This window comes from Marmota marmota, unplaced genomic scaffold (assembly GCF_001458135.2).
Source record: "Marmota marmota marmota unplaced genomic scaffold, marMar, whole genome shotgun sequence".
Taxonomy (NCBI): domain Eukaryota; kingdom Metazoa; phylum Chordata; class Mammalia; order Rodentia; family Sciuridae; genus Marmota; species Marmota marmota.
In genome coordinates this window covers 30671264-30797987 of record NW_026000057.1, presented here as the reverse complement: position 1 = coordinate 30797987, position 126724 = coordinate 30671264, and the positions used below count along the sequence as shown (strand labels likewise).

The 126724-nt window shown below is 37.2% G+C and overlaps 3 long non-coding RNA genes across 5 annotated transcripts; 1 reads left to right on the top strand and 2 right to left on the bottom strand.

Moving 5' to 3' along the window:
• Positions 1-28444: 28444 nt before the first annotated feature.
• Positions 28445-67478, top strand: LOC125619791. 3 transcript variants are annotated; one of them, XR_007351384.1, is made up of 3 exons: positions 28445-28482; positions 28947-29194; positions 51488-52962. It is a non-coding gene; the product is annotated as an uncharacterized LOC125619791 (long non-coding RNA). The 3 variants fall into 3 exon arrangements; XR_007351383.1 differs by lacking the exons at positions 28445-28482; positions 51488-52962 and adding an exon at positions 66885-67478 and having other exon boundaries at positions 28491-29194; XR_007351382.1 differs by lacking the exons at positions 28445-28482; positions 51488-52962 and adding an exon at positions 44537-49575 and having other exon boundaries at positions 28491-29194.
• A 9173-nt stretch (positions 67479-76651) lies between these two features.
• LOC107141346 lies at positions 76652-84748 on the bottom strand. The gene is made up of 3 exons (XR_001503421.2): positions 82640-84748; positions 79189-79337; positions 76652-79107 (listed from the first exon to the last, which is right to left on the bottom strand). It is a non-coding gene; the product is annotated as an uncharacterized LOC107141346 (long non-coding RNA).
• A 6511-nt stretch (positions 84749-91259) lies between these two features.
• Positions 91260-120157, bottom strand: LOC125619790. Its single transcript, XR_007351381.1, has 4 exons — positions 119883-120157; positions 115759-116963; positions 100271-100413; positions 91260-92339 (listed from the first exon to the last, which is right to left on the bottom strand). It is a non-coding gene; the product is annotated as an uncharacterized LOC125619790 (long non-coding RNA).
• Between the last annotated feature and the right edge of the window lie 6567 nt (positions 120158-126724).

Below are 126724 nucleotides of genomic sequence, written 5' to 3'. Positions count from 1 at the left end.
GAAGGAGACCCTCAGAGTTATACAAAAGTACATACAAGAGGAAGTGAGGGGAAAGGGAAAAATAATACAAGGGGGACAAATGAATGTCAGTAGAGGGGGCAGAGAGAGAAGAGGGGAGGGGAGGGGAGGGGAGGGGGGATAGTAGAGGATAGGAAAGGCAGCAGAACACAACAGACACTAGTATGGCAATATGTAAATCAATGGATGTGTAACTGATGTGATTCTGCAATCTGTATATGGGGTAAAAATGGGAGCTCATAACCCACTTGAATCAAAGTGTGAAATATGATATATCAAGAACTATGTAATGTTTTGAACAACCAACAATAAAAAATTAAAAAAATCATTTAGCACAAGGTATAGCATATAAACCATGCCTGAAATACAAAAACCTCAAAACAAAAAAATATATATATTAAACATGGCAGAGAGGTAATATAGACAATAAAGTTGGAACATAAATAGAAGTCATAGTCTAGAAAAGTCTGGGCTGGGCTCTTTTTTCTATAGACACTAAAAAGACTCAATGTTTTTCAGCTTAGTATCTTATTAAAACAAGAAATAGAAGAAGAAAGATACAACAGAAGACCTTTTCTATTGTTCTCTTTTAATGCACAAAAGAAGGAAAAATGCAGTCAATATTTCCAAAAGAATGCATGCAGTATACATGTTTAGAATAGCCTCCATAGATGACATATTTAATGCCACAGAATTATATTTCCTTCTCTTGGCCTATTTTGGGACATAATTTTTAGCCAAAAATTAAGGAAGACCCTTTCTTCTTGCTGAGCCAATTTAAGTAATAAGATATATTTTTATGAAACAGTAAAGAGTTCCCAGAAAATAGGAAATACAACAGATTTGTAGAAAAATTCCTTTATTTGCTATGCAGCTTAATGTTACTTAATAATTATATACCCACACTGGATTCACAAGTTTCAGTCAAATGAATATTTCTCCTTTAATTCTTTCAAAGGTCTCATATTTTCTGGAGTAGATTTTTAAAAATTAATTCATCCAGGATTAATGTTGACAGAACACTACACCTGTGCCTTGAAATGACCTGCACACTTCTTTGATAAGAAGACTATTGACAGTAATAAAAACCAATTACAATCTGTACTTTCCCATTATGAATGTTAGAAAGCAGATTTTCATCTTCTCTAAAAGAAATTATCAAGTGTTGTGTAAACAAAAATTCTCATGCAAGTGCAAGCTAAAGTAACTTTAATGTATCTTGTACTGTAATTATCATCTTAATCTCAAATTACATATTGGTATAGAATAACATAAAACTAGTACATACCTACTACAATATATCAAGTCTATAAGAAGGAAACCTCAGCAAAATTGTACAAAGACCTTTATGAGAATAAACATCATTACTAGGCTCTACAATTAATGCTTTTTAATCTCTTGTACTACTGTAACATGTTTTTATAGATTCTTGATTTTGGAATCATACTGCACACAGAATTTAAGGTTAAACCAAAAAAGTTAAAAATCTTTGAGGATATTAAAAAAATAATAATGGTACCATCCAATGGAGCTATGGGAAGGAGGGGAGGAGGAGAGATGCAAGACACAGTGGGTATGCTAAAGCCTTTGTTTTCTAAAAGAAACAAAAGATATTGTGTAAGTTAATGAAAAATAAAAAGATACACTTAATAATATTATTTAAACTTAAAAGAAAAATAATGAAAAACATTAAATAGTAATATAGGTTTATAACTTGAATGGTAAGAGGAGGGAAAGTATAAAATAGTGAGCTAAATTCTTTTTCATGCATAAAAGGGGGTTAATACCTGTTATCTTAAGCAGTAATGAAAAAGATATGTGCATATTATTTAGAACTATAGTGATGAGTCCCAGAAGAACTGAAAGCAGAAATAGTTAAGGTGATTATCCCTGGCTGGTAATCAGGAACAAGGGCAAAAATAAATGGCAGCTTTGCTTTGGTTGTCAAAACCTCTACTATGTAAATACTACATATCTATTTTCCCTTTAAAAATATTACAAATGTACATGCAATTTTATTGTCTGTACATAATTAAAAACTAATAAAATCACAGCATCCTACATACATGGAGCAACACATAAAAAATTTATGGAACACTGACAATTATAAGTAATTATGAGTTATGATCATGGAATTATAATTCCTTTTGCCACAGGAACCTGTGGATAGATTGGGTTGCTATAATTAAATTTCCCCCCTTCTTATAGATATGGTAACAGATTATTGGCTCCCAGAAAGATAATTAGTGGAAAACATATGGAGAGTTTGTACATGGCCAAGTAAGGGCTTTAACACAGGTCTCTGACTTCTAGTTCAAAGTCATTCCACCAGAAAGGCTGGAACTTTTACTTTCCCTAGACTTCAGTGTTATAATAGCCTTCTATCCTCCCCTGGAATGTGAACTGCTGGATTATCAAAAATCCTCATCAGTCTCTGAATTCTTGAAAGGAAATTTCCTATCCACATTTCATCTTCTTGAGAGGGAGAAAAAATGTTTAATAGGTACATGTGGCAGTGGACTTTTCATTTCTATGACAAAATAGCTGAGGTACCCAACACACATGATGGAAAATCTGTTTATTTTGACTCACAGTTTCAGAGGTTGGCCTTATCACATTGGGCAAGTGGCGCTAGAATACATCATGGTGGGAACACGTGGCAGGGAAAGACTGCCCATCTCAATAGTGGTCATAAAGCAAAAGAAAAAGAGGATGAGACCTGGGGGTACCACTCTTCCTTTCAACTTGCCCCCAGTGAACTAACCTCCTTCCTCTATGCCCCACCTCCCAACAGTGCCTCAAGTTGGTGATCAATTATTTAACATATGGGCCATTGGGAAACATTTCAAATCCAAATGACAGTACCACATATTTAGACATCTTTGTTATCAGATTTTGGAGGGCTAACAGAATGAAGTTCTATGTGTCCACTCACATCTCGGCAGATTTTATCACTAGATTTCACAATTCTATGATACTTTTTCTAAAGCAGTGTTACTCAGGAGAAATAAATATGAGCTATAAATGTAATTTTGCATTATCTATTAGCTACATCAAAAACTAGAACTATGAAATTGATTTTAACCAAATGTCATTGATATCATGATTTCAATACGCATATTAAAATGTATATATATATATAAATAAAAATATTTTTAAATTATGGGATACTTATGAACCCTGTCTATTAGAGTAGCCACATTTCCAAAGCTTAATAGTCCTGGTGTTTAATGACTACCATATTGGACAGTACAAGTTCACAGATTCTAGAGACACCTGTCTTCAGATTTTATAAACCTAATATCTCAAACTGGAAAGGCAGAGGATAGAAAAAGAGCTATATTTTAAACCATCAAATATTGCAGAAGTAGTTTTAGTGACGGACTCAACTATTTGCCAAACCATCCATTTAATGACTCAAAAATGTGTTGTCTATATGATTTTATAAAGGAAAACTATCTTAAATTATAAATCAATGTACTATTAAATATCCCTATTCTCCGGGTTTTTTTTTTAAATCACAATTAGATTTTTAAATCTCATATCTTGCATATGGACCCAGCTGGTATTTTTCCCTTGTTATAAACAGTGAGATAACTATCAAGGATATAGTTTAGATAAGGTAATATTATTTTCAGCCTTTGCCAACCACTCATCATGTTGAAAATTTATAGAGGAACTGCCTGAGAACTACCAATGCTTCCTTGAGGCTCTTTCCTAATTAAATTGTTCACATCAGAGTGAAATGAAATAACCTTTTCACAGAAAAAAAAATACCTATGGATAATGAGCTGAAAATCAAGGCTATGTTCTGAAGTCCCCAATCTACAACATACGTAGAAATAGTTACTAGCTGATCAGATGCATCTGCTGGAGTAAGCAAAAGCACAATCACTCTTTGCTAAGTTAATAACATTTACTGTCACAACTAGAAGGAGAATTACAGCCAGTTCAGCGTATTAGCTGAACATTATCCATAACAATATAAGCACGCACACTCACAAAGCTCCTTAACAATTGTATTAGATGTGAAATCATTATCTTAGCAAATACAATCTAATCAAAAAACAGTAAGTAATCACATCATATAAATAAATTTATTCAGTGATTTAAGACATATTCACATACAAATTTAGTAGGCTCAGCAGAATACTGTTTTATCAAAGCACCTTTACTATTGGAAAATAAAAAGCATCTGATCTTGAAATTTTTAAAATCAAAATTGCCTCTTCCAAATCAAATGCTAGAGAATTACCTGGTTACGCTCTAGTACCTATGGAAAACCCATAATAAATTCTGCAAATGTATGAAGTACTCTCCTTCATAGAGTGACAAGGCTGGTCAGACTCTTACTTATTTATTCATTCACTTATTCAATGACATTTTCTGCATTCAATCATTTGTGTCTCCATTGCATTTATGCATTCTCTACTTAACCATCTGTATTTCCAATGAATCTCTAACGCTTGTCAGAGCTCACATCACAGTGAACACAAACTTATGAAAGGGAACTAAAAAGTCATTTTAAACTCTATCTCATGTATCTCTGTTCTTTGCATTAAATTTCTCAATATGTGAGGTGGATTTCCTGATCATAACAATATGTTCGGAAGAACCCCTTTTTACCCCCTTTCTTCATATACTAAAAGGACCATTCTCAAATCTCCTCCAAAGGTTGTTTGAGGCATTCCTCATTCAGTTCTAACTTAAGGCTTCTCTTCCCTTTCTCCTTATTTTAATTCTCTATTACAAAATTGAAAAAAAAATCCAGGTTAGTGAAGGCAGAAGCCCCCAAAGAAACTGAGTAAAGGGAAAGAAATAAAATGGCAAAACTTTTCTCTTTGTTTAAAAGAAGGGAAAGATAGGGAGGGACATTTGTAACTCAATAAGGTTTTTGCCCTATTACATGTCCACTCAATAAACATTTTAGTACCTAGAAATCAGTACCATAGAAGCAAAAGTGAGACAAAAAAATCCCCATATTAAGTGGCTCCAATATAGTATTGTGTGCAGGTGTATATGTGTTTGTGTGTGTATGCGCGTGTGCGCGGTTGTGTGTGTGTATTTCAGGTGCTGTTATAAAAATAATTTTATTTAAATTTTATTAGTACCTGTTGGACGTGGTGGCACATGCCTGTAATCCTGGCAACACTGGAGGCTGAGGCAGGAGGATTGCAGGTTCCAGGACAGCCTCAGCAACTTGAGTAAGGCTCTAACAAATTGTTGAGACACTGTGGAAGGGCCAGGGATAGAGATGAGTGGTAAATTGCACCTTGGAAAAATCCCCAGTTCTCCGGCCTCCAAATTAATTAATTAAATTAATGTCTGAACTAAGATGATTAAAGGAAAAAGAAAGGGATAATTGATAGAATTCTATGATCTGAGATATAAAAGATGAGCAAAGGGATATATCCTAGATGTTTTCCAGATGATCCATTTGGATGAATGGTTGAATCATTTAAGAACAGGGAAGAAAGAAGAGAGAAAGGGAGGGAGGAAGGGAGAAAGGAGAACTCAGAGTGAATATGATGTTTGATTTTAAAGAAGCAGAGCTTGCAATGCCTGTGTTATTTACATGCATCCATCAGTGGAGATGTGGGGGAAATTAGAAGCCTGGATCTCAGGAAATACAGACTTATGTCATCAGCATACACATGGTGGTTGAAGAGCATTACTCTGTCACAGGAAGAGTTCACACAGTGAGAACAAAACAGAGAAAAGCATCAGCACATAACTGATAGGCAGAGGGAAAATCAAAATTGAAATGAGGGTAGCAAAGAACCAAGAGAGAGCATTGATGAAGCTGGGAGCTGTCTCAATAGAATGCTCTATTTCTGAGAAGCAAATGTGTGAGTTCCATTTCTACCAATAAATCATATTTATTCCACCATAGTTCTGCCCCAGGTGTGAGTCCACTGTATATTGGACTTGAAATACATAAGACTTGAAGTTGTCCTGTGCTTTAACAAGTCTGTACTTTGAATCATTTAAAATGAAATATCCCTTGTATAATACTTGGAACTCTCTTGAGAAAGATCTGTAGTAAATTAATACAGATTGGTATAAAGATGCATTTTCAACAACTTTGGAAAAGCAGCCAACATTCAAGAATGGTTAGAAATGAACTGTGTGTCCTAGGTTGACATTTTCCTAAAGAGAAATATTTGATGTCTGTAGATTTGGGAAAAAAGCATTTAAGTTGTGGTTTTTCATGGTGGAGGAAAGCTAAGTTTACCCAGCTCCTGTAAGAAATAAAGGAAGACTAAACAAAAAGATTAGATTAATATCTTTCAACATATACATATGCCCCTCGGAACAATCTAGATTGTTTTATGGTTTGGATGTGAGGCATCCCCCCAAAGCTCATGTGTGAGACAGTGCAAGAAGGTTCAGAGGAGAAATGATTGGGTTGTGAGAGTCTTAACTCAATCAGTGAATTAATCCCTGATAGGGATTAATTGAGTAGTAACTGAAGTGGTAGAGGAGGAGGGGTCTGGAGGAGCTGGGAGTTAGAGTGTGGTTTTGGAATATATATTTGTATCTGGCAAGTGGAGAACTCTTGAAGAGGAAAGGTGAATGGGCCTTCCTAAGTTGCTGAGGCTGGCTTTGAACTTGCAATCCTCCTTCCTCAGCCTCCTGAGCTTCTGGGCAGTGTCAAATTCTTAAGCACACCCTGGTCCCTTCTACCATGTCCAGAGGCAAATATCTACTAACTGGAATAATGATGCAATTCCTATCTTTGAGAGAGCTGTTTCTTACTTTGGGCTTGGTGGTGATTTACTAACTAGAAGATATGACAACATAGCAAAATTTTGTATATCTTTATCAACAGGCCGCCTGAACAACAATAAATAAAATTTCAAGAACATTCTCAAGTACACTATAGCTTTTAAATTTAAATATAAAAGTTATCATTTTAAAATTACCTGAGGATGGATATGGAGATATCTATACACAGATGTATAGATATTATAATAGATACGTAATCACCTTCTAAAAGGTAGTAAGTTCTTGAAAATGGATGCCACTTCTAAATGAGAGCATTAAAAAATAAGTTTAGACAATTGTTTTAGTCAGCTTTTTTGCTGCTGTGACTAAAGTACCCGATCAGCACAATGATAGAGGAGGAAGAGTTTATTTGAGGGCTCAGGGTTTCAAGGGTCTTAGTCCATCCAAGGCCGGCTCCATTCCTTAGAGCTGGAGGTGAGGCTGAACATCATAGTGGGAGAGGGTGGCAGAGGGAAGCAGCTCATACATGGTGATCAAGAAGCAGGGAGAGAGTTCTCCACTTGCCAGATACAAATATATATCCCAAAGCCACACTCCATTTCCCAGATCCTCCAGACACCCTACCACTTCAGTTACTACTCGATTAATCGCTATCAGGGGATTAATTCATTGAGTGGGTTAAGACTTTCACAACCCAATCACTTCTCCTCTGAACCTTCTTGCATTGTCTCACACATGAGCTTTTGGGGATGCCTCACATTCAAAACATAACAACAATCTAGATTGTACCAAAGGGCATAGGTATATGTTGAAAGAAACTAATCTAAAATTACCAGGATAGAATTTGATTGTGAATAAAATGGCAAAGCTTTGGCATGGTCATTATGGGACATATTTTAGAGGTAAAGCCTACATTCTGAATAAGAGAAAATCTTTTCTTTATGGTTTGCTAAAGCAGTCATTACTATCATAAGCCTCAGATCCACCTTGCCTGGACCCATTCCCCCTCTAATTCCCTTAGTTAAGTGCAGTTTTCCATCTTGACCATTACTGTCAAGGTTACTAACCCTTAGCATTATCACTCCTGTGACATCAGCTCAGAGTCCTTCAAAGTCTGTGATGATTTCCCCTGATGGCTTTACTAGTAGTTCAATTTTTTTCCCTTTTCCCCATGAGCTTTCTTAGCTCATGCTTCAATCGTACCTGCACTCTTCCTCCCTTGGATTGGAATCAGACACCAAGGCATACCAAACAAATTCAGAGACACCAACATGGTTTCAGTTCTGGCCCAAGCGTGTTTGTGATCACACACATATACACAACTATCTCTTCCGGTAAGAACGAAGTGATTCTCTCAGCACTTTCTCTCCTAACCTGTCAACGATAACTTTTAAGTTCATCTTCCTGAAGAAAGTTTGACCCAGTGATTCAGCCCTCATCCATATACTCTTCTCACCACCCATACTTCCATAGCTTCCCCAGTCATTGTCACTCTGCCCTATGGTCAACCACCTTTCTTGAATCTAGCACTAACCATGCATCCCAGGTAAAATTTAGCCTTAGCAACCTAAAGGCAACTGCAATCCCTCTAGGTGTCTCCACCTCTTTTTTTTTTTCAGTCACAATTAACTACATGCAATTCCCTGACTATTCCAGATTCTGGTTATTACTATCTTTTCTAGAAATGTTCCTCCTCTATAGCTCCATTTCTAACTCTTCATCTCCATGGTTTCCTCTAACGACTCATAATATAACTTAAATGTCTCTTCTATGTATCACATATTAGATTTTATAGAAATATTTTATATCTCACAATGCTTTGTCATTATTTTTAATGTCTGGTTACTACCAAACCTCTACCCTCTGTGGAGGGGAGGATCCTATCATGACATAGTGCCAGCTATAAATAGGCATTTAATATATGTTTGTGGGATAAATGATTGAGCTTAATGCAAATGGGGGCAAATCAAAGTTTCCAAATCCAGTTATCTACCCTTGTTATGTGATTGAAATATTACTATATGAGAAAGAAAGAAACTTGGGAACTAAGATTTAATGAAGCCAACCATAGTAGGAAAATGTACTTTAAATTTTTGTCCAGCAAATTACCCTTGATTCAGTTCTTCCCAATGTGCCACTAATGTAACAATTGTGGTGTTTATGGATTTATTAAATAGATTATGTATTGAGCACCTAGAGTATTCTAGGGATTGTGAATATAAGAAGTAAAATAGTAAGAGACACACAGTTACTGGGAGAAAAAAGGTGAACATACACACAATAGTCTAAAATTAGAATTGAAATGATGAAACAGGATTGAGAAACACAGTCATTGTCACACACTTACTTTGCTTCTGAAAGAAAACAAACCTGCTGTCCTGCAAATGCTAGATAATAGAAAAGAAAATAACTTTTTTTCTCCCTGTTTATCCCACTCAGAAAGAGGATACGAACCAACTAAAACACTGTACGTGATCTGCTGCTGGATGGATTTTACTTTTTGAGGCAGGCAGGGTGACATTTCCTTCCCTTTCCTACCCCCTAAGGGAAACACCCCTCTTTCTATATTGACAAAGGGAAGGGTGATGCTCAGAAAACAACTGGCCAGAATGTCAAAACAGGTCTTAAGTACATGCATTAAAAAAAAAGGTCTTAGTGTGTACAAAAATTTTTATAATAAAATGTTAATTAAAAATTAGGAAGAAAGAAGAGAAAATGCACCAAAGTACTAAGAATATAATAAGCTTCAGGCCCAGGAAGAAACATTTATGAATGTAGCTAAACCTTCTCCCCCCAAAGTACTCAGTTAATGTTCATTCCAGCTGTTAATGCTGAGTTACTTTGTGAGTAAACTTAGGTTTCCAAAGAACTAAAATGGTGTTGATTTCTGTCCTCTAATTTGTCTCCATATGAAAGTTACCAAAGTTTTCACATTTCTCTACATTTGTTTCCATTTCCAGATGAGCTCTTTGATCAGGAAATCCTAAAAAGAATGGCACTGGCTTATAGCTGTTTTGAACTATAGGTTGAATGGTTATTAAATGAGTTATATAAACTAATTATGAAACAAAACAAAAAAAAAGCCTTAGGACTAGAATATTGTTTCCTTTTTATTTTCCACTGGTGCAATATAGTCATACTTCATAGTGGGATCCGTCATGCCGTGTTTGTACACGCACATAATGTAGGACCAGGATATTCTGAGAACTATTCTTTTTCATTTGTTGCATGGATTCAAATTGTTACAAAGGAAATGAGATGGGGGTGTCACGAAATGGAATCTCAATTTGGCTGTGTTAGGTAAAAGCCTGTCAAATTCCAGAAACCAAAATGAGCTATTGCATTAACTTGCTCTCTTGCTGTGTATATGAGAAGATTAAACAAATGGATACTCAAGCGGAAGTCCGGTGAGATAAAAGGCAATCCTTAAGCTCTGTTTGTAAACACAGGTGCACATCTTTTCCTTCAAGGAGAAGTTGACAACATGTTAGAGGAAGCATAGGAAGAAAAGCTGTGGGACAGACAGAACATGAGACTGAAGATCCGGAAAAAGAGCCTAGACGTAAAGCTGATTTATCATGGAATCAGTGCATAAGTTTAGAAAGGAGCGTGACCCCTTTGACACAGAAAAGCCCTAAGCAAGGCACAGGTCAGGCATTAAAGACACCCCTGAGGGCCAGTATTTCAGGATCTTAAGGAACCAAATACAACAGAGGAATTAAATTCCTTTGGAGGGGCAGGGGGGTCCTGGGGATCAAATCCAGAGGTGCTTAACCACTGAGCCACATCCCCAGCCCTTTTTATTTTTTTTATTTTGAGCCAAGGTCTCACTGAGTTGCTTAGGGCCTCACTAAATTGCTGAGGATGGCTTTGAATTTGTGACCCTCCTCCCTTGGCTTCCTGAGCTAATGGGATTACAGACATGTATCACTGAGCTCCGCCTAAATTTCTTTTGAAGAAGCAAAGAGAAGGAGGAAATAAGAGAGAACAAAACAATGAATGAGAACAAGTCTATAATAAATTCATAATTTGTATTTTTAATAAGAAAAATTTAATTGACCCAGGTTTCCTCAAAAAAGAAATTTAAGCTGGGTGCAGTGATGCACGCCTGTAATCCCAGCAGTTTGGGAGGCAGAAGCAGGAGGAACGCAAATTCAAAGCCAACCTCAGCAACTTAGTGAGGCCCAACGCAACTCAGCAAGACTCTGGGGTTGTGGCTCAGCAGTAGAGCGCTTGCCTAGCATGTGTGAGGCCTGGGGTTTGATCCTCAGCACCACATAAAAATTAAATAAATAAAATAAAGATATTGTGTCAACTACAACTAAAAAATAAATATTAAAAAACAGGGAGCAGGGGATGTGACTCAGGGGTTAAACACCGTGGGGTTCAATCCCCACGAAGGGAAAGCAAATAATGATAGACTAGACGGGTAAGCGAGAAATGAAAGACAGAGGAGACCAGGCAGAGAGACACAGGAGAGTTTATTTATCAGAGCTGACAAGTAAAGGCCATTTCTCTATAGGAAAGAGAGGCAAAACAGGCTTGGGTCCCAGGACTTTTATAGGGCAGGCTCAGGAATCAGAGATGGAGGGGTCCTAATGCAGCATTAGGGGTGGGGTTGGTATGAGGGAGTGGTGAGCCTTTCTCAGAAATGCCCTTGGCAACCATTATGAAGTCAAACAACAACAAGTGCTGGCGAGGATGTGGGGAAAAGNTTTTTTTTTTTTTTTTTTTTTTGTACTGGGGATTGAACTCAGGGGCACTTGACCACTGAGCCACATCCCCAGCCCTATTTTGTATTTTATTTAGAGACAGGGTCTCACTAAGTTGCTTAGCACCTCACTTTTTGCTGTGGCTGTCTTTGAACTCATGATCCTCCTGTCTCAGGCAGCACCCCCACCCTCCACCTTCCCCTCCCCACCCAACCACTGGTATTATAGGTGTGTGCCACCATGCCCAGCTGGACTTCACATTCTCCACAGATATACTAAGCATAAAATGTTACAGCTATTTGCCTGCCTACCTACATAGAAACTTGCATAAAACTTTGTAGATGTATTTCTGTAGTTTACAGCATTTTACCTGGACAAGGTCATGTTCATTGTTTCATTTTTATAAAATTTTAACATCTCTATAAACAGGTTGCATCTTAAAGTCATTCTGGCTCTACAACAGTCACAATACAGTAATTTGGGCATGTGTATGTAAATACTTGAAGAATGCGCATAAAATGTGCAAGAAGTCATCAGAGACAATAAAGGAATAATCTTTGTAAGAAATGTGCTATCACCAGTGGTCTTGATTTTACGCTTGATAGCTTGTTGCAAGGAAAAAAAAAACTAAGAAAGTGTTAAAAAGCAATCCACAAGAGGAGGGGAAAAAATTCCAAAGCACCAGCCAACTTATTTCAATTTTTTTTCTTTCTTTATATGTGTAAGAGTGACTTGTAAATAAGACGAAACAAGATTTTTCTAATAACTATAGAGTTAAAACTAAGAGATAAAGTAAGCATTACGCCATAGTTTTATTAGTAGGCATTTCCTCCCTGTGGGTACTTGAAATAAGGGGCTTTCTTCTAAAAAATGCATCTTAGACTCAATTAGATGTGATATTTAATGAGCTCCTACTATCTGTCAGACATGCAGTGAGCACTGAGAATATAGAGTGAATATTGCCCCTTCCCCTTCAAAACGTTCATAATCTTGGCACATATAGTTGCTAAAAAATATAGTAAGAAAATTAAGTATAAGAAAGATGAGCCAGGTGGGGTGGCACACACCTGGAATCCTAGCAGCTCAGGGAGGCCGAGACAGGAGGATTGGGAGTTCAAAGCCAGCCTCAGAAAAAGTGAGGCACTAAGCAACTCAGTGAGACCCTGTCTCTACGAAATAGGACTGGGGATGTGCCTCAGTGGTCTAGTGCCTCTGAGTTCAACCCCTGGTACCCCCAAAAGAGAAAGGAAGGAAGGACGGAAGAAAGGGAGGTAGGGAAAGAGAGAGAGAGAAAGAAGAAAGATGAGAGCTCCAGAAGGAGACAATAGAGGGCATACGTGGAGCATCTCTCAGAAGAGCCTAATCTCCTCTGGGGGATGGTGGAAACCTTACTGGAGGAAGTAAGGCTTAAGTTAAGAGGATGAGAAGGGGTTAGCCAAGGGGTGAAGAAATAATGTCCCCAACAGAAAAAGAGTAGCATATGCAAGTGAATTAAAGTGAGGACAAGATGGCTAATGGATAGAACCAAGAAAAGTTAACAAGTGAAGGAGAGAACAGAGGAGGCCTGGCAGTGCAGGGACTGGATCATGGCATGAGCCCTGACTTCCCAGGTTACCAGGTGGTGGGTTGATGCGTTCATAGTGGCAGCTTGAAGGCAGTTGTGTCCAACTCTAGCAACTTTGCTTGTAGGTTGTAGGAATTTCCTCTGAGTCATTTTTGAGTAAGCCATTGAGGATGTTTCACAATCTCTTCTCACATGCAGAGGTGCTCTGTGTTACAAGTGCTCCAACTTAATTTAGCAGTTTTAGAAACTCCCTGTCCCAATTGTTGCATTAAAATTCCAACATTTAAGGTAATGATATTTTATACATTCCTCTACTTTGAGTCCAGACTTCAATCAGTAACCTATTATCCTCCAGTTGCATAGTATCTGAATGAGATGTATCTGCAAAAAGTATCCATAAAATGTAGTTGAAGTTATTTTTAACCAATCAGATTCATGAATAATGTGTGTGATGGAATAATGTGTCTTCCTAAGAGCTTTAAAATATATAAATATTATCAACACTAACCAATCACACCTGTCTACATTTCAGTGTTGACTAATTAATCTATTTGTATGTATTTCCATTCCTCATAAAATGATAATACAAAAACATTAACAGCAATTGAGCCCTAAATAAATCTCAGATATATTAAGGTCTTTATACTGACTTTTTGATTGTACCTTATAAAGGTGTAGAGAAAGTAAAAGAAAACTAAGCTCAGAGAGATCAGATAAATGTCCTAGGGTCAGCAAATCTGTTCAGAAGCAAGTGGAATTTATATTTCTTTTGCAAATACTAATATAGTACTTATGCTGGGCACTCTTCTAATGCTGTTTATTTAATCTTTTTAGTGGTAATGGGGCAGACTCAGAGAAATTCAGTCATTTATCACAAAAGAGACAGACCAGGATTCAAATCCTGATCATCTGGCTCCTGAGTCCTCACCCTAACTTCTATGTCCCAGTTTTCTGAGGCCAGACATCTAGCAGGCAATTTCAACTGTATGAATTATTGTCTTTGTAACCTTGGTAGAATTATTTAGCTAGAATTAAATGTGACCTGAAATTTGCTATAGGATATAGTGAAGATCAAATAAGATGATTCACATTTCATTGTTATCTTAGTAGTTATCATGATAATGGTTGGCCCACTGATTTATAACTATTATTATTACCACCAATTATTTATGTTTAATTTTTGCTATGTTGTCATTGATTTGGTGGTTGACTGTCACAACTATGAGTGCTTCAGTAAAGGCATTATACATTGCCCCCAATTTTAACCCATTCATCCAATCATCCAAGATATGGAACACTTATAAAAACTGAAATATATTAATATATAATATGTAATATGATTATATGATGTGTAGTATAATAATAAACATAATTATAAGGGGAGGGTAGGGGGGATAGTAGAGGATAGGAAAGGCAGCAGAACACAACAGACACTAGTATGGCAATATGTAAATCAATGGATGTGTAACTGATGTGATTCTGCAATCTGTATATGGGGTAAAAAATGGGAGTTCATAACCCACTTGAATCAAAGTGTGAAATATGATATATCAAGAAATTTGTAATGTTTTGAACAACCAACAATAAAAAATTTAAAAAAAAATAATAAACATAATATAAAATTATAATGTAATACTATAAATCAATTTTAATATATTTTAACATAATATATGTAAGCTTCAGATTATGATTTCCAACCTATCTGAATGCACCTGTGTTGATTTTATCGCAATATTTGCAGAATTGTAAACTTGGGACTTAATGGGTTAAGGGGCTGCCCATGAATGAAGCTTTATCACCTGTTACTTATTGTGTGGGCTTGGCTGCCTCAATCTTCAACAAGGACAACATGGAAAGGAAGGACAAGAGATCAGGGTGAAGTGCCAAACAATAAAGGGACAGCTTGGAAATCCATTCTGAGTCACTGGTAGGGCCAAGGTTGAAGGTGCCACCATTCTACACTATTGTCCATGAATTAAAGTCATTCTCTTTCATTCTGTGTTTGAAACAACAAGTGCCAAAGGCAATCCAGATAAGCCTAGCCCCCTTTCCTAAATCCTCTCCTGGAGAATAGTACAATCTAAAAGTAATATCCAAGCAAGGATATATATCAAACAACAGCAAAGTACATAAAATACCAATCACAAAATCCCCACAACCCCACCAATTCAGTAAGTGTCATTGGGGAAGTTCAACCTTCCCATTTTACCTGCAGCTGCAGAATACTTGTCCACCTGATTGACTTACCTGCCATCTGGATTTGTTTGGGGTCAGGGGACCCTCATGAGCATTGCTTCTTTTTTCCCAAACCCTATGTCTCTGGGGAAACTTGAGGGTATTTTTCTGCCTAAAGTCAAAACCGCAGATATCTGTGTGCAGCATTTTTTTTTCCTCATCAGTTCCCACTTCAAAATGCTTTAATCCCTCAAAAATGTGTGTTGCCATGGTGACTCTTATTGTAGTTGCTAGAAGCTTTTGTAGGATGCAGCCAACCTCTTTGCTATATTTCAGTTTTTAAAAAATTTCCAGCAACAAGAAAACAGAAACTTCATTTGCTAGTGAAGTGCATGCAGTTAGCAAAATGAAAGGGAGTAGGGGAGTGGGTACTGAAGGATAATTACAAAGGGACCTCAAAAGCTGGCTATAGGGTGAGACATTTCCACAGCACAATGCCAGTGCAGAACATAAATCCGTCTGTACCTTCTAGCTTAAATAATCTTTTCAGTTTCCAGAAACCTAAGTAAATGACATTTAAAAAGTCAGCCAAAGGAAATATGATCTTGAAAGACCAAGGATTAGTAAACTACGACCTGCAAACCAACTGTATCCTGCCTTGCTTTTTTAAAATAAAGCTTTATTAGAACACAGTCATGTCCACAATAGCTGAGTTGAACAGACCATGTGACAAGCCATGTGGCCCATAAAGTACAAAACATTTGCTATTGTCCTTTGTGGTAAATGTTGGCCAACCCCTACTCTAGAGCTACTTAGAGGCAAAGGAGCTGAGAAAACAGGATGGCTAAGCACAGGATTGAATTCCATTTGAATCTGGTTTTCATTAATGTGTTGTCATGTGAGAAAGTCTTCTTCCTTCTTGGGTTAGCTCAGATCCTCCTAGGAGCGGTTGTCAAGACAGCATTAGAACTATGAGAAATTTACTGGAGAAATCCCATATGAGGGGCAAAAATGTGTGTGTGTGTGTGTGTGTGTGTGTGTGTGTAGGAGGGGCAAGGCAAGGTTGTCCCCATGGAAGGGGAAACGAACTGGAGGAAGGTTGGTAGAAAAAGTCTCCCTGAAGTTCAGCTCTAAAAGTTTTGGCCAAGCCTGTGAGAGTCTGCAAGGTGGTCACCCATCAAAGAAGTCCCAGTAGAAGTCCTTGGAGAGAGCCAGATCTCTCTTCAAGATGCATGGCCTTATACAAACACAGTGGTGGATTCAGAAGGCAGTGGAACTATTTTCCCCACAGCAGATCCAAGTGGCATATTTTCTCAGTCTTCTCCCCTCACCTGCCATGCTCCTAATTCAGAATTACCATATTTTCAAACCTGCCCACAGTTTGAGAGGCCATATAAAGTTCTATGCTAAGTATTATAATGAAAAAAAAGAAAGAGAGAGGAAGAAAGAAAGAAAGCACATAAATGATAAAAAGACTTCGAAGGGTAAAAGTAATCACTTTATTTAAAGCACAAGGAGCATATCTTCGGAATTGTTGACAAAGGGCTGATAATCTCTCAAGTTTCCCTTGCAACTGTTCATAAGGACATGGACTATGAGTTTTAGACTCACATAAACCTGAAAAACCATCTTCCTAACTGTTACAAGCTCTCTAACTTAATAGATAATAGTAGAAAAGGTCTAAATGATGTCCCTGTCCCTTGGACTTCTTCTCTCCTCAGCTGTACAGATGGAAGGCACATTGAGGAGAGTAAAAATATACACATTAAGTGGAACATATGCCAATCTGCTTCCAGTTTCCCACAACTGTTCCTGCTTCACAGTGGGAACAGGGAAGGATAAGAAGGAGTTCAAAAAGATGAATCTTTATGTTTAGTCCTTTCTCACTTTAGGTCAGTGTGACTTTGTACAATGCACATGTTTGACATTCTTCACTTTCTCTGCCTAACCTCCTTTTGTTAAAATTTGATTCAGGAGTCACCATGGTCAATAAACAGAACAGTGAAAACAATATAAATTCACGTCATCCCAAGAGTGCTAAAATGTTGTTAAATAAGTCAGTGAATGAATTAGTACTGATATTCATCAAGTATTTTTGCTGTCCTGTTCAAGTCACTTAAAAGGATGACCTGGAATCTCAAGAACTTGTTGACTATTGTTTTAAAAGCAAAATTCTTCTAGAACACACTGTGGTTTCAGAACTAGATGACATTCATTTTCTATGAAGGAATATCAGCAGATCAGCTTCCTTTTTTTGCTTCCTGCCATCTTGGAGATCAAACCAACAGAAACAGATACTTGTCTATCTTGAACCCTTTTCATCCTTTCTCATGCCTGTGTTTCTCATGGCCATTTCAAATGCTCTGTCATCTTCTATCCTTTCCTCCAATTATAATTTGAATTATGAAGAAGACGGAGAAAAGGACAAATAACTTTCTACTCCCCCAAATTTAAAAGCCAGTAGCTTCCAAGTCCTCCTCCCTCTGCTCTATAATTTTATTATCTTTGCAACAACTTTTCTAAGAATGGTTTGCTGGTGAAAATTTTCACTAATTCTATAACACAAAGAGAAACCCAATGTCCAGATTTTAATATATAAGCCATTATGCAGAAAATAGTAAGAACTACATTAATGAGCTTTATATTTGCAGATATATTTTTAAGGACAAGCATTCTACCTTATGTAAGACCCAGAACTGGTTGATGATGCTAATTTTGTAAAAATGCTTCTGAAGTTGAGCCTCCCACAATCTCACCACCCACAGCACCCATCCCAGGAAGAACAAGGGTGTGGAATTCAAATTTACTGAAAGTAAATAAGACATGAATAATTTTAAAAGTTCATAATTAAAACTAATAAATGATCAAAGCTGCCAATATATTTAGAAATGTAACCTTAACATATTTGTCGTTCTTTCTTGAGTTCTACTTTAGAAATTATATATATGTATATACACACTCTGTTATTTCCCCTGTGCTTAGCTTAATCTCATTTTAGGTAAGTACTTTCCAAACACTTAGTTGCTAAATGAGTTTTTAATTTTTTTTTCTTCTATGTGTCTCTTGTTTTGAAATATTACTTTCCCATTTTTATTTAAGAAACATGTAACTGTGCATCAGAACTTCCATATAGCTAGTAATAGTTGATCAATGTGAATTGATATAATTTGCACCTGAAGACAAGAGTCAAGGTTTTAGCCAGCTACTAAAATAGCTTTATTGTCAGTAGATACACAGGTTCCATAAGGTTGCTTTAAAAAATAATGAACATTGCCTGCAGGTCTCCATTACTAACTTGCTGAATCCCCAAAGATCTAGGGACACAGTAGAGAAATATTGCTCAAAGATGGTGGAGATGTGTTTCTCAATGTTTTTTTTTTTTTTTTTTACTCTAATATCCAGGAGATACAACACACTCTTACAAGTAGCTATTGATCACAGTAGCAGAGTCTATATACATTCTGGTCCCCAAGCAAGAATGCTATAATCTTGAGGAGAAAGCAGGGCCTGTTGAGAGGAGGGAGTGTAGGTTTGAAAAAAAAATGTCACAGGTATTTCTAAAAAAAACTTTTTTAATTGGAAATGACTGGTAGAAGTTGCATAATTCCTGAATAGAAAGGAAGTTTACTCAGTTATGAAAATCAAACTGTTTTCTGAGAACTTTAGGTTATAGCTGGAATAGTAGGGAGATTTTCAGGATCTGGAATATTTTCAAGTCTTAATGTATTTTGGAACAGCAAAATAGTATCTTTAGTCACTTTTGAAACCCAGTCACTCTGAGAAGAATACAGTGCTTCAGAATTCCTGAAGATAGAGTTTGGTGAGTAGAGAATCTTCCCCATTAATGAGCATACAGATGTGACTCAATACTTTCAAAAAATACAGGATAGGGGACTTTCAGGAACTGTGGCCAAATTACACCAAAATTCCTCCACATATTCCTTTCATTTCAATTCCTGGGTGGCCTTTTGCTTTAGAAGAAGCTGTTTTGAATTTCAGATGCTAAGATAAAACAACATGAGGATACTCACTGAGTGTGGGAGGCAAAACTTATTGTCCCCTTCCCTACGGATGGTGAAAAATGCCTCCCACACTCCCCAAACCGACATTCCACATGAAAGGACAAACCTGAAATCCACCAATCTATTTTGGAAATGGTAGTCTTGGATGTGCATGAAGTTGATTTTGTTGAACTTTAAATCTGCCAAAGTCTTCCTCATATTTTCCAAGGACCTTATTATTTAGCTTTACTCAAAGTACATGGACACCTTGAATACATTAGAGTAATCCCTGCAGCTTTATCTTTCAAAAGATTTTGAGCTAGAGTTTTGGCTAATTTTATTTTCCAGTAGAAGTCCAACCCTGCCAAGGATCCAAAATTGGAAGTATTCCCAAAACCAAGTCTATTTATTTTTAATGCATTATTCTTTCACAGTAGAATTTTGCCAAACATGGGAACTGTGCACATTTTTAACCCCATAGTTCATGGAATCAAATAGTTGATAATTTTCACTTAGGGGGAATCAGAAAGCAGATATAGTACAGAAAAGGCTAAATAATAAACAGAAAGTGCCATAAAACAAAAAACAATACTGATTTTTAAATATTTTATGTGTTATCCTATGTGCTTAAATTTACCTCTAAATTAAAAAGAACTGTTACTGAAATAAGCTATCCATTGGGCTTTCTTAGGAATTTTCTGGAAGAACAAATGTCTTAGCTTTCCATTGCTATGATATAATGTCTACAGTAAATGAACTTAAAGAAGAAAAGATTTATTTTAGCTAATGGTTTCAGATTTTTTAGTCCCTGGTCATTTGGCCTTATTGCATTTGGCCCTATTACATTTGGGCCTCCAGCACATCATGGAGGAAGCACATGGCAGAGGAAACCTGCTTACCTCATGGTTGCCTGGAAGCAAAGAAAAAGAGAGGAAGGGACCAGGACCCCAATATCTCCAATATTAAGGGTACTACCATGCCCCCAATACCTATCTCCCTTCCACTAGGTTCCAGCTCCTAAATATCTACCACCTTTCATTAGTACCATATGCTGGCAACCAAGCCTTCAACACATGAGTTTGGGAAAAACACCTCACATCCAAACTATAACAATGATGTAATTATTTAGAAATATATTAGAATAGTAGACTCACTGAACAGGAAACTTAGGATGTTAAAAACTTCATTAATCTGAAACTCTGAATTTATACATAGGGAAACTGAGACACTGACTGGTCTACTGCATATTTCAGTTTGTACAAATAGCAGGCCAAGACCTTGAGATTTAGCTTCTTCCCATTAAAATACCTAGTTGCATATGAGGATTAAAAAGCATTCAAGCCAGACACGGTGGTGCACACCTGTAATTTTAGTATCTCGGGAAGCTGAGGCAGGAGAATCTTAAGTTTAAAGACAGCCTCAGCAACTTAGCAAGACCCTGTCTCAAAATAAAAAATTTAAAAAGGACGAGGGATGTGGCTAAGTTTTGAGAACCCCTGGGTTCAATCCCTGGTACAAAAAAAAAAATGCTTTCCATTCTTTATCAAAAAGTGTGAGAGTAGAATTTGGAGCAGTTTTATCTGAGCTCTGGAGGCCACGAAGCATAAGAAGTAGTGAGATAAGATGAACTGTTTTATATGTCAAGCCCCCAAATGTAGGACAAAACTTGAACTAATTAAAACAAAGTACAATAATTATGTATAATGGAACTCAATGGAAAACAAAATATCAATTATTAGCTGTTTAATAAAAGATTGATGTGTTACATTGGAGAGAGAAAATGTGATTGGTTTGTCTGACTGTGTGATGCTGTTCTCTCACCATAAAAACACAGAGTTAAGGAGTTCCCTTTAAAATCAAATAGTTTTGGGTTGGGGATATAGCTCAGTTGGTAGAGTGCTTGCCTCACATGCACAAAAACTTGGGTTTGATACCCAGCGCCACAAAAAAGAAAAAAAATCAAACAATTTTGATGCAATATTTCTCTATATAAATATATTTTAGAAATTTACTAAAATTTCATAAAGCTTGTTTCATTTATTGACATATTACATGAAATTATCAGAACAATTATGTTCAAGTTTCTGACTATCCCTGATTTGGTCAGCTTTTTCACTGCTATGACCAAAGACCCGACAAGAACAAAGTTAGAGGAAGGAAAAATTCATTTGGGATTCACAGTTTCAGAGATCTCAGCCCACAGATTGGTGACTCCATTGCTCCTGGCTGATGGGGAAGCAGAACATCATGGAAGAATAGTGGGGGAAGAAAGCATCTGGGAATATCACACCAGGAAGCAGAGAGAGACTAAGCTCCACTCACAAAATATATACCCAAAGGCATGCCCCCCAGGCACTTACCTCCTCCCACCTATAGTCACCACTCAGTTAATCTCTATCAGGGGATTAACTCACTGATTAAGTTAAGGTTCACCTAATCCAATCATTTCACCTCTAAATTTTATTGCATTATCTCACACATGAGCTTTTAGGGGACATCTAATAGCTAAATCATAACAATCCCCCAATGAATGGTGACTCATTCAAATATAAGAGATAAACTTCTAGCACTTTTTTGGGGGGTGGGAGGCGGCTACTGACAATTGAACCCAGAGTTGCTTTACCATTGAGCTATATCCCCTGACCCCTTTTACTTCTATTTTATTTTATTTTTTAAATTTTGCTCAGTTGCTAAAAGCTTTGCTAAATTGTTGAGGGCTGTTCTTGAATTTGAGATCCTCCTGCTTCAGCTTTCTGAGTTACTGAGATTAGAAGAGTGTGGCACCATGCCTAGTTTATAGCACTTTAAAAAGAGATGAGCACTTGCTATGTTGTGTAGAAATTGGTTTTATTAGAGTGTATTCTCTATGATCCCATAAGGACTCTAACTATCTTACTATCACTATTCACAAAATCTAGTGCAATACCTCAATAATATTCTATCCCCAACAATTTTTTATCAAAATTAGCTGAATACAATACTTTTATTTCCTAATTATACATAGATCTTAGATTAATGTAGTATTCCTAATGCAGAAAGTATCAGAACTTAAGTCAAAACCTGCATTGGGGTGGAGTCTATTGCTATTGTCTGAAGGCAGTGATGGTTTACGTAGAAGAGTGATTCAGCTGCCCTCCACAATTGCCAGGGAATAGACATAATTTTGATTCATGGCTTAATTGACATAGAACACATTCTCTAACCTCCCTTTCAGTTAGGTGAAAGTGTAAACTATTCCTTATTATTGGATTACTACATTCACGGGAAATAACCTCTCATGTTGAGCTACTAAGTTGTGGTGGTTTTATTTTTGCATCAGCTACTGAGTCTCATATAGACCACAAAATATCCCTTTGCCTACCAATTATTTTCATGAAACCCATACACAAATATTGTTTGCTGCTGAATACATTGTACTGTAAAATTCACAGGAGTTGCAATTCTGCTTTTGAAGTATTGCCTTTATGCAACAGGATTTGCTACATTCAATCCGTTGAATGAATTATCAAAGTGATGGGGCTGACTTTTATGCTAGTGGCAGAACTTTGAAGTTCTTGCACAAATCTTTAGAAGAGCATCATTATTTTTCTCTTCAATCAAACATAGGTAGGTATATTCCTTCACTTTCCTCTCTCCCTCCCTTTCATGCTCCTTCTGCCACCACACCAGTCTGGTACTTTTAATACTTAGAAAGATTGTTAACCAAACAGCTTCATTTTTAGCTGCGACTTTTGTAATAACCAATTCAGCATTTTTTTCTCTTCTTATGAATTACTGACAATTGAAGAAGTGAGTATTAGGTTGTATTTTATTTATGATTATGTTGCATTCTCCACTGCATTTAAAACATAGGAAACAGAGCTTCACTGATGTCACCTATTGAAAAATAGGACTGTGGCATTGATCATTTAATGAGACAATAAGTAGGCTGCCTTGGAAACTGGAGTAACTCTTTTATGTTATAAAGATTACAAATCAAATTTCCTTTGTACATATTCAGCACAAGTTAAGATTTATGCCTTTAATAAAGCAGAGCAGTGATCTGGTTGCATATCTGAAAACTGACAATGTGCAGAATTTTCCCTATGGGTGCCATTTGCCTGCAAGCCATAAGAGTAGAAGGCTGCATGGTCCCAGTAGAATAAAAACATTTTCCAGAATCCTGTTGGGTAAGTCAACAGTGAAATGGACTTCTAATGAGGCACTGAGTAGTTAGAAACTCTGTTATCACTTAGTGATCATTTCTATCTGCAAACATTTGTTGTTGGCTAAGTGCTATCACACTTTAAGGAATACTAATATCTTTACCATTTGAATGTAATCTGGCTTCCCTTATATTCTTGAATTCCATCTGGAAGACGGTTTCTACATAGTTCTTCTAAGCAATGTGCCTGTTCCCACCTCCTACAGCTCCAGTGTTCCCAAGAGGATCTAAGGCCCAAAATTTCTCAGGGTAGATTATAAGATCTTCAGTGACCTAGTCAAAATGTGCTTCTGAAGCTCTCTCAAACCACCATTCTTTCCCCATCCTGCCACTGGAACACACATAAAAATGCACACATCTCTAGCCTCCAACTACATGAACTGTCAGGACCTCCTGTACATATTTTTGTATACAGTTACTTTAGTTCTCAGGTTGAATATCATTTCCTCCAGAGAATCTTCTCTCATAGGTTCAATTCCCAGAGAGAACTGACACAGATTACTCTGCCAGAGGATTTTTAGAGTATTCATAGAATCAGAATCTACGGGAAGAAAAGAAAGAAAACAGGATTGGGTGGAACCAAAAGTCTTGATGAGATAAAATTTGAACAGAAATCAGCAGACTCCATAGGGTATCTTGAAGCTGTTCATTAAGCACTGCCCTAAGATGGGGAGAGAAGGTCTAGGAATTCTATCCCATGTCAATCCAGAGGATACAGAACACCAAAGAAAGAAGCATGACATTGAGTGAGGCAAATATCATCATCCAAGGTGGTACCTGAAGGAGACCTACAGCTGAAGCTCACTGCCAGCAAGACTCTTAGCAGGTGAGGGAGTGCTTTCTTCTGGAAGGGGGACTAGGAAACATATCACAGCATCCACAACAGTCTGCCCTTTGCTCCACTAAGATCCACTTCTTTGTATAAACTGAAAAATACTTTTTATCAAAATTTACAGCTGGGTGTGATGGTGCCTATCTGTAATCCCAGAGGCTTGGGAGACTGACGCAGGAGGATTGAAATTCAAAGCCAGCCTCAGCAACTTAGAGAGGCCCTAAGCAACTTATTTGAGACCCTGTCTTAAATAAAAAATAAATAAAAAGGGTTAGAAATGTAGCTCAGTGGCTAAGCACCCCTTGGTTCAATACCTGGGACAAAAATAAATAAATTACTAGATGCAAATGAAATATTTTGTAGCAAATATGTATGGACTTAGATAAATGATCTAGGAATCCATCATCAGAAGTTAAAAGATAAATACTTTCAAACAAAGATGGCCCCCCCAAAAAACAGGCAAAAATGGTCAAAATCAAATTCATCAGAACTTTGGAAAACAATCAAAGGTTTACAGCAGTCAAGGGAACGGTTAGTCAAGAAAAAGGCAGTATACACACAGTAGGAGAGGTGGTTTGAGGTATTTTAACTTTCCCTCATGCAACAGCAGCTTACTTTCTTGAAGACAGCAGCCCACATTTCTGGTGTGAGGAACTGGTACCAGAGGGAGCAGATTGGGCTTTGTTCAAGGGAATCCTGTTTCTGTGTTTTGAGTTGTCTGTGGCTTGCCTTTATTTCATCTAATTCAGAACTTTCTTCACATGGAAAACTGGCAGATGCAGAGGTCATTTTTTGAAAGGCAAATGAACAAGCCACCACAGCCACCTGTGACAAAAGACAATACTCAGAATATCCAATAGACATGCCAGATCCTGGGGGCAAAGCTGTTTTGTTAACAAAACAGAAAACAAACACACAGTAGGCAGAGTACTCAGTGTGTGTGTTGGGGGGCAGGGAAGAACCAATTTTGGTCATGAAAAACTGACACCATTCCAGATATAACAGAAAAAATTTTAAATGTGTAGATATAAATAAATTCCTCAAACATTTCATCAGGTTAGATATAGTAAATAAATAAATACATACCTACAGAAATAAAATACCTGAATAGGTTTTAATTTTAAATTAATCAAGTCAGTAATTTAAAACTTTCAACCAAAAAAAATTCCAGGTCTACATTATTTCACTGTTAGGTTCAACCAAACATTTAAGGAAGAATCTCTCTAATTGTATACGAATACTTCCAGATCATTGAAAAAGTGTTTTAAGTCTCAACTGATTCAAAGGATTTGAAGAACTAATATCATCTGGATAGAAAATTCTAATAACAATAGTAAAACAAAAGAAAATTATAGACAAATCTCACTCATAAACAGATGTAAAAAATTCCAAACAAAATATTAGCATCTCAGAAGCAGCAATGTATGAAAATATTATTTTATGACCAAGTTTTTTTTATTTATATGTTGTATGCATTATAAATTTGGTTCAACATGAAAATCAGTCAATATGAGCTTGTTAAATTAAGTGACCATCAGATAGACAAATTATAATTTCTAAAGTAGTAGAAGCAAATAAATGATTAAAAACTAGGAACTTTAAAAAAAAAATCTTGATAAATCCAAGAAGACAGAAATGAGAAGAGGAGAGGAAAGCATTAAATGGAGGAAAAAAGCACAAGATGAGATTGTAAAAGTTACTCCAAATACACCAGTAATTATCTGTAAGTGGTGGAACTTGCCAAGCAAAACAATTTTGTCAGATTAGAAAACACTGACAAATTGAAAAATCATAGTAGAAGCACTAGCACAGTATTTAAATATATGGGCATAATAATAATAATAATTGGAGACAGAAACAATAAAAATGGCTGCCTCTGAGAAACTAGAAATTAGGAGCAGTGGGAATAGGAGTTTCCTTCCAATCTACTTCTGGTCTGAAATTTTTAACTAAATGTTTAGGAATATCTACAAGTCATTACCAATGTTTATTTAGATCTCATCCATTTCCAAATATTCAAATTATTTTCTCATTTAAAAAGTCTGCGTACAATTTTTTTATGCATTTGATTCTTAATGTATTTGAGTTTGGGTTTTTCTCTAGTACTTCCTAAACTATGGCAACTAAATTTCTATGATGGGGTTTTAGGAAGTAAAGTAAGATGCTGACTGTCAGTGTTTTGGGAAATGAAATTGCCTATAATGGTTTATTATTTAAAAAATAAGTTTTCTTCATTTGGTAACCAAGACCATAAAATGTCAAAGACACCCAAACAACTCTCTTGTGACTTCAGAGAATCAAGCAAGAACAAAAGTTAAGTGTCTCATTTTAAGTGTCGCCACTGATAATTACTGAAGCCTCACATTCTAGTGAGTACCTGTAACTTGATTGGTGTATCTGAGTATACAGTATAACACTTTCCAAGAAATTCAATATATAATGTATAATGTGATTAGAGAAAAAAATTGCATAAAATGTATTTAAGCCTGCCAATCATTTTTCTTGAATAGGGAGGAATAGACTTATATTTGTCAGAGGAAGCAGATGGTGAGGAAAGAAATTTTATATTCTCTTTATTTAAAAAAAAAAGGAAAAAAATCAATGCTTCTATCAAGAGAATAGAAATAACAGATAAAACAAGATAAAAGGTTGGTATAGTGTGGATCTTAAATGTTTCCCTAAGGTCCATTTGGTGAAGGCTTGGCCCTCAGCATGGTGCTAGTGGAAAGTGCTGGCATCTTTAAGAGGTTTGGGGATCTAGTGAGAGCTCTTAGGCCTTTGGAGAGTGTTATTAAAGGAGATTATGGGACCCAGGCCTCTTCCAAGACCCAGTTCTGAGGTGTGTGGTTTTTCTCTTCCATGTTGGGGATGCAATTCAAGTCAAGATGGCGCCTGGCAGTTTGCCAGGAGGAGTGGTTTGTGAAGCAATGCCAGCGAGCCCTTAAGATGGTGAGGATTCCTTATTGGCTGACTGCCGTATCTAGATGATGTTAATTGAGTCAAGCTGTGTGTAATCAGTTGGGTATATACACCTCTGCTGTCCCGCAATAAAGCGGCTCCTGCTATCTCAGGTGCCCGCTACTTTGAGTTCCCGCTCAGTTCCTGCTGAGTTCACTCGCAATAAAGTAGTTTCCGCTTCAACCTTCAAGTTGCTTGTCACCTCTCGGTTATTTAGCCCAGCACTAAATAACCGAGAGGTGACACTTCCACATGATGCGCTGCCCCACCACAAGCCCACAAACCAACAGGGTCAACCAGTCATGGACTGAAACTTCCAAAATGATGAGCCAGAACAAACACTTTCTTTTTATATACGATTTTCTCATGTATTTGTAACACTAATAGAAACTAACAATTATTTTAAACAAAAATAAATGGCAATTATATAATACTTACTATATCTCATATGCTCATAAGTGTTTTTAATGTACATTAATTCATTAAATGTGCACAACTATAAGGTAGTTGCTAGAGAGGAGGGGTTGATAACTTATCCAATTCACCCAGGTCACAAAACATGCAGCTGGTTTTGAGTATAGGTAGGATGGTTGAAAATGTTGTCCTTTGATCTTTTTTTCCAAGTATTAAATATAAACTTCATAGGATATTGATTGCACTAAGATATAAAAGCAACATTATCTAAAGTTTGAAAGTTAAAGGAAAAAGTCATCCAAAATCTTTATTCTAACACTGCCACTATTATATAATTTCATCTTACCCACTAAGTTTATAGTGATTATTATAGCACATATTCTGTACCTGGATTTTATAAGTTAACAAATTAAAACCATTCTTTCATTTTGTTATATAATCACCATAGTAATTCAGTTTAATAGCTTCATATTATTCAATTCTATAGATGGAATAATTCACTTAACTGCCTTTATTGTACATCATAGTTTTTACTTATTATTATTGGACATTAGACTGCATCCATTATTTTCCCATTGTGGGTATTAGGTCTACCCTTAACATCTTCATGAATACAGCTTTTATCATCTTATTTCTTAGGAAATATATCTGAAGTGAAATTATTATTGAGTAATTTAAATGAATGTATGATGTACTTTTTTCTTTAAAACACCTAAAATGTTCTGATTTTTTTCCTAAACAAACAACTATGTTACTAAGTCATTAATCCTTAAACCAGTAATAAACCACACCCATACCCTTTTAAGTTCTCCCTCATAAGAGGTTCCTGACAGTTATTCAAAGTCTCTGTACAAGGGTAACCAGCCATTCACTAGGTAGCTTTATTAAAAATCTTAATCTTCCTTCTTTGAATCTAACAATAATGTTCTCAAATCTATTTGTCACGTGGGCATTTATCATGGAACAATATATTTTCTACCAGCAAGACAGAATCCCTTTGTTTTGCCAAAGGATGATTAAAACTGATAATTTTAATCGTTTCAAGTAGAATCTGCAGAGAGGTTTCCTAGCCACAGATGGATCAAGCAAAGTCACCATGAAACTATACCATTTTAATTGTATTTCCTCTGCTCTGAAAGCTAAAAAGCTAAAGCTCCAGAAACCTAGGCATTTGAACTAATTTTTTTTTAATGTACTGGATTACTGAACCATCAAAACCATTTCAGTAATAAGCAACTTGTTGCTCTGAGTCTAGGATTTTGTGAAACAACAGAGAAGACAATTTTACAACTGAAAAGGAACCTAAAAGCATTCATCTACCCGACTTCTTATTTTATAGATGAGGAAAACAGGCCCAGAAGGTCTGAAATGCCTTTCCTAGACATACACAGATGAAAAACTAGAAGGCTACAGCTCTCTCCTCACTCCTGCTTTCTGTGCCTAACAAGATGTGAGACTTGGGACCAAGGAAGTCTAGGAAGGCCTAAATCAGGAGAAAGAAGTTAACATCGATCATAGGAATCAGGCTCCAACCTGTACCGTATAATATGTATACCAAGAAACACAAACATCAGGAAAGGAAAAAAGGTATGTTGATGTTTTCATATTATTCAATTCTGTAGATGGAATAATTCACTTAACTGCCTTTACTGTACATCATAGTTTTTACTTATTATTACTGGACATTAGATGTCTTGGTCATTATATCAAGAGCATATGGCCATGAATTTTTATTTCAGTCATAAAATTTATGGTTAGCATCACCCAGTATATGATGGGTGATAACTGGTCTTTTTTAAAAACTTAAGAAAGAGTCACAGTTAAACTGTTTTAAGTGATAATTTTGTTCCAAAGGAAAAATTTATTAATGTAAGCATCGGCTGAATCTGAACTTTAATTTTCTAAGAGCTGTATGTTATTCTCACAGATGAAGATCTGCCTAAAAGTTCAGAAGCTGTACCATCTCTGTGAAACAGCGCTGCTGAATTGTAGCCTGGACTAATGACATCGGCTTCACCTGGGAGCTTATTAAAATACAAAATTTCAGCCCCACCTACACCGAACTGCAAGATCCCAAGAATCTATATTTTAACAAGCTCTCCAGGTGATTCTCATGCATCCTGACATGTAAGAAGCAACGTTCTAATAGGCTTTCAACCTTTTTAGCACACAGGGATCAGAAAATGCTAATTTCTAAGTTCCAAACCAGATTCATATTTTCATTTGGTCTGGAGTACAGCTAGACATCATCAGGCCTATAAATCAATAGTTGGGCCATTCATTTGTAGTGTATGATTTGGCCCTTTTTATATAAAGGTATTGAAAATACACCTCATTCTAGCAAATTCCCCCAAGGTTGAACAGGAGTCTGCAATGTGATAGGATACAAATATAATCCATTGGATGTAGAAATAAAATATTAGAACTTCCATTTGACATATTTTCAATTTCAACATGTTAGAAGTTATTTTCACAATGTTTATGATCTCCATAAAATATCAATACATATATTAAAAGTCCATTATAGGTATAAATTTTGTAAATAGTATTATAAGTACTGAGGATGCATATTAAATTTATTTATCAAAGTATATGATCTAGAATAACGGATTTCAAACTTGAGATGTATAAGAATCACCTGGGAAACTTCCTAAAAATGCAGATTTCTGGGGCCCATGTAACAGATAAATTCAATTAGCCTAAGTATGGGCCCAGAAATCCCAAATGATTCTCATGCTTAAATGCTCCATAGGCCACTCCTTAAGAGATACTGGTATAGACTCATACTCTGTTATGGTTAGAGCAAAAATAGAACTATCTGGAAAGACAGAACACCCATTTGAGGCCTCAATGGGCAGTTGTGCCTCAGTGGAATAATCATGTTCAAAGGCACAAACCTTAGCTCTGAAGGATCTCACCACACTTACAAAGGTTTCTTTCTTGGGGGCTGAGGATATAGCTCAGTTAGTAGAGTTCTTACATCTCATGCATAAGGTCCTGGGTTCAATCCCCAGCAACACACACACACACACACACACACACACAAAAGATTTGTTTCTTGGGCTAGCACTAATTACAAAGACAGTCATGCAACCAGGAATACTAACAGATAGATACACAATGAGAAATAGAACTTTTTCAATAGTAGTTCTTAATTGCCAATGCATGATATCCCTGCAGAAAACATGTGGGCTGACAAATTATTATCAAATTTGCTTCTTTAGGCTGGAATCAAAGTAAAGCAAAATAATTATAATTAGCTGTAACAGTTTCTGCCTTCAAAATATGATAGGTGACACTGCCAAGAAGAGGGGAAAATTAAGCTAAATATACATATAAATTATGTAAAATTACAAATTAAAAGGTGGAGGTTATCATTATGTATATAAACAAAACCAATTCTATGCTTCCTCTAAAAAACTCATTTATAAATAGGTTAAAAATAAAAACATGTAATAAAAGTGCCATGGTAACAGTAGCCAAAAGAAAGCTGATACAGTTATTTTATATCTGACAAAGTAGATTTCAGAGCAAAGGATATTTGAGGGGATAGAGGGGACTTGTTTGTAATGATAATGGGGTCAATTATTCAAGAGGACCAAGCAACCATAACATTTATACATCCAACTACAGAATTTAAACTAAAATAAAGCAGAAACTGATGTATCTGCAAGGAGACATAGACAAACCTACAATTAAAGCCTGAGTTAGACAATGCAGAACTTTCTTGCCTGAGACAAGAGAAATCAATGCACTAAACAAATGGGTGAATCTCAAAAGATATAATACTGAGTGGAAAAAAAATCTAGACAAAATATAACACCTATTATATTATTATATTTACCTATCATTCTAGTAAAGAGATCCAGATCAATAAGGACAGAAAGCATATTATTGCCTTGGGAATTTTATTATCTTGATTATGGTTACCATTCTATAAGCATGTCCAGATATCAGAAGGTATCAAATCGTAGCTTTTAAACATATTAGGTTACATTTTAATTATACTTTAATAATTCTGTTACAGAGGGAAAAAAAAGTCACTCTTGACCCAGCAAATCTCCATCTGTAGCCTCTAGCCATGTCAGAAATAGAAAGCCAGCACCTTGTCAGGGTCTGCTTTTAAGAGCGGTAGTATCTATTGTAAATATTATTCTGATCAATAACAGACTAATATTTTAATGTGTTAATTTTCAGTTGCAGTGGAAGGAAGTTTACATTTAGATGAAAATTTATACCTAGATACTGAATACAACTAAACAGGCTCCATTTTCTGAACTTCTCCTATTCTTGGAATCCCTGGTCTAATACTTTCTAACACTTTCTTCAATATAAAAAATGACTTTTACCAAATGATACTTTTATTCACCCTGGATAATTTATAAGACTTAAAATTATTACTCTTCTAGAAAAATTTGCTTTTGATTTGAATTTAAAATAAGAATTTAATCCAAAGAAATGAACTTCTTTTTGTGGTATTTCAGTCATCACACATTAGGTAAGTAATTAAGGTTAGCAGAATTTCTAATTCTATAATGTTACAGTTCTTTTGCTTATCATCATGATCCCTCTTTTTTTGGTATCTCAAAGAAAAATCAATAACTTTATTTTCTTTGAAGTTCCTCTTTTTTCACTCTTAATCCTTGTGGTTGGACCAATCCATACTCTAGCTTTAAGAATACGAATAAGGTTTTATGCTTCTTCTCAGAAAGAATTAATCAGCACGAGAATCTCCCTATTATTTTTAACAACTTATAAATCCAAATAAATAAAATGACTTATCCCCAACTTTAGACAGTAGACAATACAGGACTTTTATGTCTCAAAAGAAGAAAATAAACAAGATAGAAACCCGATGATTGTTCCTGTTTGGTGCCCAGAGTCATTTTTCTGGCCGGAGTCTAAGCAGAGAAAATATAAATATTTCAGAAACCTGGCCAGGTTGAGAAGACAGAGGCTGGGTATCAGAAGAGCTGAGACAGCTAGAATTTTGTTGGGCAAAATATTAAAGAAGTTGCTACACAGAGATATGCAGAGGGGTATCTATAAGATTTGATTACTAATCTATACTCAGTAAGAGGTAACTACCTGAGGCAGGGGAAGAAAGTACCAGAAATCAAAAGATGAAATAATCTACAAATTTCAGAACCACCAGGGATAAATAATTCTCATTCTGACCAGTCATACTGGAAATCTAATAGTATAGGAGACATTAGGTAGATTCTTTAAAAGAACATCACTGTGATAGCAGGGTTAAATAAGCTGTAGGTCAAACACTGTTACAGATCTACTTCATAATAGAGTTTAAAAGCAAGCTTTAAAAAATACACCTAAAGTAATTAGTTGCATTCTAAACAAAATTTCATAATTCTTAAAAGAACATAGCAAAATCCAGTACTCAACAATGTAATATTTATACTGCTCGGCACCCAATTAAAAGCTAACAGGAGCCAGGTGCACGCCTGTAATGCTGGTGACTTGGAAGTCTGAGGAAGGAGGATAGCAAGTTCAAAGCCAAGCTCAGCAAAAAGCAAGGTGCTAAACAACTCAGTGAGACCCTGTCTCTAAATAAAATACAAAATCGGGATGGGGATATGGCTCAGTGGCAGAGTACCTCTGAGTGCAATATCTGGTAGGGCCTCCCACACCCCCCAAAAAAAACTTTAACCAAGAAAAAATCCAGCCCTTTGAGAAAGATCCAGAAAAAACTTATAGTGGAACTAGTAAATAGGAATGATAATAGAACTATTATAATTTCCCTAATGTTCAAGAAAGTAGAAGGAAACATGGGCATATTGGTTTGAGAAATATATATTTATATATACATAATACTATATATGTGTCTAGATGGAATTTTGAAGATAAAATATGTATCAAATGAAAAATATAGTGGGCAAGAGTAACAGCAAATGCCACAGGAGAAAAAAAAATTGAATTTAAAGGTATAGCCCATGAAGCAAAAAAAAAAAAAAAGATTAATAAAATAGTGATGGAACAAAAATCAGGAAGTACAAGGTACACAAAATTTATGAGAGAAAGGAAGGTCAGAAAAATATTTGACTAACTAATAGAATGTTTCTCAATTTTATGTTAAATATAATCCCACAGATCCAGGAAGCTTCATGAACTCGAAAAAAAGACATGAAGGAAAACACATAAAAACAAATCACAACCAAATTAATAATAGTGAAAAAGAGTAAATCTGAAAAATAATCAAAGGAAAAAGCAGATGCATTCCACAGAGAGAAACAAACATAAGAATGACAACAAATTTACCGTTAAGACAATGGTAAGCTGGAAGACAACAGACTCTTGAAAGAAAAAAGTTCTGTTAAACCAAAATAAAATATTATGTTAGCTCAGCCGGCTCAGGTTGCTATAACAGAAAATCTTAGATCAAATAATTTATAAATAACAAAAACATAATATTCACATTTGTGGAAGCTGATAAGTTCACAGTCAAGGTGCCAAGTGATTTGTACCAACAGACTCTGTCTGAAAAGAGTCTGTTCCTCGTAGATGGCACTTTCTCTGTCCTTGTGCATAGACAAGGCAAGCAGGCCCCCCAAGTCTCTTTTATAAGAGCAATTTTTTTGGTTTGGATCCTAAATGGCCTTTAAAAGCCATGTGTAAAAGGCTTGGTCCAGAGTGGCACTATTAGAAAGTGGCAGGAACTTTAGGAGGTGAGACCTAGTAGACGGAAGTTGGGTCATGGGGGTATCCCCTTAAAGGGGATGCTGGAACCCCCGTCCATTCCTCTCCTTCTTTGCTTTCTGAATACCATGAGGTGAGCAGCCCTCTGCCATGTGCTCCCTGCCATGATGTTTTGCCTTACAAAGGCCCCAAAGCAATGGAGCCCACTGATGATGGACTAAAACCTCTGAAACCAAGTGTCAAAATAAATCTTTCCTCCTTATAAGTTGATTATCTGAGGTATTTTGTCAGAGAGATGGAAAGTTGACTAACAGAGGCCTTCTGTGGCTCTGCCCTCGTAACTTAATTACACGCAAAAGCCTAACACATTGGGGGTTCAGTTCCAACACATGAATTAGGGCAGGGGTGGACACCAGCATTCCTATCATAACATATATCTGGCAAAATACTTTCTGAAACTGAAAGTGGAATTAAGTTCAATAAAGACTTTTTCTGACAAAAATAGAGAATTAATCTCCATAAGGAATTCATTACAATATTTTATACAATTAAAGTTCTTCAGGCAAAAAGAAAACGATGCCTGATGGAGACTTGAATTAACATGAAGAAATTAAAGTCATTAGAAGGGCTGTGGCTCAGTGGCAGAGAGCTTGCCTCAAATGTATGAGGCATTGGATCTGATCCTCAGCACCACATAAAAATAAATAAACAAAATAAAGACATTGTGTCCATGTATAACTAAAGCAAGAACTTAAAAAAAAGAAATTCAAGTCATTAGAAATAGTAAATATGTGTATAACTTGGAAAGGCAGTTTGCCATTTACCTCCCTATACATAGATATTATTATCCTATTTTATGGATAAGAAAACGGAGGATCAGAGGCACTAAAGGGTCTTCTCAACACATACATTTATATTGTACAACTATCAAATAGCAAAGCAGGGACCCAGGCCTATCTGAAACCAAAGTTCATGTTCATAACCATTATTAAAGAGAAAAAAGAACACAACATAGACATATAATTTTAGACTTTTTTTTTTTCTATTTTCTGGTAAAGCATGACACAACAACCAGGACAACTCCTGGGTTCTTAATATGTATATTTAAAAAAAAAGTTCAAAATCACATGACATTTGTTCTAAAACTGTAGTACAGTCATACAAATTGCTATTGGTTACTTCTTATACTCACATATTTACAAGGAAGGCTTTTAAAAATAAGTCGTATCGGTAAGAATACAGATTGACAAAATATTTGCAATAGGAATAAAAAGAAATCAAGAACAATAGATTCTTCTGATTTAAGCCAGAAGGTCACATACACAAACAAGCTTACACATACACAATCATTTGAGATGCCCTATATGGATTGTGACATGAAAAACACTCAACAAGCAGGAGCCTCATTAAATACGGTTAGGGAGAAAAAGACGATAGTATATTACCTTGAAGGCAGACACCTGACTGACTGAGTTTACTGCTATATTCTGAGCAGCATAATGATTTGAATGTCATTGTTATGCACAGGAAAAGCTTTAAGTTTAGCTGTAGTGTGGCCATTATGCAAATAAAACCCTTCTTTGTCTAGCTTAGTTTCTCCGTTTGCAAAATCGGATATGCCCAGCCATGTTTAAAAAGCTTACTAAATCATTCTGTGATAAATCCAAACCAACTATAGCTGATAGAAGAAACTAATGGCCAAGGCCAACACAGCAAAATATCCAAATGTAGAAATACATTTTCTTTAAATAAATGATAAAACTGAAAATAATTATAACAAGCCAAAGATGTTGCTAACTTGATAGAATAAAAAACAAATGAGTTCTTATGTGGCTGTCTCTGACCTAAAAAAGCCAATTCATTATACCCTCAAAGCAAAGGGATTTTTTTTTTCACTTTTGGAATATTAGAACCCTCTAATAGAAATTCTGTATTTCAGATTGTAAAAGAATATTCACTTTCCAAGGTTATTGGTTTTTTAAATTCTAATTTGTTATATATGACAGCAGAATGTTTTACAATGCATATTATACATATAGAGCACAATCTTTTAATATCTCTGGTTTTTACACAAAGAGGAGTCACACCATTTGTGTCTTCATACATGTACCAAAGTCATTGGTTTTTGATGTATGCAATTCATTAAGAATCAAGTACCACATTTCATATGCATAATCAAATGGTAAGACCAGCTTCCATTTCTGAAGCATTTTGTATGTTGAAGGCATTGTTGTGCTGGTTAAACTCATTTAATCCTCACATAGCTTTATGAAGTCAACATATCCATTATAGATAATAAAACTGAAGTCCGGCAAGGTTAAGTTGCCCCAGGTCACAGAGTTGTGTCAGATGCTGAGGCAGGATTTTAGCTTAACTAGCCTGGTTAGAGAATACACACTTGATCACCATGTGGTGCCACCTCCATTTTAGATGTGATACTGAATGTATATGTGCATTATATGGATGTGGTGTGTTATGGGCACGTGAGTTTTTTATATTTAAAATAATATTTCTTAGCATTTACCATCTGTTGTTCAGGGGCTCTAACCCAGGAAACAAGACTTCAGAATATAGCAATTGAAAGAAGATATGAGGCACTGTAAGAATATTGATCATCCTTTATTTGAAGGTAGCCATAGCCATTAGACAAATCCCCAATCCATTTTCATAGGTGCTTTTTATAAATAGCTCAAACAAAAAAAGGCACACTGCCAACGGGTTACATAAGGTGGGTGGGGTGCATGTTCACAAGTTAATGCTTATGACTTTGAGTCTATCTATAAGCTCAGTCACGGTGTTTCTGGCCTTGACTAACCATAACATCACTAGACTGCACACCAAAAACATAACATGGCCCCCCAGAATTCTTGGCGAGGGAGCCTAACTACAGTCATTTTGGTGTCTGCCCCAACACCGTCTTAACCATATTTAAGTGTACAGCTCAAGGCATTAAGTATATTCACATTGCTGTGTAACGATCACCATCACCCATCCCCAGAACTCTTTTTGTCTTGTGAAACAGAAATTCTATAATCATTAAACAGTAGCTTCTTATTCCCCTTCCCTGTCCCCATCCCTTGACAAGCACCATTTTTCTTTCTCTTTGTATGAATTTGATTACTCCAGATATTTCATATGGTTGGATTTATACAGTATCTGTCTTCTATTTACTGGTTTTCTTCACCCGTCATAATGTCCTCAAGGTTCAACTCCATTGTAGTATGTGACAGATTTCCTTCTTTTTAAAAGTGGAGCAATGTATATTACATTGTGTACATAAAATGTATACATTGGTTTATCCATTCATCCCTCTATCTATAGTTGGGTTGCCCCCACTGTTAACCTTTGTGAATAATGCAGCTATTTGTGCACATGTGTGCACAAATACCTCCTTGAAACCTTATTTTCAATTATTTTTGGCATATGCTCACAAGAAGAACTGCTGAATCATGTGGTAATTCAATTTTTAATTATTTGAGGACCCGTCATTCTCTTTTCTATAGCAATTGCATCATTTTATATTCCCACCAACGATGCACAAGGATTCCTATTCCCTGTCTCCTCATCAAAACTTGATATTTTCTGTTTTGACCACAGTAGTCATCCTACTGATTGGTGAGTGGGGCTTGTGTTTTAAGTTCTTGGGAGTTTCCTGCTCCTGTACTCTGAGTTACAACCCATGCTGTTGAGCTTATCTCTCTTTGAATGTTCACCATGACTATGTGCTCCACAAAGTAGGTAACAGGCCTAAAGACACATAATTTGCACCAAATGATCCCTCAGACATGTGGCCTCATGTGACCCTGCTTTAGGGACCAATGAATTGCTCCTGAACCACAGGTTAATCAGCAGTCAATGAGATGTTTCGGTGAAAAAATAATAAATAAATAAATAAATAAAGATGATCCCAAAGAGTATCTAATCAAATCTTCTCTCTCAGTTTCTATCTCAGGCTTTCTATATCTGTAGGCTATGTTCCTCTGGAGGATTAAACTTATAAAATTTGAACCTAACAGTCCTTAAAGGAAGGGAAATAAAAGCAATAAAAACAGATGAGTATCTGAGGCCACACAGTAGTGGGATATTTACAGGGACCACCTCTGGAAAGTTTGATCACCAGTCAGATCATCAGAGCTACTTTGATTTCCCTAGTGTCGCTCTGATGTCGGGACACCTGGGGTTCCCACTGGATGTTGTATATTCCCCACCACACCTTCCCCACAAACACCATGACCTTTGCACCCTGAACATGCCTCTGTTCTTTGCAATCTGAAGATGTCTATCATGGATTTTTTTTCGTTCTTGTTCTTTTTTAGATATATATATGCCAGTGGAGTGAATTTTGATGTATTATACATACATGGAGTATGACTTCCCATTCTTGTGGTTGTATATGTTTTCAACAAAGACATACACTCACTAAAACTAAATAATGTTTCCATTTTATAAGACTGTTCCTGATATTTTTTTAAATAAGTGAGTACTTCTTTGCACAGCTTTTTCTGTTTGTTTTATTTAGATGTCTATCTTAAGATTTTTTTTATGTTACTAAGAAAAATCAGAAAGAAGTTATCAGTACAAAGGGACTGAGTAGAAAATGAAAACAGGGTATCTGACATTAAATTAGAATTACAGCAAGCAAATAGAAAATTTCAAAAGGAATACATTCACAAACGCTAACCACCACAAACATTCCTACTCAATGTCTTCTATACTATCAGATCTCCATAATGACTTATCCCATAATGGCCATAGTACAGCTAAACTTAAAGCTTTTCCTGTGCATAACAATGACATTCAAATCATTATGCTGTTCAGAATATAACAGTAAACTCAGTCAGGTGTCAGCCTTCAAGGTAATATACTCTAGTCTTGTATTCAACCCTAAGGTCCAATACTGACTCAGTTCAGTAAGTGAAGTTCAATCTGAGGAACAATCTAAAGGGAGCTGATGGCAAGGAGAACACACCATTTTCTGTCTTTTTTTTTTTTTATTAGTGTGTATAAAAGTTAAAAAGGCATAGTTTTCTTTAATTCACACAATACACACACACAGTGATACTCTGGGTAACTGGTTATTGTAGTGTGTCATCATAACCTATTATGACATCATAACTCTGTTTAACCTATTTAAACAGAGAAACAAATGTGCTACTAAACGTGCCTCCCTCATCTAGTAATGTAAAAACAATAATAATGATGATGATAACGGGTCCTAAGCCAGTAACACGAACAGTTGGCAAATGAGAGAAGAGGCTTGGAGGTTAAGCTATACTGACATTAAAATCAAAATTAAAGTATCACATTATTAAAAATGTATAGGAACCAGCCCCTGGTGGAGACCAGAAATTTTAAACTACAGCTAGATTTCCAAATCTTAGTAGAATGACTCATGTCCCCTCTAGTAAGTATGTGAGCCATACTGATAGACTAAATAAATACAATTTTGACCCCAAACAGGAGGAATAAAATCAAAGCATGGAAAAGTCACCAAAGCCTTTGGTAACTCAGCTGAAAAGAAAAAGGTGTTGAGCCTTAATGTTCTCACTTCATTCAAACTATTTAAAGTGAGGAGTGGAGAAGAGGAAGGAAACATCAGTATTCATGTGTGACGTCTTCTTGGTTTTAACAAATACATTCTGATTCAGGTCATTTGCTGCATGATTGTTGTACCAGTCACTTTGTATCCATTATCTAATTTAACCTCTACAACAAACCCAAAAGAATTGTGTTCTACGTTTTACACATGAAGTTCAGTTATTTGACCAAAAACAAGCTAAGTGACAGAATAGGTATCCAAAAATCCATTTCAAATACCAAAACCCGTTTTTTTTCCAGTTTATGACACTATCCTTCATAGTAGATACTAAGTTCATAGTAATAAAGAATTTAACAAACATCTGGTGAGGAAAACATGCCAAAAGTTCTAGTCATAAAATGTCATACATTCTTGAAAGATGCAATGTATGTTTCTATGTATTTTGATTCCTGGCTTAATGTTTGCAAACAAGAATTTATAGGCAAATGGATTCTGTCTACTATTTCTTCACACATATTCTATCTTCAGCATAGAGAAATACCTTTACTTCTTTGTCTTGCTTTCCCCCCAGTAAACTGCTAATTCCCTTGTCTAGACCCCTGGCACTCCTTTCCTAGACAGCCATAACCTCCTTCCTGCCAGTCTCCTAGCACCATGGCCAAAGCTATTTTCCATGCCTGCCACTTTCATGATGAAATCCACTTTAATTTGAAATCCCTGAGGTTTCCCAAGGCTCTACTAATTATATAACTGAGGGTCCTTCCCTGCAGGAGCTCACCCCACCCCACCTGTCTGTTCCCTCTACTACTGTAACCCAGCTGTTTTACATATTATGTATTACAGAGAGCATACTACACCCAGACAAGCTGGCTCATTTACATTCCCCTTCATCTCAAAGGTTCATGCACATGGTTCCAAGCCATATTTGCAGAACTGGCTGCCAAAGAAGAAGTGCAAGTTAGCAAAGGGCTTCCTTGACTCTTAGGAAGTCTTTTGAACAGACAGCTTCACTATTTACTCTAGAGGATCCCTCTTTACCGTATTATTGCACTTGGCAATAAGAATGAAGCTGAAAGCCCATTCCAAATGGATTAGCTAAATCAATCTTTAGTCTTAAGTGGACAAGTGACACTGCGTTCTAGGGTGAGGAACATTCCAGTTACAATAGAAGCTGGCCTTTGGTTTACCGTACCCCCTCTATTATCACTGTTCCTCCTATTTTCAAATCTATACTTCTAAGAGAGAGAAATTACTCCAATTGAGGACTAGGAGATGTACTCCTCTCAGTCAGATGATGATGTTCTTTTTCTATTCACCACCACTTCTTGGCCAAACTGCAGAGGGTTTGTTAATTTATGCCACATGACTGTTAATGTGACAGCCAGGGACACAACCTCAACTACACTCAGCAGTTCACAATTGGAATCACTTTACGATGTGTGTTAGGACACTTAGAGTTATCTCTCGCGCTTTTTTTTCTGGGACTGCAATTTGCAAAGCCATGGTAAGCCAGAAGCTGCCAATGTCCATATTTGTCACTTTGTGGAAAAGACTTGCTTGAAAAGGAAGGCAATGTAAAGTAGAGCCAAGAGGAGGAGAGAGCCCTGCCAATATCATGTGAGCTCTTGGATTTAGTCGTGCCTAAAGAAAAATGCATCCCTTGGACTTTCTAGAGATGCAGGCCAATAAATCTCTATGCCTTTTTTAGCTTAAGCAAGGGTAGTTAGAATATTTTTATCATTTGCAATTGCTTGAGCTCTAAATAATAAACAGTGTGTAGTTGAGAGGAAAGATGGCTGTGTGAGCTATATTTCACAATAGGAAACAGATGGTACTCTCAAACTGAATAATTTTAGAAAAATAAAATAAAATTAGTTTCTATTTACAAAGGTATAGGAGGGTGGGCCAGAACCACAGGGTTGTGAATCAACCCAGGATTGGTTATAGTGGTTTTATAATCACCTTTAGCTTTGGAAGGACAAGGGAGCAAACAGTTACCAGAATATGAAAGACTCAGGAAAAATGACCTTGAAAACAAAAAAGGAACAGTGATGTTGAATTAAGGGTTAACACAGGTTAACATGAACTCACAGGAAAAAATATCAAGGGAGAATATACACTGACCTCACTCTAGTTATTATCTGCTGCCTGGATCCCTACTGGGTATATTCAGCTGAAAGTCAGAGAAGCCTATGATGTAATCCACACAAGTTCATCTCCCCAGGAAGATATCCAGGTTTAGAAGAGTGAAAATTGATCTATAGTTTCAAGTGAAAGATATTCAGTACAGCCTACATGCCCTTCACCACTCACTCTTGCCCTTTATCCAATTGAAAAACACATGTTCTCCTCTCCAGAGACATATCAAGACCTATGATCTTTTGTTCACCATGGAGTGGCGCCAGCTCCATCATTCTGTCACCTGTCTTTCAAGGTCACCACTGAGTGTGATTCCTGTGCAGTGTCTGTACTTCTTCAGCAGGTTCCAGCAAAGTGTGGAGATCTTTCTGTAATGGAGGCCCATATTTTTGTTTCCATAATACTAGCCACTGTGGACGCCCCATGAGGTCATAGCCATGAATGATGAAAAAAGATGGCAAAGCAGTACAAGCAGATACAACCAGTCTGAGCCACCTGCTCCCACACTTACTAAATATGCTCAGGTTTGGACTGTGTCTTGTATTTCAATTTCATAACATAATATTGTTGTTTATATCCAATGCTAAATTCCATGGATCAGATAATACTTCGAAGATAATGGAAAGTTCAAGTGGTACAGTCACTCTATTTCTCTTGGTAAAGTATTTAGTATTTGACAGAGCCCAGCAGCAAGTCAGAAGCAGGTTTTCAAACAGAAAATAGTTGTCAGTAAAGAAGGGCATGGCCTTACTCCAGAACCCCAGGCATGCATGCTGATGATTTTCTGATTGGGTTTGCCATGTAGTGCTATGTAATCACCACATGATCAAGGTGACTATCATCTACTGTATTCCCATAACACATATCTTTTGCATGAAACAAAGAAAAATGTATGCAAGTATATCTATCATTTTATTTCATCAAAATTTTGTTAGTGAAACTAATCTCTGCAATACTCCCAATAATGGGACATAGCTTTTGGTTTATCGTTTCATTGAAAGAGAAGAGAAGGGTTGGAGGCAGTCTGAAAAATTTTTCACTTGACCTTGTCTACCATACTCCACTTCGTAGGTCAGAACATAAATATTGGAATTTTGCTTTTATTAAATACATTAATCCCTAGAACTTTTTAGATAATAAATTAATTGTAGTATTCATTCTTAGTCCCTAAAGAGCTACTACTAGATTTGAGCCAAGATTCTATCTATTACTCGGCTTCTGTAAGACCCAAGACCCTGATCGTTAGGACACAGAGTTATATTACATCTCTGGGTATTAGTTTTTTTGTATAGGTAATTTCTAATAACCTTCAGGAAGTCTAGATATTTACTTTTCCCTCAGTGCATAGTCACCATAGTAAATGCCTTCAGATCAACTCTGGGAAAGCCTTGAGGAATTATTTATAGAATTGATAGGTCCATATTACAATGTCTTTCCTCAAAAGGACCTGGACAACATCTCACTTAAGAGACTTTAAGAGCTTGAACGAATTAGACTAGGAAATTTGGTATAGGGCATAGAGCCTTTCAAGAGCTTCAGTTAGGTTTCTGTACTATGGATCACACAATTTTATACTTATATATGTCAAACACTCCTTTAGAAGACTCTCATGTATTTTTTTCTAGAAATTCAATGATCAATTAAGCATTTTCACAGATCAAAAGGCTATCATTACCATTCCAATCCTATGGCTAATTATAGTAACAGTGCTCACCTCTGACCATCATCTGCTAATAAATGTCCTTTACAAGTCTAATAGTCCCAATACTCACATTGAGATTAATGATCTCCATTGCATTGCACTATCCCTCTTGATCTCAAAGAATCCACCAGAGAACATTTCAAGAAAACTGGTGTCCATCACAATAATGCATTTAACACTTTGGTGAATGCTGGGTCCTTGGGCCCTCCTAAAGGATATGACTGGGGAATTGCTAGGCAGTTCTGTTTAAAATGTATTCATTCAGATATTCTCATCTTCCTAAGGCTTCAAACTCTTTCTTCTCAATATGTCAGGCAAGTTCCACACCTGAGTCCAGAATTCAATTAACAAACCTAGCACACTACTAGTAATCTTCTAAGGCCCTGGAGATGGCATATTGAATATAGACTTCCAGGTGAGTGTGACTATGTCCGTGTCTTTACTGTTCCATCCTTGTAGTATTCTCCCCTGCTCTAAAATATTTAGAAATTTACTCCCACACCATATTCCCAGGCTCCTGCTGGTACAGACTGGTCAATTTCTCTGTCCTCTTGTATATGCCCCTTCCTCATGGAGGCATATTTGTACTTCTCATACTAGGATATATTGGAAAACAACTCTCTTTTTTAGGTCTAAAATGAATGAGAGTTAGTGAAGTTGAGTCTTGAAGAAAATCAAGTCTTGAATCAATAGCCTTAGAATCAACCACTGAAAAGCTTTCATACAGAAGAGGACTATTTTGGAGAAGGGAGTTTGGTAGAGATTCTTCCCCAAACAAAAGAATTTGGAGGATCAAAATTCTCATTCCTGTCTGTATCTACTCAAATTTCTCAATTCCCTGCCTCAGGGTACAACTCCTTCCCATCTAGTTTTTTGTTTGTTTGTTTTGTTTTAGATGAGAAATCTGGAAGACTTGAGCATTTAACTGATGCTGCAGTTCCACATCTCTTATATCAGTCCTCAGCTGGTGCCTCAGCCTACCATGTGTCCTGCAACAGAAGGAGACCAGGAATTTCCTCAAATCTGACATGGAAGTCTTCTTGTTCTCCACAGATATTTATTATTATATATTATTATGTAAATCTGTATCTCTTCATTTCTCTTTTCCCTAAGTAAGCTCTTAAGGGAAAGAAGCCAGTATAGTCCATGGTCTTTGTAGTCTCAAGTTGACACTTTGATCTCATGTTATTCTCCATCTGCATATCATTCTACACTACCATCAGTGATGAGTTAGGTGATAGCAATATCTTTCCATGCCATAGATGACCTATTCCCAACTTCCCCTGACAAGATGATTCTCCCTGTACTCCATGAATTTAGGAGAGAGAATCCCAGAATCTCTTTTCTATGTCCTATTTTCTATGTCCACTTCCAGTCCCAATAAACCCTAAATATGATTCCAACCATGGTATTATTCAGGGTCACAGCAGGAAAGAAAATACATATGCAAATTAGGACAAATCAAAGGAGGCTTATTATAAAAAGGGACAATTTACCAAGATGGTGTTTAGGGAAAACACAAGTGAGAGTGCTTTATTCCAGGTTGTTAAGACTCATAGTGCAAAGGTATCAGTGAGAGGAGGGAGTAATTTTCAGAATCCAGAATTTGAGAGGCGAGAAGGTGGCTTTTGCAGGTTCTGGTAAAAGAGCGTTCCAGGAAAAGAGAACAAGACGTACAGAGACCTGAGAATCCAGAGGAAGAACAAGTGGGACAGTCCCTGGAACAGAGTAAGAGGAAGGCTCTCAGGAAAGAGGAGAAAGAGGGAGAATAGTGTGGGAATTGTGGTGCTTTTGTTTTTACTGTCATTTCATAGGAAAATTTCAGAAGTTTCCAGTAGATTAGTGATCAAATGTGTGTCCCATTTTAAAAGAATCACACAGAAAACTCTGGCAACAACAGACATGGAGAGTAGTTGGAAAGTAATCTCTGCGAAAGGACCAGCGAGGTGGTGGAGGAGGTGGCACACAGTGGTCAGATCCTACCGACATTTTGAAAACCGAACCTTATAGGAGTTGCTGAGGAGTTGAATATGAATCATTAGAAAAGAAGGAATAAAGAGTCAAGTGGGGGACTGAATAGATTTTAAGACTGAATTTGCCACTGACAGATTTGGAGAAGATTATGAAAAGAAAATCATTGGTGGGAAAAACAGGGATTTTTGTTTTGATCGTGTTAGACTTGTGCTTTTAGAAAGCCAAGTGGAGATGTGAAGTAGGTAACTAGATATGTAGACTAAAGTTCAAGGGGAAAGTCTGGTTCAGCGATGTAACACAGGAGCATCAGCACATGAATGGATTGCAAGCCAGCACTCGATCAGATAACCTAGGAGTGGATAGCAATATGGAAGAGAACCAGCAATTTCAGATATGAACTGGGCTCCAAGCAAATTTCATCCTAACCTGATTATTCTGAGGACCTTTAAAATTATGGAAGGTCCAGAGTCTATTTTATTCCTCAGTGGAACTACAGAAAGTTCTGATTTAAGGCTGCCAACACTCATGGGCAATTCAATAAAGAAGAACATGGATGTGAGAGAAAACACAATCTCTTTAGACTTGTATTTCTTCATTCCCTCAGGTTTCACACATTTGTAATGTGCCAGAAAGTATTTAGTACAGACTTCATCAGAGCCTCCAGAACGTGAATGGTGCACAGCCAGTACTTAGACCTTTTGGAGGAAAAACTTTGGCCAGTTGAATCCAAACTAATTTCTTAAGGATTTTTCTGAGCAATCCTTTAGAGACCATAGGGAAAAGAATTAATATGCATCCTCCATAGACAGTAGCAATGCTTGCAGTTTGTCCTCTAGTAAAATCACCAAGGCCCAAAGCAGACTTAAAGCTTTTGAATAAAAATTTGTGTCCAGTAGCCACCAGCAGTGCCTTTGATGATATCCCCCAAGGGCATCCAAACTGTGAGCCCCCTTCAATCAATCTAGCATTCTGACTTGCATGTCAAAAACTTACTCCTGGACAAATGGTTTCAATATATTTTTTATTGTTGGTAATCACAATGTCCCATGACACTTCTGCCCTGGTGTTTGCCCTGGTTTTCACCGGAAGATAACAAGCTATAGATATTAAATGATTTGTCAAGAGTCACAGAGCAAGTCAGAAATTGGCTGTCTGATTCCAGCCCTGGATTTACTGCCTTGCTTCCCCCACCCCACTTTATTTCAACAAAGGATCTGTTTAAAACTACACACAGTCACCAGCAAATGTCAGTTTTAGATGCACTAATAAAATGGAGCAGCTTGGAAGCCAATATAATTTGAACCCTGTTCCCAGTAGCCCTTCAGTCTTCAAATTTTGAGTATTACTTTCCCAATTTTGAAAGATAATGGAGAAAGAGGACAGAAATAAACCCTGGCTGCAACTAAAAATATTTTTAAAAGTATACCAAGCAGTAAACAATGATTAAATCCTTTACCAAGTGTTGTCAGAACATCCCATATATTATTTTGTGACCCTTTAAAAATAGCATTTTTATTTTGCTGACTTAGTTGGTTGAGCCTCATAAGAATGTGGACATCATGAACCAGGCAAGTGAAGAACTTCCAGTGTGTTCCTCCTGGTAAGCCTGTGCCTAATGTGGGACAAAACACAATTTCCCCACTAGTAAATCTGAGCTATAACACTTGCTCTGTTTACCTTATGAGTGGTCATGAAGATCAAATAAGTTATTTCAGGCTAAACTGTAAGCACTAAACAAATAATAATAAAAATAAAGATAGTAATAGATAATATTAAACAGTACCTTGGGCTAGGTACTCTTTGAAGTATGTCTCTAAATCTTCACAGCAGCCCCATTGAAATATTGTTTATTTTATAAACAATATTATAAATATAGCACATCGAAATATTGTTTATTTTCATTAATCCATTTCTTAGCTAATATATTCAAGTGCTAGATATACACAACTCTTGATGCTATTCTTACATGGATATTAAAAAGGAATCATGAACTACCTTCCCAACCACCTATTAACTTTGACCTTGCTGAGTGATGAGTCAATTCTAAGGAGGCCAGGAAATGCATCACAGCCTCAAATCCACAAGTGAGTTGTGACTGAAACTATGAAAGCCCTAGAGTTCCACACAGGAATTTAGGTTTCAAAGTAGCAGTATAATTAAGGCAGAAGTAGGTGCTACAGTGTGCGGGTTAGGAAATTGGTTTTGAAACAGTGTTTGCATAGCAATCATACTGTATTTTTGTGTAATGAATAATACGTGTATAATATATGCAATGCATTTAAATATATGCCATGGCTATATAATACATAATGAAAATTAATTGTAGCCAAAAAACATTTGAAGTGCTTTTGTTAACACTTTGTAGAAGGTGAGGGAAAAAAATGGCAATTGTCCACATCAAAGTATATGTTTGGGAGATGAAAGCAGACAGTGATTTTAGGGAGAAGCAGTATGACTCTACCTACTGCCTCACATGACTACTGAGTGCAAATTTGTTCAGGCAGGTGATGTGCAGCTATGAGCCTCAGATTTACCTTTCCTGCCTTCGCTTTCTACTTTCGTTTGTTTGTTTTGGTTTTGGGTTTTGCTGCTGGGGATGGAACCCAGGGCTTCTTGCAAGTTGAGCACTGAGCTACTCCACCCCCTGCTTTCTCCTTTCTGATCACTTTTATACCTTACCTTCTATCTTCTCTTTCATTCCATTTCTTTCCCCTACTCTTGAATTCTTTTCTTCTTCTCTCACTGCTAGCCTTTCTACCATCTTCTCCTCCTGCCCTTCCCCTCCTGCCTTCCCTCCATTTTTCTTTCTCCACTGCCTTTCATCTTTTCCTCACTCCTGCCCCAACCTGCTAGCCCAGCAGCACCATTTCCTACTGATGGAGGAAAACTTCTTCCTACTCCACCTGTATATTGCCAGAGCCTCCCCTGTTGCCACAAGCTACCTGGATTCTTATCAGGAAAAGATTGCTTAACCAATGCTTTGATCCCAGCATTTTCATGAAACACCTATGTCCTCTCTGTGCCAACCAGATTTGATGCCCCCAGGAGCCTAACCTCTTTCAGACATTTCTGACCCAGTTCATCTCTGACCTTGTCCTGCAACTCCCACCTCAAGCCTCCTAGTGCTGTGTGTCCCTGAGTTCCCCACATCCTCTGAACTCAGACTTGCCTGAGTTAAAACTTCCCTTGAGACAACATAGGTATGAAAACAGAAACTGGCAACATGGGATGAGGAGAATAAGGAGAAGGGTTTATGTGGGGATCTAGAAATTAAGAGGACTGCAAAGTAGAAGGGATGGCATGGGCTTAAGCAGTCAGAGAAACTTCACGAGAAGAGAGAACTTAAATTCACATTTGAATGGGTAAAATTAAGCAGAAAACTTCAGAATCTTTTATAAACAAAAAGTGGTATATTGCCAGAGGATGAATTTTGAGGCAAAGAATCAAGGAAAATTATGAGAGCAAGTCACGCACAGCCTTGTATGTTATGTTAAGAAAGAACAAGATCCAAAGACCAGGGAGAAGAGACTGATAGAAAAGGGCCTGTCTGACTTGGCTTGAGCCCAGCAGGAAACTGCAAAGCAGATTCCCAACAGGGCATGAGGAGGCTTACATGTGAACATGTGGGTACCCAGGGGTCTACTTCAGGCACTCAAGGCTCAGAGTATCCCAGTAATTCCTGTCCCAGGGGAACAGAGTTCCTTTTATACCTGCCAAACATCATGCATGTTGGTGCATGGCAAGGACAGTATTAAATCCACAGCATTTAGTACTTCTTGCCATTTGGCTGAACTGGGGTATGTAGAAACTAACATTGAGCATACTTCATTGGCTAAAGAGAAAAGTTCTTGTGGATATACACGTGATGCCCAGATTCTGAAAAGTCTTGGAGGGGCTGAGAAGTTTGAGGGGGGCCCAAAACCAAGTTTTCATTTGACATAAAAAAAAAGAAAGAAAGTTTAAAAAAAAAGAAAGAAAGCCATAGAGTTCTGGACTAAAACTTCTACTAACAGTTATAGTTCAAGAAATGTTTTACTTCCAGGCACATCACATTACCTTAGGTCAAATGTATAAAAATTTGAATTTTTAATAAGAAATACATTGTATTGTATTTCGATACAATACAATGTATTGTGATTGTTTTTACAGTTTTATTTTTTTTTTTTTACTTTATAAATTACATCACCACTGTCATCTGATTGGTTTGCAAGCATCCAGCTTAGGTGCCATTTTTTAAGAACACAACAATAGCATGGAAGTACCCTGTGCTCATCTCTCTCCATTTTGTAGGCAAGAAGACAACCACTTTCACCCTAAATCTCAGGGTTATTTTAAATACAGGTAATGAAAAAATCCGAAGTCTCTTGAATTCTTCCATAGCAGTAGTGCTACATGAGTGTTGGGTCCACACATTTTGAAGAGTACCTCCTTTTTTGCATCTTTTTAGCTGACCTAAAAAGATAAAAGATTGATTTAGACCTAAATCAGGGTCACTATGGTCAATTGTGTGATCATCAGACTGTAGATTCCAAAATTTCTTGTTTAGATTGAGAATGAAGAACTGCCCTTGCTAATGTAGGTATCAATAAAACAACACAAAAAAACAGCCATACAAGTTTGTTGGACTACACTAGGAATGTGGGCTGATAAAAGATCAGATTAGTCTATGTTCTCCAGAGAATAAGAATCAATAGCTCTCTATGGCTTCTTGGAACGTTCCCAATATATTAATCAGAAATTTTTTAGGTTCAAGTAATAGAAACTCACTCCAACTAGCTGGACCAAAATCTACTTAAGTTTCTCACAGATTTGAAGCTATAGGAACCCAGATCTCAGAACCCAATATTGCCAGGATTCTCTTTGCCTCTTCTCCACTGTTTCTCTCTTTCTCCTCACTCATTCTCAATCTCCACTCCTCACCCTGAGAATGAGACAGACTAAGAGCATTTTCTTCTTTTGCTTTATATTGCAAATAACCTTTGCTGTTTTAAAAAATAACCACTTTCCAGAGAAATTTATGGCTTCCCAACTTTGTAACTGCAGCCAAAATTAATTTTCCTTTCCTACCATCTACCTGCCAATATTGGCAAAGGATTTTATTGGTTCACCTTAGGTCATGACTCTCCTATTGGAAGCTTCAATGTGGCCTAGGGTGTCAGGTAACAGGATAGTCCAAGCCTGAGTCACATTCCCATCATGACTGAAAGAAAGTAGCTGGGAGGTGCTATCTCTTGGAGGCCAGATATATTGATTGAAAATATGTCCAGAACCACATGAAATTTAGGGAGAAAGATGATTTCTCAAAGAAAGGGACACTAAGCCAACAACTACAACAAATAGCATATCTATTGCCATTGGTTGAATGTTTGGCTTTTTCCTTCATATAAATAAAATTGGATTTTTCAAAGTTTTTTTTTTTTTAATTTTATTGTATTCTTTTGTTCCATGAGTATTTGGCTTCAATTCCATCCTTGAGATTAGTGTATCTCTGGCTGATGTGTATAAAGCGTCAGGTGGCTAGAAAAAGAGCATTGTGAATTATATTCATTATGAGAATCAGAGCAAATAGGTGACCCCCCCAAACAAGTACCATGACATAGATGGAAACATGGAATGGTAAATGAAATATGGGCATGAAAATTGGGCTTTGCCTCTTATTAGGTGGTGACTTAAACAAGTAGCTTAATGTTTCTGAGATGCTTCCACAATATAAATGGTTGTAATAGCCATCTCACAGGATTTTTATCAGGGTATGGGGATACAAAGAAAATGTTTTGCATAGTACCAAAACATGGTGCTTAGGAGATGTTGTTACTTTGTCCCTAACACCTATACACCCAATCTCCAAACTTTCTCACTCTGTGTTGTACAGGTCAAGTGGAAAGGTTTATAGGAAACATTGATCAGTGATCCTTGAAACAGTGATCCTTGACATACATGACTTCCCAAGCATTCTGAGAAGCAATCAAGTGGAAAATCATGAGGAGGGTAAGACAAAACCAGATGGCCCTTTGCATCTAGAAGATGTTGTTCCAGTAAAGATGGCCTGAGCACCAGAAGCACTTCAGCAACCTCTGAGCAGAGGGAAAAAAGAACAGATATAATATTGCAAAGATTGCACAACTTAAGTGGCTCTCCCAAAGAGTACTTCATTGACTCCTTGATTGAAAGAAGGCCTTCTTGACTATCTACTGCTCTATACCCAGGACCTGGAAGTGTCCCTTGCTAGTAACTGACACTCAATAAATATATGTTGAATAAAAGGAAGACAGAGGAAAAGGAAATGTTCTTTATTCAGGTCAGAAAACCAGCAGAGAAGCAAAATGAAATATAAAATGAAGACCATATTTTACAGGGAGTAGTTCAGCTGGTGAGTCATTGACTTGCTTTGCTGACAGTGTAATTTTTAAGGGTGAGTATGTAATAAAAGGCCAATTCTAGCTACGGAGGAAGTAATCAGTAGATATCATTTAAAAGCAAATTTATTAAAGTAATAGTTAAATTGCACAATTGTACCCAGCAAATGCTTATTTCAATTCCATAAGAAAAAAAATAGTGTACCATGTGGTTAGGAGAATTAAAGTCTCTCATCTCTTAGTAAAAAATTATCCCAAGACCACTTGCTTAGTTCCTGCTATGGGCAAGAGAGTATTTAACTCTTCTACCATGAAGTAATTATTATTGTACCATCTTACATATGAAAAACTGAGACTCAAAGGTGGAAAATGACTAGTCTAAGCTCATATAGCTGGCCCAAAGTCATCCAATTTAAATCCTAGACAATCTTCCTTTATGAAATGTAGAGACACATTACCTCTATGAAATATATTGTTCAAAAATCGCCAACAAATACATGAAAAAAATGTTCAACATCTTCAGCAATTAGGAAAATGCAAATCAAAACTATACTGAGATTTCATCTCATTGCAGTAAGAATGGCAGCCATCAAGAATACGAATGATAATAAATGCTGGAGAGGATTTAGGGTAAAGGAATAATTTTACACTGCTGGAATGGTAAATTAGTACAACCACTGTGAAAATCAGTATGGATTTTCCTGAAAAGACTAGGAATGGAAGCACCATATGACCCAGCTCTCCTACTCCTTGGTGTATATCATAAAGAATTAAAGTGAGCGTACCATAGTGATGCATGCATCCTGATGTTTACAGCAGCCCAATTCACAATAGCCAAGTCATGGAAACAGTCTAGGTGCCCAACAACAGATGAATGGATAAAGAAAATTTGCGATATATACATGATGGAATTTTATTCAGTCATAAAACAGAGTGAAATTATATCATTTGCAGGAAAATGGTTGGAACTTGAGACCATGATGTTAAGTAAAATAAGGGAAACAAAAAGTCAAAGGTTATATCTTTTCTCTCACATGTGGAAGCTAGAGAAGAAAAAGGAAAAGAAAGATGTGTGGGGAGGGAATCTCATGAAAATAGAAGGGAAAACAGTAGAATAAAGGAAGGAGTGCAGAGGAAGGGAGGATCAAGGGAAAGAGGAGGTACTGAGGAGCAAAATTGACCAAATTATATTGTTATATTGTGTGCAGGCATAAATATGTAACAATGAATTCCACTGTTATATATAATTATAATGCACCAAAAAATAAATTAGAAAAAAAGAAATATTGTTCAAACTTATAAACCACCTTATTAAATATTAAGAATTTTATCAAGCTTCTCTATGTACTATTATTGAAAAGTTTCTCTTAAAATGAAATGCTTTCATTTTAATCCTGTTTCTAATGGAGTTCTATTATAATATTCAAAGTACATTTCATAGAACAGTAGGGCCCAGGGCATAATAGAAACATTCTTACTCAAATAGAACTCTTTAAAAAATCATGTTCCAGATAAAGTTAATGTATAATGATAAAATATTCATGTAAACCAAGCCACACAATTCAAACCAAGCACAGAAGTCATATTATGTCTGACAACAGTTCAACGTCTAAAACCAAAAACAAATGGCAAGACATCATTGCCTTAAAGTTACTCTTCTAACTCTGGATTTTTTTTTTTCTGTCTCCTCACTGAAGCACAACTCAACTTATTTATTTCTAGAAGCCAGTAGCTTCTCCATATACAGGGGCAGAATTTAGAAACAGAGAATTTCAAAATAAATTGAAAGAAAACTAATGAGGAAATTGATTTCTAGAAACATACAGCCAACAGCATCTGAAATATAACTCCTAGGAGTCCCCAGGCAATATTCCAGGTTTTCTCCTTATTTTATAAATTCATACAGTCATTGCATTTTAATGCCCAAAGCAAGTGGAAACTTCCGCTGCTTGATTTTGATGCATACTGAAGATGAGAGTAGATGAAGTAACTTGTCCAGTATGGCACAGCTTGTTAGAAAGCCTTCTGTGTCTCTTGATAAGATTCACTTTTACCAACTGAAAACTATATTTCAAATAGCTCCATATAGTAGGCTACGCTCACAAATTAGCAAACCACTATACATTCAGTAATGATTATCTTTTTATCAAATTGTTAAAATAAAATGTTATATAATGTTTAAAAATTATTTTTGTAGAAACATGAACCTTTACAAAAAAAAAAAAAAAGGTCTGGTGAATCTATAAATAAATAAGTTGAAGTTAAGGGTAAGCAATCTAGCTTGTACTTGCAAGATTCAACAGTAGAATTTAGAACAATCTACTTTATACCTAGATAGGATAAAAGAGACTGAGGCAGAGGATTCAGAGCTAAGATATTATTAGCAAAATATTTCTTTAATAGAAGTGTGCCAATTGGCACAGGATACACAGGGACCAATTTGGAATGGAAAAAGAGAAAGGATCAAAGTGCCATGGAAAGTAGGAGCGAATGAGAAGGAGCTGAGAGATGAATCCATGTAGCCTAACTCATTTTCCTGCCTTGGCAGGCTTTCAGGACCAGCAGAACACTGTTCTGTCAATGGATGTGTTCAGCAAGGGTTTAAAAAATAAAACACTTCTACAGCCCTGCCAAGCTACATTTAAAAAAAAAAAAATTAAAAACCACTGACAATACTCTCGGGGATGTGAGGTTCCAAGAGTCAGGAAAGTACAGCCCTGAGGTTTCTGCTTAGTACCTTCCTCCTTTTGCTGTATTTCCCACACAGCCCTTTCACACAGGTACAGCAGGGAGATCGTAGAGTCAATTGATACGTTCTATGCCATGTTCCTTAGATGCTGAAAGCCTTTTTAAAAATCATTGGCATCATTTTTTTATTATTTTAATCATTTGCAATTTCATGTTGGAGTTTGACATAAGGCCCTTTTCCATTTTTGTTGCCAGTAATAGAACTTGGTCGGCTGCCTCTCTCAACTAGTTCCACACTATTTCTCCCCACTATCTATAATGTGACCTAGTTTTGATGAGAGGAAAGAGTTCATAATCCTTAAATACAGCTCCTGGGGGGAAGCTCTTTGCCAGACATGGGAAGCTCCTGACCCTCATGAAAACTCAGGATGGGTAGGTTAAATGTCTGGTCCTTAGAGAGGGCAGCAGAGTGTTAGAAATAGGGGAAGGTTTCTTGGAAGGTCAAATTAAAAGGAGAAGGCTGCATCTCCTGATCAGATCACCAGAATGGGAAGCCAGACACTGGACATGTGAATGACATTGGAGCCCTGCAAAACCATTCACTTGACTTATGAATGTGAGTTAATCTTACTGAACCTTAATCCTAGTATCTAAATGTGAGATACAGATTAATATTTTTGAGACAATTGTTTGATAGGAAAATGTCAGATTGGTAAACTATAATCTGACATATGAAGATCAGTTATTACTGTTACTTAGTAAGCAAAATAATTTCTTTTAGGTACACACACACGACACAGAATAATCCCCGTTACTTTATTACTTTAGTATATTTCTACTTCCCTACCTCACATAACTTACTCTGATATTAGTGTGATACATTCAATCAGTCTGATTAGACGTGAAATGAATTTGTCTTTGGAGAAGGTAATTGAAGCATGATGTCACTAGGACCCAGGGAACACATCATGAGGCCTCCCACCATATTCCATTGGTAATAGAGTTTGGAACTGACGGGAGGTGGAGGGGAAAATGGGAGAGTCCAAGTCATCGCCTTAGTGTTGCAAGATCCACTTTAAAAGAGAACATTTACATAAAATAGAAAATATTGTATAATTTCATTTATATGAGGTACCTGGGATAATCAAATTCATAGAACAGAAAGTAGAATGGTGGTTGCCAGGAAATGAAGAATTATCATTGAATGGGTACAGAGTTTCAGTTTGGGATGATGAAAAATTCAAGAGATGAATAGTCAATGTGGTTGCACCAGAATATGAATATACTCCATGCCAAAGAATTATATTCTTAAAATGGCCAAAATGATAAATTTTATTTGCACTACATATTATCACAATTTTTAAAAAGAAAGGTTTACATCATATGATTTAGCCACTTCATATTGCATTGCTGATTTGATTTTTTGTTAAAAATATTGATAAGTACACAGTATTTAGTGATATATATCAAGTCCTATCTTAAGTCACTAAGGAAAGGAAAATGGTTATTGATGAAGATCTTTTATTCCAAGTTATGTTTGAATTGGCATGTAGGGGGAAGCATATGTAAAAAAAATGTTTGGATTTATCAAATTGTCCATATTTTACTGAAACCTAGATTTACCACATCTAAGTACAATCTGTCCCCTTGAAAGAAGTGGAGACAATTTCATCACCTATAACTGAGTTCCAACTACTATAAAATTCATGGATGAAAAAGAAAGTCATTAGTAGGATGAATAAAACAATTTGGGACCTAAAGCAAAAAGAATACTTACGCCACACTGCTTATAGCCAAGATAAATACACGCACAAAAAACTATCATAAATCTAGTGAAAATTTTTGTATTCGCAGTAAAGAAAAAAGCCAAGGGTGTTTTGGGATATATAAAATGATAATCAACATGAAGCAAATTTAAAAACCAAATGCAAAAGCTTGTATTATTATCACTGGAAATTAGAAGATAGATAAAACAAGGAAGTCATTCTTCCTGCTATTCAAAGAGCTATGACAATGTAATTGATGTCATTTATTTCTAAACAAATAAATAACTGAACTGTATCTAATGAAATTACAGGTGTGGTGTCCTAATCGAAAGGAGTGAGGGGAGACAAAGGAAACTAATTCAGATAAAGTCAGTTCCTTTACAAGGAGTCACTCAGTAAGTGTTTCTAAAAGCAAACTCATTCTGGATCTGGCAATTATCACAGTAAATTTTGTGAAATACTATAAATCTCCAAATGGCCTTACTAAAGTCAGAGTGTTTTCTCCTGCAAGATACTGAGTTCTTAAAAATATAACTGGTTACTTCAATGTCAATGATTGCCTTAACATTTTTTTTGTCTTTTTAATGAACAATACTTGCTGACATACCTCTATTAATTTAATCTCCAAAGGAGGCAACAAGTTGGAAGTTGTTTCATTCAATCTTCTAACGCTCCTTACCAAAGTCTGAAAGAAGAAATTGTATCTCTGAGCTCTTGGAGCTCGCACAGCATCTTGGAACACCAAGAATAACTCAGGCATGTCGAGGCTCACCGGACCTGCAAGCTTTGGAGCAGTCTCCTTGGGAGCACGTTGATTTCCTGAAATTCTTCACAGCACACACATCTCCATCTTCTAAATTCTCTTTCCCCTGTTCCCTTTTACCCCTACTCAACAAACATGGTAGCTTGGTCTCCAAGGAATAAAATTTCATTTCTTTCCTAATCTTTTTCCTCCAAGTTTATACCCTTTTCTGTTTTGTTATTAAGGTACCTATGCCAGTGCAAGTTCTCTGGTTGTTTTTTGTTTGTTATTTCACATTGGGAATTGAATTTATTGATCCAGTGACCACATGAAAAGCCAGACAAAAAGGCAAAAGTTCCATTAGTTTTCTATTTACTTCTCATATAACTAGATATTGCTTTTTTTTCCATTAAGAACTTTAAGATGAAAAATCATTTCATCTCATTTTTTATTTTACAAGAATAACATGTCTGAATTACTTTGTGTATACCTAATTATCTTAGTTTTCACAATGGCTTATTATTTCACTTGGTCAAAATTATATGCATGACATTATGTCTTTGGAGAGATACACAGGCTCTCACATACACTGGCAAGAACACACATAAGCATGTATACATGCATGCTACACAGCCATCTTGGTTTTGAGTCTTTATCGTGCCCTCAGAAAATTCTAGTAGACTTTCCATAAACTGAATTCTAGTAACTTATGCTTAATAAGAGACAATATAAACATGCATGTGCAAAGTATTTTGAACTCACTGATGGGGCATTCTCAATCATCAACAAACATATTCTCTCTCAGCATTAGTTGTTAAAATGTACAATAGTAGCAGATGCAACACACAAAACCTAAAGGAATGAGAATATTTTGCTCATGTAAAGAGTAAACAGATTTTTCAAATATATTATTTCTCAAAGAAATAACCTGGAATGTGAGAAATGACTGGAAAGGAGCATGATTATTAATGCACTTTCTTTTTCAAACCAACCATATGTTCCACATTATGAATATGCAGATGGTCTCAATGCAGTTATTTTTCTCTAATTAAAACCATCAGGGTAAAATAATGCAGTAGTTTAGGAAGCTGATTCAGCTGGGTCTCTTTCTTCCCTTCCCTAAAAGTGCACCAAAGCCTCTACATGTTTATATAATTTGAGGATTCTTGCTGTTAAATGAAAAACAGACACAAGCAAAGCAGCAGGTAGCATTATTATTGTGTTCTTTATGGTAAATTCTGCACTTGATGAAGAAAAGGCATCTCGCAGATGGATTTCTCTTAGATAGTTTTGTACAGAACCCAACTTTGGCATTTCATGAGCAATCACCTCTCTGAATCCAGGATGCTTGCTAGGACTCTCCTTGATCCAACACTGATGTTGAAATCAAGTGTATCAAGTTAATCTGTCAGCCTGCATGCGTGAACGGCAGCTGTAAACTGAGCACGTCAACTGGGACTGGCTAAGTTGCTCAAGATAGAGGTTTGAAATTCTCTTCTAAGATGTTATACACTCCTCTTTGAGAACACATTGGGATCAACCATGGGTGATAGGTATTTGAATGACTACTCTATTTGTTCTTCATCTGCAAAAAAACTCCAACAAAATAATTTTGTTTCAGATTCTTTCTCTTTCACCTGTATACTTTCTATACCACTGACCTTTCAGCAATCATAGAACTATTTGATTTTTCAAGGCATTGTTGGATGGCAACCTGAGCTAGAGAAACTAGCCTTATGAAGGTTGGCCTTAGTTTAAGCTCACATAGTTACCTTTATTAATATCATTGTTCTAAAAAAATACTTTTTCCCTAGGCACATACAGATATTAGGAAATGTGGTACTCAGTTTTAAAAGGAATAATTGAAGGAAGCTATAGGAGAAGAAATATATAAGTGGTGAAGATGCCATTCTTTGTGCTATTTTAGAACCTAACTTTCTTTAATCTACCAAACTTGGATAACTAAACTCATCAATGCTACAGATTAGCCACCAAACATGTGGATGGGGTGAACAAATATGCATTCACTGGAAGGTGGTTTTCCATATGGGAATTTTGAGTCATTAAATACAAAAGATTTTTTTATAAAAGTGAAATAATAATCTCTAAATGATCACAGTGGAAAAAAACTTTTAAGACAACAGTAAGAAAGGAAAAATAACTATCAGAAGTAAATTTTTCAACAAATTTTACCTAACTATGGCATAAACATAACTCTAAATCTTGGGGAAAGACAAAAAACTGGATTTTTTTTTGCCTGAAAGCAGACAGAAAATTAAAATTCTGCATAGTGAAGATTTCTTCCCCTTTTCTAATACATACGTGTTATGGTTTTGATATGAGATGTCCCCAAAAGCTCACGTGTGAGACAATGCAAAAATATCCAGAAGTAAAATGATTAGATTATGAGCATTTTAACTTAACCCGTGGGTTAATCTTTGGGGTTTGTATTTTGTCCCTGGTTAGTAAAGCTCTCTCCCTCAGTTTCCTGAGCTGCCTTCCTTCACCATGCCCTTTCACCATGATGTTCTGCCTCACCTTGGGCTCGGAGCATGCACTGAATCTCCAAAACTATGAGCCCCAAATCAACATTTTCTCCTCTAAGTTGTCCTTATCAAGTGTTTTGTTAACAGCAATGGAAAAGCTGACTAAAATAATATGCATCTGGACACTTTTCTAGTCTGAACTGAAATTATACATGGCATAAATTCTCATAATGTTCTCAGGGCAAATTGAAGCTACATACATTGTAAGATCTATTTGAAAAGGTCATGCTAATTGAGTCTTCAGAAGCATCTTCTGACCATCAGAGGATTTGCATCAAGTCCTAGGGGAGCTGCCACAGATCCAGCTGGGAAGAGAGAGGCCCAAGCCATCCTCAGATCTCTCCTAGTTTCTTGGTTACTGTTTGTGGGAATTATTAAGCTTTCACTTCCAACACACTTTTCTACACCTCGTTCTGAGACTGGTGCTCTTCAGTCCACAGTTCTGCTTTGCCGTCTGGGTCCCTACTAGATTTTAGGGGGTGAATGGAAGAGGGGAAGGCCAGAAGAAGAGGAGAAAATTTGCTCCTACTGGTCGGCCTCCTGGATATATCTTTTCTCCTTGGGGCTTTGGCTTCTATCTAAGTCACCTAGCAATACTACTTTTGCCAACCAAATTAGTTCCTTCCAGTAGCAGAAGGTTGAAGTCTACCACTCACAGACCTGAGGTATCACCTGAAAGATTCTGGAACCAGTGTCTTCATTTCCCTTTCCAAGACCCATGTTCTAGTTGGCCAATACCCATTCTCAGAGGTCTTTGTCTCAGCTTCTCAGGGTCTCTCTCTGAACTCAGAGACTCAAACTAAGTGGCATCCACACCTCAGAAGTCACTTCTTCAATATTCTCTGTTTAGGCCTGGGGATGTAGTTCAGTGGTAGAACACTTGCCTATTTTAAAATTTCTAAAAATCCTTAGCAAATTGGAACTCAAATCTTGTAGCAATAAATATTGCCTTCAATAATAATTTTCCCTCCTATTGCATCATCTCTCTTGGCCTCATTTAAGAGTGAAAAAGGAATCGGAGAATGAAATCCCTTTGGGCAGCAAAGACTAACAGAAGGGCTATTAGCGATTAACTTAACTCCCTCAAGGAGAGAGCCCTTTAGTCAAGCATTCTTCACTAAAGACTGCAGAACAGAGCATCCTCAAGTCGCCATTATTAAAAATTAAACTTACTTTACTCAGTAAATGGGAGAGAAAAGCATCAGACACCTGTGCCTTTGCTATTGTATGCTGGAATACAACTACCCTAACAGCCATTCACAGTTCTGTCAATGTGCCTAAGTATTAGATCCTACCCTACACTTACTACTTATTGAACCCTTGCTATGCATCATGTCTTGGGTAAGGATTTTAACACAAATGTTCTTATTTAACCTCATATGTACTCCGAAATAGTATTCTTATGCCTGCATTACTTATCAAGGAACTGAGGCTCAGATTGGCTAAGGAACATGCATATGGCCATGCATGATAGTAAATCGAGATAACAAAACAAAATATTTGTCTTGATTTCTTCTAGAAACAAAAGCCAATTCTCCTAGGTGTTTTTGTATCATTTCTAGAGACAGTTATTAAATCAATCTCTGGGACAATTGTTTACCTTGGAGTTGAATTAATAGACCACTAAGGGATCCTTTCTTTGGGGTGGTATTATGCCTAGATAAGTAGGGACCTCTTAGAGCATAACATGACTAGATTAACCTCTATTCCTCCACTAGCTGCTACATTCACACACCCAGAAGATAGCTCTTTAAAAAACATAAATTTTAACTAGCTGGGCATATACCTGTAATCATAGAGACAGAGGAGACTGAGGCAGAAGGGTCACAAGTTCAAGGCCAGCCTGGCCAAATAAATGAGACCTCATCTCAAAACAGAAATAAAAAGGGCTGAGGATTTAGATCAGTGGTAGAGAACCCACGGGTTCAATCTCCAGTACTGAAAAAAGATTAATTAAAAAATTCTTTTTATAAAAGAAGACTGCATTAGAGATTGCCAAGAACTAATTTAATCATTAAGCCCACTGTACTCTAAAGAACATCATGCATGAGATAAATCTAGACAAACACTCTCCATTATGCAGATATTTTCAAGTATCTGGCTATCTGATGTTATGTAGACAGGCTGTCTGAATATTGGCATAATTTTTTTTGGCTTTTATTTAGGTATTTGGCATTAGACTTATGCTTTTCTATACAACTACTTGCCAGGCTCCTTAGCCATGCCACAACTTTCATGGCTTACAAACAATACATAAACTTATATGTAAATTCCATTGCCTCTTACGCTCTTCTTGACTACTGCAGTTCCTCTGAATTAAGGATCCATAATTTTGTTTCTGTATGTAAATACATTAAACGTTAAGGTAAACATATGGTTTGGGAGTTGCATCTACAAATAAGATGGAAAAAAACTAGAAATTTTTAATGGATGCTGAATTATCTGGTTAAGAAAGGAGGTTGTCCACTTGGAAAAGAAATAGGGCGGCTTTACCTCTGCAGATTTCCAAAACCACAAATCTATTTAAAACCCCAAGTGGAAAAATCTACGTGCCCAATCCTGCACGATGAGTACAATTTGGAGTCTTTCTTTACTAAACACATATGCTTTAGAAATGTAAAGATAAAGGGGGAAAAAAACTGCAGAATTTCAGAACTCAGGAAAAATGCCCATGAAGGCTACTCTTATGATGCAGACTGATGGCAAGTAACAGGGTCATTAAAACCAGCTCATGCATGCAGAGTTGTTTCCCAAAGAGCTGTAAATAATATCAATCTGATGAAGCTCAGCATTAGGCTGAGTCAGCAACCACCCCTGCTCAGTGTTCACCCATTAATTGTACATATTTGCACTTCTTTAACATCAGCAAACTTCACAGTCTAGAGTGGCTTTTTGAGATATGCAGCTCTATTCACACTTCAATAATACATTGAAGTTCCCTGTGAAAAAGTCCATGCTAAGTATTATCTGAAAGCTTTTTTTTTAATGCAGTGACTATATTTCTAATCACTCCTCCATATACTCTGATTTATGAGAAAGATCATTAGTACTTTAATCTGTTAGCCCTATACTGATAGCCTTGCTAAAGAATTATTTCACTGCTATTAATACCTCTCCTGCAGAAATACTTTTTTTGAGGTGGATATGCCTGTATAGCATCTTGGCCATATAACTAATGCTCAATAATATGCTGAAGAGCATGTGTAGGAGGTTGTCGGTTGCAGGTGGGAAGAGTAAAGAGAGGGTTCCAGAATAACTACTAGTTTCAGTATAGCATTTGTTATGTTCCAGGTTCTGATCTAAGCACTTTAAATCTTTCTTCATTCAGTCTTTACAGCACCCCTAGGAAGTAAGTCCTATTATTATCCCCATTTTACAGTCAGCATAACAGAAACAGAGGGTTAAATTAACTTGCCCAGTTCATACAACTGGGTAGTAAAGCTGTGATTCAAACCCAGGCATGGCTCTTAATTGTAATGTCATATGGCCTCTTGTTAAAAACAAGAATATTTTGAAAGGTTATTACAGTGGAACAAAAAAAGATGGATAACTAGCCTTCCAATAAAGACTGTAATCCAGCAGGAAGCAAAAAGGAAACGCTTTTTAAACCTGCCTCCCGCTATCTTATATGATAGAGATAGATGAAGAGATAACATACATACATACATAAATTAAAACCTTCATAAATTCAAGGAAAACCACATCAGAAAAACATTACATTTGTGAAATAGATTTTTTAAAAGAAAAAAGTTTATTTTTCTAATCATGAAATCATATGCCAACTGAGATACAAGGCCTCAAAAATAATTTTTAAAACTGGGAGGAATTTAATACAGAACTGCATGAGCTGGATGGATAGCTCTTACCTACTCAAAACTTCAGGTGATTTATTTTCATTGTGTACCAGCCATTTATACCTCCATCTTTGCATGTAATAAGAACCTGGCAATAAGACTTTTTCTATATATTATGTGATAGTCAATTCAGCCAATGGCTGGGGACCTCTAATATGGATATATGTCTGATACTGTGAATATGATATGTTTCCAGCTTTTCCCCCATGGTTAGAAACTGGAAAGAAAAGAGAGACACACAACCTAACACTAAAATCAGGTGACCTTTGGTAATTGCTAGTCTATAATAGAAAAAAGGGTGAGACCTCTGGAAAATGTCATGGAGGAGTTGAGATGTGAGATGTTATGTAAGCTGTAGCATATCAGTAGGAAGAAATGCAGGAGGAGGGCAGCTGGAGGAGGGCATAATGAACAGCACCAAAGACACGTTGGATCTGGAGAGTAGGCAGAGATCAGCTTAGGTCTCCAAGACGTTGGAGAGACAGGTGGGTAAATTATGGCGTTGTCAATAATGCTAAAGAGGGTAGGGATGGAGCTCATTGGTAGAGCACTTTCCTAGCATGTGTGAGGCCTTGGTTTCAATCCCCAGCACAGCAAGAAAATAATAATAATAATACCACCCAATAGATAACCTAGGTATAGGCTACAAGAACTCAAGTCCTTACTTAAGAAAGCTGGCTTTTTATTCCCAAACACCAAACAGAAAGACCAAGGCATAAAAGCACCTGATTCTTTTTAACTACCCAACTCCTTTTTGAAAGTGAGAAAGATCTAGTAATAACAACATCAATAACCATACACTTCTTTTTTCACTGATTCCACTTAATTTTTTTTGGGGGGGGGTGGATAATGCAATGGGCCAAGAGTCAATAGAACCACATTCTAGCAGTATTTAAAATGTTCACAGCGTGAGCTTGGGCCAATTTGGTCCACAGTTTCCTTAGCAATAATGCAAGGCAGCCAGTGGAATGAGCCTGATGAGCAGCACCAGTTCTGTGGAGGACGCTAAGAGAAGAAGAGCCCTGTCTCGCCCGCTTTGTGCATAAATGGGCTTCTGCATTTAATACAGACTGTCTAAGTGGGAACTGTATTCTGCAGAACTCTCACCTGAAGAAAATAGTCTAAGCTTCAAAATCCATTTGAGAAACACCTTACTGCAACACTTCTAGTGTTCCTTTAGCTTTTACATTCTATAAATCCATGCTCATTTTAAAGATACATTTCTCATTGAAACATGCACCATGTATATATGCTCCTGTGCTTTTAAGAATGCATTTGATAAGGCCTGACATGAGTTCCAGTTTTTTGTTTTGTTTTGTTTTTGTCTACCAAACAATATAGTTTATTTTCTCATATTTGCTTATGGACATGTAGGAAAGCAAATAAAGGAACACTATATAAATTCAGAACATGGTTACTGGTATAAAATAACAGAACTTTCTATAGAAAGTGACTTTACTGATTTAGTCATTATCCCAGCTATTCTTGATATCCTGGAAAATACAGGAGAATATCCAGGTCACTGGGTACCAAGTTTGCCAAATCCTCCGTCTTGCTCCATTAGTCCTCAACGGCTCAGAGTACCCTTCCGCAGGAAATTGCCTAGTCAGCAAAATTGCCTGCATACAAAGATATATGTAAACATTAACTGACCAAGGATGAATGATTCTTCTTGACCTCCTGAGCATTTTACTTGGGCAAGGTCTAAAGGAGAGGGTAATATTCCAGCCAGCAATAGGTCTGAAATGAATATCCATGTTCTTGACTTCCAGAGACAAATTGGCTCTGGTCAAGAAAGAGAAGTATAGAACTCTTCTTGTGCAATAATAAACCTTACACAAAACTGGAAATCTAAAGATAAATTTTAAAATTCTCCCTCTCCTCTATATCATCTTAACTCCTTACAACTATACTTTCTCAGCACTCAGTGCCTTTGTGTTTCTGACCATCTCTCAGGTCCTCTCCCAGCAGCTGAGATGACATGCTCAAGCCCATTTTAGAAGTGCCAATTGTTCTATTATCTTTATTCACCTCCCTCTTCTCCTGGTGAGGTCTACCTTGAGTGACAACGACTTGTTTAGGAATGTTCTCTGCTCTCTTTCACACAGGAAATATGGCAGCTTGTCCACCATGTTTCAAGGAAGGAATCAATGTGACTAAGACATAATCATGAGAGAGGGTCTGCCAGCTGGTTCTGCCCACCAGTTAAGACCAGAATCTTAATAGCAATAGCCAGGAAGTCTCTCATAAAATGTGTAGATTTTCCTTCCCTTGAACTTAGTAAGAAAAGTAACATTGATTAGTCTAAAAAGATTGAAACTAAACTAGAATTTAAATATACTTTGTTTTACTATATAGTTGACTTAGGCATAAGTGCATTTAGCAGAGTATAAATGCACAGTTTAGGTTCTTATGTAGCATTCCAGTTTCCTCATCACTAAAGGTCACTAAAAACCCTTTGTCAGCTTTAGCTGAGAGAATGATTTCTGTTCTGATTTGGTGTGGATTCATATTTACCTTGTATGGTCTCATCTTGCAGATCTTCCACACAATGTCACCTACTCCTTTTCTATACCAGTCTGCTATGGGAATGAGCACATTCTTATATCTATCCATATTCCTGGGCATAGTCTCTATATTTACTCAAAGCTCAAATTTTAATAGCAGTATTTTGACAAGTCTTATTCCTAGGAAGCTTTGTTTACCTCCAGTATACAATCCTGAGTTACCTATTTTCTCCAAGAATCTTGTGTGCAAGATTGCAGGCTCACACACGCCTGCAGTCTCCCAACCACTCTTCCTCACTTCCTATGAGTTCATCCTGATCAACACTACCACTGCACAGAGGTGGTGGTGGGAAATACAGTCCTTTTTTTTTTCTATAAGAGTAGAAACTTTCAGTGTCAAGAAATACTTTAAAAAAAAGGACTCTTCTCTAGAGTAGAAATACTAAAACTATAGATGTTCTATTGTGATGTTATCAAACCTCACTAGGCTACTATTTAACATGGACCCCTGAAATCCTAATTTCATATACAATTGCCTCCTTAAAATTTCACTTGGATACTTAAAAGTCACTCAAAATGACATTTCAAACAGAAGATTCTTAAATTTCACCTCATTCCTCAAGACTAGCTTCTGCTGCAGTTAGCCTCAGTTCAGTAAAATAGCAGAGGCAGTCAATCAGTGGCTGAAAGAAAAGACATAGGAGATAGATTTCTCCCTTTCCTACTTTCCTCATTCAATCCATGAATAGGAGTTGTAGAATCAACTTCCAAAATATTTCCCACCTGACTCCCTTCTCTCCTTTTTTTCAGCTACCACTGAAGTTCCAGATGCCATCTCCTCAGCCAGTTCCGTGCGATGACCTCCCAACTCTTCTCCCTACTCCTGTATCTATATCAACTACAGATCAAAACAGCATAATGTTTGTATAATATGAATCATATCATTTTACTACTCTGGGTACAACCCTTCCCATAGGACTTAGAATAATTTGATTATTATCCATAAACCCTATGTAATCTTACCTCTTCCTCTTTCCCCTGATCAACTTTTTCTCAAGCTCTAAATACAAGCGGACAATAACCTCTTCTCTGCCCTGTCCCATAGCACTTTGGATAGGTGACATCTTCTCATTCTTTAAGCCTCAGTTTAACTGTCACCGTTTCCTTGCCCTATCATCTAAAGTGACCTGGTCAGACTTGGTGACATTACCCCAGTATTCCCTTCACTGCTTTTTCGTTGTCTGTTTGATATTTGTTCTTTTGGTTTTCAACCTGTCGTCCACATCTAGAAGAAAAGCTCCATGAAGACAGAACCTCGCCTGATTCGTGTACCACTCCAGCACTCAACACCGAGCAATGCCAGCCACAGGGCGGACTCTAATAAATATTGACAATATTGATGAATATTGGAATTGGCTCCGCCTCTTCCTGGATCTTTCTAAAGTTACTTACTCTCCATTGCCTTGGTTTCTCCATCTATGAAATGAGGGAAATAGTACGATGTCTCTCATCTGGGTTATTTTGAAGGATAACTAAAATAACATGTAAAACCCTCACAGACAAACTTAAGTATTTATTACTGTTATTTAAAAAATCAGTGAGCCACATCATGTAAGCTTCATTACCAAGTAGTCACTATCAGGTAACAAATGAAATTCATAGGGGCTTTATCAACCAACCATAAAATTCTAACAAAGGGCATATTTGAATTCATAGCAAATGGTGTGTGAAATACATGTAATTAGGGAGCCGTGAGGGTCCCATCAAACTCTTCTTCAGGACTTACTTCTCTCTCTAAGCACAGGGTTGAAACTAACTGAATTACAGTGTTTGCTTGAAACTGTGGCCATTTAACCACTCAGCCAAAGTGAAATTAAAATGGAAGCACAGAAATATCTAAGTTGGAAAGTTACATGAGATTCAGACAACCTATGTAAAAGTATATTTGTCCCCATGAAGAGTAGCAGGGAATGGGGACTGGGGATAGGGCATTTTCATTTATACTGATTCATTCATTGAGTCTCTCCTAGTTAGGGGCTAAGGAAGTCTAAGACATTGGGGACAACTGAGTACACTGAGAATAAAAGAAAACCCTGTTCTAGAGGATCCTAGATCATGGAGGGAAGGTGCTCTGTAAATCAAGTAACCAATGACCACACCAGGAGTCAAGCAAAATCTCTGGAGGTTGCTTGACCAAGATGATCATTAACTAGAGTAGGTAGGAGGCCAGTCCAGAAGGCTTCCTGAACTCCTCATTGACTCTGACCCGGAGGCTGATCTTGTGGTCAGGAGCACTTCCAGAAAATCAGGAGATCTCTGAAACTAATCTGGAGTTTTGGCTCTGTTCGAGGTACACCTAAGCTGGCCCTGAAAAATTCAAACCTCAAAGAAACTCAAACCGAATGTGTTATATTCCAACTTGTAAGCTGACCCTGGGGCCATCTGTGCTTCTCGGAAGTTCTCTAAATTGGAGCTCTAGAGCCAGGATAAACCACTAGGTTTTCTTGGAAGGCCCACTACCCTGCAATCACCTTTTATCTGCCTGCAGAAATTTTATGCTTTGCTCAAAGCCCAGTCTAAATCTTCTCTTCCCCAAATTCCCTTCAAGCCTCCAATATGGGTTCATCTTCTTCTACCAACCACACCCTGCCCCGATTCATTGGTTTTTAAAGTCACAAAATCCATCATATTTGTGTTTTGTTTAGTTTTGCTTTTATTCTGCTTTTTCTTCAATGCATTGCTCAGAGTGGGTGCTCCAGCACCCACTGAAACCAAAGCCCTAAAAGTGAAATGAATATGGTATTTGAAATGGAGCAGGCCTAGTAATTGGGAGAAAGGAAGAAAGTGGGCTGAACACAAGAACATATAGTGTGACTAGGTAACCTAGGGAAGGATTTTGCCCAAACCCTGGCATCCTAATCTGCCTATAATTCTTTCCACGGGGCACTTGACTGACTGGACACAAGTGTGGCTTAACTGCCATTCTCTTTGAAAAAGCAAGTATGATTTAGTGACTCATTCATAGAGGGCATGAAGTTATTTTCAAAAAAAGGTCAGATGCTAAAGAGAACACAAATGGAGCAGGGAGTCAATAAAACATTTGCCCTTTATCGGCTGAATAACCTTAGAAACCATCTCCCTCCACGCTCAGATCCTTAGCATCTGTACTGAAAAACAGAGATAATGAAGTTTTCTTCAGAGGACTAAGTGTGGGAAGAAGACATTTTGGAACATAATGCTATTCTTTTTTTTTTTTTTAATTTTTTATATCATAATGCTATTCTTCCTGAGTCATCATTGTTCAGCCAAAGAGGGAGTACAGGGCTGCAATATATTCAGGGGAAGAAACAGGAATGGGTATGAGAATAATAAGCAAAGTCTCTAAATTACAAAGGGAAGATGAGATATGGCTGTTGGGTCTTGTTCCAGTGCAGTCCTGAAATGACCCCCCCCCCCAAAAAAAACAGCTATTGAGGTGAAATCCTATCTTTGAAGTGCTAATCAATAGATTTTTTTCCCCCTAAATCTTCCCTCTTGTCCTTCCAGGGCTTCTTACCTCCTCCCTCAACCTCACCCCAGTTCCTAGGAATCTTAAAATCTTTGCCTTAAGGGAAGATTACATTATAACAAAAAGCAAAGGAAAGGAAGCATCTTCTTAGATGTTGTTTTCAAAGACTTACGCCTTTAGGTGCAGGAAGCACTTTTGACATAGACAAATGTTTAGGAGCAAGGGATTATAGGTGTTGAGCTTCTCAAATCAGGAAGATCATGGAAGGCAGAGTTACACACACAATGCCTTTGCCTCTACTTCAGACACAGAAAATATCCCACTGTCTGGGGACAAAGAAAAAGACAAAACAATTAGGGTAGGAACAGTGGTGAATCTCCAGGGACCTCTTTTGTCCCTGAAGTATGGCCAACTTTGAAAAAGGTGTGAAAAGAAGAATCTCCCCCTTATGGGAGCCTCAGGGGAATTTCCGCCTGAATGACTGGCCCAAGTTCTCACAGTGAGTCTTTAATGCCCTCTGGGAGAGGCCTGATGGGGCCTGTGCTTCCACACTCTGCCTGTCAGCAGGAACCGAGCTACTGGAGCCAATAGGGCTAGCCTAGCCCAAAGGGGCATCAAGGTAACAAGTTATACACGCAAATGACCAAGTCCCAACAGGATGATAGACACCTCAAAGCTTCCCATTTAGGGACTTGTACAGGCAACATTTAGGAACCACCATGACATTGAAGACCCTGAACTGATGGAAATCAAATGATACCACCTCCATGGAATAGGGCCTAGAGATAAAAATTGGCTTTTGTATGAAAATGAAAAGTTATGTTCTCAGACCTTGGTTTGTGAACTGAGATTCTTATCTACTGCACCTGATTGCTACCAGTTCTTAGATGTCGGATTTTGCTTTGCTGCAGCCACAGCTGTTCCTGTACTTCTTTATTCCAGGTTTAAACTTCTGCACTTATGTTAAAGCCCCAGTAGCACTGCAGACCTTTTTTATTTTTTTTTCCAAAGGGAAGTCAAATCATTAACACATTTCACTGTTATTGTTGTGAACCTAAGCATCCTGCTGTGAAGTGGCCTCCATTCGATAGGCTGCAAAGAAGATTAAAAGGACAGCAATTATGATCTTCCTCAGATGCAGGAACTGAGCTCCAGCCGCAGCAACTGAAATCTGTATATCCTGGTGCCGGCCAAGCTTTTAGCAGTTCTGCCTGGAGTCTCTCTTTGAAGTGTGTCCAAATGGGACTTTAAATCACAAACACTCGCTGCTCACACTCTCTCCTCTAGGACCAGGAAACATGCTCTTGTTTAATGGTGTCTCATCTAAGGTGGTTTTTTAGCTTTTAAATAAAAGAGATTACTCCCACTTCAAAGCTAGTTGTTCCTTGGCAAAGGGTAACACAGATTCTTGGGGAAAAGATCGAAAGAATGAAAATTCTGAGTCTTCGAGTTCCCTCTGGAGTTCCCTATTTTAGGTCACTTTCACCAATTAGCCCCCAAAGATCCTTGCTGACAGTAATTTACAGATGAAAATCCAAACCAAATGAGGCCCAGCTGTGGGGCAAAGGCTTCCATGGTAAAGCCGGGAACAGATTAGGAGTTGGCTCAAAAAATATACTAAGTATGGGAATTGAGCTAAGGAACCTCAAGGATGTTTAGGCTCCAGGGAATAAGTTCTGAGTCACCGCAGCAGTTTACTGTCTTGCTGTCCCCACCCCCCAACCCCCACCNAACTAAAACTTTGGGCCCCCACCCCAATACATACACGGAGACCCTCACACAGCTCCCTACCTATATTTGTGGTTGTAGATAGGTAGTAATTAAGGCTAAAGAACTGGGAGGGGAGTATGGTATGGTGGGTATGGTGGGGCTCTGTGTCTCTCAACCAATAGGCTCTGTCTCCCTCTGGTGTAAGAACCAGAATTAGGGAATCTCTGGTATAAGCAGCTGGGGAGGAGTGAATGGGGAAGGAAGGCACTTGGAGTCTTTGCTGTCCTTCTTCCTCCACCATCTCTCCAGAATTCTCTCCACTGCGAAGAAGTGGAGATTCCTGCCTTTGGTTTCTGGAAATAAAAATGCTGTGACTTTTTTACATTCCATCCAATGAAATAGACTGAGAATTTATATAAGTAAATCTTTTGAACCAGATACTTCATCAAGCACTAAACGTGATATAGCTCTGATTTCAAAGAGTTCTCAGTCTTGGTGGGGAAGGACTCCATAATGATAACTAACTACAATATAAGGAAGAACAGGATTTGTGTGACAAGAGATCAAAAGAAATTCTAAGTATACATAAAAGGAGAGATCATCTCTTGTGGAGGCTATCAGAAAAAGGTTCACAGAAAATCTGGAAATAGACTTCGATAAATGTATAAGATTTTGATACAGAGGTTGGGAAAAACCAATGAATATTTCATGAGACAAGAAAAAAATCACACTGAAGGCAGTACAAGTAGGAAAATATGACTCGGAAGCATATTCTATGTAGTCTGAATATCAATTCGTTTTAATTTGAGGTTTTTAGGAAAGATGTTAGACTGTCTTGATTTTATTTTATAGAGATTAATCTATCAGAAATATATTCAGTGGGTTGGAACTGGAGTTCGGAGAAAGGGATGCTGGATTAGAAGTAATAATAGCAGCCTCAGCAGAACTAATAAAGGGCAAAAAATGGGAAGAAGAATAGAGGATTTTGTAGAAGAAGGGGAGCTTTAAGGACTAGCAGATAGTTGTCAAAGATGGCCCCAGTTGATCTCTTTCCTCCTTGGACAAGCTTGCTGTTCCTTACTCCAAGAAATGCTATAAGTTTCTCCTCACTTTAATATAGGCTGGTCTTCAGACTTGCTTTGGCAAGTACATTGTAAGAAAAGTGACATTTTAGACTTCTTAAGTGATCTCCTTCTGAAACCATCTGTGATGAGGTGAAGAAATCTAGGCCAGGCTACTGAAGGGTTATCATTGGATGGAGAGAGCCCTGGGGAGGAGAGACAATCCTGGAGGCCTCTCTGCTGAGTGAAGATTCCAGGTGGGACCAGCAAAACAACTGCCTTTCTGATCTTCATTCCATTCAGAGGACTGTGAGAAATTATAAACCACTGTTAAGTTTTGGAGGGTTTGCTATTCAGCAATAGAGAGCCAAGCAAAATGGGAAAAGATGATGCTAAAACTACATGATAAGCAACCACTGTGGAAAGCATTGTGGAGATTCCTCAGAAAACTTGAAATGGAATCACCATTTGACATAGTTATCCCACTCCTCAGCGTATACCTAAATCTGCATACTATAAAATCTGCATTCTATAGTGATGCAGCCACATCAATGTGTATAGCAGCTCAGTTCACAATAGGTAAGCTATGGAACCAGCCTAGGTGCCCTTCAACAGTTGAATGGTTAAAGAAAATGTGGTACACATAAACAATGGAATACTACCCAGCTACAAAGAAAATAAAATTATGGCCATTGACAGTAACTGGATGGAACTGGAGACTAAGTGAAATAAGCCAATCCCAAAAATCAAAGGCCGAATGTTCTCTCTAATATGTGGATGCTAACACCCAATAAGGGAATGATGGAGGGAAGAATAGAAGTTCATTGGATTAGATAAAGGGGAATGAGGGAAGGAAGGGAGGATGAGAATGGGAAAGACAGTAGAATGAATCAGACATAACATTCCTATGTTCATGTACAACCAATCAGTGTAACTCCATAACACAGGAATGGGAAGTTATACTCCTGTGTGTATAATATGTCAAAATACACTTCACCCTCATGTATATCTAAAAATAACAAATTTTAAAAACTACATAAGATTTCATAAAAGCATTCACATAAAATATTAAAAATTTTAATATTTTAAATGACAAAGACCATTCAACCAGAAGAAGTATATAAATGATTCCTTCTAAGCATAAGTCACAAAATAAACACGGATGAGATGTCACTATAATTGGGAAAAATCAAACCTTTGAATTGCATATAATAAACCCGACCTTAAGACTGGCTTAATAAAAAGTGATTTTGTGAGCTCATAGAAAGGGCTCCTCAGGAGCCAACATGGGCTTATCTAATAGAACAATACCAGACTGATTTCTTTTTCTTCTTTGGTCAAAATCAAAGACTGAAAATCAGCATAATCTTATAGGAATAATACAGTTGGATTTCAGCAAAGCATTTGAAAAATTATTCAGTGACAATTTTGTGGGCAAGATTAAGAAATAGCTGGCTTAAGTAGATCCTGTTACTATGGGAAGGAAAGTTTGTAATAGTTTGACACAGGTCTTTCCTGTCCAGTACTATATTTTATCAATACCTTAACTATTTTTATAATCATCAGTTTTCTAGACAATGAAAAGCTATAAGGGTTACTGAAATACTGGACTGAGATCTTGATATAAATAAGAGATCCAAATTAAAAGGTATAATTTAATCCAAAAAGTCATACATATAGGTTTAAATAAAAGAATTGAGCAGATTTTGTTTAAGTAGGTCTTGTGTAAAAAAAAAAAAATGAAACAAAAATAGTTTGCGGTTTGGCCAACAGCGGGCTCAATATGAGTCATGTATCGTTTAACCCTGGGAATTATTAATCTCTTTGACTACACTGGTGAATGTGTGGGTTCAGACAAAGGGAAATGATGGTCCTCCACCATTAATGAGCTGTTGGTCTAAGTGTATCTGGAATATCGTGTTTAATTTTGAGCAAAGGGGGAAATCAAGGTAGCAGAGATGCTGCAAGCCACGTGTTGTGCAAAATGGCGAAGAAACTAGATGTTTGGTGCTACATGGTGAATTGTGTCTGCTAAACCCACCGCTGCTACATAAAACAAAGTCCTGCCTTGTGGCATTTGTCCATGGTCCCCACCTGATCACTGGTTTTATTTCCCCTTCTCTGCTTCCTGATCTTCCAGTCTTCTGACCCTATGACAGCTCTTCTCCTGGTAAAGGACTTATTGACTCATCATCTATTTTTTAGGGAACTTATTCCAAGCACTATGAATTTCAGTAAACAAACAGACCAAAAATTCCCTATCATTATGAAGACAACATTCTAAAAGAAAGTGAAGGGCCAGAAACAATATTGTAAATGAGAAAATGTTATGGTATGTTAAAAGTTGAAAACTGCAGTGGGAGGAAAAAAAAAGAAAGAAAATGATTCAAAGATGCTGGGGATAGGGAGGCAGCATTTGCGATTTTAAGTGGTAGTGTCATGGCCAGGCTCCTTGAAGGGTGAAATTTGAGTAAAGTAATAAAGGAGGCCTTCGGCACCGCAGTATATCGCAGTGGGAGCACATGACTGCCGAGTCCGGCTAACGGAGCCGAGTCCGGCGAGGGACGGCGGGGTTAAAAAATACACAGGACACCAAGGTTCTTCATCCAGGAGGGAGCGTGCGTGCGCTTTATTGCCAAATCTGTTCCCCTTATATATCTTTTTAACAGCTGCGGGAAATCACTCAAAAGTGAGGAGGGAAGAGTAATAACTGCGTCCTTGGGTTACCGTCACGTCACCGTACCCTATCAGGAGGCTCGAACAGGTCAAGATGTTCCCGAGAGACACATATGCTCGAGGCAGATAAACGGGAAACCGCAAGCCTGCGCCTCGGCCTTGTGAGCTGGCCACATTGATATGCAGAACAAAGAACTGGGGGTTGAGTCCCCAGGGGCCAGGGCGGGCCTGCTACCAGCACATGACAGAGGAAATCCATTCATCCTCATTGTCATGACATAAAAATGAAAGAAGAGGAAGGGTCTGCTTTGAGAACTTGCCTCTAATGACTGGAAGTCTTTCCACTAAATCCCACTTCTTAAAATTTCCTCACCTCTCAATAATGCTAAATGGGGAACAAAGATTTTACCACACAGGCCTTTGGGGGACACTCCAAACCATAGCAGAGAGAAAAAAAAAGTCATCCCCATGGACACATGAGAATGCAAGAGCCCTGAATGCTACGTGCCAGAAAGGAGAGCAGGAAATGAGCTCAGAGAGATGATGATGGCAAACTTAGATTTTACTCTGATTAAGGTGGGACTCCATGAAAAGGTTTTAAGCAGAGAAGCCACATGATATGACATAATTTGAAAGGATCACCCTAGCTTCTGTGCGAAGCACAGATTCTGGAGGAGCAAGATCGGAGCCAAGGCATCAATGAAAAGGCAACATTCAAGTCCAGATGAGCAATGGTGCCACTCACACCAATATGGCAGCAGTGTGGGTGTGGGAAGGTAAAACAAAAAGACTTCCTGAACGTCCAGATGTGAGAGAAAAGAGAGTTGAGACTAATGAAGGTCTCTGCTTGAGCAGCTCAAAAGGAAGAAGCTGCCATCAATTGAAATGAGTTTGGGGGGAGGAAGATCAGCTGAGTACAGTTAAAGTTGGAGCTGTGTTAGACCTTCAATTAGAAATTTCAAGTACAGAGTTTACTATCTAAGATTGGGCTACAGATATCAATGTGAAAGTCTTTTGAATGTATGTGACCTTTTAACCATACAATTGAATTACAGCATCAAGGGAGTGAGTGCAGACGTCGAAGTGAAGGAGATCAAGGTTGTACTCTGGGGGTCTCTGACAATAGGAGGTCAGGACAAAGAGAAAGAAGCAATGGAACAGAAAAGGAGAGTCTAGCATGTTAGACACCCACTGGGAGAGGGCCATGCCATCCAGGCTCAGTTAAGAAAGCTTCAGAGAAAAGAGTGTGATCAACTGTGTCAACTGCTGCTGATAGGTCAAGCACAATGAGCACGGAGAAGAGACCATTGGCCCTAGCAGCATGGAGGTCATTAATTACTTTGACAAGAACAATCTCAGTACTGTGGTCAGGGACAAAGGCACATTGGAGTGGACTGGAAAACAAATAGGAAGAAAGGAATGTTTGAATTTTGCTACAAAGGGCCAATAGTTAGAAGAAATGGGATCAAGGAAAGATTCTTTTCTTTTTTCTTTTTGGTACTGAGGATTGAACTCAGGGGTACTTTACCACCAAACTACATCCCCAATCCTTTTAATTTTTTCTTTTTTTTTAATTTGAGAGAGGGTCTCACTAAGTTGCTAAGGACAACCTGGAACTTGTGATCCTCCTGTCTCCGCCTCCTGCGTTGCTGGAATAACAGATATGAGACACACAACACCCAACAAGAGAAGATTATTTTTTTTTAATGAGACCATTTACAGAATGTATAGTTGCATGATTTTATTCAGCAGAATAAAATTTTGAGAATGTGAGAGAGACAGAAGGGATTGCTGGAGTGATGGTCCTTGATAGATATAAGAATGGAAGTGGCGTTCTACTTCATGGATAGCTAATTAAGACAAATTTTTAAAAAGAATGGAAGTGAGCCAGTGAAAAGTGGAGAGTGGAAGTAGTTGAGGGCACAGAAATGCATGTGTGGAAGCAGGCGGGAAGCAGGCTACAGATGGTACGATGCTCAATGATTAGATGGGGTGGTGGGGGGTTGAGAAAGCTCTATTTTGGTTGTTTCAATTTTCCTCAGATGAAACGTTCAGCTATGCTTCATTCCTACACCACGATACGAATCTTGTCAATTCTAATGCTGTCAGCATCACAGGAAAAATGCCTCATTTACCCAGATAGACCAAAGACCTAACACCTTCATGTGGATCTTTCAGCTCAACATCCTTGCTGCTCTACCCCAGACAACACAAGAGAGACCCAAAACATATGTACATTCTAGAAAAGAGAAAAATGCATATGGAAAAACACTAGCTGAATTTTAGTATTTGCAGTATTGATACTTTGTGAAAAATTAGCAAGTAGAGTAAGTGTAGAAAAACCAGCTGTGAAATTAAAAATATATTGCTCAAATACTAAGTCGTCTTCTTATCTGCCAGAACTTGGGAAAGTAAGTTAATCTGACTGATCCCATTTCCTCATCTGTAGATAATAGAACTATACACCTCCTTCTAAACTTACAGATTTAAGTTCCTCTCATAACCCATTAGTGTTCAAAGATACCTAGATCCTGGGTACTGTGGGATGCATGCTTTTGGGGGACACCATGAGGTGTCCAAGTGCAGGCAAAGAGCAGAGCTTCCTCCCACAGTGAAGCAGCCACTGAGCGAGTTGCCAAGGGCTCCTCCCATCTGGCCTCATGCTTGCCTTCACAACAGCCCCCTTCTCCAATCCCTATTCCAGCTATTTCCCAGACAGACCAATTCTTGAGTGGCTATAGGAAACGAGCATCCATCTGGTGTCAGAACCCATAACCTATGCAATTTTCTCTTCCTTTTTCCCCACCTTCACTTTCTCTACTTTAGTTCTAAGCATGAGAGTGGCCCATCATTCTGCCACTGCTTATAGGATGACTTACCATCCGGCGATGCTGCCAGTGCAGAGATGAAAAACAATCACCAAGAAAATCACATGATCTGAGACTCCATCTTCCACATTGAGATCTAGTCTGAAGTTAATTGAGTCTTGTAAATAACTCTGTTTGTACACAAATTTTTTATCATGTGAATTGTGGTGAAATAGTGAATCTGGAAAACCTCCTAAAGCTAACTCATCTGAATAACCCTAGTCACTAATTAAAATGCAGCAATATTAATAATGGGCCACGGTCTTAACTCTGCTCACCCCATGTCAAAACAGCATTTGGTATTCTTTGAATATACATAGTAGAGAGGCAAAGGAGTTGATCATTGAAGTGATATAATTAAAGATGGCCTTCTTGGAAATAGCTCCTCCATCTTCCCTACACTGTTAATTACAGTTATGTGGGTTAAAGCTTCATGTCTCCAAATGGCCTCCACTAAGAGGAAAATGCATAACCCAGAAAAAAAGCAATTAAGATGGCCACTCCTGGGAGTGGTGTGATAATACATACACGTGAGGGTGTGATAATACATACAACATTTTCAAGAGATGGAAAGTTCAGCAACCTGAAATAAAATGTAGGAAGCTGCAGTGTGAAAAGGATTAAGGCCCAAGGGGACATAGGTCTGTGATAAAGGAGGTGAGGTAAAAATCTTGTTTTCTAGGATCTGGAAATATGAGACTCCGTCATTGAACTCCATAATTCCAGTTTACTGTGCAGAGAGAATGTTTGATGATGATAAGATGGCTTAGAAATGGAAAATAAAAGACCGGAAGAAAATGCCTTCTCTGATGTAAATAGCAAGATCATCAAAGGATTGGACTTAATTAGTAATTTGATAAATGCCTGGAAAAGAATGATGTCCTAAACTTTTCAAGTTTGAGACAGGCCCTGAGATTTTATTGTAAATGCAAACTGACAGACTGCTTTGGCTGAGAAATGAAAGAAAATCAATATTCCAGATGAAATCACTTTGATTAGTGCTGCTCTAAGAAGAGGGGCAGGTTATATCGTCACAGGGATTAACGACATTTTACACCAGGGTGTTTAGTGCTGTCTCTCCCTGGGCTATCTCATGCATCCTTGTGACTTCTCCCAAGTGTTGCCTTTGTAATTCCTGCAGCCACCCGCAGGCTGGTGATGGACTGGTAGGTGGTCATTTCTCTGCCACAATGTCCCAGGATCTTAGAGTACTGAAGTGAAACCAGAGGAAGAGAAATGATTATATTCTGACTTATTCTTGGGAAAAATATCATATCAGCAACCAATTTTACCTTTGGAGTAGACCTTGGCAAAACTTCCAAAGTAATGGGCATTTTATCTGTAAGCCCTGGGAGATGGGGAAGGAACAGACAGAAAGCAGCACCGTCCTTCAGTTATGGATGTGAACATCTGCTAGTTAGGAGTCTCCAAGGTCCAGAAACTGGGAAGGAAGACGAATAGGTCATGATCTAAAGAAGAATGATTTGACATAAATACACAACTAATAAAGAAAGAATGTAGTACACTCATTTCAAACTGGTAGGCATAACAACGATTAAAACCATAACCTTTCAATTATAAATAATTTTTTCTTTCTGTTAAGTACTTGTTACTGTTATTCTGACCTTCCTTTTTTAATTGAGGAAAACTTTGAACTTACATTCTGTTTATGAGTTTTTATAAACTCCTGACCTTATAACTGTAAGCAGCTTTTTTTAAAACCAATGCTTAACTGCTTCAGTGAAATATCAGAGGCACTAAGGTACCTATTTGCCATTAAACAAGGAATAGGCATTAGTTGGCTCTCTTAACACTCTTAATTACCTCTGAAAGCTCCAGACAGCTCCTCACCAGCCAGCTATGACAGTATTCCCCACGGAAGTGCCTGACATATCTCTCTTCATGTTTATTCTTCACCCAAACTCCAACTTTATCCTTCTGTTTCTATTCCAGTCACTCTACCTACATAATGTCCAAATTGCACCCTTAGCATTCCACTATTGTGTATTTAAAAAATAAATAAATAAACTAATTGCACCTTTACACAGATGATGCCCAAATATGTAACTCACACCAAGATTCCCGTTTTTTTAATTCCTCACAGCCACTTGCCTCTGAACATTTCCCACTGGATAGCCCAGAAAGGATTTATCATATTGAGTCCAAAGTAAGTTCTTGTGTGATACCATCTTCCAAAATAATCCCTCTTGAAATCTTGCTATTATCGTTGAATTAGCACAAGGTAAATTTTCATGGCGTTTTTTTTCTTTCGCAATCATTCTTGCATAAGCCTCCAACTTTTCAGTTATACAGACTATGCCCATGTGGTGGCTCTTGGTTCTTTCATTAGGACTATTATTACCATAGTCTAACTGGTTTTCCTACCTCCTGAACCTGTCCCTTTGTAAATAATTATCCCTTCTGTTCTCAGATTAATTTTCTTTCTCATCCCTAATAAAGTTCCCACACATAAAATTAAAGCCCAACCTTTGCCACAGGTATATATCAGCCTCAGACTTTCCTGCTACTGGGAGGTTTTCTTTTACAATTCCACCCCATCTTCATCCACTGAAATAATGACTATGAAAGTATTGGTCAGCATGCACTAAATTATGCCATAGGCACAATCTCAAAATAGCAGTGGCTTTCAACAAAGGATTATTTCTTGTTTCTAATATCAGTTCTTTTGGAGTTGGCTGGATCTTTCCTCCATGTTGTATTCATTTGAGGCAGGATAGAAGAAATTTAAAAAGAAAGAAAGAAAAAAAGGTTGAAAGGAGACATAAAGAAGAACAAGGAAATGAAATTCTAACTTCAGGTTCCATATGCCTTTGTAGCTCTGTCACTCCCTAAGCCAGTCTCTTCCAGGTTTGTCACTCCCAAATTTCTGGGAAATATGTAAATCTTAGAGTTAACCAGAAATTCACCCATTTATGATAATACCTTGTGCAATGTTAATTAAGCCACCAATAAATAGATTAAGCAAGGAGAGATATATTGTAAGAAACCTATAATTTAGGGAACTTTCCAGCATTATCTGTCAATCAGTTAATAGAGAACTCATCAGCCTAAGGATCCTGAGAACAACCAGATAACCATAAACTGTCTTATCATTACCAAATTGATGTCAACTCCACATACCTTTCCATGCCCATCTCTCGCTGAGTATCCTTTAAAAGAGGATCAATGAACACTGAAAATGTGTTTCTTCCTTAAGATAACCTGCATTCTCCCTTGAAAGTGCATTGCTTTCCCAAATAATTCTGTCTACACCTAGGCTGACAGGTGCTGAAATTCTTTTTCTTCATGTACATCAAGTTCCCCACTGATCCTGAGTGGAGATTCCCCCCCTCCACCTGTGAAACTCCTAATACATTCTTTCAGTAAGATTGTCTCTGGTGGCAATCCAAGGTGAAGAAGGCCCTCCCTGGAACCTGATGATCTTGTAAACAAAGGAAAAGAATGATAACTCTGTAAGAGTCCACCTGTATTTCGCTGGTCAAAGAAAGTCCAATGGCCAAGCCTGGCATTAGTGGGATTGCAGATGTAATTCTTCCACATGGAAGACCCCAATAGGGAGCATCAGCAAATGTTTGAACAAATAATACAATCGACCATCATTGAAGATGCAGCATGACTCTAACATGTTTCCTGTGTTTTGATTAATTTTTCACCCAGGTATCTCAACCTCAGCACTATGAACATTCTGGACAGCTGTCTGTGTATTACAGGTTGTTAAGCAGCATCCCTGGTCTCTAACCCAACAGGTGCCAATAACTCCACACACATTTACCCAATTAAAACATCAAACAAAAATGGCTCCAGACCTTACAAAATGTTTTCTGGAGTGGCAAAAGTATCTCCAATTGAAAAAAACCATACCTCTGATCTATGAATCCTTAAAGAATAGGAACAATATCTTAGCCTTTACTGTATCTCTATGTTACCAATAATTGTTTAATAATTGTCTAAATGGTTTGATAATTGTTATTCAATGGAATGCAAATCATAAAACAAAATTTCCTTTACTCAATATCAAGGGTAATATTTATTTCTCAGATCTCTTTTGCAAAATCCATGAATTTAAGTGACAAAGAATTAAGTTTAAATCTTGGCTTCACTGCTTTATAAAAATTGGAGAAAGTTGCTTAACATCATTAAACCTCAGTCTCTTCATCTTCAGAATGGGAACAGTAGCATCTCTCTTGCAGTTTTCTGGTAACAAGTCAATGCATATTTCTCACCAAATGTACTCAATAAATGGTAGCAAGCAGCAGCAGTAGTGACACTTTCTCCATCATACATGAAAGATGAGATATTCAAAAAACTGCCCCTTTGCAAAGAAATGCCAAAAGTTACTCCCAGAAAGAGAGCATTATAGACCCACAAAATATTGCTTGTGTTTGTTTCTCCATAAATAAGACTTGTTGTCAAGAAACTTGAGCTCTGTGGATTTGCCATAAAACACATAAGCTTGGATATGAGCAACAGGTTTTTGTGGCATTTTCCTAGATGTCAGCAGAATCTCACAAATCAGGCAAGCAAAGTGCAAAACATATGCCCTCAGCAACTTGCCAAAAACCAATAAAAGGAGCCAAGTCGAGCCAAAATCAAGGAGGCAGGCAAGAGCAGCTTAGGCTGCAAACGTTCATAAATTCACACAAAATGCACTTCATTTTATTAAGAGCCTGACTAAACAAAACCATTTCAAATTATGAAAAGAACCTTCATATAGCTACCTACCATAGTTGAGAACATCAAAATGACAAATCTCTTCAGCATTCTTTTAATCCAGTCATTTGGAACAGGATATGTTGACAAGTCCGTGGTTCTGCGGTTAGGAAATGTAACTCAGCATCATCAAGCTGGCCTTTTGTAGGAGACTGGCATATTGCGACATTATCAAGAGACGCAGAATTTTATATCCAGGTGCAAAGTACTTCTTCTTTTGTTTTCTGGTTAAGAAGTTCATGGCAGGGCAACCATGGCAAATTTAAAATACACAAAAGAGAAAGAAAGCATTTCTAAAACACTGAGCTATAAATTCTATTTTCAAATTAACACGATTCACTGTCCAGCAAAATTAAACGGAAAGGATTTGTGGCTTTGTATGTTTGATTTTTTTTTTCTTTTTCTTTTGCTGATTGTTTTTTAACAACTCCGTGAGACTTTCAAGCTGGTAGAAAGATTTAGACCTCAAAGCCCTGGAGACAAATATGCTTCCCAGCACTAGCAACAACAGTAAAGAGCTTGTGTTTCATTGGGACTCAGATTTCAATCCAAAGACAGTTGTGATTCAGCCTGTTTCTTCAGTGAAGCTGGGGTCAGCCAGCTCAAAAGATTAAGCTTGTTGACCCTGCACATCAACACTCAGAAATCCACTGCACCACAGGAGTCTGGATCCCAGGCAATCTCAGGTGGTGTAATGGGATCTCCTCTTGGGCAACACAGGGCTAAGCACCATGCACTCTGCACCCCTCCCAGGTATCTGCCCACCATCCGGCCCCAAAGGTCCACTCCTTGCAAACAGTGTTGTAGTAACCAAAGGGCTTTTCAGCAACAACACACTCTCAACTCATGCTCTCAGCTCTGAAATGTATTTCCTTCACTTGCAACATTCCTAACCCTGATGTGGAAGTTTGGCTTAATGAGCCCCAAAGGGCAGCTTCTACAGAGCTTACTGAATTCTAATGAGATAATTAAACCAGAGAGCAAAAATCTTTATTTATTTGTGCAAATAAAACAAAGATTGGTATTATATTATGTGCAACTAAAATTCTGCAAGCAAGACATTCCCAAACACTGCAAAATAAGTAAGTGAAAGGCTTAGTTCCAAATTCAGGAGTATTTGTTTTGGTCAAGGTTCTGGGGCTATCATACAATATTTTTAAGGACTGAGAGAGAATAAAGGCAGAGATCCTCATTCATGAGTGCAGTTAGTCAATAGATATTTATTCAGTGCACACTTAGTGCTAGTCACTATTCAGCATCTCCAATAGTGGTAAGGTACTGGATTGTGATTTAAATATTTGAGATAAACAAGTGATAACAATAATGAATATGTATGTCTATAATTAGACTAAAAATATAGACAAGGTTGTCAGTCTTTGCTTTTCATGTTTATTTTCCCTATCTGCACCATTCCATCCCAGGAAACCAGCTAGAAACACACATTTTCTTGTTTATTTTACATACCTTCCAACTGGAAATATTTACAATGTAGAATAAGAGTTATCTTTCACAAAAGCTTTTTGATATACAGAGCAAAAGAAAAAGCCCATTAATATGGCCATATCTCTTCAGTGTTAAGTCATGTTGCATAAGGAAAAACTGCTTTAAATTAAATAAAAATAATTGGAATTTAGTGCTTTGCTATTTCAGAAGACTTTTAGGGGAAATGGGACAATTTTTCAGTTGTCAAAAATTGTCTTGGAACATTGAGACTTAAAGATTTAAAGAAAATATTTCTTTAAAGGAGGAAATTTGATAAATCCTTTTCTCTTCCATGGGGGAAAAATTATAATAATTTTGTTCAAAGTTATCCCATTTCTTCTGTACAAATGTTTAAAAGATTGCTTAAATTACCTTATATCTTGTTAATTTTTTCTATTTTCTATCTTCTTTGCCAAATCCTTACCTTTTGTTTTTTGGGGGAAGAAGACTGTCAATATTTCAGATTAGAAAGTAAATTAGGCCTAGGTTTTGCCTCTTCCTCCTCCTCTCTTCTTCCTTTATTCCTAATTGATTTCTTTGGGGAATAAATGGATTCTTTCACTATTCCCAGAAGAGATTCTTGGCTAGTCAGTGCTAACCAAAGTATCACAGAGGAATGCTGAGCTGCTCTGCACAATAGCAAACACAAGGCGGAAAACTGAAACAATCAGACATCAGGAAACTCCCTGCATCATTATTTCACCTCAACCAATTATTTCAATTACAAAAAAAAAAATGAAAGTGTTTACTTTTCACCTGAATAAGGGGTGTTTTGGGGGGGAGAGGTGGGGGGACCACCAGGGATTGAACTCAGGGGCACTCAACCACTGAGCCACACTCCCAGCCCTCTTTTGTATTTTACTTAGAGACAGGGTCTCACGGACTTGCTTAGCAACTCGCCTTTGCTGAAGCTGGCTTTGAGCTTGCAATCCTCCTGCCTCAGCCTCCCGGGCCGAAGGGATTACAGGTGTCTGCCACAGCACCCGCCAAGGGGTTTAAATAACAGTTGTAGGGCTGTAGAAACAAAATCTTGATGAACCTACAACTAAACATAAGTCAATCAATATTGATTGGGACATTAACATTACATCAACTCTTTGGGTGTCTTCCATCACAACAGACTGTAAAGAGAACTGGGATGCAAGGACAAATGTGACAAATGACTACCCTTAGGCCATGCTGCCATGTTTTCCTCTTCCCTACACATGATTGACAATTTCTGAGTTACACACACAGACACACACACACACACACACACACACACACACCAAAATGTGCTTTAGTCAAATATCAAGAAAAGAATAGCATGTCATTAAACTTAGTGAAAATTTTTACTGTAGAATTTACCAAAGTACCTTTTGAACAGCATGTTAGCCAATGACAGAGGAGAGGGGGGAAATTCACTTTAAAATATATTAACACAATTATACTTAGAGCTCAGTTTTATTGAGACCAAAATTCACTCATATATTGGGTATCCATACCAGAAAGTTCTAAAAGGAAGAACCTGCATCCAATTCTGGGAGTCGGAGCGACTGAGCACAAGCCTGAGGCAGACAAGAGCTGAAATCCGAGCTATGCGTCACAGATCCCTGTGCTGATGACAGTCGATGTTAAGTGATATAGGAAGCCAGGTGCAGTCTCAGGGAGAGGAGCTGTCAGTAACAAGACTGGGGAAACCAGGCTGCAACTTACGGCTAGGACTTGGAAATTTCAGGAGGAAAAATGCAAGATGGAGATGAAGGCAAGTGAGGCAAATGACGGTGAATACTGAAGAAGGAAAATGTAACATGAGGTAAATGTCACAAGAGCAGCAAGTGCTGCATTTGTACAGACACCCAGAGATGGAGGTTCCAAGTTACACTCCGCTGAGCGATAAGAACACAGCCTTCGATTCCTGACAGCCCTGCTCCTCAAATAAGTCAAAGAGCATGCAGGGCTCTATCTGCAGTGTCAGACTTTAGTGCAGCTCCACAAGCCCCTATCCTAAACCTCTGGGTCAAGTGTATCTAGATGTTCAGAAGCTTTAGGTATCAAAAATCATGCAATAACTTGTATGTCTCTCAAAAAGAATTACGCTGAGTGAAAAATGCTAATCACAAAAGGTTGCATAATGTATGATTCTATTTATCCAGTGATGTTGAAATGATAAAATTGCAGAGATGGAGGACAGATTAGTGGTTGCCAGGGGTTAGAGAGAAGGGCAAGGAGGGAGGTGGTTATGTCTATAACAGGAATCCTTGTGATGAAACTACTTTGTATTGCAACCGTGGCATTGATTGTAAGAATTGGATCTTCTTGTAACAAAATTCCACAGAACTTAATGTACCAAGACAAGCATCGATATAAAACTGGTGAAATTCAAACAAACAAAATGAGTTGTATCAATGTTAGTTTCCTATCTATAATATTGTACTGTAGTTATGCAAATGTTACCATTGGGAGAAATTGGGTAAAGGATACCCTGAATCTGTACTATTTCCTACAACTGCTTATGAATCTACAACTCTATCCAAATATCTATATTTAAAAGGAAATAATCAAAAAACAACAAAGTACATTTTTACTATATTCTATAGCACTTAGTAGTGCCAAACATAGTAATATTTCTTCAGCAAAACGTACTCAAACAAAGTGAATTACAGGATAGGGCTAGGACTTGGAAATTTCAGGAGGAAAATGCAAGATGGAGATGAAGGCAAGTGAGGCAAATGATGGTGAATTCCGAAGAAGGAAAATGTAACATGAGGTAAATGTCACAAGGGCAGCAAGTGCTGCATTTGTACAGACACCAGAGATGGTCTCCTATCAGCATGGGTCATATATTGTGGCCACATGAATTCAGCAAAACCTAACGGTTTTGCTGCCAAATCAGCCATGAAATCACTTCAGTTTTTCAAAGCTCTTTGGATTGTGGAAGTATAGATGAAGAACTGTAAACACAAGTTCTGCTCTGGCCACCTAGAAGAAGGCACAGGTGGACAGCATTGATGGACCTTACTGATAACTCCTGTTTCTGCATCATTATTTCATATTAGCAGAAAAATGTCAGTAATTTTACTTTTTTAGTACAATACTAACATAATTTTTGTACATCCTTTTGAGATGTTATCCAGGAATACCTAGAATAGTCTATGATAGAGAAAGGCTGTGGACAGAAAACCAGTACAGCATGGAACCAGGACACTTCCTTAGTTTCTCCTAGTGTTTCTCCATAGCTCTACTTTGATGTTGTTTGGAAATTAATTTTCAAGACATTGAAAGTTCTTAAATGTAAAAATAGGGTGTGTATGTACGTACACATACATACGCATATAATCATTATATGTGCATTTATTTAGAATTCACTAGTTGACATTATCTGCTAATTTATATTATATACATCTCTATTTCTTTTCACTAGGATGGAAAATAGAGATTTAATCCTATCTGAAATATTTAATAAAGGTCAAAATGCAGATGCTTCATGAGCATATGAATTTTCAGCCCTAAATGAATCTGAATCCAGGTTGGGTATGGAGGTACACGCCTGTAATCTCAGCTACTCCAGAGGCTTGGATCACCAGTGCAAGGCCAGTCTGGGCAACTTAGTGAGACTCTGCCTTGATTAAAAGGAGTGGTGAGAGGGGAGCTGGTGGTGTGAAGCATGGTAGCAGAGGCCCTGGGTTCCATCCCCATTTCCAGAAAAAAGAGATGTACATATCTCTTATACATTGATAATAAATCTGAATCCAAATAATATGGAAGAACACTAATTCATTTACCTTTATTTAAGTCTCAGGAATTATTCTGTACTATTCTCTACACCATAATCAGAATTATCTTATTGAAATATAAAGGAAATTACATCCCTCTCTTTTGATCTCCTTAGTTCCTATAGACAAGCATCCAAGTTGCCCAAGGAAAAGATGTCCTCAATGGCCTGATATTATGGTTTGTATATGAGGTGTCCCCCAAAAGCTCATGAGTGAAATAATTCAAGAAGGTTCAGAGGAGAAATGATTGTGTTATGAAAGTCTTACCCAATCAGCAAGTTATTCCCCTGACAGAATTAACTGTGTGGTAACTGAAGATGAGTAGGGTGTGGCTAGAGGAGGTGGGTCCCTGGGGCTGGGCCTTTGGAATATATATTTTGTATCTAGCGGGTAGAGTCTCTCTTTCTGTCTGCTTTTTGACCATCATGTGAGCTTCTTGCTTCCACCACACTCTTCCACCATGATGGTCAGCCTCACCCTGAGCCCCAAGGAATGGAACTGGCTGTCTATGGACTGAGACCTCTGAAACTGTGAGCTCTCAAATAAACTTTTACTCCTCTACAATTGTTCTGCTTGGGTCTTTCAGTTACAGCAGTGAAAAAGCAGACTAAAACACCTGGCCACATTCACATTTCTCTCCATCTTGCCCATTCTGGGGTATACCCTTGACACATTAATTACTTCCGGTCTTCTAAATTGGTTATGCTCTCTCACTTTCCTGCTTTTGTACATGTTATTCCCGTGGCAGGGAACACCACCCTCTTCCTGGCCAACTCCTATTATCCTGTAAGGTGCCATTTTCTTCTAGAAGTTCTGAGAACCCCTCACCTCTCTTTCCAACTTGATCTGGACTAGACTTATCCAAGCACTTCAGGCCACCTTATGCTCTCTGCACCTTACTGTGGAGAACTGAGTTTTTCTCCTTCCCCAAAGCTTAGCACTGCCAACAACAGAGGAGCTAATCAATCCATAAACAATATTTACTTGATTAATGGCTAAACAAATGATTGAATAGATATATCACTCAAAAATTCAAATAAAATATCATGTAGCTTATTAGCTGTAAGTTTAGCAAATTATTTAATCTTTGTATGACTCAAGTTTCTTCATCTCTAGAATGAGAATAACAGTGCTTGCTCTGGTACATGGACTAAATCTGCTGGCACATATGAAACAGTTATAACTAGGCTAAATGCATAGAGAGCACTCTACAAATATGAGAGTAACAAAGTGCAGAACTTTAAAAAATACTTTCTATTCAATAAGCCAAGGAGAGCCACAAAAGGGTTTTAAGCAACAAAATAATAAATTCAGATTTGCTTCAAGAAGACAGTTCTGTTGGCAGATTTAGGGAAGATGGAAATCAAAGGCATAGGCCATAGTTGGGAAGCTGTTGCAGCAATCTGGAGAGGTTAATAAGCCTTGAGCAAGACCCAGTGACCAATTAGATGGGGAGAATTGTCAAGGGGAAGAAGTTAAAGATGAATTTAGAACCTTGAATTTTCAGGAAAATGGATAGGACTAGAGACCATCATGTTAATCCAAATAAGTCAAACTCAGAGGGTTAAAGGTTTTCTCTCATATGCAGACGCTAGAGAGAAAAAGTGTGGATCTCCTAAAAATCAAAGGGAAATCAGTAGAGGAAAGGGACCAAAGCGTAGGAGGCAAGGAGGGAGGGGGAATTGGAGTGATATTGGACAAATTATATATTGCATGTATGATTCAGATGTATAACTACAAATCCCATCAATATGTGTAACTATAATATACCAATAAAAAATGAGAAAATAAATAAATAGAAATTGGAGCCTTAGTAATGGGTAAAGATAAAATGAGAAAACAGAAAATGTTAAAGTTTAATTTAGGATATCATTTTGAGGCCTTCAGAAAATTCACATGAAGATGTCTCATACTGAATCTTTATGAATCAATATAGAATAATATGTAAATTAATAAGTAGAAAATGGTGTCCATAGATAGTTGTAAATGAGGGTCTGGTGGTGATAGGAAGATTGGGACTAGAGTTCAAACAGGGAATAATTCAACCTGTTGGAGTTCATCCTTGAGCCCAAGAAGAGTCAAGTCTACTAAAGGCGAGCAGACAGAACAGGAGAAAACCAACAGGGTATCAGTTCCTGGTGAAAATCTGCCCATGGTTTTTTCTCTCCCAACCTAGTGATGTGAACTTAGAGGGCTTACCAGATAATATCTGGGCAGATTCCACGCATATCTCTTAGAAATCCATGTGCAGTTCTTTAGCAATGTTTAGTGGGTTTGCACTTATGATAATATGAATCATATGGGACCTTAATATCAAACTCCCAGAGCAAGAAAAGTCAAGAGGACATTCTCCAACATTGACATTGTCAAGTCTGGGAAAGGCCACAAAGAACCTCTATGACATTATCTTTAGGGTGGTTCAAATTCAATTGAAATCACAATTGTCAGATTCAAGGACAGAGTTGAAAGGAAGAAGAAAGAAAAGAAGGAGGGAAGAGAATGAAAGAAAGAAGGAGGTAACATAGGAAAAAAGGAAGGAAATAAAAAAAGAAAAATCCAGTTCATAAACGACTCCTAAAGTTAACAGAAAAATTCTCAGGACACAGAAATTGTTCTTTATAAAGAAGATGCTTCTTAGATTCCATTTATGATTTACTAAGAGGTACCCATAGAAAGAGAAGTGGAACAAAAGAAACAGAAATTAGGGTGCAAAATTTTCATATGTAAAACAAAGGAAAAATTAAATTGCTTGAAACAGTGAAAAGAATTGTGTAATTGTGTCTCTTGCTTGAATTAAATTTCAAAAAATATCTTAATTTGCCCTTCATCTGTGTCCCACAAAGCATAAGTACTCAGCTCTCTGTTCAACTGGGTAAATGATAAAGCAGGTGTCTTCTCCTGTTTGTGAACTACCTCAGGCCTTTTTTCTGTTGGATGTTGGACCTTATATGGTCCATTGATACTTTGAGTCAATGCTAGATAGAAAGAAGTAAATGTTATTACATATGTAGAATTAACAAGAGACAGAGAAAATGACTGACAGGAGTTAGGAAGCCAGGAGAGGTAGCACTCACCTGTAATCCCAGCTACACAGGTGGCTGAAGCAGGAAGATCACAAGTTTGAGACCAACCTGGGCAACTTAGTGAGACCCTGCCTCAAATTCACTTTTTTTAGAAAGAACCTGGGATATTGCTCAATAGTTGAGTGCTGAGTAGAATTAAGTGGTGTGAGGTCCTGGGTTTGGTTAGCAGGATCACACGCACACACACAAAGGAAAAAAATCATGTTATACACCTTGATTATTTACAATTTTTCTTTGTACATTGCTCACCAATAAAGATGAATAAATGAAGAAATGGATAATACATACTTACAACAGATAGCTTCTATTTTCATTTGTTTTCAAAAAATGCTTTCAATAATAACCAAAACTTATTTTAACATTTTTTTTGTCTTCTTCACTGTGAATAGTATGAAAAATAAGTTAAGACAAGAGATTTATTAGATGCTTTACTGTATCTCCAGAGACTATCACAGGGTCATTTTAGAGTTAACCAAAACACCTAAACTACTTATGTGAATCTCAGAGTGAAATGAGATCAGAATATTTTCAGTCAAGTTGTGGTTTATCCCATTGCCAGATGTGAGTGAGAAAGAGTAAAGACTGCACCTTTCTGAGGTTTATTTTCCTTATCCAGCAAATGGAGATAAAAGTTCCTACTATCCCACCACCAAGCTGTCAGGTATCAATGAGTTGATGTGAAAAGTGTTCTCAAACTAAGACATAGTAAAGAAGCATTATTACTACAGCTAAAGTTTATATTAATGAAATTGCTTATGAATATCACACATCAAACTATTGAAAAATATTATTTTTTCTTATTTCATGCAGATTTGTAATCATATACAGGCTCTCAGGTAAGCAGAATCTTCAGTTAATCACTGAAACATTGGCTGCCCAATAATTGTATAGTTGCTGATTCTGTTGGATATTTTATGACCTCCATTTGAAGAAAGTATGCTGTATTATTCATTCATTCACACATCAAGTATTTACTGAGCCATCTGCCAAGTGTCAGGCAGTGTGCTAGGCACTGAGGAAACATGAGTGAACAGAATAGTCACATTCCCTCTTCTCATGGAGCTCCCAAGCTTACAGTAACACAGATGTAAGAGTCCTTCCTGGGTGGAAAGAGAGCTCAACTGAATTAGCTTATAATAAAATTTCCAAAAGCCAGAGCTGAATAAGCTAGGAATTACATCTAGCTACCAATAATAGAAACCAGATGACAGTAGCTTGAACATATCAAGTGCTATTCTTTCATACAAAATGAAATACAAAAGTAAGCAGTTCAGGGCTTGAAGGGTAACACAACTAGGTTCGATACTATACCAAGTGCATCCCGTCCTGTCTCAAAGTCATAAGATGGTTCCTGAAGTTCCAGATATCTTGTCTACTTTCCAGCAAGAAGAACTAAAAATAACAAAGGGGAAAATTTAGAAAATTCCCCACTCAATGGCCACTTATTTGTCATCCTGTTAAAAAAGAAGGGGAAATATTGGAGAGTGTCGTGAGCTAGCTATGTCATTAATATAGAGCAAACACATTTGTTTCTTTCCACAAAGTTAGAAGGTATTGAATAACAAATTCACAGGCTACACCACTTTCATCGGTATCAGTTCACTGAAAATTTGTCAGTCACCTTGTAGTCATGAGCCAGGAAATCACAAGTTCTTTTTTGCTTTAATCTTAATTTCTAATATCTGTAACACCCCCAAATCACACATCGCACTTAACACAGGAAGGCTAAAAAAAGGGCTAAGGCTGCCACAGGGGTTCAGGAGGCTGAAATGAAAGCAAAGGCAGAGAGCAGATACAAATGCCAAGAGTCACTGTGGGTGGTCAGATGAGATTTTATGAACCAACCAAAGAAGTGACAGCAGGAACTTACTCTAGGTCAAAGTGGAAGGTGGTTTCAAAGTGTCTTATTGAAGCAGTCAGCTTGTGATGTCAACTTGGAGTGGGACCTATGTGGTTGTCACAGGCAGGAGAAACCATGCTTCACAGGAGCCCAAGGACAGCTATTCAGAAGTTTATCACTGTGGTGATTTTCTTGGGCAAAGCTCATGACAAGTGATCAAGTGAAGGGGTCAAAGGGTGGCCATACCCAGTCTTGGACTGCTCCTCCTTTTATGGGCCATGAGGGAGGTCATTGAACACATTCAGTGGTCTGGTGTGTTCAATAAACTCTTGGGCCTGTTTTTTTCTATGAGAGTTGGATATAGCCATGCATCCATGTGCTTCTGATTAATTTGATAAGTACGCAGGTGGTCATTCTTATTAGTACAATTTATTTATCAGTTTGTGCCTTACGGTTGTGCTAGGCAGTTGGTGATTGGTCATTTAAACACACAAGGTATGGAGTCATTTCACCTCAGCCCTTAAACCCAAAATGGAATCACTTGTGGCAAATGACTGCTTTACAAACTGGAGTAATTCAGATTTAGGCATTGTCTGAAAACTACTGGTCTACACATCATAGAGTAACTCTGAACAGAACATAGCCTGCGATTCATAGACAGCTAGATGTCTCCCCCACAGCTCAGAATTAAAAGCCAGATTATTTAATGGGGCTCTAGCCTGTCAGTACAAAATAGATGGGGGCAAAATACATCTGTCAAAAGAGGAAGCAAAAAAAAAAAACAATGGAAGAGGATGATGTTATATGGGAGGCTGAAATTATAACAATGTTAATCCTTCATGTGGCAGAGAAGGGCTGGCAGGGGTGCTGACTCTCTCCTCCCACATCTCTGACCAGCCATGCTAATTATATAGCACACAATAAATATGTGTTGAATGAATTTGGCACACTTTCCACTGAAACTGGTCTCACCCTCAGAATCCTTCAAACACTGGTCTCCAGGAGCCACTACCACAGATGCAAAGAGAAGGGAAACAAATCTGCCACCCTCATGCTGGAGCCAAATTGGCCTAGGCTCAGCAACCTGTATGCACCTTGCAAACACCAATTTTTATGATAATTCTTTCTTATTACTTAGTCAAGTTGTTTTTTTTTATTTTAAGGAGAAAATAATGCTAACAGGGTTACAAGTAAATAAAGGAAAGAATTTTTTCCCTTTCTGCACAGATTATAAAATGAGATAATGACAGTATACATCTAAGAATAAAATATGGTAAGGAAAACAGGATTGCATGTGAAAAAAAAATCCCCCCAAAATTAAAACTTGGCTAACTATGAAAACAGCTGCCTCCCCACACAGAGTTGCTCCTTGTAGATTCATTCCAGGTAAAGGATAGTCTGTTGAAAATGATTTCTGAAGAGAGAAGAAAAGGAAAGTCATGCAAAGTATCAGAATATAGACAGCATTCACTCCATTCATATTCATTAAGTGCCTACTGGGTACATAGTACCGGTCCAAAATTGCCAGGATAATCAAAATTGACATCATCTTTATCTAACAAGGAAGTAGGGAAGGTAGACATTGACCAAATTTCACATTAATGATTATCTATGAACAAACCAAATTAAGCATCCTGAAAAAAAGGGGGATCCTAGAACAACCACAATGAACAAATACTAAGGCATTCCCAGGAATGTGCATGTGCACCAGGGCCGGTGGAGAGGACCAGAGTCTACCCCAGCAAGCAACACATACCAGGACCCCCAGGCAGGAAATTACTCAGCAAGTCTAACATGCTGCAAGGAGGCCTGTGTGGCTAGGGAGAGGGTCAGGTGGCCAGTGGCTCAAAGTGAGGCTGAGAAACAGAGAGCACCAGCCTTGATGACCTCAGAAGCATTTAAATTTTCCTCCTTGCTCGCATAGGAACCTATGAAAGGACCTTGAGAACCAGGTGATGCCACAATGTGTGTGCCCTGGGGTTCTGTGTGACTCAGTCCTCTCTGTAGCATCTCATGCTGAACTGGGGTTAATAGACACATCAAACGAACAAACAAAACCAACCAATGAGTGAAGAATTTTGTGTGAGAAATCATTCTGGCAACAGCATGCATGATGATATTTGATACAGTCAAAATTTCCTACTAGAGAGATAAATCTGAACAACACAAACAGAAATAGAGAGGACAGTCTGGATCCAAGATGCATTTAGGGAGTTTATGGAGGGAAGGATCTAGGGTGACTATAATTTTCTGGTCTGGAGGGGTGGGTATCAATCCACCTACACCATCTAGTGTTGCTGTTTCCTGTGATCAGGAACATGAGAAGGAGACAATGTCATGAAAGAAATGTGATTAATCCAGCTAGACATATTCATTTGAAAATATTCATGAACTATCCAGAAAGAAATCTATGTAAATCTGTACCTCAGAGGAAATTTCTCTCTCTCTCTCTCTCTCTCTCTCTCTCTCTCTCTCTCTCTCTCTTTCTCTCTCTCTCTCACACACACACACACACATACACACATACAAACACACACACACATGAGATGAATATAAAGATAAGAGTTAAAATTGTAAGTTAATTAATATTAACAATGATAATAAAAATGCCTGGGTAGATCTTTAACCATCATACAATTAAACCCCTCCTTTTAGAGCAACTAGACCCAGGTCATGTAGTGAGGTTTGTTGGTCGCATGCCCACAGCCATTGCTGGGATCCATTTGGTGAGTCTGATCACTCCTCCCAGGGTCTTTCAAAAAGCATGATCTGTCCATGCCAATGTACTAGAAGCACAAGAGCCACGGCAAGGATTCGCACTTTGTCTCCGTAGCCCTCAGCCCTCCTAGACCACTTCAGCAGGCAGGTTCCGGTTCCTTAATTGGATTTCTGCGACCCCATTTCCTAAGAATGCCCTCTCAACAGGTCCTTTGCATCTCTTCCAGGATGCAACTTTTTTGTTCTTCTCCCTTCTGTCTGGCCACACTTGCTGAATCAGTGTCCCTTTGAGAAGAAGAAGCTTCTCTAACCCCTGAAACCTCCACCAGGTCCCCACCTCACCTTGGCACCCCTTAGCCATTTGTTAACATACTTGCAACTGAACACAGCCAGACAGGAAGCTTCAGCAAGTCTTACCACATCATTTTAATGAAAACATTGGACACACTTGATTCTTTCAGACTACAAAAGTCAAAATATCAGTTACTGTGTTGAATACTTAATACCTTAGAATTTCTGGCAGTTTGTCTATAAAACAGGAATTTTCTTCTCTTCTGGCTTCTGTGTTTGAATTAAATGCCAATGAGGTCATGACATAGGTAAGAGCTTTTACAAACTATTACCACTGCATCAATAACACCACTGCTGAAATAAGTCGGGGCAATTAGACCACAGGCAATAAAATAAAATAAAATAAAAACTTGGTGATGCCACTGAAAAATTACTCAGGGGGAAAAAATAACACACACACACACACACACACACACACACACACACACCATGCAGGCTTAATTAAAGTTCATTATTGTCAGCATTATGTGTATGCAAGGTTTTTACTTTCAAGTTAGCAGAATGACCCAAAGTATCTTTTCTGTGTCCAGGTATTTTCTCTCAGCTGGCCTGTTGATAAGCGAATGGAGTCTTCAGTCGGTTTACCCTTCTACAGCCTGACTTACTAAGTCTAAAATCACTGGCTTCTTTTACCACTCTTGCCCCTGCCATTTTATTCCTTTGCACAATGAGCTTCGCATTGACTCTAGTTTTGATAGAGTCAAACTATCCACCTACTCACCGACCTTTAAAACAATTTAATCACTCTTCAGGCATTCTAAGTCACCCACATTTTGTTCGTTTCTACGTGACTCTCAAACACATCTTTGCCCTCTTTTTTTCCTGCTCTCCCAAACTAATAGATCAAAGTTTTTATTTGATGAAATATATAGGAATGACTTTTCCATATGTGACAAGCTATTGTGAATGACCCTGAAAGGGACATTGATCTATGAAAATGCAAAATCATCATGTGTGTGTTAAATAGCCTTTATTCAGGGACTACAATTACTATTACTAATAATCATAATAATCAACATAGCTCTAAAATTATTATTTTCTCTATAAAGCCTGCTGTAAATTATGATATGCTTTTCCTTTAATTTAACTAAAACACCATCTACTGGAATTTCCCCAAGCCAATAATTTTACAATAATTTTACAAAACAATGCAGTAAAGAAAGTAAGAGCACTACTTCTTCAAACCCTAACTTAGATAAAAAACCAAGCAATGTAAATGTTGATTTTTCTCCTGTTTAGTCATCCTATAAAGTAAGTATTATTGGCTGTGTTTTATAAGACTCAGATATATTAAGAGGTGGCCAAAGGCCACAGAGCTAATAAATGACAGTGGAGGTGTGAATCTGATTCTCTCAAAAACTAACACTCAGGCCCTTTCAACTAAGCTCACTACTTCCCAAAGGTATCTGGCATCTTTGAGTGAAAGGGGAGAAAGTATTTGAAAAGAAATGACACTAGATATTGACCTCTTCTTGCAAACAGCATGAAGGACCATGTCAAAGTCTGGCAAACTTAAAATATCACACATTTTACAAATTTAAACATGACTCAAAGCAAAGTGTTCATCCTACGTTAGTAAGTAGAAGGCGTCTAAAAATGTAAGGTATATCTCTGCCAAAATCAGATATGTGAGTTGCTTAGTTGTTTTTTTTTTTTAAGTCATTATACATCAACCACACAGTCACAGATGATCAATGCAGATCTCAAGCCATTCAAGTTGATGAAGGAAATCAGTGCAATTCAATTAAACCTCAAGATGTTTCAGTTTGGTTGAGTTCACTTTCTTGACTGTGTGTAGAAATTTTTAGCCAAGAAAAATGAACATACTTTATGAAGTCCTAAAGCGAAAAAAAAAAATCTTATTCCAGAAAATGTGTGGAATGGGATGGAGAGATGGAAGGAAAAGTCAGGACATACAAATGTGAAGCAATCCAGTGTTGTGGTGTGGACACAATTTATATAATACCACCTTCTACAATGGAGAACAAAGAATCCCTTGTCTTGTAGAAGGATATCTGACCTAATAGACCCTGAAGAAGAGCTGAATTGCTTCTCTTGGGCATGACATGTTTTTCTCTGACTTATCTTGCTTGCACAATCAGGAGTTAGAGCACTGAACTTAATACTAATTTTGTCATTAATCTCAAGATCACTAGAGTCATGCTTTTTTCCTCCTTAAATTCTAACTTTGTATTGAGAAACACAAACATTAGCACACTCATAAAAATGCCTTGCCTGGACACAAAAAGAAACATGTTTATATAATGGCCTCCGTGGAACCTTAAAACAAATAATAACAGGCAACTTGATACAAAGGTAACATTGAGCATCTTTAATAAGAATTAAAATTTCTCTCCTGGAATTACTTACCACTTTCTTAATTGGCTGGATTTATCCTAGTAGGTCAAGTTGTGTGTTTGAATGATTTCCTGTGACACTTGAGTAACAAGATCCTATGTGTGTCATTTTATATTTGGTGAGAGAATTGTTCATGCTCTAATTATATTATAAAGGGAACAGCTTCATTAACCAAAGTGGCAGAAATAACAAAAGCATCTAATGCTTATTCCACCTGGACGTTTCACAAAGCTCCACGACTCTTCCTATTCAAAAATGCCTCTCTGGCGAATTTATTAAAATGAGCTTTCAACAAAGCCACTGACTGGAGAGAAGATAGACTCAGCTGTGCTAAGACCTGATTTCCTCTGAGTACCAAATAGCTTCATAAATATTTCAGTACAGGGCTAGGAGGAAAACATTTGAAAATTCGAAAGTATGGCAGTCTGAAGTTTTAGGAATAGTCAGAAATGATTCAAGTTAATTCAAATTTGTAGAGCACCTATTGTATATTAGGCTGTCATCAATGCTAGTGATTTAAAAACAATTTTTACCTTCGGAGCCTTCATGGAAATAGTGGATGAGGTAGACATGGGAATAAACAGCCCAGAGGTGTGGTGGTTAGCGCTCTGGGAGGGACATAGAAGTCTAAATAAAAGCCACAGCAGCAAAAACAGTCCTCGTTTGAGCCTCCGCTGACTGTCCCTTTGCTTGCTAAGTGTCGTCCGTGTTACTTCATTTAATCCTCACGATCATTGATGGACTCAGGTGTTTTGAAGTGCAGTGAGTCGCTGAGTACCTGCTATACACTAGGCCCTGTACCAGGCACTGGATAAACAGTGGGCAGGGAAGACCAAGATTTCCCTTTCATGGAATTTCCACTGTCTTAGGGAGGAAATAGAAAACCAGAAAAATAGCAAAATTATATAACTTAGAAGGTTATACAGTCCATGGAGAAAATTAAAACAAAATATAAAAACAAAATATAAAAATAGATGTACAATTATACAGGGAGTGGTCACTGACATTTGAGCACAGACTTGAAGGAAGCAGGAAACTAGCTCCAGAGGCAGTGAAGCAGCTAGCTGATCACACTGAGACAGTCAGGAGTTGCCACAGTACAGAAGACAGGGAGAAAGCCATACCACAGAAGTGAGGAAGATGGCCGCACTGCAGAAGTGACAGAGCCAGACATGTGGAGGAAGAAAAGGAACTAGCATTAATGAAAATGTGAAGAGTTAGCCCATCCTACATAAAGGAGGCAGTGTGTCAGGCTGAGGAAGGGAGGGAGCTACCTACATGCAGAAACAAAGGACCAGTTGTTTTTTTTTTAAAAAAAAGGAATGCATGAAATAATGCCATTTCTAGAAAATTATATGACATAAGTACAAAGAGTATGAAAATATTCACTGAAATGGTGATTATAATTTATCGTCAAATGGTAAAATTTCAGTACACTGTTTATCTCTGTCTTCAAATTTCCTGCTTTATGTGAATGGGTTTTAATGGAAGTATGTTTTATAATGAAAAAAATGTGCTTTTCTTTATGAAAAAAAGTTGAATTAGCATACATTTATATAAGTATTTAGTGATTCAACAGAGCCTGCTAGATACCTCCTCCATCCATTTTTCCTAAGTAACAAACACCTTGATTTTAGTGGTCATGGTACTAACTAGCAAGTACTTACACAGACTCTTACTACAAGGCAAGGCGATGAGAGAAGGTTCATCCCAAGGTCTGCAACTGAAAGGATTGTGAATGATTCTAAAGAATTGGCTTTAAAGAAAAGTCCATAGTGGGCTATCTCAGTTCTTCATACCACTGGCTTGGAATCAGACATAATCACTGGCACACAGATAACTTCTTAGAACATAAGGATGAGACTCTTGTCCTAGGGCTGTCAGGGACAATTTCATTAACTACTTTACCAGCCCATGACCCCCATTTTCAGGTGATTTCATAACAAAAATAAGGTCTTATGTACTTATGCCACTTTTATTTTTGTGGTTTTCTGACACAAACAGCTTTATTCAATCCTGGCTAATATCATACAGAAAGCACAAAGCAGGGCCCCACCTGTGTCCTCTTAGTCCCCGTTCAGCACTCTTCCCATTATGCCACAATTGCCTTTGCACACAGGATGCAGGTCCTAGAAGAGCAGACATGTGGGCTGTCTTGGAGGTTGGATCAGAACTGAAACCGTCATATACTGCCAAGTGCTAGAGGGAACATTCAAAAGGTGGTAGATCAACTAGAAGCAATTAGAAATATTAGAAAGCCAAACTGATGTTAAAAACCAAAGTTTCTTTTAGTACCAAGAATACCCAATTAGAAAAACAAATAGCATCAATAATAGCAGCAAAATTTATAAAACATCTACCTAGAAGAAAAGGTGCAGATTTATAAGAAGAAAACCATAATACTTTAATGAATGAATCAGATGGCCTAAAGAGATGGTCTAAACAAATGTGTCTTATCTGGAAAGTAACCGTCATTGAAAAGACTTGAATACCATAAAAAAAAAAAGAATTAAAGGTTTTTCCCTATGATACCAAAAGAGATTTAAAAATCAGTGTACTTATAGGTGCATAATTCTGATGCCAAAATTAACAGACAGATTCAACAAAAAGAACTCAGCTCAAAAACAGATCCCAATATATATGGATATTTTGTATGTGATAAAAGCATCATTTCAAATTAGTAGGAAAAGAATGGATTATTTAGCTGATGATATTGGAAAATCGTATCTATATCAAAAAAATTAGATACCTCACCACAAATATTAAAATAAATTTTGGGATGCTTTTTCTAAAGGTAAAAAAACAAAACTCAAAAAACACTAAGAAAATTGTCGGGGGGGACTATAACTGGAAGTAGAATGTTTTCCAAGAAAGACAAGAAACCCAGGAGTCATAAAGGGAAAAGAAATTGAAAATGAGACTACATGATTATCTGTAACAGGAGAAAAATAAAACATTGCCAAATGCTCACCAATAAATAAATAGTTAAATAAGCTATAATATACCTATACTATTAAAAACTATGTCAAATTTTTTTAGAATAAATAGCTTCAATCTGCTGTATAAGAATTCACTGTGTGGCTACGTCATAATTTATTATCCACTCTACTGTTGGTGAGCATCTGGATGGTTTCTGGGTATAGGATATTACAAACAGCACTGTTGTGAACATATGTAGACATGTGTTTTGATGAATATATGTACACATTTCTGTGGGTGTACTCCTAGAGGGGGGATCACTGGATCACAGGGAATGTGTGCTCAGATTTGGTCGATGCTTCCTATGGCAAGTCATGGAAATGGGCTGCTCAGATATGAGGCTCTGGGAAGTACAGTTGATTGCTGTCCCAGACGCTGGCTTTCTGGATTCATCACTGGGACTGCACCGAGGCCAAACTGTCTTCAAATTGCTCCCAGCCAATGACTGAGCACAAAGTGGGTACAAGAGCAAGCCCATTCCTGTGGGACATGGTGTTCATCTAATTGGCAACTTTGGTTCAAGGACTCAAACTTCCTGGCTAAACGTTTCTTGGAACTGTGCTACAGACTGAGACTCTTCTTACCCACTTCTCCTTCTTCCTCCCCTCCTTTAACAGCCACCAGACCAGCACTATGCTATGAAGGCTCTCCTTGCCCACTCATGCTTTTTCCCCACACCCACAATAAATATCCTGTATATCTATTCCTGTATTGCCCTCTTACATTTCAGGGACTCAAACCAGCAGACATTCCCTAACTGTTTGGCAAAACATTCAAAATCACTATCCCATCAGCAATTTATATGAGTTCCAGTAATTCCAGATCTATATCAATACTTGTTATTTCATATCCTTTTTAATTATTCCAGCATTTGTAGTGGAATCACATGTGGTTTGCTTTCTTGTCTCCATAATGACTAATGAATTGTAACACTTTTCATGTACAGAAATGTATTTGGATGTCATCTACTGTGAAAGACCTCTTCAGGCCTTTTTGCCTAATTTTCTATGAGGTTGTCTTTTTCTTTTTAATTTTAAGAGTACTTTTTATACTCTAAATATGATTCATGTATCAAGTATACGCATTAAAAATATATCCTCCCATTCTGTGGGGTTTTTTTGTTTGTTTGTTTTTTAAATGTTAAATTTTGTTGAATAGAAGTTACAACTTCATGCAAGAATATGGGTGAATCTCACAAACATAATATGAAACCACAAAATTACACCAGATACAAAAGATACCACATGATTCCATTTTGGATAAAGGTCAAAAGGAAAAGTCAATCTATGGTGTTAGATGGCAGGACAGTAGCTACCTTTGCTGTGAGGGTGGTCAGTTAATAAATGGAAGAGGGGACACAAGAGGAATTTCAGAGATGCTGGTAGTTTTCTATTTCTTTCTGCTCGTTACATAGGTATGTTCACTTTATTAAATGCATCAAAGTGGATATTAGTGATTGATGCAATTTTTATGTATATGTTATACTTCAATAAAAACTTTCAACAAATAGGGATCTATGTCTGCTCTAGGGAGAAAAAAGTGTCCTTGTCATGTGGTTGAGTGAAATAGATATATCACAGACCATATATAAATACCATTCTTCAACTTATTTACAAACATTTATACATGTGAAGAGAACAAAATCCAGAATGAAGCAACACCACACTGTTCATGTTAACCTTTGTCTCAGGAGCCTTCTTATTCTCACTTAATGACCATTTTATAAAATTCAATCCCAGCAGAAGTGATCATCAGAGCTCCCACAGATGCAAAAACTGCAGTATGCACTTAAATTCAGGGTCATTAAGCAAAACAGTTTTTGAGAGAATACTTTATACTTGAAGGATTACAAAATTGTATTTAAAAATCCTCCTTTCAAGATGGTCTGCCTCTTGGAATTGGTAATCTAGGGAAATACGTGTTCCTAAAGATCAAGGCATTCTTAGAATGAGAAAAGGCTTCTAGTAGGAGAAGAACAAGTTCTTCCTCATAGCCAGCTTCTCCATGAGTTACATTTCCATGAGTTACATTTCCTTATGCAGCACAACATGAATGTTTTTCTTCTTCTACTTTAACTTCCTGAATCCTACCTGTTGCTCATTGCTCACCAAGTACCCCTCCTTCAAGGAGTAGCGCAGGGCCATACCAGCAGATGAGACTCTCCAAAGCTTTTGACTACACAGTTCTTACCTATTTCCTATAATACTCATAATTGTGAATTTTTCTTGTCTTTTTTTTTCTTTTGTTGCTTTTATTCCTATTTAATTCATGAAAAAAGGTACTTCTGTCCTCGACTAGAAGTGATTATAATTTATATAGCATCTGGCTTTAACTTCTTCTTAATAAGAAAGAAACTCATGATCACACCGTTGGTGGAAAAAAGAATAAAATCCCTTGTTCACTACATGAAAGTCAAGCAGTAGAAAGAGAGAATCACTGTCACTGTCCTCTGTAGCCCATGTGTACACAATAGTGCCTATGTAGGCTATAGAGGAGAAGATAGCTAAATAACCAGCAGTAGACTTGAACTCTTAGCATCAGCATCTACTTAAAGCCCTGCCTTTTCTAAATGCCATTGTTGGGAGAACTGGCTTTAAGACTTAGCCCTTAGTGGATGACTTTCTCATAATGGTGAGAGTTTCAACCAATTGTGCTGACATGCCAAAAGAACAAATGGCCTGGGGACAAAAACAGGATGCCCTATGGACTGTGCCTTTTCATTAGTCTATGAATGGTGAAAGCACCACAGAATGGATCCACAGAAAACAAAACCATTCCATTAAGAGAATGAATCAAGCAGGTGACTTGGCCTTGTGCAGATAAAAATAAAGAAAATAGACTAAATCTTTTTTTTTATTTTTTAATTGCTGACATTGGTGTCATGCAAACTTAATTTTAAAACTAATCTCACTCTCACTATCTCTTTGAGCATATAAGGTTTATTGAGTTCTCCTCCAACCACAAAGGAATGCATGAAACAGGCATATCTTGGTCACACACAATCTCCAGTCTGATGAAGACGATCATAGTGCAGATCTTCATTCTCAGAATGATCAAGATCAAGTTCAGATTCAGACTTCAGTGTGCATGTTGAATCATTCCCTACAAACTGTTTTCCCTTTATTTAAAATTACTTAATCTTAACTGTATATTTCTATACTATCATTTTTATTATTCATAGTCTCGTTTTAAGCAACTTCGTATCTTTGTGGAATTTTTGCTGAATAAATACATAAATAGTCATGGATATAGAATTCATAAATTCAGCTTTTAGACAACAAGAAAGTGGATACTTAATTCAAATTTTATTGGTTTCTTTTAAAGCACAACATGATGATAAATGCAACTTTGTTACCAACTTTGACAAACCACCAAAATAATTCTGACCATTTAAGCAAGAGCACATCTATACTTTAGGGCTTGCAAAGAACACTTTGTTAGAGATAAAAGGTAGGAAACCAACTACATCTTCAAAACAAATTGTTATTCATATTTCCATATTAGTCTCCTTTAAAAATTTTTAGCAATATCCTATAAAAATATTTTTAGAAAATAAATATATATTTTTTCTTATTACTGATGACTATAAGACCCTTGACTCTCATAGACATAAAAACCAAAACGTATATATGTATATGTGCACACACATGTGCACATTTAGAGTAAATTATACTGCAAAGTGTACACATAGTTACTAAAAATTCAAAGAACCTCTCTTCTTTATCCACTCCAAAAATATGTAAGCCACCTTTCCTTATGATTGAAACCATTATTAGCTCCATGATTGTGTGCTTTCTGAGGTTCTGTTCTCAAAATCTTCTTAGAGAATCTTAAAACATCCAATGTCTTTGGCTGAAAGAGGCTGTTCCTACTATTTTGAGTGATAAATACATACGAGTGACAAGGATCATTCTGTTGTACTACAAACCTTGCTGCAGGAAAGCCCTTGAAATTCTTCTATGTAATTCATCCAAGAGTGGTGACATGAAGGTGTTTTTCCTGAGGATTTATCTGGACAACTCAATTGGCTTAGAGAAACCTAAAATCTTATGCTGTTTTAACTGAGTATATTTCTGACCTTATTGTTGGAAGTCAGCCTTACTTGACATTTGATATTAATTGCAGACACTGAAGAAACAGCTCAGTGAGCCGGAATTGTCATCTGTGACCAATCAAGTCTCACCGGACACAACCACTGCTCAGTAGAGCTTTAACTTGTTGTGCTGAATTGTCACACCTGTCAGCCAGCTTGCACGTCTTTCCAAGGACTTGCTAGGTTTCTTTTGCTCCCTGTCTAAAAATGCAACATACGTTAGCAACATTCATTGACAGGTTTCAACAGCATGTTTTCCCCTACTCGAGCTGTTAGTTCAGTTGTCAAATACAGAAATTTCTCCTTAGTCTTCAAAGAATTCAGAACCACAATCAGAACTAGAGGAAAACCACAAAGCATATTGTCAGTGTATCCATCAAGATTTCCCGACAATTCTTTAACTGTTTATTCATGCTGCTTTCTCTCTCCCCATCTCTCTAGCAAGTGAAGTGCTGAGGAAATGTACCTGGACTTGACAGATACAGATGTCTGGAAAATACCAATATAGATGAAGTAGTGCTTGAATGAAAGCAAATTTTAAATTGTTCAGTTAATGAGGGCTAGTAATTTTGCAATGATTCATAGACAGTCTCTTAGGTGACCACCACATTACCTCTGAGCTCTACCCAAGAGACTTGCAAGGGTGGCTGTTGAGCAGAGCATCTCAAAGCAGAAAAGATGCTAAGGACTAAAGAAGCTTGGAAATGCTCCCCAAGAGGCCTTCTTCAAATTATTAAAGCCAAGAAAATCAAATGCAAGTACTAGTGAAAAACACTGTATTTAAGGCTAGATATAAGAGAAATCGTTATAAGGTTGGTATGGAAGAAAATTGTGAGATTGGGTAACAGCAAGTTGTCAAATATTTAAAACCGTAAGTGCTGGACATGATGCTAATTATTCTTTTAAATGTTTCCTGAGACATCTAGTTGGAACAATGTCCTCAATCAAAGTATGCATAGTATTCAGGAGAATTACAGTGGTGCAAAGGGACAGAAGGGGAATTATCCAGGGACTTCAGCACAGTGTGATCCAAGAGGGATAGTTTTCATGTTTTTCACAGAAGATTATAAGTTGCTCTTTGCTAAAGAGGACTTTCTCATGTTCAGGGTCTGGTGAAGCCTGGGTCTGTAATGCATCCAGAGCAGTGTTGAGAGGCTACTGTTCAGCAACTACCAGGACCAAAGAGGATTGAGATTCAGAAGACTGTGTCTGTTGGTATGGGCTTCCCACTACAGCTGCTTCAACGTACATTTGTCTAAGACAAAGCACTGATCATGAGCAAGGTATTTAGAGAACCCCATGTACATTAAATCAAGAGTAGGAGAAAGAATGAAAACGTCCCTCTCCATTTAAAGCAAGCCAGAAATGGGTATTTCATTAGTCAAAGCCTTTCATGTCCTGAGAGAAACAAGGCAGATTTCTTTGCAAAGTAAAAAGTTGAGGGTTTGGTTTTTTTTCTTTTCATAAAATTTTCAAAGCCAAAAAGTTAAGTTTAATGAAAAGCAATTGTTTGTATAAGCTACTGAAAATGTAATTTACTTCTTAGACAAAACTAAAAGATGAAAACCTGGACCCATCGCAATTTTAAAGAAAACTCTTATTGATCCATATAGTTAACCAAAACAAACAAACTAACAAAAAAACAAAACACCCCCCCCCAAAAAAAAAAAAAAAAAAAAACACGGGTCCTTCAAGGAGAGTTGTAATTTAATAAATCTTTCTTGGCCCATCTGTCTCAGTTCTTTGCAAAGTATTTAGTGCCCTTATTTACTATCAAGATCCATCTGAAATAGCATGAGTGAAGTTGATCTCTCAGTGAATGATTGCACTGGCCAGGATCCCCAGAATCCTGTATCTGGCCAGTCCTGAAGCCACATGCCATCAGCCTGGTCACACCTGGCAGGCTAACAGAGCATGCTTCCTTCACATGGGGCACAGCTGCAAACCTTCAAGGACAGCACACCCATTCCAGTTCCACCCCTACCTCTGAACTGTGTCTGTCATTGGAGTTTGAGAGGCAGCATGACTAAGGATGATTAGGAGGTCACACCCACCATATGAGAAATTTTTAATATTACCTCCTTAGTATTAGGTCACTAAATCTCAGACTATTTAAGTAAAAAAAATAAAAATAGCACTCAAGTTCAGGAAATTGAAGCACCCACATAGACCATCTACAGAAGAATGAGAATCAAGAATTTCTGAGCTAAAGCATATAATCTTTCTACCTGGACATTTCTCTTCCAAAATGGAGGGCAACTGTCCCCATTCAGGTTGCACAAGACTATGGCATGATGTAGCCTATTTCTTTCAAATAACAAATTGAAGATGGCCTACAAATGGATGGGCAACACTGTTTCCCAGTGAGACAATAGCACACCAGCTAATATTTCCAAGTAATAGAATAAGTTTATTTTGTCCTAATGATACTCAGAAGGCTACTGATGAGAGAACCTAAATTTTCCTTCAGACTGCTCTTTCCCAAACTACACTGAACATTTTTGTCAAGGAACCAAGGATTCATCATTTTGAATCTTTCTCCTAAAATAGAACAACTTTTCAAATCCAAATCAATATCACAACTTTTTTCCAATCTAAATCAATATCAACCAAATGCCACAATGGAATGAAAACATTTTTAGACATCCAGGTTGTCCAAAGATTTTGTTTCTGTGACTTCCTCCCCCTCCCTTTCTTTAGAAGATTGCTGGATATTGTGATCCATCAAATCATAGAATTAGTCTAAAAAGATCAAGACATAAAATCCAGGAAGTCAGAGATGGAACACAAGAGATGACCTCTTTGACAACAAAAGTGAGCCCAAGGCCATACCTAAGCAGGAAAGAAGGTGTGTAGAAAACAATAAAAAATAAATAAAAATATTAATAGTAAAAAAATAAATAAAAAAACAATAAAAAGTACAAAGCCATTAGATGAAATCTTAGCCAGGAATCTGGAAAAAACCAAGCCAAAAAAAAAAAAAAGTTAGTGAATTCATGGTAAAAATAAAAGTTTACACAAGAAATTTACTTGGCAGTAAATATTTACATGATCAAAATAAACAAAACCCTAAATACAAATTTAACCATAAAGTTATGTGGCAAATTTTTAGAAAAACATGTGTGTGTGTGTGTGTGTGTGTGTGAGAGAGAGAGAGGGACAGAGAGACACAGGGAGAGAGAAGAGGGATACAAGAGCAATCTCATCTCGCTTTAATTAGTTTTTTCACCATTGCAACCAAAAGACATGACAAGAACAATTAGTAGAGGAAAAGTTTATTTGCGGAGTTATGGTTTCAGAGGTCTCAGTCCATAGAAGGCTGGCTCCATTCCTCAGGGCTCAAGGTGAGGCTGAACATCAGGGCAGAAGGATGTGGCAGAGGAAAGCAGCTGACATCATGGCACCAGGAAGCAGAGAAAGAGAGTTCTATTTAACTAGGACAAAATATAGACACCAAAGGCATATCCAGGCTCTCATAACCCAATCACTTCACCTCTAAACCTTACACTGTCTCAATGTGAGCTTTTGGGGGGATACCTCACATCTAAACTATAGTACATCTTCTATAGTTAATAGGTAATAACTAAAACATAAAATATGATGGAATAGCATTCTATGCATTCTATCAGAAATGTGTAGGTAATTACTGGGATCAAGAGCTGAAGAGTTGAAAATGATTGTACTTGGAGAGTGAAAAATAGACTGTTGAGCAAATAAGGCAAAACTTTTTATTATTTGACTTTGAAAATCATGTACACTAAGTGCTTTGGTAAAAATTAAACATTAACAAGATAATAATTTAAAAAGGGAAAAAAAAGAATATAAAGCAGACAACACTCACATCCACCTCACTCTGGGAAGGAGTGAATGAGGCCACCATTCTTTCCTTCAGATTCTGAGAAGGCTCTGTCCCTACCCACAGCCATCATAATATAACCTCTTTCTGAACCCCCACAGTAGATTCCTGAAGTATTGGATCTGAAACTGCTTCCTGGCCTTTCATTATTTTAGTTGAGACTGAGAGATAACACAATAGCTTCTGGGCAAGAGATATCATCATTGTGTTTTAAGTAATCGTTTGGATTCAGTGACTCAGCCCAGCATTGCTGTAACACTGTTGAGTCAAGGTCAGCTGCTCCAAGCTCTGCTTTTGTCTTCTCCAGTTCCACATGATTGGGGCTTTCAAAGCCACACTCATTATTACACTTCTGTATTGCGGGGTATGCAATTCACACAACTTCTGCATTTATACACCCTAAACTGAAAACAAGACGGCATACAAATCAGGAAATCCTTACTATAGAGATATATTGAAACTGTGTGCTTCCCCCAGTGCATTTGGTTTTTGAAAGGGAACATGCTGCATCACTACTGCCTCCCTGAGGTTTGGATGCAGTCCCAGGTGCCTACATTCTCTCGTCTGCCTTTGCCAGTATGACTGAGCGCCTCTACCTCACAAAGACAGTGAAGAGCAGCCAGACTGGTCTCTTGGCATAACCATAGATAGATAGTTTCTTTCCCCTCGGTGGCTACAATAGGTACTGGACTTGGGCATGTAACTAATGAAACCAGAGCAACAAGATTTCTTTTAAGAACAATCATATGGGTTTCTCCAACTACAGACAGCCACCACGGCAAACATCTCAGAAGTTCACACTTTTGAACACTCAGGATACTGAGGAAGACCACGCTGGTGGTTTGTTCTCACTGTCAGGAGGAAAACAGCCAAAGTACAAATTCTATTAAAATGCATGAATTTCAAGGTCAATTTTTCTAGTCTTCAAAACATATTTATACACATATTCCAAAGCTGAAACATTTTCAAAGATAACCCATCACCCATCTAATGCATATTTTCTATTCTGTCTTTGCCAGTTATGTAAGACCTCTAGAGAAGGATATCTTACTTCTTCCAAAAGCAACCTGATCCCATACACCATGGAGTTAAAAAGGTCTTTTATCTCTGCCTTGGCAATGTTCACCCTGTAATCCTTTTAGATCCTTTGGAACCATAAAAACAAAAACAAATGCAACTTCTTTTCCACATTTTAATTCTTAAAATATCTAATGACAGCTTTTCCACAAGTCTTCTTCATCTACCTTGCCATCCCCAGTTCCATCAGCTTTTCTCATTCACCATTAGCCCTAATTGTGTTCACTGTAAAGAGCAGTGTTGCATGGGGCTTTGGACAGAAGCTTTTAATCAGAAAAACATTGATTCCAATCCTACAAACACCCTGAATGTATATGACTTAGATCACATAAAATCTACATGCTCCTCAGTCTCCTAATCTATAAAAATGACAATAGCAACACTTACCTCTTCATGATATGAGTAAAGGCAGATCAAGGTGCCTGAAATGAAATACATACCATGGACATGCTCTATAACTGCTGTGTTGGCCAGTGTGAATGTGTGACAGTTTGTCTATGCCCTGAAAAAAGACACAACCAAGTCTCAACAGACTACTCCAAGCATGACGTGAACAGCTCTAAAATGTCAGAATCCTGGACCACTGGACAGAATCTCTATGATTGGCAGGCCTCTGTCACTTCTACATTCACAACTTTTTCATGCAAAAGAGATTAATTTTTTGTGAAAATCATGAGGCCACATGAGCCTCTGTAACTATCCAAATGTGGTCCTGAGCTAGAACACAAATGAAACACTGAACTATGCTTTTAATTCCAAAGGCCCTTAGTTGAAAATGGCAGAGTGCTGTCTCTATCACAAAGATGCAAGGGAAAAAAGAAGAATAAAAACTGTTAGACTCTCTTTGCTAGCACATTTCTAGCAACTTAAGATGTGCCCAAATGCCAAAACAACCAAGAAAAAAAGACTGAATATGCAAAGATGCAGGAGTTGCAGATTAGACAGCAAAGTGAATGAAGATTGGACCCTACATTTATTTGGATGTCAGAGGAAATCTGTTTGAAGATCTCCTGGTTATCTTTAGGAAAAGAACCAATTCAAATTGAGATTAGTTCAATTTTAAAAATGTCAATGACGACAGGTTATCAAATAACCGAATAAATGAACTGAGCCAGGATAAGGCCTCTCAGACAAGAGAAATTCATGAGGTTTCTGGGCTTTAGAAATAAGTTAATAATAGTGCCACTGTATTCAGTATTCTTGATAAATGTATAGATGTGTAAACTGCATCATAGCTATTCTTGCTCTGGGGGGAAGAGAAATGGATAACTTAGACAATGTACATGCTAATTTCTTCCATTATAGTATCATTTTGCTATATATTTATATCTTATAACATGTTGTATACCTTAAATACATACAATAAAATTTATTTTTTTAAGAAGCAGACTTAAAAAGAGAAAAGACAAAGTAGTAGAAACCACAACAAAGTTGGCAAGGGATTAATAGCCTCACTGTGATTAGGATAAACAACAGTGATAAATAAGCTGTATTAATTGAATGACTTTTTAAATATGACAGTCTTTTGTTTGGGTTTTCTTTTTCCAGGAAAGTTAGAAAACACTAAACGATAGAAAGAACATGAAAATTTTCCTATAACACTATGACCATAAATAATTGCTACTTAGAAACTCAGTGTAGAAAGACAAAAACTGCATTTTCTCACTTGTTTGAGGAATCTTAAATGGATCTTAACCAAGGTCTAGGGTAAGAGGAAAGGTACAAAGTCATAGTTAGAATAAAAGGCAAGTATGTGACAGCATAAATATCTAAAACTCTGTGGACATAAGGCATTTTTAGACCATTTCAAAAAGAGCAGCTTGAAAAATTAGAATATACATTACCTTCTTTTGAACCATCATTGAAAAAGATCACAGACAGTATAAAAGTTATCTCTGGAATATAGTACCCAGAGTGATACCAAAAGTGTGGTCCTTATCCCTGGTGCTTATCCAAATAAGGAGGACAAGATTTTGATAGACAGGAAAAATAAGTCTTAATGATTTGCTAGCAAATGAGAAGAATAACTGACTATTGTCTCAAAGGGAGAACGAAAGTCTTTTTAAAGGAAAATTCAGGGACTGGGCTCAAGGTGTGCCTGTCAGTGGACAGGATTCACGTCCAGATTGTGGCCTTGTGATAGCCATGACTCAGATCTGCTGCACCAGTTCCCAGTCTGGACTCCATTCTTCTGAACTATGAGCTAAAGGACAAATAACCCAGCCTAGGATGAGGAGAATATTAATCTTACTTCTCTTACAGTTAGGAATGGGGAGAAGGAGAAGAGGAAGAAAAAGAAGAAGGAGGAGAAAGAGGAGCAGGAGGAGGAGGAGGAGGAGGAGGAGGGGAAATAAGATTCATACTCAAGCATAAAGTGGACCCTTGTTATAGGAGCATTAAACATGGATTCTTGTATCTCTCTACTCAGTTTTTTCCTAATAACTACATCATACCCATGATTCATGACAAAAAGAAAAGAATAAATTTTTCCTGATGTTCTCAGGCACAATGATTATAACTTTGTTGAAATCAGGCAAAGGGTGTTAGCCTGATCTTTGTGTTTGAATGAAGAGTCAATATCCACCTGACTGTGGAATTTTAATTATTGATTAGTGGATAGGTTTTAAAGAAATGTACAAATGATGTGGCCAACAAAATCAGTTCGCTGCAAAGGATCTTACTTTCTGATAAACTCAGATTTTTAATGCACGTAGAAATTCCAAGAAGAGAGATGTACACCTAATGAAAAACACAATTTTTAAAAAGTGGAACTAAAATCATTTCAGAGAAACTAAAGTCTTAAGTCAAAAAAGATAAAGATAATAAGAAGAAACTTTTAAGTTAGATTTAAAGCAGGTAGAATCAGGGAGGGAAAATATCCCAATTGCAAAAAAACAAAAAAACAAAAAACCAGATTCTGAATGACAACAGAATGAAGTCTTTCCTTTGTGTTCATTTTTCCCCTGGAGAAGAATGGTCTTAAGACTGGAAAGCATAGACAGTCACACAAGTTCCTTCCAACCCGAACAGAAGGGATTCTAGGGACATTTCGCTCTTCAGCAGATTGCTTGAATTTGGGTAAATATCACCAGATATATGATTTCAAATCCAAAAAACTTCTTGGGAGTTTAATAGCTAAGAGGCAGCTTTTTACAGAACAGTATACCTGATATCAAAAGACTTGAAAACATTATATTAGTATATTTATTATTATGGGTACATATATCCTGTAATATGGATATATGTACCCATAATAAAACATAAGTATGCAAAAATTACATTGCTACCTACAACTGGAAATGAAAACCTTAAATTCCACAGGCCAATGTTAAGGAGAATAACCTTCACTATTTTAACAATAGACATTTTTGTTTCTCAAATATCTGAAATGACAGATTGCTTTAAAGTATACCATGTATTAAATTTTTCAAAATATTTGCTAAAGAGTAAAGAAATTCAAAGTGTTTTCACTCAAAAAAAAATCAATGATCCCCATATTATTCAATGATCTGTAATTTTCTGAATGTTTCCTTAGAATTAAATGATAAGCAAGCATTAGGTTTATAAAATACAAGTACAAAGATGGTTTAATTAATATTACAGGAAAGCAATTTATAATGTTGAAGTGATACTATGTTAAATTTTTGACATCATGAAATTGATATAGTGTTATGGTTCGGATGTGAGGTGTCCCCCAAAAGCTCACATGTGAGACAATGCAGGAAGGTTCAGAGGATAAATGATTGGGTTGTAACAATCTTAACACAATCAGTGAATTAATCCCTGATGGGATTAATTGAAGTGGTAGGATGTGGTTGGCAGAGATGGGAATTTGGGCATGGCTATGGGATATATATTTTGTATCTGGAGAGTAGAGTTTCTCTCTCTGCTTCTTGATCACAATGATGTGAGCTGCTTCCATCTGCCACACATTCCACCATGATGTTCAGCCTCATGTCAAGCCCTGAGAAATGGAGCCAGCCTTCTATGAACTAAGACCTCTGAAACCGTGAGCCCTCCAACTTTTCCTCCTCTATAGTTGTTCTGGTCAGATCCTTTAGTCACAGCAGCAAAAAAAAAAAAAAGCTGACTAAAACATATGGTGTCCACATTCCTTTTTCATAAAGTAAAAACCAGTCATATGCCTTCTCCATACACATTAGGAAGAAAAGCAGATAGAGAAGGAAGCTCTTGAATGACTGGGCAGATTATCTTCTAAATACAATATTAAAAAGTCATTAGATTTGATTAAGCTTTAAATCATATAGGACACTGAAATGTTTTTTGTTAATGTGTAAATAGGGATTCTGGAAGAAGGACAATTATTATGGTTGTAATAAAGAAATCGCATTTTTATATTGTACATTCTAATTGTGAGTAATTTGTATTTGTGAATCTGCCCACTCACAAAAATTTTGATTCAAGTTGTCAGTTAGTTCAATCCCTATAATGGCTTTTTATCAGAGCCTGTGGATATGACCTAAAAATTTCTAAAAAAAAAAAAGAATAAACCCATTCCCTGAAAAAAGAACCATATACCATTTATGATAGAGATGTTTTATGTATAAATTCATATAAACATATAAATTCAAAGGATAATTCTAAGGACACAAATTCAGATTTTCACATTTCTGTGTTTTTCTTTAAATTAGCAGGGAAAACCCTCAATTCCAACTCTCTCAGGCTTCTCTGCATTCTGGTTTAGTCTTGTTCTTCAAGTGTTCTCTGGGTTTCTCTTCTGCATACCACATGTTTTCTTGTGTCTGTACTGGACATTTCTTCCTTATTGTCTCTGCTATCATACTTTCTCTAGATTTCCTTAGGCATACTATTTAATGAATCTGTATAAAAGTCAACTGCCTCAAATATGTGTCACCATGTTCAGTATATCTGCCTGGTTACCCTAGGCTTGGCTTGTAATATTTGCCTAACTGTGAAGTTTTCTTTTGAGCTATAATGCTGGCCATCCTACCCCAGGGTACAGTACAAAGAAGCTACAAGAATTCCTAGGCATCATTATCAAACACCTCATACCCCACAGTGTGTAGGTTTTACCTCTAAAATAACAGGTATCTTAGACATTTAAACTTCTCTGTACATTTCCCTCTGGATTTATATTACAATTAAATTTTTAACAGCAGTAGCTTTTGCATTTATTACTTCCTGCTTTGGATAAATTGCTTGAATTTTAGTATTTTATTATTATTATCCTTCTAAATGTCTTAAACTTTTGTAGTTACATGAGTACATTGCCTTTAGTGAGTCAAATTGGAGTCTAGAACTTGCAGTTATATTTAATGAGATTGCAGGAAAAATTTGCTTGGTGACATTTCATAGTCTAATAATTAAGACTTTTATTCCTCTGTAAAATGTAATGATAATGTCTCTATGATGCAGTAAATTGTCACAAAAGAAGGAACATTTAACTTTAAAAAAAATTTAAACAGGAAAGTAAATACTTCATTTCTATGAGGTGGGTTCTGAAACTACTAAACAACACATTATGAAGGTCAAAGCTAAGTGTCCCATATTTTCTTACCTCATAAAAGGATGTGGCTTCATTTCATCAGGGCTCTTGTTGACAAGCCTCTGGCCAGTTTAACCTAGACAAGGGAGAGGGAGAGTCCATAATTTCTACTGCCATGCCAGGTATGCTACCTCTGGAGCCCCAGGTCAGAGATAGAGATGCAGAGAGACTGCAATTTGCTCGTGTCAGTGCATAACTCCTTAGGGATTATATTCATGCACTCAATAAGAAATAACCAATCTCTTATTTTGTACTGGGTACTGACCTCTCTATTCAAGAGTGTTTGAGGAGGTAGTCTCCTCCTTCCAGGAGCTCACAGATTGGTAGGGAAAACTAGGTGTGCACAAATGGTCCTAACAATAAGGAAGAGAGAATGATGGTTTAACCTAAATAACAAACAGGGAGACTCAAAAGAAAAAATGAGTTCATTCAGGAATAAGGTAGGGTTTTGCAAATCCAGGTACAAATGTCATGGTGAGCCATGGTGGAGACATGGTGTACTCAGGGAGGAAAAGGAAAGAAAAGGTTTGTAAAAGCAAAATACAGAGGATTACATAAGTCGTTTGGAACAATAATCCTTGGTGACAAGGACTCATAACAAAGGCGGCATCCATCCAAGGTGAATAGGCCGTTGCTAAGCAGATGTCCTCATAGTGACTGCCTTAGTGCAAGGTCTTGGTTCTCTGTGTAGGGCAGTTCTCAGGTAGAATCTCTTGAATAGGTCCTATTATCAAGCAACTTCATGAAGAGCCTCCATGGGTGACCTCCTGATTCCATTTGTTTGGGTTTTCACATAAGTGAACCCATTTTGGTAGTGACAGCTTTTATGGCTGCCACAGAAATGGTTCCAACAGTCATGCTGGAGGAGTTCCAGGGAAGCATTTGACTTGTGTGGGAAGGATTTCAATAGAAGATGGCTTCTGGGTTGAGCCTCAAAGAATGAGTTTGTTGTCTGTCCATAGACAAGAGAATCACGGCTTTTTTACAAGTGGATAAGTGAAATAAAGATATATAAAGAAAACCAATGAGGCTGCTCATGGCACATACCTTACCAAAAATTCAGAAAATAGGGACAGGAGAGCAGTGGGAAATGGAACAAATGAGAGAAGCCACCAAGGGGCTGCCTAACAGGGGAAGGATGGCAGATACGGGTCTCCACTTCAGCTCTGCTCTGCACACTCGAGACTTTCTCAGGAAATCAGAAATGTTCTCAAAAACTGCAAAATGAGGAAAACAGGTTTGTTCAACAAACAGTAAAGTAGAACCTTTAAGAACATAGTCCCCCAGAACAGGAAGAGCCAGCTGTGGAAGGGTGCATTGCCTTTCTGCTGTATTAGTTGGAGTCGGCTGGTTGAAGAATCTGTGCCTCATTAAAAGTAGAAATGTAAACAAGATCAAATGAAATTTACATGCCATGTTTTATTCAGCTGAGTTTCTCCTGAAATTCAAATTGGCTGCATGAAAACAAAAACCTTGGAAGAGACTGTTAACAAAGTCAAATTTCTCTAAGATCCCTGCCTGTGTCAGCCATAATTTTGTAATAGGGCCATCAGCTAAAATAAGGAGCCACTGACCGTATTCTTCCAAGACTATCCCACCATTTAGAGCAGAGATAATCTGTGGCCATTAAGACTTCTAAAGGAATTACTCCAAGAAATCTAGAGATTTGCATACATTATCACTTAGAAGTAATTTTGTGATTAATGTGAAAGGAAAGGGAAATTTTCTGTCAAAAGAAAAAAAAAAAAAAAAGGAAAGAGATAGGTAGTTTAGTCCATAATGACTGCACCCAGCACCACCGCTCTGTTTTATGACTCTGAAACAGGACTCCCTTGGAGACACTTGAGGACATTAGGCATGCACATACAGACTGTTCACTAAGCACTGTGTGCCACTGTTGTTTCATGTTCATTGCCCACTAACAAGTTATTTTCTGTGCCCTTTAATTTGGGGAAGGGTGCAAACCGCATCATAGTTCTAGAATCATCACTATGCAATGTCAGTTAAGGGGCTTTTAGTGGGAGGCACTCTTAATTGGGACCATCCATACAAAACAACTGAACCACATAAAGCCCCAAACTACAAAACACACAGAGACCTTGGTATTCAAAAGAAAAGAGCAGAATCAAAGACACGAAAGAGGAGAAAGTGGCATCATAACAGAGTCGAAGCTCCCAAAGGGGTACTATCCTATTGATGTATGCCACAGAGCTAATGCTGGACGACACCCTCCACTTTCCTCAACAAATCTAGTAAAAATGACTGCTTAAAAAGAAAAAAGCATCAAGGATAATGCACATTAAATAGATGACCCAAATTTTCTTTCTAATGGTTTAATGAATGCCTAACTAGAGACAGGAAAACAAAAAGGGAAAGAATGAAGTAAATGCTAGTTCTATTTCACAAAATTGGCACTCCTAAGAAAAAATGCCCATCATCTTTTATAAAACTGCTTAGGTAAAAACAATATTACTATGTAGTCAACCTTGAGCATATATTAGGAAAATGAATATTTTAAAATAATTATGCCAATAAGGAACTCTGTATCTTTTCAGAAAAAAAAGAAGAAATAAAATTTTAAAAAACCTTTCTTAAGGTTCCACCACTTCACCATTAATCCTTCATAGTTTCCTGAAGTAAACAGACCAGCAAGAAACCACAGATTCAGAAATTTAGTGAATATCCATCAGTGACTTGAGCAAGGACAATAACATAAAATGATAAGGTTCAATAAAAATTTTACTGTCAAAAAATTGCAAATTTAAGCCTATTAAAATTTAAGCCTTATAAAAGACAATAAACAATCAAGTCAACCATCAATTTATTTATTTATTTATTTCAATTTTTTTTTAGTACTAGGGTTCAAACCCAGGGGCACTCAATCACTAAGCCACATCCCAAGCCCTATTTTATATTTTCATTTAGAGACAAGATCTCACTGAATTGCTTAAGGCCTCACTAAGTTGCTGAGGTTGGCTTTGAACTCGTGGTCCTCCTACATCAGCCTCCCAAGCTTGCTGGGATTATAGGCTTATGCCACCATGCCTACCTCAACCATCAATTTTAAAAGAGTTTATTGGGCACTTATTACTTACCAGACCTTATGGACATCACATGGAGTCTGATGAGAAATTGAGTGAGACACAGTCCCTATCTTTTAGAGGCTTTCCAACTTGAAGTAGGGGGAGAGGATGAACACAGATAAATTGAAAAAAATTAAAACAAAATATGGCAAATACTACAAAGAGAGTAAATCAAATTCTGGAAAGACCTAGGTGTCAGAAAACCTATTTCTACTTCTTTTGTTCTCTTCCATAGGACAAAATCTTTAAAATTCTTTTCTCATCCATCACATTCCAGGGTAGATCTAAGTGTTTTCCTAGATATTATGAAGGACATCAAGTACCATGAGAAGCAGAAAGTTAGAGCATTCCACTTTTTAAGTATGAATGCAAGAATATGATTTCTTTGCTAGCATTGGTTCTGCTTTTCCTAACATGAGCAAGCACAACCTATTCTTCCAAAGTTTCTTTTTCAAAAAAAATAGGTCTTTAAAGAGCCCTGAATTCCTTGCTTCTCTACATTATAGGCAATTTACTTACTCTGTCTGAGCCTCAGTTTGCCATCTGTAATATGATCAGAATAATAATCCCTACCCCATGTAGTTGCTTTTCGAATTAAATGAGGTAATAAAGCTAAAAACAAACAAGCAAACATATGAAGTACCTGGAACCATTAATAAGTGCTTAATAAGGGAGTTTTTCAAGATGGTGGACTAGTGGACGTAGCTTTCCTGACTGCTCAGTGGCATGAAATCAAGAAAGCAGACAGGTGGCTTCTCCACAAGGTAGGTGAACAAAAATACAAAAGTGGTGGTTGGGGGCGGGTAGCTTTACCAGAATTTAAAACTGGATGTTCAAAGCAGATCATGGACTCAGGAGATTGGGTATAATAAAATATGGAAAAAATCCACAGCAGCACAGCCACTGCCCCACCAGGCCAGAAGCACCAGCCAGAGTAATTCCTCCACAAGAAAAGTGGAAGGAGAAGGGAATTAAAGGAACCTGCATTTTTAGAAGGCCGGAGGTGAGTCTGGGTAGGGAGCATTTAGAAATCAAGGACATTGCCCAACAAACCTGAAAGACGTGCTGCACAATATCCTTGTGCAGAAAAGAAGCCGCCATCTCTCCAGGCAGCGTGCAGAGGAGAAAGGAAGGAACCATCTTGCAGCTGCAGCATGGGGGCGGGCAGCTTAGGGAGCCAACTTCTGGCAAACCTGAATTTGGCCTGAAATCCAGGCCCAGTAAATACACACTGCATGACACAGAGTGTGCTTAAGTGACCAGGAGAAAATCAAACATGGAGAGAGGGTTACACAAGAGACAGCTGGTCATGAATACCCATGCAGCTTTACCCCTCTCCCTCCAATCTGGCCACTTACAGGACCAGCTAGGAGAGACATGTCTGGCCGGGAATTTGGAAGGGTAGGGGTAGGAGAAATTGGAGAATGAACTCAAGACCATGAAATGTGGGGGCCATAGGAGACATAGAGGAAATAAAAATTGGCTCCCCCACCAAAGGAGTGGAACCTAGGAGAGATCCCTGGGGTAGAGTCTTCCAGCATGGACCTGCAATTACTGGACTCTGGAGGTGCACTGATTTAAAATCTCCAGACCAATTGGCATTCAGTGAAGATTAAACCTAAATAGTGCCTCTAAAAATTATGCCTATAGGATTAGCTCTCTCACTCCAGCAATCTGGAGGGTGGAGCATCACACTCCAGATGACCCCACCTAAAACTGCTGAGAAGAGAAGCTGAGAATCTGTTGAACTCCAACTTTTCATTAAGATTCTCTTTTGTTTTGTTTCGTTTTTTTCTTTTCTCTGTTCAATTGTGACCTTAATGGTACATGGACATTATACATATTCACATTTGTTTTTTCTCTTATTTCTAGCATGTTCGAAGCAAGTTATTTTTCATGAACCAGTTTTTTTGAGGAAGAGGATGTTTGATTAGTATATTTAACTTTTGTTTTGTAGTCTTTATTTTTATTTTTAATTTTTTAAATGTTTACTACATATAGTTTTCCTCTGACATATCTGTTTCCTTTGATTCTCTTTCTCTTTTTTCTTCTGGTAACAGCCAGTCTCTATTGTTCTCTCTTTCATTCTTCCTTTGATTTTTTACTTCTAATTTCTCTCCTCCTCTCTCATAATTATCACATCTTATATCATTTCTTTTCTATCCCTATCCATCATTTTAAATTGTAAATCCTTTTGCAAACTTGCTGTCTTTGTTGTAGGCAATAGTCGATCATATCATTTCTATTTATTATGATAATAAACATTTTATATATATATATATAATAGTAGGAAATATTTGGTTTAATACTGTATATTGTTTGCATTGGTTGTTGTTATTACTTGTCTCCCCTAAACATGAAGTACAGGAAACCTTTAAGGACACTGTAAGTCCACAGGATAGAAACTCTACTGCCTTAGATCCATAGTGCTAGATGGGTAAACACCCAAACAACATGAAAAATCAAGGTAACAAATCACACAAAAGAAACCAAGATAATCCAATATCAGAAACCACTGACACAACAGTGGAAGACATTGTCAGAAGAGGAGCTTAGAATGTACATAGTTAAACTGATCTGCAAAGCAAAGGATGATACAAGGAGTGAAATCAGAGAGAAAATACAGGAAGTTAAAAGTGAAATAAAAGAGACAGAAATTTTGGGGAAAAAAGCAGAAATACTTGAAATGGAGGAATCAATAAACCAAATTAAAAATTCAATAGAAAGCATCACCAACAGACTAGATCACTTGGAAGAGAGCATTTCAGGCAATGAAGACAAAATATATAAACTTGAAAACAAAGTTGACTATGGAGAAAAGATGTTAAGAGACCCTAACCAGAACTCACAAGAAATATGGGATAACTTGAAATGACCAAATTTAAGATTTATTGGGATAGATGAAGGCTTAGAGATACAAACAAAATTAACACACAATATATTTGATGAGATAATTTCAGAAAAATTTTCCAAACCTAAAGAATGAAATGGAAAATCAAATACAGGACAAAACGTATACAAAATTACAACAGACTCACACTAAGGCACATTATTATGAAAATGCCTAACATTCAGAAAAAAGATAGAATTTTAAAGCCTGCCAGAGAAAAGCAACAGGTAACATTAGAGGGAAAACAATCCAGATCTTAGCTGATTTCTCAACCCAGATGCTCAAAGCTAGGAGGCCTTGTAATAATATTTACCAGGCTCTGAAAGAAAATGGATGCCAAATAAAAATACTATAGCCAGCAAAATTAAGCTTCAGAATTGATGATGAAATAGAAGCCTTTCATGATAAACAAACGTTAAAAGAATTCACAACTAGAAGGCCTACAATATAAAACATACTGAATAAAATATTTCATGAAGAAGAAATGAGAAATAAAAGTGAAAGCCAGCAAAGGGAGGAACTGCACTAGAAAAACAGTGAATCAGTGGAGGAACAAATTCAAATTAAAAGCCAGAAACAAATCAAAATGACAGGAAATCAAATTCATATCTCAATAATAACACTGAAAGTAAATGTTCTAAAACTCATCAATCAAAAGATATAGACCTGTGGCTGAGGACATAGCTCAGTTGGTAGAGTACTCATCTCACATGCACAAGGCCCTGGGTTCAATCCCCAGCACCATAAAAAAAGAAAAAAAGAAAAAAGAAAAAGAAAAGGAAAGAAAGAAAAAGAAAGTCATAGACTAGCAGATTGGATTAAAAAATAAGACCCCTCAATATGCTATCTCCAAGAGGCTCACCTCACAAGCAAAGATATCCACAGACTGAAGGTAAAAAGATGGGAATAAACATATTATTCACATGGATCTTATAAACAAGAAGGGGTTCCTACCTTCATATCAGATAAAGTGTACTTCAAGCCAAAGTTAATCAGAAAGGATAAAGAAGGACATTTTATATTGCTTAAAGGAATTATACATCAACAAGACATAACAATAGTAAATATTTATGCCCCAAACAATGAAGCATCTATGTATATCAAACTAACCACTCTCAGTTACAAGAGAAGTAAATAGACCACAACACAATAATACTAGGTGACTTTAACACATCTCTCTCACCACTGGATATATCTTCCAAACAAAAACAAAATAAAGAAGCTATAGAACTAAAAACTACAATTAATAATTTAGACTTACAGACATACAAAATATTTCACCCACCAAAGACTAAATACACTTTCTTCTCAGTGTCACATGCAATCTTCTCTAAAATAGACCATGTCTTGGACCACTATCAACACTTAGCAAATGAAAAAAAAATAGAGATAATACCTCACATCCTATCAGATAATAATCTAATTAAATTAGAAATCAATGATAAAATAAAAAATAGAAGCTACTCTAACACCTGAGACTAAATAAGACACTATTAAATGATGAATTGATAGCAGAAGAAATTACAATGAAATAAAAAAAATACTGTCAAATGAGAATAGTGATACAACATATCAAAATCTCTGGAACATTATGAAGGCAGTGCTAAAAGGAAAGTTCATTACATTGAGCTCATTCATTAAAATAATAGAAAGTCAACAAATAAATAACCTAACATACATCTCAAAACCAAGAAAAAGAAGCACAAATCAACACCAAAGGCAGAAGAAGACAGGAAATATTTAAAATCAGAGCTGAAACCAATGAATTTGAAACCAAAAAAAAAAATTTGACAAAATAAAAAGTTGGTTCTTTGAAAAAAATCAATAAAATTGATAGACTATTAGCCAAGCTAACAAAGAGAGAGACAAAACTCATATTACTAAAATTTAAGATGAAAAAGGAAATATCAAAATAGATACTACTGAAATACAGATCTTAATCAGAACCCATTTTGGAAATTTATATTCTAATAATATAGAAAATCTTGAAGACATTGAAAAATTTCTAGATATAAGACCTACCCAAATTGAATCAGGAGGACATAGAAAATTCAAACAGATCAATTTCAAGCAATGAAATTGAAGATTCCATCAAATTGAAAAGCTCTCAGCTGAATGCTACCACTTTCAAAAAACTAACACCAATCCATCTCAAACTACTCCATAAAATAGAAAAGGAGGGAACCCTTCCAAACTCATTCTATGAAGCTAGAATCACCCTGATACCAAAACCAGACAAAGACACATCAAGGAAAAAAATTTTTAGACCAATATCCCTCATGAACATAGATGCAAAAATTTGTAATAAAACCCTGGCAAATTGCATACAACACATATTAAAAAGATAGTGTACCATAATCATGTGGGAGTTCCACCCAAGGATGCAGGGTTGGTTCACCATACAGAAATCAATATATGTAATTCATCACATCAATAGTTTTAAAGACAAGAGTCACATGATTATCTCAATAAACACAGGAAAAGCATTTGACAAAATATAGCATCCATTCATGTTCAAAACACTAGAAAAACTAGGGATAGTAGGAACATACCTCAACATTATAAAAGCTATATATACTAAACTCAAGGCCAACATCATTCTAAACAGAGAAAAATTGAAAGCATTCCCTCTAAAAAACTGGAATAAGACCACTTCTATTCAACATAGTTCTGGAAACTCTAGCCAGAGCAATTAGACAAAAGAAAGAAATTAAATGGATAAAAATAGGAAAAGAAGAACTCAAACTATTCCTCTTTGCTCATGACATGATTCTGTATTTAGAAGACCCAAAAAACTCTACCAGAAAACTTCTTGAACTCATAAATGTATTCAGCAATGTAGCAGGATATAAAATTAACACTGATAAATCAATTGTGTTCCGATGAATCAGTGATGAATCCTCTGAAAAAGAAATTAGGAAAATTATCTCATTCACAATAGCCCCAAAGAAAATAAAATGCTTGGGAATCAATCTAACGAAAGAGTTGAAAGACCTCTACAGTGAAAACTACAGAACACTAAAGAAAGAAATTGAAGAAGACCTCAAAAAACGGAAACCTCTCCCATATTCTTCAATTGGCAGAATTAATATTGCCAAAATGGTCATATTACCAAAAGCTGCTATACAGATTCAATGCAACTCCTACTAAGGTTCCAATGATGTTCTTCACAGAAATAGAAAAAGCAGTCATGAAATCATTTGGAAAAATAAGAGGCCCAGAATAGCCAAAGCAATCCTCATCAAGAAAAGTAAATCAAAAAGTATCACAATACCAGACCCTAAATTATATTACAGAGCCATAGTAACAGAAATGGCATGGTATTGGCACCAAAACAGATATGAAGACCTATGGTACAGAACAGAAGACACAGAGACAAACCCACACAAATACAGTTATCTCATCTAGGACAAAGGCTTCATAAACATGCATTAGAGAAAAGATAGCCTCTTCAACACATGGTGGTAGGAAAACTGAAGATCCATATATAGAAAAATAAAATTAGATCCCTATCCCTCACACTACAAAACTCAACTCAAAGTGGATCAAGGACCTAGGCATTAAACCAAAAACCCTGCACCTACTAGAAGAAAAAATAGGTCCAAATCTCCCAGCATATCGGCTTAGGAACCAAATTCCTCAACAAGACTCCTAAAGTACAATAAGTAAAATCAAGATCAATAAATGGGATTTTATCAAACTAAAAATCTTCTTCACAGCAAAAGGAACAATCAAGAACATGGAGAGAGAGAGCCTGCAGAATGGGAAAAAATCATTGCCACCTGCACCTCAGATAGAACATTAATCTCCAGGATATATAAAGAACTCAAAAAACTTCACACACACACACACACACACACGAAGTAAATGTGCAAAGGAACTGAACAGACACTTCACAGAAAAAGAAATATGAATGGTCAACGTCAACAAATATAAAAAATGCTTAACATCACTAGCAACTAGAGAAATGCAAATCAAAACTACTCTTAAGATTCCATCTTACTACAGTCAGAATGGCAATTATCAAGAATACAAGTCACAATAAATGCTGGTGAGGATGTGGGGAAAAGTATACACATACACTGCTGGTGGGACTGAAAAGTGGTACAACCACTATGAAAAGCAGTAAGGAGATTCCTCAGAAAACTTGCAATAGAATCACCATTTGACCCTGTTATCCTACTCCTTGGCATATACCCAAAGGACTTAAAATCAGCATTCTATAATGATGCGGCCACAACAATGTTCACACAGCTCAATTCATAATAGCTAAACTATGGAACCAACCTAGGTGCCCTTCAATAGATGAATGGATAAAGAAATGTGGCACATATAAACAATGGAATATTACTCAGCCACAAAAAAAAGAATGAAATTATGGCATTTGCCAGTAATGGATGGAACTGGAGACACTCATGCTAAGCAAAATAAGCCAATCCCAAAAAAAACAAAGGCCAAATTTTCTCTCTATTATGCAAATGCTAACTCACAATAGGCAGGGGATAAGGAGGAGTAGAGGTTGACCAAATTGGACAGGGCGAAATGTGGGGAAAGGAGGGTGGATGGGAATGGAAAAGACAGTAGAATGTATCTGACATAACTTTCCTATGTTTATATATGAATATATGACCAGTGTAACGCCACATTATGTACAACCACAAGAAGTTATACTCTATGTGTGTATGATATGTCAAAATACATTCTACTCTCATGTATAACTAAAAAGAACAAATTTTAAAAAGAAAAAAAAACATAAGTGCTTAATAAATACTTAAACTAAGTAATGCAATTCCTGAAGACTGTAGTTGTGTGATATGTATGGCTTCCCAAAGGCTTTTTTAGTTATGGAATAGTCAGTGTACTGGATTTCATTGGACTTTGAGTATATATGTTGTTAATGAAAAGGGTCTTGAGCACCACATTGCAAAAAATTTGGTTTTATTAGGTATCAAAATTTCAGTCAATTGTTTCACTGTCGCCCACAGTCCGGCCGCAGCAAAATAAC